This window comes from Theobroma cacao, chromosome 9 (genome assembly GCF_000208745.1).
Source record: "Theobroma cacao cultivar B97-61/B2 chromosome 9, Criollo_cocoa_genome_V2, whole genome shotgun sequence".
Classification (NCBI taxonomy): Eukaryota; Viridiplantae; Streptophyta; class Magnoliopsida; order Malvales; family Malvaceae; genus Theobroma; species Theobroma cacao.
In genome coordinates, this window is record NC_030858.1 from 4,263,915 (window position 1) to 4,399,614 (window position 135,700).

The window sequence follows — 135,700 nt, forward strand, 5'->3', positions numbered from 1 at the left end:
TACAAGTAACTATTATTAAACATTTAAAAAATTTTGAGAAAAAAAAAAGAATTTGATGAAAATATCATCACTGATTCTATTCATGATTGGATGAAGAGACTTAACATAAGAAAACTTATTCATCGTCATTATGCCTTTATTCATTCTTATTATTCACTGGTCTTGTTAATTAATTTAAGATATATATTAAAAATATATTTAAATTATTTAAAAAATTTTAAATCAATGTTTATTCTTTTATTACATTTAATTAAGTGTTTATATTTTTATTTTAAGTAAAATAAATTTTTATGATTAACTGTAAATTGTCATAGTCAAAATCTTGTTTACCAAAAAAATAAATAAAAAAAAGGCCTTTTTCAGTAAATATCGTGATTTTCTTCACCCATAGTAAATAAAGAAGAGGCCTTTTAAAAAAATTATTTGAATTCAATAAATATCGTGATTTTTTTTTTCTTAAAAAAATAAGAAGAGGCCTTTTTCAGCAGCAAGATTGGAAAATGTGAACTCAAAGGGGATCATATCTTCACCCCTAGGTGGTGAAGTTTTTAAATGCGCCCGGCCACGCTCCTCGACGCGCGGCAAGTTCTCCTGCATCGGGGATATTGCGTCTGACTAGACTTGTCAATCTCCGTGTGCCACGTCCGAGATCAAAGGAAGAATCTGTAGTTGCCGTCCATTGGTTTATCTACGCAAGGCTAACCAGAGACCGACCGCAGACGAGAATTATCTCCCCTAGAACTTTCTACAAAGGACGGGTAGAGCATCACTCACCCAATAATTTCCTGACAACTGTCATCCGAATACCCAGTGAGCAACAACCCAGGAAAAGCTCCACGTCACCATTTAAACAGTTACCCATGTGATTAGGAATCTTGTCCCTTAGTTCACACTTGTAAACAAAAGTTTAATTGATGAAGTATGCTATTAATTTTGGAAGGTAAGGTATCGACAGATGTGGAATTAAATATTACGTCCAATTAATTAGTTAATGTTCGAGTTATCAAATAGTTTTATTATAATTTTGATTTAACACTGCATTAGCAAAACAAAACTCAATTTAATTAATAAATTAAGAAAACAAAAACAATTTATCAGTCATATAAGGAGACAGGATTTTGTGATAGATTAAAATTTGAGTTGGTCAATGACGTTAACTTAATCAACATTAGACAAAGAAAAAAAAAACAGTAGTAATAATTCATTAATTGAATTTAAAAAAAAAATTAATTAGCACCTATCTAAAACCTATGTGCTCCAGGGCAGGGGTCCACCGAGTCTTTGACGTTCTCTAATTACCAAAGAGTAAATTATTTAGTATTTAATAATCACCCTTAATCAGGATTAGAAGTTAATTAAAATCATTAATAACCAGAAGTATAAAGAGACGTTTACCTCTGATTTGTGTCTCCTTGTACATGTATTCACACAAAGGCCACCACCTTTCTCTCTTCGTCTTTCTTCTTCTGTCATTGGAATTTCATTTCAATTAGCAACAAAAAAAAAGCAAGAAATGTCGAGCAGCGACGAAGTCGTTGAGGACATGAATGTCGATGGGGATTCATCTGGGACGCTGAAGCTGAGGTTCAAGGATCGATCCGAGGTATAATTGCTGTAACCCAATGATTTTCTTTTTCTTTTTCTTTATCTTTTCTTTTTGGAGTAACATGGATTCAGAGTTTGTTTTTTGCATTTGGTTTTTTGGTTTTACGATGTGGGTTATGTTTCGTTTTTGGTGCAGAAAGTGGCGAAAACGAAGGAGATGTTGTCTAAACAAGCGGTTCAAACGAAGGAGATGTTGTCGAAACAGGCTGTTAAGATCGCTAAACAAGCTGAAGAACACGAACGGTTTATTAACAAGGTAATCTTTTTAATGCTCTTTTCTTTTTGTTTATTTTGTTGATTTATGTTTATGCTTGTTGTGTATTGTAAATTGCGGATATCAATGTCTGATTCAGAGAATTTGTCATAAAGAACATGGGGTCTGAAGTTGTAATTTTGGATTTGATGTTTAGGTGACACATCTTTTGGGGGTTCTCGGGTTTGGAGGGTTTTGCTTTCTCTTGGGAGCAAGTGAGTAAACTTAGCGTTGGATTGATCAAAATTACAAAAACGTTGGGTTCTGGAATCTATTAATGTGGTTGTTCTTTGTTTGGTTTTGTTTTTTGAACTTTTTATTTTCAGGACCACAAGATATTCCTTATGTATATTGTGTGTTCTATGTCACCTTTGTTCCTCTTCGGTGGATATACTACCGCTTCAAGAAATGGCATTACTATCTTCTGGTAAGCTCTACGACTATGCAATTTGGCCATGGTTTTGAGGAATTTATCAAAACCATATCAAAAACTTATGAAAGTGATACAATTCTGTGTGTCAGGATTTCTGCTATTATGCCAACACCATCTTCTTGGTTGACCTTCTTCTGTACCCAAGGAATGAAAAGTTTTTCATGGTTTGCTTCTCATTTGCCGAGGTAAGATTATAGTACTTGGTTTCTTTCATAATCTCAATTGGTGAATGATTTATTTAAACTTCTTCATACTTTTGGATGCTATTGTAGGGGCCACTAGCATGGGCACTGATTGTTTGGCGCTGTAGCTTGGTTTTTAGTTCTGTTGACAAAATTATTAGTGTCCTTATACATCTTTTACCTGGTATGTTTTCTATCCTTATTTGCACTTGCTATCCTTAAGAAGATACCGATAGCTAAGGTTTATTACTGTATAAATGTTGACTGGTTATATAAACTTATCATGCTCGTACAAACAGCTTAAAGTTTCCACATAAGTGGTTCATTTATGATCTCAATAATGTTCCTACTTTTATGGAAGCTATCTAGATTCTTTTCTGCCGTATTACATAAGCAGACAGAGATAATTTTTTTCCAGCTACCCAGATTCTAATTCTTTTTTATTGCATGTACCCTACTAAAAAGCTGTCGATTATCATCAAATATTCCTTGAGTTGTTCTGCCAACTCAATGAGTTGTACTTGCTCAAACTAGAATCTCCAAAAGTAGAAATTACTTGATTCTTCTGTATATGCCATCAATATGCAGCCTTCAAAGGAGGTTCAAGAAAGCCATGATGTCAAGTACCTGAATTTTTTTTTTAGTAGGACAAGCCCTGAGGGTGAATTTTCCTTGATAGTAAGTTGTTTAACAAGGAATGAAGGATGTAGCAGCTTTTGATAATTCATATTTTGCTTATGCCTGGTTTGATAATTTGATTTGTCATATATCTCTTATCAGAGCTAGACTATTGCTGTACACAAATGTATTTTCCAGTATATAACACTTGAGGAACTTCAAAAGAAAAGCGCATGAAGAATGGAATAGCTTTAATATTAGTCATGTTTATAGCACATCTTTAAAGAAAAATAAGTAGAGATAACTTCAGTTTTCTATAGAGGTCAAAAGACATTCCATGACCTTAGTTTGATATAGATTGTAAAACTATAAGCCCCATCAGCTGGGTCATTATTCCTTGCTGGTGGTGCTAGAAAACCCACTCAGCCTGATATAAAGTGTACCTTTGGTGGCTGTGAGTAGTAAATTCAGGGAATTCTGATAAATGACAGGTAGGTTTTCCCAAATTTTTGGGGTAGGTGTTGTTGGGAAAGACTACCGTTAGAATTTGGTGGTCAAGGCTTTTTAGAAAGTGAGGCCTAGCTTATGCGTCTGTCCTATTAAGTCCAAAAGTTTTTGATCCCTAATATAATCATTCTGTTTCAGGAATAGTTTTTTTCACAATTCGATGGTGGAATCCTGCAACCTTTGAAGCCATGCATCCTGAAGGAACCACTCACCGAGCTTCATGGCCTTATGTAGGAGACAAATCTTACCTATGGACTTGGCTGTTTGGTGTTCCTTTAGTAGCTTACACCCTCTGGCAAGTTCTTTATTTCCTCATTGTCAATGTGCTACGTCGCCAGAGGTTGTTAAGAGACCCTGAAGTCATGACTTCTTACAGGTTATCTTTCATTATTCCTTTGTTACAGAGATACATTGGCTTACTAAAGATGTTTTGATATAATTACATATACACGTGTAATATTTTTTGAGGCTGCTTGTGGCTCTGGCTTCTATTCATTCTAATGACTTCTTGGTTTAATAGGGAACTTTCTAAGAAGGCCCAGAAAGCAAACAACATATGGTGGCGCCTAAGTGGCTTGCTTGGGGATCAAAACCGTATGTTAATGTACATTTTACTTCAAGCCATATTTACTGTGGCAACCATGGCACTCACGGTCCCTATCTTCCTGTCATACAAATTCCATGTGATTTTCCAAATACTCAAGGTTTCTGCCTCTGTATGGAATGGAGGAAGCTTTCTACTAGAAGTGATGCCTAGACAGGTAATTGTGAAGGAGAAAAAGAAGATGCAGCCAGTATTGAAAAGTCAACAAGATCAACCCTCAGCTTCAATGGAGAATGCAATGACAGAGAACGAGTACTCTGAGATACACCAATCCTAGTAGCTGTGCATGAATAGTTGTATAAAAAGTCATGGCAAATTGCTCATTCTTCCCAACAGTTGATTGTATGTGAGGACAGCATGGATAGTCTGTGTTTGTGTTACAGCCCAAGGACACAACAGTGATTGGTTTTCCTAGACAGACAGTCCTAACATGTAGTTTTTGATTGAGAATCTGTAATAATTTTATCAACTATCCTGAAACCGAATTTTGTAGAATTGAATTCAAAATTTAGTGGTTGTAAATATAGTATTGAAGAGTTGAAGTGTCAACAGGGTGTATGGGTTGGACGTGGAGCTTTTCTGAGGAAGCATTACAGGCTGACACCTGACCATCCGTGTGTTGGAGGAAAACCATGAATAGAAGCATCCTGGATCCTGAGTCCTCGTGACTCCTTTTTACTCGGTGTACATTTTTACTATGTTTGGAAGCTCCTCCAGGAATAGAAAGTCGCACTCCTCAAATGGATGATAGTTACCAAAATAGCTTGCATTTGGAATGTTTGGTAAAAGATTCAACCATCTCTTCGTTCCTTTTCGCTAACCCATTGAATTCAACTTGAAAAATCCTACCAGGTGGGAGGCTGTTTGTAGTAAGCCTAGCCCTTTTCTTCTTTTGGCCAGAGTTGGTTGCTTAGTACTAGGTTTTTCTCTCTTTTTTTTTCTCATTTATTTAATACTTCTATTTGGGTAAATTCGTAGTTAAGACCCTCTTTTAGCAGATTTATTTTATTAGTTGCTTACGGTCAGATATCCTTCCTTTTCCCCTTAAAATCAAATTAAAGGGAAGGGAAAATGTTTCTCTTATTTTGATTCAAGGTTTCAAATGAAGGATTTCAGTACTTATTTTTGGATTTTGTGCAGGAGAGAGGATCATACTGGCGTTAGAAAGAAGAGCTAAGGGTAATAAAAAAAAAGGGAGGCCTGCATGGGCAAATTTGAGCCGCCAATCATTCCTAAGTTCAACTTTATGAGTTAGAGCTTGTATATATTCTGAAGCGTCTCCTGACTCCAGTCGAAGCATGCAAGAACTCGGAGTGAGTTGTTTCTGTTTCCTTTCATATATAAGATAACAAGGGAAGAAACAGAAGGCACACCACCATTTTATCCCTCAACAAAACACGAGAGAGAGAGAAAACAGAGTATTCCCACTCAATTTCACTAGATAGGGCTGACAGTAACTGAATATGGGTTAATGATCTCAGTTTGGTAGCTAATACAAATTGGAATCTGAGAGGGGAGCACAAAGAAAATCTTAAGTCAAGAAAGGGGGGGATTTCACAATTACATCCATTCAGTACTAAACGAAAATTGGATTTACTTTACACCATTAACTCATACAACAAATCATGACCTATAAAAAATGCAACTGTTGTAGTTAATTACACTCAAAAATCGCCAAAGAACCCGCAAACCCAAGCAAAAGGAGCCCCTTGCCCCAAAAAGATATTAAAAAATTGAAAAAAAAAAAAAAGGAAGAGCAAAACGCCCGTTGTGGGCAGAAGACCAACCTATTCCTATATTGCACATTATCACATAAATGGTGATATGGCTTCTTAAGAAATACCCCATGTTTTTGGAACATGGGGAAAAGAATCATATGTGATATGTGACCCCAGGCATCAAAAACCACCAGCCTGTGAGGATGTGAAAAGTAGAAAAAAATAGTATACACAAGGAGATGAGAGATGATGTAATTATATGCACAGGACTAGTACAATGATCGAGAGTAATGATAAGTAGGCGAGACTGTGACCATGATTATCACTCTGAACGTGGAAGTAAGAACCCAAAACCTGAATTTTCACGAATCATTGATGGAGGATCAACATCAGCTATGTCTACTTGTTGCAGGGACTTGGAGATGTCATCCACTGTAAATGGGATGCTGCATTGATATATGAAGTGTAGATATAAAAATCAAGAGTGGTGGATGAAGACTATGGGATCAAGTACTCTTCCACATGAAGATAAAAGGAGGAGGAACAAACTACCTTGAATCATCATCTAATAGGAACGAACTACTAACAGCATTGTTGGAGTCCTCGGTCATCATAACTCTCATGTTTGCAATGACCTGTACAATTAAGAGTTCATCTATAAAATTTGCAAGTCTTGAAAGCAGAGATTTCAAAATTCCAAAAAAAGGCCAAAACCAAACAGGTTTAGTATTTCACAGGCCATCAACATACATATTTGGACTATTTTGAACTTACATCAGATGACACGCTATGTGTCCCATATTTGTCATCCCAGTACATTGTGCTGATTCTGTATAACTGTTGTATGCTGAGTACCTGAAGAAGCAGCAACACAAGAAAGAAAGATGAAGATCTGAAGAAGGAAAATGTTAAAGAGGTGAGGAGTCTTAAAGAGAAGAGCATTTACTGGGCAAAGTTCTTTTGTTATTTCATTCAGGGTCTTTTTGGGTTTCTGATGAATAACCTGAGTTGCAGACAAATGGTCCGTCAGTGAGTCATATGAGATCATGATTAGAAACAGTTACTGAACAAGAATGCTATAAAAGGAATCTAACCAGGAATCCTACAGCCTGTCTTATGTGCTTCAGTTCATCCCATGCTGAACCTGCATACTGTTCACAAGAATTTGGATAAAGAACAAGAAAACATGGCAGGGTATAAAGGTCACTAATGATTGCCCAGAGCTTACTTCCTCAGTTGCCTCATAGCACCACTGTTCTAATTCAGCCAGACCAGCTTTCACATACTCCCCATTACTAAATGAGCAACACTCACGTCGCAGAAGAAGACTGCATAAATGTGTAAGACAAATGCACGCAGTTATTATGGCAATTGACCATAACCTTTTTCTTTGTCATATGATCAAGTAATAAATATGTGTGCATGTTCACACATAGACATACAGAGAGATACCTGTTGAATAGCTGAACGTTGACGAATGAGAATATTTGAGTGTATATTTTATGGACTAAGAAGGGAGGTACCTGTAGAACCAGAAAACAGAGACTTGTAACATCCCTAGAAGAAATATTACAATTTTTTATTTTCAAGCAAAGTTTCAGATCTTACATGGTTCACTTTCATTATCTTCAGATAACGGTTCAAGCTTTTCACAATGCTTTGCCAATGAGCAATTAATGCTTGCTGAGCAACAGCATTTGCTTGAGAACGCCCCTTCACCAAACTTGCCCGTGATGTCCTAGGTGCCTGCATTGTATTGAAAATATTCAATTGGAGATGATTCTGTGTATTTACTCATACTTATTTGCATCAGTAGTCACAAAATAACCATATACAAGTAACAACTAAGAATAGGCAGCATTAAGTCACCAAGCCTCATAACCCACACACCTGGACACCCCCAACCCAAAGAAAATTCTAATAATCTCATTTCTGAAACTGAAAAAGTAACCCACGATGTAGCTTGAACAAAAACAACTTAGCAACAACCTGAATACACAATCCAAGCAGTGGAGAGATCTCTTTCTTTAGATTGTCTCTTATCATTCCATATATCTTCTCAAGGAAGGCCGTAAGCTGTTGTTTAAACAGTAATGCAGGGTACTTGGCCTCCACTTGGCGTAAGTCATCTAGTCTACTAAGCCCGCGGCCATTAAGAAATGAGAGCCCAGCACTTTGGGGAGATGCCCGTAGTCCCTAGAATTCATATTAAAACAAAAGAAAAGCAGGAAAAGAAAATTAATCAAATATATGGAAAGGCTAAGACAAATTTTTCAATAAAATGAATAATAGCTTCTTACTTGAGACATCCTCCCAAAGAGTGAAGCTGATGCTGCTCTTCGCCTTTGTGGTGTCAAACTTGCAGCTCCACTTGCTTTAAGTGTGTGTTGAAGCAGCAACAATAATGTTGATGAATTAGATAACCAATAGGCTAAGACATCGTTATTGTCCTGGACCTTCAGTGAGATAGATGTGGCTCACATTAATGACACTCTTTTCATTCGGACAAGTGAGGATATGACAAGACATTGACAACTTGCAGTTGCTCTCAATCTAATTCCATCAGCCTCTAAGCCGAAAGGCAGCTGACGGATTTTGTTGTCTAATGATGCAGAAAATTTTTAAAAGCCAAACTACAGCTTACCTCTATGGAAGAAGCTATTGTTTGAATGATGCGGTCAAAAACAGTCGTTCTTTCAACTTCAAATGACCTCCAGTGAAGGAGACATTTGTATATGACACAAGCAGCAACAGGTTTGCTCCCAGAGAAACCCAAATTTTGTGATATACACTTGATCAGTAGGTCCTGATTCTCCTGAAACACAAAGGCAGATTTAAAGAGATAAATCGGAAGAAGGTACATCCAAATGAATAGGAATGTACTACTCAAAATTAAGAATCAGATAAGATATAAAATGAGTTTCATAACAGTGTCATCCATTTCAATAGCCACTAACCTGCTGCTTTTCATTGAGAGATTTCTGAGGTTTTTCCTCAGATTCGGGCTCACGTACATTTGATATGGCAAGAGTTGTGTCCTGAAAAGACACTAAGCAGTAAGCAATGTAACTACTAAAACATCTTATATTCTACAAATTTTCATTTTTAATTATCACAATTAATGATGTTCCCTTACCGATGGAACCTTTGTTTCTCCATTTATAACATTTCCATTCTCTGGTGTCCTCTGCAAATTAATTACCAAATACTCAAGATATATTTCTCTAAGCTTGTACTATACAATATGAGGCTGTGTAATGAACTAATAATAGCTAATTTATACCGGCATAATCATTGTTCTTTGTCTTGCAGACAAAGATTTCCCAGTTGGTGATATTGCCAGTGACTGCTGACGAAGTACTTGAATCTCAGATTCTGAATTGGCAAGCTTCTCTTCCAACCTGAACCATAGAAATGCATCAACTTTTCAAGGTTGAAAGATATTAAGTCAAAAGGTTTCAGTTTGACACAGGAAAAGAAGAGCCGAATGAAAATAGAGGGATGGGTGCTTGCAGACAGAAGCATCAAGTGAAGTAATATGTGTGGCAGATATACTTGAGTGTCATGGAAACTGACCACCAGACAAAATACGAAAAGGGAGGATGCATTCATCACTTATCAGCTCTGAGCTGATTGGCTCCCTTTTCTACCTCTTTTGTTTCCTTTTCAACATTTTGATTCAAAGTACTGTTAGTTTATATTCCAACAAATTTCAAATCTAGACAGACCTCTGGACAGATTCCTGAAGCTGATCCACCTTTCGCTCTGAATCTTCTAGTTTCTTTACCAGCTGTGCATTTCTGGCCTCAGCATCTCTACAAGCATTATGAGCCTCCTCTGCTGCTTTTCTTTCTGATAGCAACGAAGCCTGCAGTGACAAATGAACATTTTATCCCTGTTGTTATCATCAAAGTTTCTAAAGATTCCAAGATAAATAATAGAAAGCCAACTAAGTTTAAGCTAATTGCTTGCAATCTGTTGCCAGTGGAAATCAATACACATTAAGCATCCAATAATGATACACAAGGCAATTGCATGACATACAAATTTCAGATATATACAGAATAGAGCCTAAAACATATTGATATCAAATACATATAAGAAAAATCAGTAAAAAATTACTGATTTATTGTTGACCTTGATGTTCTTCCTGCAACTTCATAGATTCATTAATATTAATTGATTCATTTATTCATAGCCTTGATGGGAAATTTCATCTGATTTTCAGTTTTATGTCCTAACAAACAGAAGTTGTAGCCACTCATAAACTTAATCATACCAACATGTGGAGCTACAGTTAACATTCATTAAGAATTTATACATTTATTAGCAAATAAAAATTATTTTTGCTTCTATCCAAATTAAATTACTTATTGAATCTCATAGGAGGGAAATAGACATACAATTGTACAACCAATCACAATCGTGATTCTTACCTTCAAACTCTCGACCTCAGCAGCTAACGAATTAACCTTTTCTGTGTCCTGAACTATAACAGGAGTCTCTTTAATAATTGGAGGAGCTTCTTCAATAGCTTTCCGAGCAGCCTCTTGCTCTTTTATGACTCTAGCATTTGCTTCCTCCACTTGAATTTGCATTGCATGCAAAGCCTCCTGTAACTTGGCAATTTCTTGGGCCTTCTCCTCTTCTAAATCAGTCTGTTAGTAAAGATTTTACAGGTTAAAACAGATAATGATAATGTTTTACAGAAGATGCAACAATAGTAAACAATAATACATGTTAGAACATAAAATGACGTAAATTACCCTCAAACGTTTCTCAAACTGCAAACGCCATGTTAGTTCTTCCACACGCTTTTCCAGTTTGTCCTTTGCTTCTTTTAGAGCCCCTGTTTCTCGAGCAGCCTAAATAAATTTAGGGTAATGGTTACAACCTGAGTTTAGAATGCAAAGTGCATTAAGCTTTTATGAGAATAAAGTAGCACTAAAGAATGTGATCAAACCATCTTGAGCTTTCTGAGCTCTCTCCGAGCAACTCTTCTCCTCCAACCACATTGAGCAGTAATTGCAGCTTTCAGGAGACTCTTATAATAAGAGTATGCAACGTGGCAACGCAAAGTAGCCTGAATGTTAAGTAAAGTATCCAGTCAATATTCAATTCTATGAATTGAGTTTCATAAAGCCTTCATTGCTTCAGTAGCAGCGTCACAACTTTCATCCAAAATTCACATTAATTTACAAGATTAAGACAACACGATCAAGTAGTTGCAGTCAGACCTGAATGATGATTGCAGCCTTAGTTTGCTTTCTGAATCTGAATTCGTTCCGAGCAGTCATTGCCCTTAACCCAGTCTGCACTGTGATTGCCGACAACCTTACTGTTAAATAGGATTCCCTGGCAGTGTACCGCCTGAAGTTCTTTTGAATCTTCAAAGCAGCTGCTTCCCTTCTCAACTGCTCATACAGTTTGCAGGCTAGTATGCCTAATTACAATGAAAAAGAAAACAGACAGGTCATAAACATGACAGCATTTCAATGCACTCAGAGACAAAACTAAAAGCATCTGGAAACCATTATTGCATTTCAAAATACTTCTACTTCTGAAGATCACCGGTGTCATACATTTCTTTTGAACTTATAATGAAACTAAATAGATACCTCGCCAATGAGATTGCAACATGATTGCAGCTTTACGTAGTGCAACAAACTCCTTCCGTGCAATATAAGTTCGAATCTGCCTTTGAATGGTTCTGGCTGCATTTCCAAGCACTTCTGCCCTTCTGGCATCTAACTCAGCCATCTGCCCAGCTCTGAGGAATACTTTGGCCTTACCTATCTGCTATGCCAATTGTATTAGACAAGAGTGTGATACAAAAGTTTATAAACACTGATGAACTGCACACTGGTTCTTGAGTACGGATAATCACACAAGATCTTTAATCAAAGCGGAGATTAAAAAACAAATTGTTACTTTCAATGTCAGATTTGACGGAGCTACAAGTGCTAGATAGCAGTTGACATCAATTCATCAAGGGTACACATTCAGTCATCAAAGACACTTAATAAGCAGCATTAATGATGCAAATGGGAAGAAGCACTCAGCTATCCAATCAAATTGGGCACTTTTGAGACAGCGATAAGAGGCTAACAACTGGGAAGGGGTGGTCTTTAACACCAACATGGAGTACTTCTGGTTATCTTACTTGGATTACATTGCAATTACATGTGGTTTTCACATTTCCTAACCATATTTTGCATGGAACATGTTAAGGACGAACCAGTCATCACCAAACCCCAATTTTATGTGTAAAATTCAAAGATATAAGCAGAAATTTTCATTATAAACGCACCTTCTGACCCACTACAGCCACAAATAAATAGTGCTGATAGCCCATGCTTACAGCATAAAAGAGGCAGCATAAATACATCACCGGTATCAGTTATCAATTAGTCGCATGCTCAGGAAATTACAATATGTCAAGTAACCTTCAGCTATTCTCTGTTTTTGCTTTGATCTCAGTACACCCTGCCCTTGTGCATGCAACTAGGACAGGAAAGTGATATTACATTTCTATGGTAGACAGGGACCTCCCCTTAAGCCTCTCATCCCATTTTAATTCCAAAATATCATGTTCACAATTGTAAGCTGTAAGGTTGTGTTTCATTTACCTGATAACCTTTCAATCCCATCTTATCCAGGATCATTTGACATGCAACCTTGTCATCATGACTGCACATACAAACACACAAAAAATAAAATGGTACAATCTTTAAGAAAAATCATATGCAACAATCGGGAAAAACTAAACTATGGTAGGGTCCATTACACAGTGCAATGATACAAGTCTTTGCCTAAAACGTAAAAGCTCAAAATCTAATGTTCAAGTATTCCGAGCATCTCTCACATAACCTCACATTAGCTAAGGGATTGTGATGCATTTCTTTTAGCTTATATGTCATGAAGGTAAGCATCATTAAATGAATATGTCCATCTCTATCCCTGAACTTTACAACTAGACGATGATAGAATTTACAACTCACTTTCCCTCCAAAATTTCAGGAGCAAGAACACCAAAACGGTGAAGAAACTCATAAAATGTTCTTCTTGTTGGATATCCAGCACAGCTGATCCTAATAGCCTCAAGAACACCCTACAAAAAAATGTCACAAACAACTTCAACTGCCACAACCATCGAAAGGACTTGACAGTTTGAAGCAAAACAAATTGAGATTATGATACAGCCAAATTATACTCACACCACATCGTAACTGCTGAATTATATTGGCATTCTCAAAAATCGCAGGCTTGAGGGCATTGTTTGGCTTCACACATCTGATATAGTGAGGTTCGGTTGAATTCAATGTCTCCATTAAAGATTGAAGTTGTAGCTGCAATTTTAAAACATTTTTTGGTTATTAGAGAGGAAATTATGTAAAAGTCCAAGTTAAGAAGTCTGTCGTTACTAGCAAGCTAAAGAAGAGGATCTATCAACTATGTCATCTGTCTCAAGATATCATTCATGTTAAGAACATCAGAACATTTCCAAAATTGATGCAGAACAGTTTGATAATTATCTGAATGACTGGATTTATGGTTTTTAAAAGCATTGTAATATGTATGAGCTTCCTCAGTTTCGTTTTCTGCATGCTTAACTGCGGAAGGTTACTCAATTCTGGATCTATTTTATTTTCCTTCTTCCACAACCCATGCTGTCAATAAGTTTATAGAAAACAAAGCCTTCATGGCTTAGATAACACAGAAACAAAATCATGAACTTAACATTGAAACAAAATTACCATTTTGCTAGAGAAATAGTTATATCATCACTCATTCAAACAAAAGATTAGGAGGACATCATAACAACCCTTAAGTACTGTTCTTGCCATAAGCCTTGCTGTTATCACTTGGCCACCCCACAGTTTCACAGCCCTCCCCCCAAAAAAAGCACCAAAAAGAAAAAGAAAGAAAAGAAACACCAAGTCAACAACCTGGCTTCTATAGAAACTGTAACTCAACATTTTATTTTACATGGTCTTGTTTCCCTTTTTCCTGTAATCTCGGAATTGTGTTCTGTGACCAGGAACAAGTACGCTATGATGATGCCCAAAACCTGAATTATAGGGTCATGTGCTGAATTAGAGGTCAAGGAGTTTTTTTAACCCTTTATTTAAGTAGGTTTGAAACATTTTGAATGCTTTCACTTTTCCAATGACCATCAGTTTGCATATTGTAAACCAATGGGATTCATTCCTGAACAAAATAACTTAGCTAAAACCAATGATAAGTACAGTTATCAGATAAAGAGAGTTGATAACTGGATCAAAAATACCTTAAAGCGTGATCCAATGGATGAAAATTTGGATGATTTAGAAGACTCCTCAGCAGGAGGAGGAAACAGAGCAGCCACAAAGGAGCACTTTGAGGCTGTCAACAGATCCTGATGTTCAGCCACTACATAATCTTTGTTCTTGTCAAGGAACAGATCAGCCAGATAAGTTACCTGGGAAGAGGACAAGAAAACAAATAGTTGAGTTATCCTTATTAGCCAGAGAAACTTTGTAGATATAAAAGGCAAAACAAGTGTACCTCTCCAGCATAGTGAGAAATAGTAAAACTCGTACGAGATAGCTTCGGTTTAATAAAGCGCTTGTTGTTTTTGAATGTCTGGAACAACTTCTGAGCAAATGTTTCATGTGTGGATTTAGGAAACATACTGCATAAAGCAGTCAAGTAAACATGAAATCAACCAAAACCAAGAATATATTACAGGAGCGAGACTCAGAGAGCATGCAGTTTCATTAAATATGTGGAGCATTATATGCACATGTGCACAGATGCACAAAAAATATACAGCAAGCTATAGTGACTTAGGTTCCTTAAAACTTCAAAGAAATAATGGATCAAATAGAGAAAAAAATACTAGCTGCATACCAAGCTTCATCGAGAAGTGCAATTATTCCTCCAGGTTTCTGCAGAAAAATAGAGGAAGTACTTGTAATTATGCAACATGATGCATAAGAAGACAGTGAAGAATACATAAACTTATAAAGAAACAAGAACATGTCATATTCTTGAAAAGATTATTTCATATAAATTAACAAGAGACAAGCAAGCAACAATGTTGAACCTTCTCAATCAAATCCAACACATCCTGGTTATCAACAAATTCTATGTAGCTCCAATTGATTTCTTCTTTTGTGTATTCCTCCTGTTCCATTTTAAAAACATGCTGCAAAGGCAAAATCACCTTAGATTCAGAATAAGCATGGCCAAGGTAGCATCTTAAGTAGGGGAAAAGAACTATTTCAGAAGTTACCAAACCTGATTGAAATGCTGCTGTAGTTTTTCATTTGTAAAATTGATGCAAAACTGCTCAAAACTATAGATACAAGAAAATAGACAAACTTTTGTTAACTATGAAAGCAAAAATTCCAATTAATTGTATTAAACGGCAAATGTCTTACCTATTAAACTTAAAGCTCTCGAACCCATAAATATCAAGGACTCCAATCAATTGCTTTGAGTTTGGATCTTGTCCAATCGAAAAGTTGATCTTATCTACAAGCCTGACAGAAATAAAGAAAAATGTTTTAAAAGTTCATGCACTATGGTTGAAAACAAAATAGTGATGAAGTTTCTTTACCAATCAAACAAGCGAGAATAGATGGTTTTAGCTAAGGCATCCCTGCTACTGACTGCAGCAACCGGATCAAGAGTTCTTGTAATAATTTCTTCTGGGGTAACCATTACACGCTTTATTAGTGCATCTTCCAAGCTCTTGACATCACACCTATTATATAAATAGTTTATGAGACATATTGATTAAAGAAATAAATAGATGCAAGATAAGAAATCAAGAAATATATTCAAGAAAGAGATAAATAGGTACTTGAGCAGTTCAGCTGTCACATTAAGATGGAACCTAGATTTCTCATCCTTGATTACCGAAGAGTCAACGTCTGCTCCCTTTGCAAATTCAATATTCCCAAGATGTAAAATGGCAGCCACAACACCAAAAATCGCCTCCTGAAAGAATTACTCATCGTGAAAAATGTGAATGCAACCACAAGTGCAATATTTTTTTAAACTAATGGAAGTGAAGACTGACCTGCTCTTCCTCGCTGATTCCAACTATATCCATGGCCCTTATAGTTGCAAGGTACTCCTGAGTATCATCTACCCCATCCAATGCATAGCAGTTTGATTGATTAAGGTAATGATAAGATTTAGGTTCTCCCAACTTAAACTTTTCTCTGACCTGAAAATTGTGAGAGAACATCATCAATTGCTGCCTATTATTAGCAGCATAGGCGAGTCTAAATGCACATGAAGATTGATGCCTAAATTACAGAAATATTCCATTATAAAAGCAAAGCATTAATACCTCTGGCGGTGCTGCGCAAAGAAGGTAAAAGCAGTGGTAATTTCTTTCAGGATTAGAAATTTGGCAAACTCGAGATCTTTCCAGCAAATATGTACGAACAGCTGCTCCAGATATCCTCCCATTCTTGTCAAATTGGATCTCGACAAACTTACCAAAACGACTACGTAGTACCAAGAGGCAGGAAAACTCAGACAAAAACATAAACTAATTAAAAAACATGACAAAACAAACAATTGATTGGAGAAACCAATTTTTTACATTAAAATATACCAATTAGCTGCAATGTCTGAAATATGATTCAACTTTTTAAAAGCTTTTTAGACCCAACATTCGATATTTCAGATGGGAAGTGGAATACGCTATCATCTATGAAGAAGGTTGCAATTTTTCAATCCCTGTAGCAAGCATACACTCACCTTGAGTTGTTGTTCCTTACAGTTTTTGCATTTCCAAAAGCTTCAAGAACAGGATTTGACTGCGAAAATAAACATCCAGAAATACAAAGTCAGGCAAATGCTCCCATTCTTTTCAATCCATTGGATTTATGATAACCATTGCAGAAACTATATAAGAACTACAGATTTATGCCAGTAAAGAGAAGAAAAAGTGGAGGCCAAGAGGTGTTCGGTTTAAGATTCATCTTACTTCTAGAACTTGTTGTTCAACTGTCCGCCCTTCAACTCCTTGTCGACCACCAAGGTATGCAAGGTATCGCATGAGCATCTTTGTAGTCTCAGTCTTACCAGCACCACTTTCTCCACTAACTAGAATTGAGTTGCTTTTTTCCTCATTCATCATTGCCCTGTTTACATGACAAATCAGAGAGACCATTGCATGGAAACATCTTATATCCAGCAGAACCGAGGGTACTTACCTATATGCAACATCTGCAACAGCAAAAACATGAGGGCTCAACTCTCCAAATCCAGCTCCTTTGTATTGCTCCATCATGTGAGTATCATACAGGTGTGGTAACCTTTGGAATGGATTTATAGCAATCAGGATATTTCCAGTGTATGTCTGCGAAAAGTAGTAAAGAATAGCACTTCAGTGTGTAAGACTATGATGACTTTGAAATTAAATCGACAACTTTCTTTGAACAAAATCATACTTCAGCATACGAATAGAGAAAGAGAAAACAGAAAGTATCTTACATAGATTTCATTAAGTTCATATCTCATAGCCAAGTTGTGCAGAACTCCAGGTTCATGCAAATACGAGAGCTTTGTCATGTCATCAACACCTCCAGGAGATGCTTCAGTATCTTTTGGAAATACCTTTGAGATATTTGCCACAGCCTGCCATCAGTTCTTTGGTCAGTAAGAATATTAAGACTAGAATCTATAATAAAAAAAAAAAAGACTAGACAATATTATTAAAAATAGCAGAGAATCCAGTAGATGTAAAGATCAAAGTTTCACTTTGAAATTACTAAATTAACTTTGGATGCATGCAAATATACACACAAACAAAAAGCTGAAATAAACTCACAGTTTTTCCATTTGTTGTGTGGATATGAACTTCTTCACCACTGATTTTGAAAACTTCTCCATCAATCCATGCAAGTGCCGCATCTTCAACCCAAACATGAGAACCTACAATAATATTAACTGGAGCAGCCTGCCGATATATGAAAGTATTAGCCATGCAAAGAAAGAAAACAAGCAGGTGAATGTGTACAAACATAAACAGTCATGACTGTCCAAAACAAGTATGCACAAAAGAATAGTTCCTGGAAACAAGATCAATGAATGTCTCATCTCCAATCAATAACACTCTTCCTGAAATGAGCAATATGCCAAATTAATGGGCAATCCACATCAGAAACATTTCACATCAGTTTAAGATTACAAGAATTAAATTGCCAAGGAGTTAGATAGTGCTATTTTTTATAAATAAAATATTTAAAAGTGTACAAAAAAATATGGTTGAAAGATACACGTAGAGAAAAAAAGATCAATGCAAATAATTCAACAACAAAATAGCCTCATAAACAAAGAAATATTGTTAGATTCCTTGTGAATTTCATAACAATGGCATGAAACTCCATTAAGGATTATAGCTCAAACTTTGTTCATAAGAACAAAAATCTTCCTTAAAAACCAATTTTGCAGCATGATATATGTCCAGCATTCAAAAGAAATGATAAATTGTCAGCCAATGGCACTCACCATACTCACCTACATACTAACATTGCCTCGCCATGACATCCTCAACCCCCGTTTCAACTGCCAATTAAGTCTAATTATTGCACTAACAACTACTGCCAATTCTTTACTGTCCAAAATCTACTACTAAAGGTTATTCAATATCGGATGATACTGGCACGACACATGAAAGAACAAAATAACTAAACCTCTTTTCAGTTGAACTTAGTTTCTCTACTATTTAATTAATAGTTAGAAAAAGCTGAGAGGGCTAATCATTTTTTGTATGAAAATATTTCAATCTTATCATTCTGAGCAAATATAAACTAAGCTGAGGATTGAAAAATAGTCATTCCAAGCTATGTAATCAATCAATGGATGCTAGAACAGAGGAAAAAAACTTAATCTACACCCGACAAAGATTACTTTTCAGCTTATAAACTGATTCAATACACTAATCCTAACTCTATACTTCATTTACATCAAATCCGCTTATAAAGATATAAACAAGATATTATAACACCGATCAAATGTTAAAAATCAAATACTGCTCTACATCTTGACTGCATTGCGATTCTATAGTCCCGTAATATAAGAATTCGAATTTTCTAGTATTAGAAACTTATATATTTGAATTTTTTTTAATTCATAAATCAAAAAGCATTCTTCATTTGCCAATATAACATAAAAAAAAAAACAAAAATGCCATAGCATGGAATACATCAAAGAATTACCTATCTAATATTAAGATTGCCAAAGTTATATATCAAATATAGTAATAAACAAAAATGAAACTAATAATATATCTCAAAAATTAAATAAAAGTAAAGTAGGAATCAAATAACAAGATGCCACGTTCAACCGATTCAACTCGGCCAAAAAAATAGAAAAACAATCCAAACAATCGAGTACCATGACGATTATATGCAGCGATCTTCCTTATATCAACTCATCCGAGACACGACCGAGTCGAAGAAAGAATGATTCGGCGTGTCAGATCGGACCACAAATGGACTGGTAACTCAAGAGTTTTAAGGATAAAACTTTTGAAGAAACCAAAAAGAAAAAAAGATGGCGGTTGAATTCACAAGAAGACGATAACAAGAAGAAAACAAAGCTTTTTTCTCACGATTTTTGCTCTCTTTTCCGAGCTTTTTTTCTCTTTTTTTTTTCCGCTCAGACCAAAATGAAAGAAATAGAAGCAAATGGAAATGGCGTGGTAGTTTATATACAAAAGCAAAAAGTTCAAAAGTTCTTTTTTTTTTTCATGTCTTTAAAATTCTTTTATTTTTGTTACTGGTTAGCTGGGGTCCAATGGCGGGGGGGTGGCGAAGAAGGTCTAGTTGGACGTTCGTGGTCACCACAAACAGTGGAATTTTCGGGCTCTAAAACCGACATCAGTGAAAGTTTTTAGACTAAACTATGCCTTTTTCGTTTTGGTCGGTGTTTTAAGTCTTATACTTGTTGTTATTTACGGTATTTGCCATAAGTTAAGTCCAACTAAGCAATCAAAGGTGGCTAGTCATTTTCAACAAAAAAAAAAAGAGCTTTGATTAAGCAAAAATCATTATCGCATTTATCTCTAATTTTTGGTTTGTCAATGCTATTCATTTTCTAGTTGAAGTTAATATGTTCTAATAACGAAAGGGCATGTTTGTTATTTTGGTGAAATATCGTGGCGAGAGTTAATAATACTTTCCGACCAAAAATATTTGAGACTGCTTGCGGGACATTACACAACGAAATCCGCCCCCCATTTGCTGGCTCGTAATATATTTTAGCTACATATTCGGTTGAGAGAAGCTTTCTTGTGTAAGCACTGAGAATATTTTACGATACGCTTGACCTATCAAAGCCGACATCGGCCGCGAGATCTCATTACATTACGTTGGGAGCTTTGGGTGGGTCCCGCTTCAGGGTGGAAGAAACCAGTGATGAATTGACACGTAATCAGAGCGATGTGGATTGAGCCGAAGCCAATTAAATAAACCCAGATGGGAATTCTAAAAAGAAGGAAGAGTCCACAGGCGACAGAGAATATGGGAGAGGCTCCGCACATGTTGGGCAAGGGGGTAATAACAGAACAGAAATTACGAAAACTTGCCAGAACACGACAAAGTACATAGTTAAAAAGACGAAATCATCCTTTTATATAATCTGCTTTCTCTCTGTTCTCGCCATGCCTGTAATCATTTCTGTTACTAACTGGTCAGAGAAAGTAAAGTAATTTTCTATATTTTCCTGCAATCCTTTTTTTTTTCTTTTTAGTTACTGCATTTTTAAACATATTATCCATGTCTAATTAAAATTTTAAACAAATTAAATAAATTAATTAATTGAATTAACCAATCATCATCTAGTATTGTTTTTTTATGTGATAACTGCTCGAATGTAATCTAAAAATATAAATGATAAAATCCATACAATAAAAGAAAGAAATTTATGTAAGATGTTTCCATAAATATAGATTGTATATTAATGAAATTTTGCTTATTATTAAGTAATTAGAAGTAACATCGGTGTTATGAAACAGAAAAAATATTACCATCAATATATGTGGGATAAATTATACTATTAGTAATTGAAATGGTCTCCATACCCACAAAATGTTCATAAATTGTAAGAGTTGTATCCAAATTAATTATGCACAACATAAATTGATACAAGCAATATCTATCTACTTACATGTGTATATAGAAACATAACTACATATGCAAAAGTAATGCTAAATATGTAAATTTACACAAAAACGGTGTAGCATCGTATATGTAATTAATGCTTTAGATAAAAAAAAAATTTGAAGTCCCATATCAACAACTTTGTTGTTGGACAAAAGTAGTTGTAACAAAATAGGATACACTGAATTAAATTGATATTTTCAGTTTTAAAAACAGTAAATTGATATTTTCTTTTCTTTTTGTGTCCAGCAATACATGGAGAGAGAGAGAGAGAGGTTGATGAAGTTGGGTTGAATTACGAGCCCACAGGAAATATATAAAGATGATTATTAAGCATCTAGAGAGAAGAGAAAGTTGGATAAACGGTAATATGTTAATCACTTTAAAGTGTACATTAAATGATGCATTGATGTTCTTTCACTCCAACTATCAATATTTATGCACAATTTGCTTTTTTGGCTCAATATATGTACACATGTGAGCACATGTATATTGATATTATTACATAGTTTTTTTTTTCTTTTTATTTTTTCATATTGATTTTCTCAACTAACAAACACAATAAAGTACTTTCATTATTGTTCTTGATTTATATCTTCCTCTTTTATATTTTACAAACCAAATGTGGCCTCAAGATTATTTGTTCAAATAGAATTCGGAAACAAAGGTCTGCAAGTTTAGAAAGGTTAATTGGTGCTTGGAACATGTCTACTTTGTAAAGTACAAATCTTATTCGATGAATGGATGTTAATTATGTCAATTAATAATAATTGAAGAGTAAAGAACAATCTGTCATAGCAAGCATGTATATTATTAAAAATAATGAAGAAGTAATATTTTAACTCAGAGTCCACATCTTTCTCTTATCCTCGTGTAGCTTAACATCGATTTACATGAACTTTTGGCTAAATCAAATATTTCAGCGTGACACAACCAAATCTTTTTGCTTAAAATTTAAACCAAAATTTTATAATAATGCTGCTTTTAATAAATCAAGATCCAAATGTGTTTTATAGTTCAATTATTTCTGCATTCTAATTAAACTTTTTATAAGATTAAGAATCGGAATGCTTCTTTGATCAGAATGTTATAAGGTAGAACAAGACCTTTTAAAAATAACAAAATATGAATCCTAAAGATATTAGAAACTAGTAGAAATTCAATCTATATTTATATATTATTAATATTACAAATAAAGTGATATCAACTTAATCCATAAATTAACATAAAAATCTCATCATGTAATAATAAGACATAAGTTAGTACGGGTATATTAATTTATTACTTTTCTTGAAAATATAATTTAAATAAGCCTTTTTTAAAACTTACGTTTAATGTCTATGTTTTATATATTTCAAAACTATGCGTTAAATTATTATTATTCTTTTATATTTTTAAATATTTATAACTTTTGTAAGTCTTTTCTAACATTTTTCAAATAATCAAATCATTTTAAATTCATGGTGTGCCAAGGTTGTCGTTCCTCTACGCCATTCACAAGCAAAGGCTATCATTGCAGTTTGCAGAGCCGGTGGTCAGCGACAAAATAACGGCTGTTGGCCGGTCCAACTGCCCCCAGGGTAGGGCTGCCCGACAACATTGCCAACCTAAATAGTAATGAGTTTGACTGAAAACGTAGAAGTTTATGTGGGTCAGAAACAAACTTTACTTGCCATAATAATGAATTTTTATCAATATATAGACCATATTCAAAATCCGACCCTTTTCGGCGTTGGCAATCGGTTTGTTATTTATATCATAGCTTTTGAGCTTGTTTTTTTTCTCTTTTCAAATTTGTTAAAGTGAAAAAAAAAACAATAAATGGACTTGTAAATAGAGCATTATAAATTAATAAACATTTATTATATCTCTATTTCAATGAAAAAAAGAAAATTAATTTTAAAAAAATCAAAAAAGAAAATTATGTCATACAAATAAACATATTAATATATCATCATATAAATGTCAAGTTTTGTTAAACTATTTCACCAAAGTTATAGATTATTACAAATAAAAATATACGTAACAATCAAATAGCAAAATATTACTAAAAATTTTCTAAAAAAAAAACACACATGCTATATTTCTTTTTCCTGTTTCTTTTTTATTATATACGAGAGACAAATGTAAGAATAAACAATTAGATGTAGTCAACAAATATTTAAAAAAAATAAAATTCTAACACCTAAGAATCAATAATTATTTTCAAAAGAGATAAGAAACTCAGATAAAAATATTTAAAAGCATATTTTTATAACCTCAAAGTTAAGGGTTTTTTTTTTTGAAAAGTAACCTACAAGTTAAGTTACCCTAATTTTTATGGACCATACATTTCAAGAACAAAAATCAGACATTGATTAATTTGGCCTGAAATGTGAAGACAGAAAGAGTACCCAAAACCCATTATTGTATCGAGTAATGTAATAGTAGCATTTTGTTGATGTCCACATAGAAATATCGCACGTTAAGCACAAGTGAAAAATGGAAGGTTAGTCGGATAAAGGCTTACCGACAGGTCTGTCGAAAACTAAGGAGTCCAGGCCTTTAGGGTCCTACAATCTCTACAATCTCTCTCTAGTCTCCAGTCCCCAGTCTATCGCATTTTTCGTTACTATAAAAGGGCAACCAAAATTCCTTCACCCGCCGCCTCCTTTCCAAATCATGGCTTCCTCTTGCTCACTGTTCCACTCCTCTCTAGCCTCCAAATCCAACTTCCCCTTGATCCATCATCGAAACCACCCCAAATTCAATCGCCCCACTCCTACTGTTGTCTCCTGCACCTCCTCCACATTCGACCCTTCCCCCACCATTAGTTCCTCTAACAATAACTCCCCTTCTCCTCAGAAGAACAGACGCCTTGCCGATGAGAACATCCGTGACGAGGCTCGACGCCACCGCTCCACCGCCAAGAACACCTTCTCCGCCAAGTACGTTCCTTTCAACGTCGGTCCCGACTCCACCGAGTCTTACTCGCTCGACGAGATCGCCTACCGGAGCCGTTCCGGTGGATTGCTCGACGTCCAACACGACATGGAGGCTTTGAAGAAGTTCGACGGCGCGTATTGGAGGGAGTTATTCGATTCGCGCGTGGGGAAAACCACGTGGCCATACGGGTCAGGAGTTTGGTCCAAGAAGGAATGGGTTTTACCCGAGATTGACCCGGACGACATCGTCTCGGCTTTCGAAGGTAACTCCAATCTGTTTTGGGCCGAACGGTTCGGCAAACAGTTTCTTGGGATGAACGATTTGTGGGTTAAACACTGTGGAATCAGCCACACGGGTAGTTTCAAGGATCTGGGAATGACCGTTTTGGTCAGTCAAGTTAACCGTCTACGAAAACTGAAACGACCCGTCGTTGGAGTCGGCTGTGCTTCTACGGGTGACACGTCAGCTGCCTTATCCGCTTACTGCGCTTCCGCTGGGATTCCTTCCATCGTCTTTTTGCCAGCAAATAAAATCTCCATTGCCCAATTAGTCCAACCGATTGCGAACGGCGCTTTTGTTTTGAGTATCGATACTGATTTCGACGGTTGCATGAAGCTAATCCGGGAAGTCACCGCCGAGTTACCGATTTACCTTGCCAATTCATTGAACAGTTTAAGACTCGAAGGGCAAAAAACAGCTGCGATTGAGATTTTACAGCAGTTTGACTGGGAAGTTCCCGATTGGGTTATTGTTCCGGGTGGTAATTTGGGGAACATTTATGCCTTTTACAAAGGGTTTAAAATGTGTCAGGAATTGGGGCTTGTTGATAGGATACCTAGATTGGTTTGTGCCCAAGCAGCCAATGCTAATCCACTTTATTTGTATTATAAATCAGGTTGGAATGAGTTTAAGGCTGTTAGGGCAAATACTACATTTGCCTCAGCTATTCAAATTGGTGACCCCGTTTCTATAGATAGAGCTGTGTATGCTTTGAAAAATTCAAATGGGATTGTAGAGGAAGCGACTGAGGAGGAGTTAATGGATGCAATGGCGCAGGCGGATTCTACCGGTATGTTTATTTGCCCACATACTGGTGTCGCATTGACTGCTTTGATTAAGCTTAGGAATAGTGGGGTTATTGGAGCTGGGGATAGGACTGTTGTGGTTAGTACAGCTCATGGGTTGAAGTTTACACAGTCTAAGGTTGATTATCACTCCAAGGAGATTCCAGAAATGGCTTGCCGGTTTGCTAATCCGCCCGTGCAAGTGAAGGCAGATTTTGGTTCTGTTATGGATGTGCTGATGAAGTATTTAGGAGATAAAGCTCCAAAGCACTAGGAGGAGCATTTTGTAAGTTCAGCAGTTTGTATTTCTTGATATTAATGCTTGGTTTTAATTTGGTGTTGCCTTGTCTTTTTTTTTTTTTTTTGGTTAAATTTTGGTCTAGGTTGCCGTACTTGGTGTAGAAATTATCTGTTAGCCACGTAAATTGTCTGAATTTTTTGAGTCAGAAGCTTAATGATGTCTACCTAGATCAGGATTTGTTACTGTTGCCTCAATAACACTTGTTCAATAAAAGGTTTATTTATGTGGCTTTGGGCAATCAGACTTGTGAGCAAGACGATTGTGCCTCAAGAAAGCATCTTAACTCTGCGTTCACAAAACAAAGTTTGTTCCTATGTGGAGTTATGGGTTGTAAGTGTTTCTTCTGTACATACTTATCATGTAAAGAAACGGCTAAAATAATTTTTTTCTAAAGTTTGGAATTAGTTGTGTTTGTGGGGTCCTTGCCAGGAAGTTGTAGGTGGTTTTACTGTTCTTTTTTCCACATATGGAGAATGAGTGACCATTCATTATCAATTAACGAAATTACTTATCTAATATATATATATATATATATATATATATATATATATATATATATATNNNTATATATATATATATATATATATATATATATATATATATATATATATATATATATATTTGTATATGTATATGTAAACTGTGGAATTAGTTGTATCCAGGGGGCCTGGGCACTACTGTTGTATTCATTATCATGTTTCATCTAAAGATTCTATATGTTCTTAACTTGCTAATCTAATAATGGTTAGCCTAGCAGAATAGAGGCATATCATTTGGTGATTTGTTTGTTGCATGCAAGGGACTTCAATGGAGAAATTCTTTAGATGTAGATGTAAGTTTCCACAGAATCTATCTTAAAAGGAACCATATACCAAATGATATGCTTTTATGAAATATAGACTTAGCTTGCCAGTCATTTCTAAGCTTGAAATAATGATATAAATAGAGGCCAAATATCTGAAATAGCCTGTTGAAATTGTAAGTCCAGTATTTTGGTAGTAAAAGTGAATTTTGTGGTGCAATGCAGTTGGGTGATACCGTGCAGCATTAATAAGATATTGGTCTAATGGATTCTCCATGATCTGGAGACTTATAATGGTGAAGTCGTTATTGAGTATATGGCTTATTGACAGAAACATTAAACATATCCTTAAAACTCTTAGAACTTTCTCAATTTATTTCATGTTGGTTTGTTTTCTGTGACCTACGGTGAATCAGCATGTCTTTGGTTGTTATTTGAGTGGAAAACATTAATTTCAAAGATACCCCGTCTGGAATACAATTGCATCCTTCTTGGAATAGAATACAAAAGGCTAAATTTACACTGAAAGATGAGAGAATGAGCACAGATATGGTCCTACTGGTAAAGATGCACCCATTGTGTTCTTTTAGTTGCTCCTCTATTGACCTTTTAAGCTATGGGTTGAATATTTGAAGTAAAAGGAGCTCTGAAGCTGATTGAGTCCTCTTATATTTATAATTTATCGAACGAAGAAATGCAGCGGATCATGCTCTATCTTGTTTTTCTTTTTCGGTGTGATGTCCACCCTTGTATTAAGATTTAGATGTGGGAAAATCTGAGACGTTATTTGTGGGGTGTTTATCTTTTGCTCAATTCGCATCATTGAAGAGGGAAGCAACACAAGGAGATGGATCATGGATGGATAAATAAGTTCAGCTCGTTTCTCAAGATGAGCTTCTAATGGGAAATTGGGAATCCATTTCAGAGATCCCGATGCCAAGTTAAGACAACACGCAATTGATAATTTAACTGATAGCTGAATGCTTGGAACATGTTCAAAAACTTTGAACATATTATCGAAGAGTATTTGCCTATACAGCTTCTTATGTCCATCAAGCGCGTCCAGAATAATCTGACTGGGCTGGCATTGGTTTGTTAAGAAAGCTAGGAATAGGTGACTTAGCTCAAGCTGTCATTAGATTAATTAATGCAAACATCCCATCATAAGCTGTGCGAGGTGGCATCTTCCACATATTTGCTAATGTGCCGGATTCTTCTTTTTCGGGAATTTAGCAGCTTCACATAGACAAACGAAAGAAATAATAAAACTGAATCAGAACCATTTTTAAAGGACAGCAAGACTTCAGTTTATTGCAAAATAATGGCAAATGTCGATGAGGATTAGCACAAGGGGCATGCTTACTAGCAGGCAGCAGCTTTCACATACCATCTAATCAATAGTGCCCCTTGTATATACTGATGTCGCCAAACAATACCAGAGTGTGAATCACAACACAGGTTTCTTCATAGATCACACTGCCTTACCATGCCAAACTGAATTGATTTTGCATTTTCACATAACAAATTTCATAAATTAAGTAAGCTGAAACGGCTGAAACCCTACTCCATCATGCAATTGTGCGAGAATCTTATCTGATCTTTTATAAAAACAAGAAAAAAAAAAAAACAGAGCAACGTCATATTCATTGGATCAGTGATAGCTAAACATGCAGCAACATCCTGTACTGAAACCAAATCCTTAGTGTTTTTAATCTCAACAAGCCATGAACAATCAGGAACAATGATATAATGATATACTCTTGTCATCTGACACACTAGCAAGGCGACCTCCTCCACCAGGTCGAAATGCCACTGCCCAAACCTGGTCTGTGTGATTGCTCATTGTCTGTATAGCTGCTCTCATCTTAAAATCCCATAGTCTTACAGTTTTGTCACTTGAGCCTGTTGCAATAGCCTCTCCATCAGGGCTTACATCCACACTCAACACCCAGCTAGTATGACCTGACATGGCCCCGATTAGAGCTTTCCCCTCAGCATCATAGATATGTACATGACCATCATCAGATGCCGAGTATAGCTTCCGTGAATCAGGTTCAGGAGAAAACACAAGAGACCTAACGGGCATGTAATGGCCTTCAAGGTGATGTAGAAATTTGGCACGAGCTACATCAAAAACAGAAATTGTGCCATCCATTGAGCCACAAGCAAGACGTCTTCCATCAGGACTCCATGCAACAGATAGGACAAACTTCTTGCTGCTGCTTTTATCAGAGGGCTTCGGTCCTTCAGGACGAGGAATTGATAAAGTTGAAATCAACCTCCACGTTGCAGTGTCCCACAGCTTGATTGACGCACTACCCCCACCAGCAACTGCAAGTGTTGTACCCTAATTTTGAGAGTTATTGTAAGAAAGCCAGTCGAAACAAATTCGAAAGAAGCACTTAAAAGACATTCAACATAGCATTTCAATCATAAGTTCTCGTCAAGAAAATTATTCATCATAAGTAGTAGCCTTGACATTCAAAATAAGGTTATTAGCACCACCCGAAAAGATATTTAAGACTAACATAGAAACCACAGGAGCAGGGGTTGAGCCTTGTATATTGAAAGGGTGAATCTTCTATATGTTATATATTTTGTCTTTTTTTTGAAAGGTATATAGACCCCAACAAAAGTTGACTAGCTTCACCCCTGCATAGGAGGTTGTTAAGTGAAGACAGAAAGAGAGATGTTTTACAATAACAAACATAGCAGAGACAAACTCGTACATTTATGCATAGCACACGTGTCTTCGGAGAATTCTATTAACATAAGATCTTCAGAAAAAGTGACAGCTTATCGGTGAGAGCTTATTTTGCCAAGCTTGGCTTCATTTAATGGTTCATTATAATCACTCGAATCACGATATCATTTATTACAAAGGAGTATGAGAAAAAGAGTAATACTATATCTTGCCTACACTGTTCAACTAGGCAACAAGGTAATCCAAACTGAGGCATTGGTAAAATAATTAATATGAATGTCTTTCATTGAAATAAACACTTCATTCATTTGAATAATAGTACGAAATATCTATATCAGTGGCCTTCAAATGTAAAAAATTCAAACAATCATCAATCAATTCCCATAGTTATAATAAATGATCCAAAATTTCTTCTGCAAAAAGTCCAATAAAATTATTACCTTGGGATCGAATTGCATTTGCCAGACCTCAGAGGGAGGAGCTTCGAGAGTGGCGATGGTGGCGTTGGTGTCGACGTCAAACACCCGAACCAAGCTGTCGAGGGAGGCGGAGGCGGCGATCACGCCAGAAGGATGGGCGGCCACCGAAACGACGCCGAGACAGTGGCCGGTGTTGGTGCGGACGAGCTCGAGCTCGTCGGGCCTCCACAGCTTGACGGTTTCGTCGAGGGACCCAGTTAACAGAAGGGCCGGGCGGGTGTCGGTGGCGGGAACCCACGTGGCAGCCCAAACGGACTCGTCGTGGGCATTATCGACGGATTTTAGGCCCGCCAGTTTCATTGATTTTGCCATCTTGGTAATAAGAACCCTAGCAAGTAGATTTACAAGCGAAGTGCAGTGTTCGGTTTGAATTTTTGTTTCTTAAACCGCTTTTGGAGTTTTTGTGAGATTTTTGGAGGGGATTGAAGTGTTGTTGACTTTGGGCCTTATTGACTCAGATATTCCTGGTCAAGCCAGGCCTTACTGACTTTGGGCCATACATACAAAGTCCATGACAGATCCATTTTTATATACTATCCTATATTTGACGGTAAATATTTTACCCCAAAAAAAAGAAATAAGAAAAAGTTTTCAATGTTTGTCAATGACAAGTGGCAAGTGGAGTTTTCCACAAAAGAGAAATATATTACCAGCAATGTACCAGTTAGGTGAAGTGAAGATGATCATGCTGGCATGAGTTGTGGGCAGTAAGGGCTGATTATTTATTGGATATGAACTACGAAGTCTTTTTCTTCTAATTTTCATAATTAATAAAAAGAGAAAAGAATGGTTGGGGCTGGGGGGAGTGGGGGAGGAGGGAGAGCAGCTGATCTGGGTAAGACATTCCATCAATTTCAAATTTTCAATCATGATATGGCCCATGGCACTGGCTTTAATTATAGAAAAGGAGAATATAAAATTATGGGCAAAATGGCAAGTTAAAAGCACACTTTTTCAGCTTGGCCTCGTCCTTTGATTTGAAGCCTTGAATATGAAGGGGGCCAAGACAGACATTTTTCTGAGTTGTTGCTTTTGATCGGGGTGTGGTTAATTAAGCACAACTCTTTTTAATTAACCGCTGCTGCTCCTCTTGTCTATCGTCACTTGATCAATTCCTTCCTGCTCTAAAGAGTCCGGCAGACATTTATGTGTCTATCCCCTTATGCGTATACAGACCGGTAGGACATATCCCATTTCTCCGGCTCCAGTTCCTTGTGAAAAATAAATTCCGCAAAGCTGGAAACTTAAATGTACATAAATACTAGTAGTACCTTTTATGGAACAAGTATTCATCACATCAAAACCAAGCTTTTAAAACTGTAAACTGCAAACTCACACAATTTTCCACTAGACTACAAGTGGAAATAAACGAGGCTTCAATAGGTGAACAAAAAACACCATGAGAGCCCATTGTCAATACTCAACAAATTAATCACTTCCTAAACATTTTAGTATGATACCCAACAGAACTTCAAGCTTGTAATAATCTCCAGCTTAGGCTCCAGCTGATGAACACAAAAAAACAGCACAGTCATAGCCAACCGCCATGCATCCACATCATCCCTGGTACCATCCAAGATAGATACTCTTCAAATCATCAGAAACTGAGAAACACCCAAACTAACAAGGAGCTCCATGAAGGTGAACAAAAAATTAACTCACATGAAGCTCCCATTTCCGTAATTCCTATTTATATATCTACTAATATTATTTTAATTAATACTATATATACCCTAGTATAATATATTCAGTCAACTTTTGATTAATCGTATGTATACGGAGAAACCAAATCAACCAGAAAAATTTGGGAAATGTCTGAACTTGTTGCTGGATCGCAGCTATATCCTTTGCTTCTCTTTCATGGAGTTTATTTTCTCTAATTTCAACCCATCCCTGAATCTGGCAATAAAGGTCTCAGCTTTAGCGTTAACATCAGGACTGGGACAAAACACCGGGACCCCTCCAATTCCAACGCCAACCCCATCATCACCGCCCATCATGCTGGCCGTCTCCACGTCACCCTTGCTTGATGAGACATCAACTTCCTCCAATTCCGGAGAGCTACACCGAGAACTAGGACTGCTCGGTATCTTAACAAAATCCCCACGAAAAACAAATTTGAACTCCGTCATTTTAAATGGTGGCGGAGGTGGTGGTGGTGGTGGTGTCGGAATTAACGGTGACTGTCCACCGCTGTTCACGTTCTCGCCGTAATAGCTAGAAGTGTTTGCTTTTGTCGGCAATGGTGGCCTACCGATGGTGGCTGCAGTTCGCCTCCGTGAAGGTTCGGGTGGCGGTGTTTGTGGTGCAGGTGGTGGTTTGGATGGCGGCGGAATCTGACTCTTTTGCTTCAATAGTCTTTTTGTAGAGAAAAAAGCTGGTGGCGGTGCAGGTGGTGGTGTTGGCTGGATCTGAATATTTCGCTTTGATGATCGTTCTGAAAGTGAAAATGCTGGTGGGGGAGGTGGTGGAGGCGGAGGTGCAGGCACTGAATGGATTTTTTTGCTTTTGCTGCCCTTTCTGAAGAGATTGTATTTTTGAAAGACCGAGGGTGGTGGTGGCGGGGGTGGAGGTGGAGGAGGTGCTGGTGATGGTGGTCGTATGGTAGTAGAGTAATAAGGTGGTGGCTCACGTGGAGAATGCAAAGGACAATCGTGCTGATGATCATGATCCTTTGTCTTCTGCTTCTTCTTGCTCTTCCTTAACAAAGCAAAAACCATCTTTATTTCTTTGGTTGCATTACTTCTTCTACGTTCCAATTTCCCATACTTGTGCTCCGATCTAAAGCCCATATGCACTGGCGGTGATGGTGGTCGCCGAGGAGGTGGCGGTGGAGGCTGTGGTGGTGTTACTGGCTGTGCAGACTCAAGATTATTGAATTCAACATTATCGTTCTGAATCATCACCTTCTCTTTCTGCCCTACCGCTTGATAAATTCGTCTTGGCTTATGGCGTGCAGCTGGAGGCCGAGGCGGTGGTGGAGGTGGAGTTGACGGTGGTGATGAAGGTGAGGGACGAAGCACAAAGGTATCAATCGGAATGACTTTTGCTTCAGATTCCTCAAACTCAATTCTCGTCCTACGAAGCTCATGAACTTGATCATTATAATTTGTTGAGGATCGATATTTGTTTATTTCAAAATCATCAAAAAAACGAAACCGATGTTCACTAGTCTCCCACAAAGACTCCTTTCTCAGATCTGGATACGAGCTACTGCTTCTCTTCAACCTCCTAACGCTGGTTCCCGACGCGTTCATCGGAGGATCATCATCGTAGATCTTCCTTCCTGGATACCCAAACCATTGTTGCGAATTAACAGGATGGCTAGAAGCCTCATTCTTATTATTATTATTATCATTTCTAACATTGTTGTTGCCGCTGCTGCCGCTGTTGTTATCATCATCATCGTTTCTTCTAGCAAAAACGCCGCAAAGAATGGCAAACAAGACTAGAAAAATGTTGAGGGAGTCCCAGCTTTTCCTCACACCGTTGGGTCTAAAAATCTGAGAGGTGATGGAGAGAAAAGGAGGGACGGCAAAGAACAAGAGAAGCAATGCGATGATGGGTAAGAGAATGATGAGAACCGGTGGGGTGAAAAGAGGAGATGGTGAGCGACGGCGAGGCATGGAATTGCTCAGCTGTGGCCATATCGGTGGAGGGTCTCCGGCTATTTCCATGGGAATGGTTTTGGAGTCTTCTTTGTATTTGGGAGTACATTTGTTTTGCTTGTGAGGAGAGACTTTATAAACTACAAGGGGGAGGAACCTTGACTTTAGAGGAGAGATATTATGTTATAAGAAATGAAATAATGGACCTTTAGCTATTTTTTAATTACAAACTGGATTGTTACATAACCATTAATTTATTTGACTATTTAATGTGTCGGAAATGAAATTAAATACATTTTAAATAAAAAATTATATATGTGCACTTTCCCTTTTTTTAATTTAATTTTTGGTTTGAATGACTGGAAAAGCATATATGACCATTTTATTGTACTCTAATTATTTGGCAGCTTTTTTTTTAAGGCTATTCAAAGCCATAAAATGACTTACGTGGATTAGTCTCTTGCTTTCTTTAAACACAAGAAACTCTCGATATTGTCAAGATAATATCTGAATATGATTGAAGTATTTTTAATTAAGACATTTTCGTGATGTATTTGAACATTTGATTTATTAATTAATATATAATTATTTATTTAAAAAATAAAATTTAAATTTTTTTTAATTATAAAAAAAAGAACACTTTCGTATCTATCAAACAACAGCAAATGATAATTCAACAGCATGAAAAGTACATTCATACAGAAATCTCTTAAACATTTTTCAATCAGCAAGAAACACAAATTTGTACGGATTGATTTTACTTCATGATCTAGCTGGTGCCTGGTGCATTAGGCATTTGTTTGGTAGCATTTCTCTTTCGCCATGAATGCCGACTTGGTTCATCAGCATGATTTGTTTGATGTGCTTTAATTTCTCAAAATCAGAGTAAATAAAGAATTTTTCCATGGCTAAGAGACAAACAGCAAATGACAAAATAGAAACCACTTTGTAACATCTTACTTAAACGAAAAAAAAAAAGGGTTTTTGTCCGAAGTCAGATTTCTGGTTTGGAAAGAGTTTGTCCTTCCTGACTTCCTGCAGGGGATTTTACAAGTGAAGCGAAAATCCTGAAAGGAAAAAGGAAGCCAACTTGGACCCTGTTCCCACGTGTTGGCCAATCCATAGGTAAGCAAAGCTCTTATACAATGACGTTTTGAGTTACTTTGTACATTATTGGAGCGTGGCTGAAATGATTGAAATCATACCCTTTGAGAGCAAAACTCGAAAACAATGCCTTTGGGTGGCATTTTCTCAAAAGAAAAAATATATATATAAACTTAACACAGCGCTCCTTTTAATTCCTCTTTAACCTTTCCCTGTTTACTGTATAATCAGTGTTATTTGGTATATAATCCTCAATCATTAGCATCAGAATGCAGAGCCTTAAACTTGGCTGAGGATCCCCTCCTCTATCAGATTAAAATAAATAAGTCTTACCAATATAAGACCTTAAATATCAAAGGAAATCACGTTCTCACCTTCGTTGGAAGATAGAAATTTAACCTGTAAAATGAAATAAACTAATCAAAATAATTAATGCAGAAAGGCTTAATGGAATCCACTCATCCAGCACCCTTCAGCTTTTTGAACTTATCTAGGTAAAGATTTCAGTGTGTTATAAAATTAATGAGGAGACAAAACAACTTTAAGTAGACAAACAGTGATAATTTTCCTTGCATTACCTTTTCCACTACCATCGGTTTCAATTTCAGCGGGGGAAAACTTTACCCATCAGAAAGAAACACAGAGAATAATTTTTTTTGAAAACTCTCACTTTACCTCTCAGCTCATAGCCAGCCAAACTATTCTTTATTTTTTTTATGGAAAACAATAAAAAGGTCTTCTTCCAAGCGTGGCAATTACTTGTCCTGGAAAATCATGGCAGTACCACCAGCATTCCTGGGGATAAAAAAAAAAAGAAAGATTATAATTTGAAGGGTAGCTCTTATCTTATTCCTGCCCCACGCTTTCCCTTAGGGTACAGATTATTATCATAATTCATACGTAAATAAATAAATAGATAAAACCCTTTGGATCAGGCCCCATCGCTGGTTTGCCACCTTTCTTCAGAAAGGTTTTTTGATTTTGCTTTTTGATGCAACGCTCCACCAAAACAACACTGGCGAAGACATGAACTGCTTCGAATCACGCCGTGATGAGTACGCGCATGGTTATCGTGTGGGATTAAGATTAATTTTTGTGTGTGTGTTTGACTGCTGTTTTTCTTCACGTAGGGTCTTGTAAAAAGCGGGAAATAAAAAAAAGAGTATAGAGACAGGTAGGGCAAGGACAGCCACTGACCACGAAGTGTCCTCTAAGGCTCTGCAACAGCTAGGCAGGCAGCGTCCCGGTGGACAGCCTGTTGTTTTCTCTCACGTGAGAAAATTTCTTTTGTTCAATAATTTGAAGTTTAGATGGATGATTATAATCAATACTTAGATAAGGTGATTAAGAAATTACTTTACTTGATCAGACCTAATCATTTATCCTAATAATCTTTTTTCTTTAATAAGATATAGTATTTGAGCTTAATTAACTACATAACCATAATGAGTCCTTGGTGTAGTTTATTTTTTGAAAAGAATTTAGGTAATCCAACAGCTTCATTTTTGGGTAATTCGATAAGAATGAATGAGCTTTTAAATGGGATTTTTTTTTTGGAAGAAAGAACACATAGGTTTGAGAAATGGATATTTCAAGTGTTGATGATGACCCCATTTCAAAAAGGCATCAAAAAGCAGTTTCTTACCATCATTATTAACATAGATGGATGTTGTTGTCCCCTATTGTTTCATCATTTCATCAAATAAAATGGGTAGGAGCCAAAGAAGCAGACTAAAAGAGAAAGGGGAAAGATTATTATATATATATATATATATTTACATTATCGAGTTTAGCTTCAGCCTCTGCTATTTGGTCAAAATTTTCTGTTTTTTTTAATGATTTTATAAATTACAATTTTAAGATGACAATTAAGAAAAAAAAACTCATAATATTCAAACTTAAAAGCATTTAAGCATTTGACTCATTAGTTGGTACATAATCTCTTTTTCAAAATGAATACAGTTCGAATCTCCCAAATATATAAAAAAATAATTATATTTAAAAATATTGTGCCATGCAATCATTAAATTTATTTATTTGTAATATTATATTGTGCTAAACATTTAGTTCATTGATTAGTGTATGATCTCTATCTTAAAAAAAAAATAGAGTTTAAATCTCCAAATATATATAAAAAATTCACCCTTAGAGTTTGAATTCCCAATTATATAAAAAAAAATTCACGCTTAGAAATACTTTTGTAATATTATATTGTGTCATGTAGTCATTAAATTTATTTATATGAAACATATATTTTTATAATTTTTTTAATTTAAACTATTTAAAAAATTCAAAATAAATTTTAATTATTCTATTATATTCAATAAAATTTTTATATTTTTATTTTGATTAAGTAGATCCTTATTGTTAATGGTTACGCAACTATATATTATTAATAAAAAAACCACTTGTTATTTTTATGTTGTGTGGTGTTGAGCTTATGTTAACATTAGAGTATAAAAAAAGCCACATAATTATATTATCATGTCTCGTTAGTAGGTCATATTATCATTTAATATAATATATCAATATAACACGTCAGTACTATGTGACATAAAATGACAAGTGATATTGACTAACAATAATTAATCAACTATTAGTTATAAGAATCTATTTAATTCAAAATAAAAATATAAAGATTTAATTAAATGTAATAAAAATAAATATTTATTTAAAATTTTCATAATAAATTTTGAAACGTAATAAAAATATACCTAGTCACTTAATTTGCCTGATATATTATAACACACGGGAACATGGAATTTCAAAAGAGTTCCCATCTAGTTTAGTTTTCTGTTAACTAGTCTTGAGTTTCTTTGGCTGCCATCAATAATTAGCAAAAGAAAAAAACAATCAAGTTTTCCATTAGATTTATCATTTTTTAGATCCAAAAAAACTCATGAATTGCTTGAGCAAAATAGTGGGCATCAGCACTCACTTGTGGGAATGCAATTCCAAGCATATGGCCTACATTTACAATGCTGAAGAAAATCTTCAAAAGTTGTAAAGAGGAAATGAGGTACTCAATCGTCGCAGACATAACGTATAGCGTAGGATGGAAGTCGTTTAGCAACAACCACGAATGAGGTGTACGAAAGAAGTGGATGGATGGCTAGAAAGAGCAAAAACTATGAATAATGAAGAGTTCGTTTGGTAATTGAAGAATAACTCACCGGGGTTGCAAAGAGGGAAGGAGGTATTCAACCGTCATAGACAAGATGTATGATGTATGGTGCAGGGTGGAAGTTGTTGAGCAACAACCACAAACAAGGCCTACTAAAGAAGTGGATGGATGGGTGGAAAGGGCAAAAACCATGCATAATGAAAAGTCCGTTTAGTAATCAAAAAATAACTTATTGGGGAAATTTTTTTTTTGGTGTAAATTATTTTACAGAAAAATTTAATTTTTTTTATATTTTAAATAAATTATCGAAAACATTTTCTATCGTTTGAATCATTTTGTGAAAAATATTTTTTATCATTACTAGTGGAGTTATTTGAGTGTTAAGATGATAAATAGGAGTTTATTACAAAGCAATAATATTATTTGATTTTCACTAATTTAAAATTAAAATAAAAATAGATATGAAAATAACTAAAATCAATAATAACATTTTTCAAAATATTTAACCACATATTATAACTATATATAAAAGAAAACCAATTTCTTATCTTTGCGCCACTTGAAGTGATAGTTTTGTGCCACATGAAGTCCCGTTGATTGACATGTGAATTGGTTGAGTTTGGAGGCTTTTAGGCAAGGGTTAGGACTTTCGCTCTAAACGTGTGGGTTTGAAGTCTCCACACTTATATTTTTCATTTTTTAATTCTTTTATTTCTCAATATGATCTCCTTTTATCAATTCTTTTATTTCGTCTAGATTTATAAATTTCTCGATCAATTTCGTTATCTTGTCCTCAACTATGAGCTTCAAATGATAGATAAGATTCTTGCTTTTTGCCTCAGTCAGACTTTTTTCTAACTTGTGAAAATCATATTTGCTGGGTTATAGGGTATGGGCTATCCATTGTTGTGACCCATAAAATTGAAATAATGGAAGCTGGATTGATGCATGGTTCGACAACTTGGTAACAAATCCTGCTAACTGCCTCACGCCTGTTTTGTATCCATGCGGGTGTAGATCATTTTTCTCCCCTATTCCTTTGGATCCAGTTAACGGATTTAGATCCAATTCACGGGTGTTTATAGATACTAATTAAATATGCTTGTATCTAAGTATTTTATTTAACGATTAATGTAATATAATTATTGATATGATCTTTAACTCTTATACAATATTAATTTATAATTAAAGTAAGCTCTATGTTTCAAATTTTTTTTTATCTCATCACCTTTTTAATATAACACTATAAAAATATCAATATTTATCAATTAAGTAAGGTATCAAAAATCTATATTTATGTGTATTGATTATAAAAATATTAACATTTATAAAAATTGTGTAAGACATCCAAAGCTTATACTATGTGCATTCACTATAAAAATATTAATATATATGAATTGTTTAAGATATTCAAAATCTATAATTATATGTATTTTATTATAATTATTCGTAAAATTTATTCAATTTATAAATAGCAAATAAAAAATTTAATTGTATTAAATGATTTCATTAAAAAAATATTTTAATTTTAATAATATTGAATAATTTAAATATTAATATTTTAAATTAAAAAAATTAAGTTAAATATTAATATGTTTTATTTTTTTAATATTTAAAGTTAAATATTAATATTTATTAAATATATTGCTAAACTTAGTATAAAGATCCATTTCTTTTGACATAAATTATTTTTTAAAAAATACTTTCAAGATTTATACTTATTTAAAAAATAAAAAATTTATTTTCAACGTAAAACATTTTAAGAATCATAAAAAATGTCTTAAGTCGACCTAAAATACTTTTTAGAAAAAAAAAAACTCTCATTCTAAGTTATAAATTTCTTTTCGGCTCGAGGGGCGTAAGCTCAAGCCCAATTGAACGTACTTCTTTTCGGCCCATTGCACCATTTGTCTTGCTAGCCCGTCACGCTGCGTTTAGTTCATAATTTGTCTATAATATTCTAATTTTTTGTTAGGAACAAAAACCCTAACGCTCTCTGTTTTTTTAAACGGTTGAACCCGGAAGCATCTTTCTTCTCCGTTCGATTCATTTTTCCGGCAGCCCTTTCTTCTTTTTGTTTTTTTCCCCTTCATTTTCTGGAACAATAAAGAAGGAAAGAGAAAAAGATGGTTTGGTTTCAATGCGAGGATTGCGGCGATAACTTGAAGAAACCAAAGTTAGCAAACCACTTCAGAATTTGCTCTGCTTCCAAGGTCTTATTTTTCCCCTTCATTTTTCTATTCTTTCAACATTTTGTTTCGGTTAAACTCGAACTCTCGACTAATCAATCATCTTTTTGGATGATTCCGTAGCTATCGTGCATTGATTGTGGAGAGATTTTTGGGCAGCAAAGCGTTCAGGGCCATACGCAGTGCATTACTGAGGCAGTAAGTTTCGCAATACTTAATTTTATTCAGTAACTTGCTAATAAGTAATCTGACAGAGCATTATGTTTTTCCTTTTTCTTTTTTCATATTTAGGAAAAATATGGTCCTAAGGGACAAGGTAAAGCACCGAATATTTCGAATGCAAAACCCAACAAGGAAACAAAGGAAAAACCTGACATTGATATAAATGTGGGCTTATCTCAACGTCCTCCATGGTTTTGTAGGTAATGTTCATTTTTATCCAGACTTTGTTATGCCCCTTTTTTGTTATATATTATCTTGTATGTGGAGGCTTGTAAGATACTGTTGAGGCCAATAAGTCAAGTAATTTTCTTAGAACCTTATTTGAATGTCTTTGTTGGTGCCTTATTTTGTGGTGGAAGAACATTTAACTTATGAATCTTACTGAAAAAGTTATGAGGGGTGTTAGTTGGGAATTGCATGTGGCTTTTGTTCAATGAAGAAATAAAACAATTAGTGTTGCTTAAACGTATTTTTGTATTGCACAGAGGTCCTTACCCATAGTTTTGCTCAAGCTACAAGCTTTTAAGTTTTGATGAAATTCTTCCATTCTAATTTTCCTTTGCTTTCATAAATGAATTGAGGAAGCAGCAGATCAACAAACCAAACCAAGTCTTAATGCAAAATGAATTATTTTCATTCACGGAGAATAAATCTCTCTGGTCCCCTGGGGTGTTGTCTGGTTTTCTGTGAATAATTCGGTCCATTAGCTGTAGATTTCTGGAGCCAATGCTATAGATTTTGGTAATTTTTTAAGTTTATCGTATCAGATTAGATGTCTGATTTAATGAAGCAAATTATATCTGGCTAGGTGCAGAATATAATGACTTTGACATTTCATCTGGTGAGGCAGTTTGTGTTGAGCTCCTGAGCGACGGTCCCAATTACCATGATATAAAAATTACACATGATAAATATTTTGCTTGTGTTTGTTATTTATCATTCTATATTGAGACCTGAGGAGATTCTCTTCATTATCTATGTATTTGCAGTCTTTGCAATACTAAGGCTACCAGCCAGCAGACCTTGCTTCTTCATGCTGAAGGAAAGAAGCACAGGGCAAGGGCTCGGGCTTTCCGTGCTAAGCAACAACCTAAACGGATAGAAGAATCTGCCCCAGATACTAAGGTTTCAACTGAAAATAAAGTGAATGGTGAGTTGGTGGAGAATAAATCTGTTGGAAAGGCCAAACAACAGGACCTGCCCACAGATGGCCATGTCCAAATCAACTCAGAAGCAGCAAATGGAGATTTATCATCAAAGAAAAAGAGAAAAATAGATGTGTCTGTGAGGGATGGTACTGACAAAAATAGCGGGGATGATAGCTTAGAGGAAGCAGGCAATGGAGAAGTCATTCAAGTTGGGGTAGAAAAAACAGAGGACATAAAGAGAAAGTCAAAGAAACCCAAACATAATATTGTAAAAGAAGATAAAGCAGAATCTGCCTCTACCAAAGAAGATAACAAACGGAAGATAAAGTGGAAGAATTTGATTAAAGCAGCCTTGAAAGCTGTATGTCTACTCATTATGATTCATTTTGTTTCAACCTTTTTTCATTATATTAGAAATTATGGTACTTATGATTGTTAACATAGCTTTGTTAAGATAAACATGGTGCTATAATTGCAAGAGCTCCCATGTCCTTTCCCTGGAACCAGTGGTTGGGAACTAAGCAGAGGCCCAAAGTTACTCTCCTTTTATTAAAGTTACAATGATCTTTCCCTCCGTGGAACTTGCACTTGCATTTATGCTTTCTTTTTTGTGATTGTTGCAGAGTCCTGATGGAGTTTTGAAGATGCGAAAGCTGCAAAAACTGGTTCTAAAAGCCCTCCAGGAAGCAGGTGTAGATGAAGAGAAGTCCCAACTAAGTGAAATGCTGGAGCACAAGGTGAGGGGTGGTTCTTTGTGTTATTTGTTTACTAGCAAGTTTTCTGTGTTGAGGTTTTTTTTTTATTAAAAAAAAGAACTTCTGTAAATTTTTAAGGGGGGTTGGTTTAAGAACTGAAGCTCTTGTTTAATCTTGTCATAATATTCTTTTCTCCTTGTCTGTGCAGATTACTTCAAGCTCCAGATTTACAGTTGACAACAAATACGTCCGTCTAGTGGCTAAAGACTAAAATTAATCTTTAATGAAGCTCTTTTGTGGTGGATTTTGGAGGATGGCAATGTCACCAGCAATTGTTTTTCCATTGCAGTTTTACAGTCATTCATTCCTTTTTCTTTTTGAAAGGCCAGTCATTTATTACTACCTTTTGTTTGAGAATCTTGTTGGAGCTGCTCTTTAACCTATTAATCATTTCAAATGCTTATAGAAATTGCCTTCATCTACTGCATAAGAGGAAAGAGAATTTTGCCCAAGTTATGAGTGTAATTCACATTGAAATACCACCAAAAAGGATTTGTTTATTCCAAAGTATATATAACAATCATAAACTTGTTTCCTTTGGGCCTGGATATTGATAAATGGACGTGAACTCTTAATAAGTTTTGAGGTCGTGACACTTTCTGCCTACTAGGAATCTCATTGAAGATATAGCCGCCTATTCTGCTTATTTATTTATTTGGGTAAGTTATCCGCCTATTTTATGCTGCTGGATTATTGTTTCAGGACTATAATTAATTGAGAATCAGCCGGTGTATTAAAAAATTCGTTATAAGACGCCGAGGAACATTGATTCAAGGCCTTTCCTGGACTCGCTGGAGTACAAGATTATGATGTCAATGCGAATTCTTTCCTCCACTGGACTAACAAGCATATAATCAGCATCTGGCGGGAGGGTTATTCTTATAGAGCTAGCAATTTAACTTTGTTGCCCTTTCGACCAGTTAGCCATCACCTGAGTGAGCTTACAGTGATGACAACACCGTGGAGTGCGGACAGGATTGAAATTTGTTAATAAAGCTCATTCTGTATCAACAATGAAGCAAGTTATTCCATTAATGAACTCATCATATTACTTACAAATAAACATAGCCTCAAATTTCATGGTTCTATCAAAGGCCAAGTATAATTTCTTGTATGAATTCCTGTAAACAAAACATTTCTCCAATATCTGTTGTCTTTACAAGGATGCTCAGCAGATGGGACAGGTCGGTACTGTTTCTCATATGGCATGCTTGTGGGACAACAGTTTCCACATTGCCGCCCAGGCATTCAATATTTAATTTGCATGCAATTCCTTTGAACTCAACATGGATAAAGGTGTGAGAAGCATACTTCGAATTCTAGGTGATTAGGTTGAAAATAGAATAAAAACTATTATGATCAGCAGTACAACAGAGCATGCCATTGCCTGCAACAACAAAGACGTGCAGTATATGTTATATACTATTCGAGTATATTGAATGTGATTTTTCACTCATTACATTAAAAATAAATTGAAGAAATACATTTATCAAACAAAAAGTTCAAACGCAAGAAAAATAGAAATCTAATAATCTTAACTGATGGCAATAATGATAGACTTCTTCTGGTATGTATGAGATTATGATCCGTTGTTAACTATTGAATAAGTTACTTTTGCGAGGAGGAGAAGGGGGAGGGGGGAGGTGGGGGTGTACTTACAGCAATTGCAGAAGCAGCAAGGCCTGCTCTCTCCCTAGGATCTTTGCGGTAGTGATTTCCAAAATAAAGAAATGTAGCATAGTACCACATTAATGGGCACACAAATCCTGAGAGGAAGCTGTGAAAAAACAAGATAACATTATAAATGGAAATTTGCAGCTGGGAGAAGAAGAAGAAGGGTAAAAAGTACTCACGAGAACCATCCTATCCCACAGCCAAAGCATGGAAGAGGTTTGTCAAAAATCCCTGTCTGGAAGTCCTCTACATCTTTGATAAGGGTATACTTGCCTTTTTCTGTGGCATCTGGTGCTTGCCCTACCATCACAGCTTTACTTCTCAATTGATTGAATAGACATACAAATATCATGATGCTAAGATCAATGTTTCAATTGATAGAGGATCACATATGGAACATTGCAGCACAATATATATAGATCAAAGAAGTAGGAAATGACACTGTGCCTCTACTTGCTGCAGGGTATGGGTCAAAAAACCCTGATTGGGCATGTGAAGGCTAAATAGGATCACTACCTTTAAATACTGAATAGTATCGAGCAGATGGCCTCAAAAGATCAAGATGTTTATCAGAGACTGATTTAGAAAGCTCAAGGTTGTTCCTCAAATTCCCTACCTCCTCAACAGCAGCACCTGTGACATTGAGAATTCATGTTCATAGATGGTAAGGTAACTGGATCAAGTGTATATACTCATCAATTAACCTAGGAAAAGAAATCATCATACTAATCACTTGCTTTATTTTCTTCTTAAATCCTCCAAGAACTACTACTTGTGGCAGATTGTCCACAACAATAAAAAACAAGGTCTATTGCCACAATGTTGGATTCCTAGTACGAGGTATACACAACAAAAATCTTTTGATGAGGATCAAAGCATAAAATTTTCTACAAATATCAGAACCTTTCCTGTTAAATACCATCTATCCTTGTTCAATAGATCAACCACATTCATATGTATCTGCAACTATACACCATGATATAAGTATTTTTTGAACAAACAATTGCTGAAAAGTGACAAAAAGGGATATATGGCAGGTGAGATACACATCACTGTAGAATATAGTTCATACTGTTCTGCTCTTAGCTCAACTTCATTTCTTTCCTATCAGATAAGCAGCCATAAATATAGTCGCAAGCTGTATGCTATTGACTCATAGACTGAGGAACTTTATAAATAAAAATTAGTAAGGCAACTACACTACTGATGATATTATTTTCCATTCTTGTTCTTACAAATCAAGGTATTTATTTACCTAGAAAAAAATCATATGGTAGTATTTGACTTTTCAACATCTCTCATCAGCTGCGTGACATTCTTAGACATTACAGTATTTCTATTTAGTATTAGAATTCATTATCAATGCATTCAATGAACTCTTATACTGGCTCATAAGAAAATCAAATGCCTCCAAAAAGCAAAAAACATAAGAGCTCTTCTGAAAGAAGGGAAACAAATATAATCAAACAGCATCAATAAAAGTACAGGTTTTCTCTACAACTTATTAGCCTGACTAATAACTGGCATATTGAGGGAGAGAAATTAGTAAATATAAAAAGGAAGAGAGATGGATTACTTTGATCCATGTCTGCCAGAGCTGACGAGTTCGGAGTATCAAAGGCCTCAGTGTATACTCAACGAAACAATTTCCTGCTTCAAATGATAATGTAGAACCTCAGGTATAATTCTATAGCTGATGATGAATTGCCATCTATAATCATGCTTTCAAACATAGTCCATTTTGTAGTACAAATAAGAAGAAAAATAAAAATTTGATTGGAAAAATTGATCTATGATGATACTAAACGGCTAGGCTAGCAGCAGGTAAGCTAGCATAGAAGCAAAGAACTAAAAACAGAAATATCTTTCAACAGAGTCAACGTGCTCTTAAACTTAAAGTTCCCAGACAACAAAAATGCAGCTAAACTCATGCTTTTTTGAAACTCTGCTACGATCCAAGTTAAGATAGAGTTCATAAATTCAACAAAAATTTTGAAAAATCCAGGATAACTGCTATGAAATGTACATATAATTTTTTAGGAATCATTCGGGGAAAAAAAGGAAAGAAAGAAGATTGAAAAGAAAAACCACAAATAAAAAAGGAAATGAATAATATAATTAATTACGATCTGATAACTTTCAATCTCTGGTTATTTGAATTCAATTACTTGGATGATTGAACAAGTAGATAGAAATCTCATTGGATCAATAATTACTAAATAAACTTTAGATATACAAGTGGGAACAGAAATATCCAGATGAATTCCTGACCAGACTTAAGCTAAGACAATCCAAGAAAAAGGAAAAAGCAGATTATATGCACCATAATCTAAAATTAAAATCCCAGAAAAAAAAGACGAATTCAAAACACATAATCTTAACAATCAGACAATAAATAATCAAAGAACATAAAATTAAAAAAGAAAAAAAAGAGAAACTTGCCTGTGAAGAACTGGAACTAAGGAGTGAGCTTTGGATTGATGATTTCTTTTGTAAACCGCCAAAATGAAGAAAACTTACAAAAAATTTGTAATCGAGGAGTGTTTTACATGAAAAGCAAAGCAGAAAACTTCTCTCCTCTGTTTGAATACGGAGCGAAAATTGACTTCTATTTTTGTCTTGAGAAATAATAATGGCGGAAAATTATGGAAAAATAATTTTTTTATTATATTGTCGCTTGTCTTACTTTATTATTATCCTTATCATTGCTTGTAATAAAATAAACATGCTTTTATTCACTTTATTTGAGCGCTACCTTGAAAATTATTTACTCCTTGATTGGAATTGGACCACGTATAAAATGACAACAAAACCCCTCAGTATGACTCATCTTGTGTTTTCTTGGTATTATTGAATTTTTATTGGTTGGTCCATTTTCGTTTGGATTTTTCTGTTTTTTTCTAATTTCTAAATGGCCAACTTGTTGCCGGCAATGATTGAGTTATTCTAGTACCGAGCAAAGCATTGTGTTATCACCACTGTATTTTCCAATATATCTTTCATCGGTTTTGAACAATTTAACAAAAGCCATCAATTTCATTTTTATACGGTTGGGGTGATTATTTAGATAATATTTGATGAAAGACTAATAAATAGTTCTTAGCAACCTACTAATTAATAAGTAATAATACTATTAGTTTAAATACAATAGTTGAGAATGGAATTCTTCTGATAGTAAAATGAAATTAGAGAATGCTAGTGGTCCAAAATAATCAGACGGTGATAATGCTTTGAGTGGTTCAATATTTTTGTGTGCTTCAAAATCAAAATATGTCTATGCCCATGTGCTTAGGTCATTGAATTCCAGGAGAACGACAAGTCCCCATCCAAAGCCTAAAACTTGAGCTTTGTTTGATGGATGAAATAATTTGGTTTGGAAAGAAAGCTTAGAAAATAAATTAGTCAAATTTCTGGTTCATAATTATAGATTCTGATGGCAAACCTCACACGTAAATGGGCCCTCCTAAGATTATCATATCAAATATACATGAAAGTGAATGCCAGAGCGAAGGCCTACTATTTGAGGCCCGGGGTGCTCCAAGGATTTGAAACGCACCCTGAAATGACCATCTAAATTTGCATGTCACATATTGGTATGAAACGACGTAGTATATTGCATTTGTCAAATTCGTGGTGGTTACATGCCGAAGTTAAACAAGATCCATCATCAACCACCCACCTGCCCCGAGGAACAAATATAAAATAAAAGAAAAAAAGGGAAGAAGACACTTTTGGTGCGGGCAAGCATTTTGGGAAGTTGGGCAAAGCTGCTGTTTGGTTGGTTTCCAGCCACGCGCCTCGACTTTCCTTCCCTTTAGTTGGAGCCCATTGGTTTCTTAGTGTTAGCCATCAGAAAGAAAAATGGAAATAAAGTTCAAAGTAAGGAAGAAGGTTGGCTACGATTATTATTATTATTTTGTTTAATGGCTTGGTTGGTATGAAGAATAAAGCATTTTGAGGGTCAAACATTGTATAGAGCCGTGATTTAAGGATGAGCATGGGACTTTTTGATTGGACATTTCATATTTGGATTAGGTTCAAACCCACAATTTCTTTTATAAATAATTATTTGAACATTAAGTTATATGGTAGAAAACTTGTAAATAGCATAATTTGATAACTCCTTATGCCCTTTTTGGGACATTGACGATTTGATGTTTATAATCACTATATTGTTTTTTCTTTGATATTTCCAGTTCTCTACTTTCATCATCTTAAAGCAAAGTATTCACTTTTAAAATATGTGAAATTTTATAAATTTTTTTGATTCATACAATAATAATTTAATGATAGTGGCCATTTCTTTACCTTTTAAAAGCATGAGAGACAATTGTCACAAACCAGAAAATCAGCCGTTTGGGCACAAAAAAGGTTCCTTGTATCATCAACTTGACAATTTTAGTCGAGAGTCGAGGCATGTACTATATATTAGATTCAAATTTAGTTGTTCAATTTCTTCAATAGGTTATATTGTATAAAAATATATTTTAAATTAAAAGGTTTAATTTTGTTACGGAGTTACTTGGTTCAAGTAGTAAAATACTTAAAAATCAATTTATTTTATTACTCAAGTTTGGCTCAAACTTGTCAATAAAACAAAGCGAACTTAGTAATTAAATCTTAATTTGCCTATACTCCTAAATTTCAGTACCTAAGGGTAGGATGAGATTTAGATAAAAATCTTAAATTTGAATCATAATACTTTCTTATATATATATATATATAAAATAAAGCTAGACAAAATTTTAGAATAGCCTTTATTTATATAATAAAGACTGTAACAAGGTCATAGAAGCACAAGCTCACAAGTTGGAAGTTTGACGTGGGGTTTACCACAAAGTTACAATAAAAGGATTCTAAATAAATTCAAAAGAATTTTTGGAATAAATAATTCTTTTTATTATTTTTTAATAATTATAATTAAAAATATATATTTTATAATTTAATAATGATTAAAATATTAAATAAATCTTTAAATTATTTCAAATTTGTTAAACTAACCTCGACTTTTATATCATAAAAAATAAATTATTAATTTGTAAAAATTTTCAAAAAATTTTTATGTTGACAGAAAAATTTATTTTAGTGTAATAAAAGAATAAAAAGTTATTTAAAAAAAAGAGTGTACATACATTTTTTTTAATATTTTAACTTTCAAACCGTTCGTGTTACTTAACAAGATAGAAGCTTTTAGGATTTCATGCGTCGGATCATTATTCGAAGCTAAGCCCAGAACCAACGAAGAAAGTATCCAAGCCCAGTAACAGCTCTCCACGTCCACGCATTCCGACATCCCAAGTCCTTTTGTGGCATTTGCCGTGCCGCCCCTACTTTCCACGGACCACAATTCTAGTCTTGTATGGATCCAGGTGTCCGTGGAACGCCACGTTAACAGTTAAAGACCGAAGAAATAAACAGTTAGAACGTACTCTGCTTTTGGGACACGTCCAGTAACGTTTCTTCTATTCTATTCACTGTTTACTCTCTTTTCCTTCCGGCACTGCCTTTTTATTTTCTTCTATTTATAATCCAAAAAGAATCCCAACACAACACTCTTGTTTTCCTCTGTCGGTGTGCGCTGTTGTTGCGAAAATTCGAGATGGGAGATGACACGGGAGCAGCAGCAGCAGCAACAGTAAACGATCATAGTAGCAGCGGTGATCATAGAAAAGAGGTGGATATTTACCCTCTAAGTTGTTACTATTTTGGATCCAAAGAAACCATCGTTTTCAAGGATGAAACTCTGTCCGATCGTATTAAAAGGATGAAATCCAAGTACTTTTACCGCATCGCTGTTTTTTTTTTCATGTAAAATTCAATTGGGTTCTTTTTATTTGCCAATATCTTTCGTGGGTTTAACACTTTTAACATTTTTGCCCCCCCAGTTATGCTGCTTATGGACTGAGGACTTCTGTTGAAGCAGTTATTCTGGTTGGTTATTTTTCTCTACTCTCTTTCTGGATGGCTTCAGCTTTGTCAGTGTTATTCTGATGGTTATAGTTTTGAAGTTTTGATTACTAAAAAGAGTTGCATATTGTTTAATTTTGAAAGAATTGCATCTTATATTAGTATAGCAAGAATTTTTCTCTTTCTTTGTATTGTGCTTGGCATTAGCAATGACCGCTGCTTGACTATAAAGGGGATTTTATTGAAGAATTAGGTTTAAAGTAATGGAATTCAGTTAGTTGAAGGCTTAAACGTATGAACTATTTAGTAGTTATTCTTTTTTTTTTAAAGGTATTTTGTAGTTATTCTTGAACATGAATTCTTGAAAGTGACAGTCTATTGGTAATCTGTTAGACCGTTAGTTAATTTAAAAGCAAAGAGGTGGCTTCTGGTGGTTGAGAGCATCCATTTTTAGGCCTCGGATGTGACTTTTAATAAAGGATAGACGATCTTCCACATGGCGCGCCACTTGAATGTTGTGAGAAGGCAAACTTGTCGGTTGTAACCAGACAATTATATGTGGTTCATGCAAATTAGTCCCATGGGAATGCATTAGTTTAGTTATGTTTCCACAAATGTTTTAAGCAATGTTGTTTAATCAGGTTGAGTTGTTCAAACACCCTCATCTGTTGCTGCTGCAAGTTAGAAATTCCATCTTTAAGCTTCCTGGTGGTCGTTTGAGGCCAGGTGAATCAGGTAAATTGTTAGATTTATTAAACTGTCTTACAAACTTGAATTTGGCTAGGTGAATCAATTTTGAGCTGAAGGGTATTCTTCTAAGGGTTCACTGAACTAAGATGAGCTGAATTTCCAGATATTGATGGACTGAGGCGTAAGCTTTCCAGGAAGCTTTCTGCCAGTGAAGATGACAGTGAAACTGAATGGGAGGTAAAGCAGTTTTCCCCCCATTTCTATAGAAGTATTATTATGGCATGGTGTGAAAATTCTCACCTTCTTTAATATTTAGGTGGGAGAATGTCTTGGCATGTGGTGGCGGCATGATTTCGAAACGTTATTGTATCCTTACTTGCCACCCAACGTGAAAAAGCCTAAGGTAGTTGGTACATTGATACTGCGTCTGCTGTAGTGATATACCTTTCTCAGTTCTTATGCTAATCTCATTTTATAGGAGTGCACCAAACTCTTCCTTGTAAGGTTGCCAGAGAGCCGAAAATTTATTGTACCCAAAAAGCTGAAATTGCTTGCAGTTCCACTGTGTCAGGTTCACGAAAATCACAAGGTACAAGTTACCCCTACAATTGGGGTAAATGGTGCTTGGATATTGAATGAGACTAATCTTACCACAATGTTTTATATAACATTTGATGCAATTTCACTTCCATGGTTTAGATGTCACTTTAACAAGGCCTTTTGGATATCAATAGATAGCCTTCTTTTCATGGTAGCTTCATTATGATGTCCTGATATTTATGCTTCAAACTTGTTTGTTCATAGCATAAGATTTTCACCAGAGTTTCTCATGTTGCTAATGCTTCTAATTTTTTCAATTTTTTAGACATACGGACCGATAATATCAGGAGTGCCACAGTTGCTATCTAAATTCTCCATCAACATCATTGACCCTTAGAATATGCATGTTGACCATTTGGAGTGGGTTTGAGGTAAAAATTACAGGAAATAGTGATAAGATGTGTGCAACAAGCCAATAGAAGTTTTCAATCTTGGGTTTGTAATTTTCATGAAACCTTGAAACATACTTGTATATTACCATAGTTTTCTTACAGGAAGTGATACATAACATTGATCTCAACAATATTAAATTTATCTTATGTTTGTTTTTTTTTTGAATTTCTTTTCCACAATGTTTTAAATTCCTAGACCATATGTTGAACTGTAAATTATTCACAAATTCTCCTTAATTTGTGTTTCTTTTAGCTGCTGATAAATCAAAATTTTATTGGTATTTGATTTTGCAATGTATTAAGCTTTGGAAAATAAGGTCTTTGAGAACTACCCTGCTATCTAATTTTACATTGATTTGCAAATCAAGATCTCTGCATTGCCAGTGGGTTAGGTGTACTCAGTTCTTACAGAAATCAAGGAGCAGAAAAAAAGAAAATTGTACCAAATGACAACTTATGTTATTTTGTTGAGCATTCAGGAAAAAGATTAATCAGGAATCCATGTCATGGAGCAGAACTGCATATTGGCCTAGCTATTCTCTTTTACTTGAAATGTTTATGAATCTTTTCCTTGCGTCTGCTCAGACTGGCAACTTTGTTTCTCACCATATAGGAATCAGATTTATTAGCTAACTTATATCAGGGCGTGTTTATGGTAGAAGTACGTGTCTGTCTGGTTACTTTGAGTTGACTAAAATTTCTGGTAAAAGCCCATGTCCTATAACATACTCTCTTTGAAGGCGGAAAAGCCTAGTAGAAGATTCAAGCCCTTCATGACTTTTTTTAACCAATAATATCAAATACACTTCATTAATATGCATCAGACTCGCAATTCATAGGCAAGTTCCGTAGACACGAACGAGATGATGACTCAAAATAAGTAACGAGATAGAGTCGGACACTCTACACCCTAAAAGAATTTTACAACTAATTTTAGATAAAGCCAACCTCCTCGGAATTCTGCACTTTGATAGGTTCTGCTTCTCCCTTGCTGGCAGGCAGACAAGTGGGCAAGTGGGCAAGTGAACACTTTTGCTTCTTTTTGAGAGTAGGCCAAATTTTAGGATACATAAAACAGTCCACTGTTACCATTAGAAGGCTGATAGCCAAGCGGTCCCATATTCATAAATGGTGGATTACTAGATTTGATGTGTTGCAGGTTTCCGGGTAGATTCATTGTGCAATCCAAAGAACGTGATTGCAATTAACTTGCAATATATTTTCCTTTAGCTGTAACCTGTACGTGATTGTGGGTGCACTTACTACTGCAAACAACCAGATTTTTCCTTGTGCTTATCAAGTCTGGAGTTTTGCGGATATTGCTTGATGGTGAAACCAGGATGCTTAACGATGTTTTATGCTACAGGCATGAGAAAATAAAATTTTTATAGAAGAAGAAAAAACAAAAGCAATAAAAACAAAGCGGGCGGAGGGAACCGCTGGCCGCGCCCAATCTAGAAGGTGTGCAAGAATTTGTGGAGAGGTAATAGGCTAGCCGAGCGCTGACGCTGCGCTTACTTTGTGCAGAACTTGCTCGAGCGGGCCTCCCAGTCCAACCCCTAAAAAGAAAAACAAAAGCCATTTATGGGCAACCAGCAAGTCGGCTATTGCCTGTTGCTGCTGGGCTAGCAATTTGTTCCTGCTTAGTGCCTCTTTAAGCCTTTTGGTACAGATCCGCACATGTGAATCGCCATAAATGTGGGATTCCTCAGTTGCCAGAGAGCCAAAGACCCAATCATAAACGATATCTCATTTCCAAAGCCCTTCTTTTTTTTTAACTCCCCTAGTCAAGATTTGCCAAATCTGCCAGCTAAAAAGGAAGAAGGACTTGGCAGTATTTAATTCAGCTGGTTGTCAATTGAAATTAAAGTACAATAGTAGGCGAAAAATAGTGTTTTTCTTTTCCCATTCCCAGTTTACTTTTCTGGATGACCAAACGGGCATTTGTAGAAAAATAACAGAAGCCTGTCTCATTGTTTTGGCTGGTCGCTGTGGGCAACCAGTAATGAATTTGATTGGAAGAATGGAAAATGCTTTTCTTTTCTTGGAAAAAGTTTTCATTTTCCAAAAAAAAGATGGTCAAATCATGCACGTTATCGTCATGGTGTGCAATGCGATTAATCTAAATTTCAGTAAAAATGACAGTAATCCTTTTTATATCTTCTTATTGGTGTCACTCATATGCTGGTTCAACAAATTTAGTCAAAATTTTGTGTGGTTGCTTTCCCTGCATTTTCCTTTGTATTTCTTTTTCTAGTTTTGTGCTTCCACCCAATAAAATAGACTAAAAAATAGTATAAAACATAAAATAAAAGAATATATTAATCTTTTTATAAAAATAGAAAATAATTTAAAAGAGTTAACAAGGCAAGATATTAGAAGAGAAAAAAGGGGGAGAGGCGCGGGTAAGTTAAAGAAAAGTAAACGGGAAGTCAGGTCATCTTCCTTGTGGCTGTTTTTATGGAGACTGGTCTTTGGTCTCTACCAACCATAAAACACACTCTCCGCTAGTCTTCCCCTCTTTTAATAAATCTATCTATAAAAAAATCCCCTCCTTTCTCTCTCTCTCTCTAAAATCTAACTATAAACCCTTATTAAAAACGAAGACCGACTGCCACCCACTCTGCTAACAAAAGAAACCAAAGAGGGAAAAATAAAAAAAAAAGAGGAAAAAAGGAAAAGGAAATGATGAAGAAAGGAAAGGGAATTTTAAGCCCTAATTTGAAGCTTTCTCTTCCTTCTCCTGCGGAGATCTCCTTCGCCAAATTTCTGTAATGATAATATTTATTATGTCAGCTCATTCAAATTTTTCTACTTCCTTTCTTTCTTTTTTAGTTTGATTTTGGTGATGGTTTCACATGGCAGAACCGAAAGCGGTACATTCAAAGACGGCGATCTCCTCGTCAACAAGGACGGAGTTCGGATTGTCTCTCAATCCGAACCCGAAGCTGTAAGATTTCCCTTTTTCTTTTTTAGTGAATTTGCTTCTTTCTTTTTTTAAATGTTTTTCATTGTTTGGATTCTTTGACTTTTCATTTATCTAGATTGCGCTTCACTAAAAAGATGTTAGCATTAGCGAGTTTGTTAATTGATAAAGCTGTTTTTGTTGTTAAGCTTGATTAGTTGAAACTTCTTGTTTCAAAGATACTAAGTTGTGTGTATGTGTGTGATATTTTTTGGTGTTAGCCTCCGCCTATAAAGCCATCAGAAACTGACACGGACAATCAGTTGAATTTAGAAGATATTGATGCGATTAAAGTTATCGGCAAGGGTAATGGTGGAATTGTGCAATTGGTCCAACACAAATGGACTGGCCAGTTTTTTGCATTAAAGGTATATATCCAAGTTTAACACTTTCTCTGTTTTCATACGTTCTGTTCTAAATTGTTTCATTGTCTTCTTTTTCTTCTCCGATTTCCCTATCTAAGCAGTGTGGTTTAACCAAGCATTATTGCCCTTTCAACAAAATTTTCATAATTTATATGTATCACCTCTAACATGTAATGAAAACTACACATTGTGAATGTTGGAACCTTGTCTTCTTAAGAGGAGAGAGTAGAAGTTGGTTCCTCCAAGCTTTGATTTTCTCTATTTAATCATCTGTCCTCTAGGTCAGAACAAATATAATTTCAGTGGTTGTTCTGGCTTATAAAACTAAGTGCTGGAATTCTGTGGGTGAAGTTATTTGTATACTTTATGCCCACTCAAGTCAAGGCCTGATTCCTGGAAACTTATTGATAGGTTTGATCATGATAATTGATGGCAAAAATCACTCCTAAATCATGCTCACATATGTATTTATGATCTATTTCCTGTTATAGAAATGCAACTGCTGTAGGCTACACTATGAATTACTAAAGAATGTTTAGCCTCTCTTGCATTCTAGAAGCCATTCTTCTAAACAGATCTTCTTGTTTCCTTTTAAATATTTGAGCTAGCCAAATAAACATTCTAGCAATTGAAACATGGATTTTACTTTTTCATCTCCATGTTGTTGTCACTATATTTTAAGTTCTGACGTATCTTCTTATGTTAGATTATTCAAATGAATATTGAGGAGTCAGCTCGCAAGCAGATTGCAAAGGAATTGAAAATAAATCAATCCTCTCAGTGTCCGTATGTTGTTGTTTGTTATCAGTCTTTCTATACGAATGGTGCCATTTCAATCATCTTGGAGTATATGGATGGTGGATCCCTAGCAGATTTTCTGAAAAAGGTTAAATCCATTCCCGAACCCTATCTTGCTGCAATATGTAAGCAGGTTGGTGCATTTGAACTTTGAATTAATTATAGTATGTATCAGATGCTCTGGTATGTATTTTAAACTTCTTCTCATTGCTGCAGGTGCTCAAGGGTTTGATGTATCTTCATCATGAAAAACACATTATCCACCGAGACTTAAAGCCTTCTAACTTGTTAATAAATCATAGAGGAGAAGTCAAGATCACTGACTTTGGTGTGAGTGCAATAATGACAAGCACCTCAGGACTAGCAAACACTTTTGTTGGCACATACAACTATATGTCTGTGAGTATTTTACCATAACAAAATTATGTTCTTTTGGTGGCTAAGGTGTATCTTATTCTTATTTTTTCAAAACTTATTAGTTTTCAATGTCTATCTACTTCTTTTGTAGCCAGAGAGAATTATTGGAGGCAATTATGGCAATAAAAGTGATATTTGGAGCTTGGGGCTAGTGTTGCTTGAGTGTGCAACTGGTAAATTCCCATATACCCCACCAGAGCAGGCAGAAGGATGGACTAACTTTTATGAGCTTATGGAACAAATCGTTGAACAACCACCACCTTGTGCACCTTCCGAGCAATTTTCTCCTGAGTTTTGCTCATTTATTTCTGCATGGTAAAGGTTCTTTTTTTAACGAGTTACTTGAAACACTTGCTTTAAAATATGTTCTAGAATATTTTGCACTATAGTCCGTTATTGAGTCTTGTATTAAACTTAACAGTTTTCTTCAAATTGGTATTCTGTCCAAAGAGTTTATTTATTAGTTTCCTTTTGATACTGGGGAGGTAGCCTCTGCAATTGGTATTTTTTTACTTGGGTTTTATAGAATTGTTTGATTGAATGAGTTTACCAAGCCCAGCTTTGGGTTCTTTTATCCATGGCAGTGTGAAGAAGGACCCAAAAGAAAGAAAGTCAGCACATGAACTGCTGGTATGTAAATATCTGCATTCCTCTATGGCAGCTTTATTTTAAAGTAGCAAAAAAATTGATTTAAATATCTGTTAAGGATGCTTCACCTGTGATTTTCAATGTGAATGCAGGCACAGCCTTTCTTGAACATGTATGATGACTTGGATGTGGACCTCACATCTTACTTCAACAATGCAGGATCACCACTTGCAACACTTTAGAACTTACCTGGTATGTCCATGCTTGGGTTTGTTGTCTTAATTTTTTTATATGGGGTTGCTCTGTAATACTTTAGGACTCAGCCTTTGGAATTAAAGTTCACATGCTTTGTTGTGGCACTGTTCACAGGATTTTGCTGTGTATCTGTTGAAAAAACTTGTTTTCACTATGATGAAACGAAATTTATCTTGTCTTTGCTTCATCTATAAAGTAAAATGTAACTCTTAATCATTTTCTTCTCAAGGTTTCTGTTTATTTAGAATCTAAGAATTTCTTTTCTTGCTTTTGGAAGCCAAGATGTTAAAATGAAAATGTAAAAGAAAGAAAAGAAGAAGAAGAAGAAGAGGAAGAAGAAGAAGAAGAAAGACTCTGATATAAGCAAAGTTGTTATTGCCTTTGGGTACAAATAATGAAAATGGTGATGAATCCAAACAGTTATCATCTAAATGTATACCTGGGCTATTTAGAAAATTCATCATTCTTTCGTCCAGATCTGCCAATATTTTCATGCATAATACAAGTTACATATTTCAAATATACTTGAGAGTTCTATTGGTTGTATGCACCCATATAGACGGTGTTACTATCTTGGCATGATGGTGAACTTGCTATTTGTTAGAATTTTGCCTTTAAAACATTGAATTCTTTGATTGTTACTGCATGTTTTGCTTTATGATGATGATCAATATGTTTGCTTCTCAGGCATTGTGTTTGGTAAACAACTGTGGTTCAAGTTCTTTATTTTCATTTTTTCCTAAAGGATATTTTTTATTCTCGAAAACTAATTCATTGTGGTAGTTTTTTAATCTGTGTACTTAAAATGATAGGCACTATTCATGCTTGAATTGTAATTAATATTTATTACCAGGGGTGCATTTAAAGTGAAACCAATATTGTCACCTTTTTGGCAGAGCTCAGACTGAACAAATAGCCTGTCAGACTCAAAAAGAATGTCAACAGAACCAAAAGTTGTAAAAGCCTGGAAGATTGTAGTTGTCGTTGTGACTAAATGCAGGACTTATTTGAGCAGCTGTTATCATGACGAGACCCAAAGTTAAGCATCAAAGATTATTTTCTTGCCAGAGGACTCGGAGTGGGAGGTACAGCTTGTTGCTGTGTATTAATTTTTCATAATTGAAAGGTAATGTTGTCGTATATCAAGAACAATTTTATAAACTTCCTGAAATAGGAAATGTACCGAATTAGATAATGGAAAGTGCCAGTTTTTACTTGCCTATTTGAGTTCCGGGTGTAATAGTTGTGTTTACAGTGTGGGGCTTATCACGGTGCATGCACTTGAGTTTGTATTAAGCATGGTTTGACCTTAAGGTCTGGCAAATTTAGGGGTCCTTTCACCATCTGACAGCTAATCCACATCATTATGGTCAATTAGTTGTAATCTGGTTTGAGTCTTCAAAGAGTAGTAATTAGACTATCTTCTCAACAATTATTATGGAAGAGTGTAGGTTCATTTGGTTAAATTATGTAATTAGTTTTTATACTCTGCAAAAAGTATGGATTTAGTTTTTGTATAATAGTTTGTATAAATTGAGTTTTTATATTTTGTAAATTTATTAATTTTAATTTTTAAGTTTAATATTGTTAAATTTAACAATTAAATATGTTGATGTAATATTTAATTAAGTTCTTGCTCACATACCCATATATGTGAAATAAGAAAAAGAATTTTTTTTTTGAAGAAAAGAAAAGGCAAGAAAAGCAAAATGAAAGAATAACAATTGAAATAAAGGGGGAGAGAGATATCAGAAGAAGGAAGAGAAAGAAGAAGACAAGAAAAGTACGTCGCTTCCTTGGTGAGGAGGCGGGGCTTCTCAGTTCCTGATTTCCTGAACGCGTCATCGTTAAGTTGAATCAATGTTCTTGATGTCCTTTAATGTTTGGTTTTGGTGCTAAGGACTAAGGAGGCATCTGTTCTAGACAAGCTGCGTAGGGGATTTTATTTACTTGAATTGCAGGTTTCCATTTCCCTTGAAAAATAATAGCAAGAGTAGTTGGATGCCAAAATTTTCAATAAAAAAGAGTTGTTTAAAAAGAATCAAAGAAGAAAAACAAGTTCACATAAAAAAATATAACTAAAACTTTCACGAGAGAGAAAGAAAGAATGAGGAAATATGTAGTGGGTAGAACATCTCATCAACTCTAAATAATTACATGGATTCACTTTTCTTAGAGGTGATCATATTCATGAGGGAATATGCCTAAGACAATTGATGCTAAAAGCCATGAATCATGAAGATCGGAGAACGTCTTTGACAAGAAAACAGCCTGCAATCAATTTCCTCAACTTCACAATTTTGGTAAGATTTTGACATGCTAGTGAGGATTGTTGAATTTTGATGCATCAATAACTCATAGATGGAAAAACCCATTTGGGACAGTGGATTTTTCCGAGCTGATTCATCTGTCTTCCCTTTCACATTAGCATAGTTTCAATTCAAATGATCAATTATCTTTGATAAGGAGAGAAAATTTGCGCATTTAAAGAAGAAGACGAAAAAAAAAAATTAAAAATTTAGTTTGAGAATTGACAAGTAAATTTAATTAAATAACAGATCAATATATTTAATAGTATTAAATTTAAAGACTAGACTAAACAAAATATAAAAATTTAATTTTCATAGATTATTTTATAGATATTAAATTTATATTTTTTATAAAATATAGGGACTAAGTACATGATTTAACCTATATATATGTATATATATTTTTTGTAAAAACTGAAACGTCGAGTGGATGATTATAGAAAATGAACTATAGAAGAAAAGAGAGGGACGGATTGTTGAGATCCCCTCAACTAATTTTTAAACAGTTAAAACTAAATACAGTTATATATCATAATTATTTACAGTGGACTCAAATTTCATAGATAAAACTTGTGACCACATAAACTGAAAATTGTTTATGAATTTATCCGGAAATTTCGGAACCATTTTGATAGAATCAGCTTGCGAAGTGAAAACGGTCAAACTCATTTTGGGTTTCTGTCGGATTGATTGACCCTCAGACATTCTGCGGTTTTATAGAAGTAAAGTTTCTCCTGTATTGGCAGCCAAGTGTCAAAGCAAGCAAGCCCTTCCTAAGACTAGCAGGTTTCCAGCTGACTCATTGTACTACCTAAATTCTGATAGAACATGATAGCAATTAACTTTGATTTAATTTGAATCTAAGCTTTTGCTTTTTCTGTTTTGGCTATTATCTATACAGGATCCTGGGACCTGGATGCACATTGTTCTGCAAACTACCAGCATTATTCGGGATGCACAACGTTGGCTTATTGTGAATTTTCCAACAATTCTGGAGTTTGCAAATTTGCTTGATGAATGGAACCAGGATGGCCGTCATAGTTGTCCTCTGCCGACAGGAGAAGATTAAAAAAATTTGATAGGAAGATGAAAAACAAAAACAATTTAAGTGCAACCAGACTAAACGTTGTGGAGCAAGAAGCCTGTCTTGTTATTTCTACAGAGGATTGTGGGGAAGCAGTGATGAATTTGATTGGAGAATGGAGTTTCTGTGTTTCTTTTTTTTTTGTTTTATAAGTGACCAAATCTAATTCTGAACTTTGTGGAAAAAGACGAATGGTTGTTTGTTTTCAGTAAACATTGTGGGGAATGCAGTGACGCATATGATTGGAGTTTATGCTAAAAAAAAGTTGATGTGATCGGCGCAGGAAAAAGAATCTTTTAAATAGTAGTATATCTTTTATCAGCAATGGTCAATCAACTCACGCACATCGTTGTCTTGGTGTGTACTTGGATTGAGCTAATGGTTTTGGTAATAAAAATTGTATTTGTATGCTAAATAGTTAATATTTGGGGAGCTGTTGGTGGGCGATGTTAAAAATTAGGGTAAAACATCTTCACTTTATAAATTTTAATTGAAATGGATATTTCGTTTCAGATGTATATACACCCTTAATCAAAAATATAAAAAAATTAAAATATTATTTATTAATTTTAAAAATTATTATTATATAATTTTTTGAAAAAAATAAAAAAAATAAGAAAACACGATTGGTTTTTTTTTTAATTTTTTTAAATTAATAAAAAATAAAAATTATTTTTTAAGATTATTTCATTATGAAATTAATAAAAATAATAAGGATTGATTAACGAATAAATTTATGTGTTTAATAAAAATTATTTTTTTAAAATAAAATATTTACTTTAAAAATTAATAAACTTGATTGAAATTTCAATTAAATCTTAACGTCAAGCATTTTACCTAAAAATTATGGAAACCAGCCACCACTTGCTATTTCATTTGTTAAGCGTCAACTTAAACTAGAGCAGCCCCTTTATCGCATTGCTCTCTTTTTACTCATGATTTCTGACTTTTCTTTGACTACCCTCAATGATTAGCGAAAGGAAAGAAAAGAAATCAAAATTTCCATTAGCTTTCTTCTTTCAAAACTTTCTGTTTTTTGAGATCCAAAAAGATTCATGGATTGCCTGACTCCAATACTGGACATCGGTACTCGCTTGTGGGACTGCAGTTCCAAGCATGTGGCATTTATCCACAATCTCGAAGAAAATCTTCAAAAGTTGCGAACAGAAATGGAAGCACTCAACTGCCGCAGACATGATGTATGGTGCAGGGTAGAAGCCGCTGAGCAACAACCACGAATGAGGCGTACGGAAGAAGTGGATAGATGGCTGGAAAGTGCGAAAACCATGGATAATGAATTACATGAAATTATTCAAGAAGGCGATCAGGAACTCCAAAATAAATGTGTCGGAAGTTGCTGTCCCAAGAACCTAAAGTCCAGCTATAAGATTGGAAAGCGAATCATTAAGAAGATAAGTTCTGTGGAGGACCTACTCAAGCAGGGTGAACCTTACTGCTCAGACTCCGCGGTTGCTGTGAAGCTGCCACGTAAGCGGCTTCTAATCCCAGAGTGGCCTGTGGAGAACACTGTTGGCCTGGACTCCACACTGGAAAGGGTATGGAGATGCATCGAGGATGAAAATATTAGAATTATTAGGTTTTGTGGAATCGGAGGTGTTGGAAAAACGACCCTCCTGAAGAAAGTTAGCAATGAATTCCATAGGCGGAGCCATGACTTTGATGCTGTCATTTGGGCCATGGTGCCTAGACAAGAGAATTATATAGAGAAAGTTCAAGAGGTGATTAGGAAGAAATTGGAAATCCCTGATTCCATATGGGATCAGTGTTCAGGCGAGGACGAGAAAGGGGCTTATATATTTAGTGTCTTGAAAAGTAAAAAGTTTGTGCTACTTTTGGACAATGTATGGGAGCAATTCAACCTCCTAACTCTGGGCATCCATCCGCGGAATGATCAAAATCAGAACAAAGTAATATATACAGCCCGCTCACTAGGGTTGTCCTTCGACGTGGAAGCTCTAGTGACAATTGAAGTCGAGCGTTTGCCACCGGAACAAGCTCTGAGTTTATTTAGGACGACTGTAGGTGAAAGTATCCTCAGTACCGATCCAGATCTCTCGGATTTGGCAAATACTTTTGTTAGAAGGTGCGGAGGGTTGCCACTTGCTCTTCTCACTGTCGCTGGAGCCATGGCTTGTCGGAAAAATCTTCGTGAATGGCGCCACACGGTTGAGCTGTTACATACCCACCCATCAGAGATTGCAGGTATGGGGGGTTATGTGTTTCCTCTTCTCAAGTTTAGCTACGATAACTTGAACGAAGCGTCGGCTCAAAACTGTTTTCTATATTGTTCCTTATTTCCAGAGGCTTATAACATCCGAATAGATGAACTTATTGACCTCTGGATAGGAGAAGGTTTCTTAGATGGAGCAGATCCATGCGGGCAGGGAGAATATATAGTTGGGACTTTAAAGCTTGCGTATTTGCTAGAAAGTGATGAATCTAAACAATGTGTTCGGATGCATGACATAGTCCGTCACATGGCCTTGTGGTTGGCCCGAGACCAAGGAAAAAACAAGAACAAGGTTTTGGTAGCAAAAAGTGGAAGGATTACAGACCAGGAACTCACAAAATGGGAAGAGGCGAATTGGATTTCCTTGTTTGGTGGTAGTAGCAGAGTGAAAATAGACTACTCACCATCTTGCCATTATCTCTCAACTTTGCTCTTAAGAGATGCACAGCTGGAATCATTTCCCAAAGGATTCTTTGACTCTATGCCAGCTTTGAAGGTTTTGGATTTGTCAGGTAATCGAGGCTTAGTTGAGTTACCTTCCAATATTGGAAATGTGACAACCTTGCGGTATCTTAATCTGTCATTGACAAGCATAGCAAAGTTGCCTACTGGCCTTGGAAATTTAAGAAACCTCAGATGTTTGCTATTAGATTATACTGTGAATCTTAAATGGATTCCAAAGGAGTTGATATCCAATCTTTTATGCTTGCAAGTTTATAGTAAAATAAATGGAGTCACAGAGGACTTTCTCTCAGTCAAAGTTCCGCCTTCTGCTGCTGAAATTGCATTTTTAGAAGTGTTGGAGGGCTTGGGTGACATAAAGAAAATAGGTATCACCTTATTATGTGCACCTTCTTTTGAAAAAATTTTGAGATCCTGCACTTTACGGAGTTGTATCAGAAAATTAATATTCATAGAATGTACCTGCTTGATTTCAATATATTTTACAGAAGAATTAAGTAATCTAGAAAGGCTTGAGATATGTCATTGTAGTTCACTCAAGGAGTTCAAGGTATCAGAAGGGTGTAAACTTGGTAACCTCAGTAAGGTATACATAGGAGTTTGCCCGCTGTTGTTAAACCTTAATTGCCTTGCTTATGTTAGAAACCTTGAGATTCTTACCATTGTTGACTGTAAGTCGCTGAAGGAAGTTACAAGTGAGACAATGGCATTCCCTGGGCTGAAAACTATTTCTTTGACTCGTCTGAAAAATCTGAAAAGCATCTGTCCATCGCCCAGTTGCTTTCCTTCTCTGTTAGAAATTGAAGTATCTAAGTGCCCATCGCTGAGGCAGCTTCCATTTGATGTGGAAAGTGCAAATTTCTTACAGAAAATTAGAGGAGAAACAGAGTGGTGGGATGGCTTGGTTTGGGATGATGAAGCCGTTAAGGATGCTTGTCTCTTGAAGTTTATATCAACTCCATTCGAACTCTTGCAAATAAAGAAAGATGATGCTTTCCCCAAGTAAGTATATCCTTTAATTATTGATAAATTTAATTCATATTATTCTTTCAACAATTGAGCCGTACCAACATAATTTCACACACTTGAGTGAGATGGTTTGGTTTCACTATGTTTTGCATGAGAACTAGGTATAATCTAATAGATTAGAGAGGCAGTTAAGAAATTATTTATATACATCTTTTTAAAAGATACACATGCCTAATTCAATTCTTGGTGATAAAATTCATTACAGAACCAGTTCGTTCAAGGATGGAGTTCAAATTGTCACTCAGACCGAAGCTGAAACTGTAAGATTTTGTTCTTTTGGGCTTCAATGTTTAGATTCTTTGACTTTTTTTTTTGTCTTGATTACTTCTGACTTGAAAGATGTTAGCGTTAGTGGATAAATTTGTCAAATATTATTATTAAGCCTGATTTACTAAAATGCATGTTTCAAAGGTTTTAGTTGGTCTGTGTGTTTTGTGGTTTCAGCCTCCACCCGCTAAGCTATCCAAAACAGATACATACAATCAGTTGAATTTAGAAGACACAGAGGCTCTTGAATATCATAATTCACGAAAGGAAATGATGAAGAAAGGAAAGGGAACTTTAAGGCCTAATTTGAAGCTTTTTCTTCCTTCTCCCGCAGACATCTCCTTCCCCAAATTTCCGTAATGATAATATTTATTATGTCAGCTCATTCAATTTTTCTACTTCCTTTCTTTCTTTTTTAGTTTGATTTTGGTGATGGTTTCTCTTGGCAGAACCGAAAGCGGTACATTCAAAGACGGCGATCTCCTCGTCAACAAGGACGGAGTTCGGATTGTCTCTCAATCCGAACCTGAAGCGGTAAGATTTCCCTTTTTCTTCTTTAGTGAATTTGCTTCTTTCTTTTTTTAAATGATTTTCATTATTTGGATTCTTTGACTTTTCATTTATCTAGATTGCGCTTCACCAAAACGATGTTAGCATTAGCAAGTTTGTTAATTGATAAAACTGTTTTTGTTATTAAGCTTGATTAGTTGAAACTTCTTGTTTCAAAGATCTTAATTTATGTGTATGTGTGTGATATTTTTTGGTGTTAGCGTCCGCCTATAAAGCCATCAGAAGCTGACATGGACAATCAGTTGAATTTAGAAGATATTGATGCGATTAAAGTTATCAGCAATGGTAATGGTAGAATTGTGCAATTGGTCCAACACAAATGGACTGGCCAGTTTTTTGCATTGAAGGTATATATCCAAGTTTAACACTTTCTCTGTTTTCATACGTTCTGTTCTAAATTTTTTCATTGTCTTCTTTTTCTTCTCCGATTTCCCTATCTAAGCAGTGTGGTTTAACCAAGCATTATTGCTCTTTCAACAGCATTTGCATAATTTATATGTATCACCTCTAACATGTAATGAAAACTACACATTGTGAATGTTGGAACCTTGTCTTCTTGGGAGAAGAGAGTAGAAGTTGGTTCCTCCAAGCTTTGATTTTCTCTATTTAATCATCTGTCCTCTAGGTCAGAACAAATATAATTTCAGTGGTTGTTCTGGCTTATAAAACTAAGTGCTGGAATTCTGTGGGTGAAGTTATTTTGTATACTTTATGCCAACTCAAGTCAAGGCCTGATTCTTGGAAACTTATTGATAGGTTTGATCATGATAATTGATGGCAAAAATTACTCCTAAATCATGCTTGCATATGTATTTATGATCTATTTCCTGTTATAGAAATACAACTGTTGTAGGCTACACTATGAATTACTAAAGAATGTTTAATTACTAATGTTTAATTACTAAAGAATGTTTAGCCTCTCTTGCATTCTAGAAGCCATTCTTCTAAACAGATCTTCTTGTTTCCTTTTAAATATTTGAGCTAGCCAAATAAACATTCTAGCAATTGAAACATGGATTTTACTTTTTCATCTCCATGTTGTTGTCACTATATTTTAAGTTCTGACATATCATCTTATGTTAGATTATTCAAATGAATATTGAGGAGTCAGCTCGCAAGCAGATTGCAATCGAATTGAAAATAAATCAATCCTCTCAGTGTCCGTATGTTGTTGTTTGTTATCAGTCTTTCTATACGAATGGTGTCATTTCAATCATCTTGGAGTATATGGATGGTGGATCCCTAGCAGATTTTCTGAAAAAGGTTAAATCCATTCCCGAACCCTATCTTGCTGCAATATGTAAGCAGGTTGGTGCTTTTGAACTTTGAATTAATTATAGTATGTACCAGATGCTCTGGTATGTATTTTAAACTTCTTCTCATTGCTGCAGGTGCTCAAGGGTTTGATGTATCTTCATCATGAAAAACACATTATCCACCGAGACTTAACGCCTTCTAAGTTGTTAATAAATCATAGAGGGGAAGTCAAGATCACCGACTTCCACGTGAGTGCAATACTGGCTAGCCCCTCAGAAAGAGCAAACACTTTTGTTGGCACATACACCTGTATGTCTGTAAGTAATTAATCTGTTCATGGCATACCAAAATGAATGTTATCTGCTGGGTAGGTGTATCTTATTCTGATTTGTTCAAAGCTCATTAGTTTTCTAATTGCTTTTTGTAGCCAGAGAGAATTGTGGGAGCAAGTTATGGCATTAAAGCTGACATTTGGAGCTTGGGCCTAGTGTTGCTTGAGTGTGCAACCGGTAAATTCCCATATACCCCACCAGAGCAGGCAGAAGGATGGACTAACTTGTATGAGCTTATGGAACGAATTGTTGAAGAATCACCACCTTGTGCACCTTCCGAGCAATTTTCTCCTGAGTTTTGCTCATTTATTTCTGCATGGTGAGGATTATATTTTGAATGAGCTACTTGATGAACTTGCCTTAAAAGGTTTTCTAGAAGAGTTTTGCACCATATAAAGTTATTGACTCTTGTTCTAAAATCCAAAGTTTTCTTGAAATTTGCATTCTTTCAAAAGAGATCTTTTATTTTACTTTTTTACATTACATCCTTTTGATACTTAAGAGGAAGCATCTGCAATTGGTGTTTTCTTCACTTTGACTCTATATAATTGCTTGGTCTTACGATTTCACCAAGCCCAGCTGTCGGTTCTTTTATCTATTACAGCCTACAGAAGGACCCAAAGGAAAGAAAGTCTGCGCGTGAACTGTTGGTATGTAAATATCTGCATTCATTTGTGGCGCCGTAATTTTCAAATAGAGAATATCTGCTAAATGGATGCTTCACATATGATTTTCAATCTGAATCCAGGTACATTCTTTCTTGAACATGTACGATGACTTGCATGTGGACCTCTCATCCTACTTCAGCAATGCAAAATCACCACTTGAAAGCCTTTAGAACCTATCTGGTATATCCTTTCTTGGGATTCAGTGTCTCAACTTACTTATATTGAGCCTTATGGGTTGCTCTGTACTACTTCGGAACTGTGCCCCTAGAATTAAAATTCACATGCTTTTTTGTGGTGTTGGTCACAGGTCTCACTGCTTATCTGTTGAAAAAACTAGTTTTCACAGTGATGAAACGAAATTTATCTTGTTTTTTGCTTCATATCTAGAGCATAATGCAACAATTCTTTTTCTTATCTAGGTTTCTTTTTCTTCAGAATATCTTAAGTGCTTTTCTTGCTTTGGGAAATCAAGAGATGCTAGAAAAATAAGAAAAGAAAGGACAACAAAAAAAAAACAAAGACTTGTATATATATATATATATATATATATATATATAAAGTTGCTTTGGCTACAAACAACAGAGCTAAAGATGAATTCTGAAAGCTTTGGTGGTTGTAAGCAATAGAGTTCTATCTTGTCATGATGCGGGATTGGATATTTGTTAGAATTTTGCCTTTAAAAGATTGAATTCTTTGATTGTCAAAGCACGTGATTCACCTTATGATCTTGAATCAAAATGTCTGCCGTCCAGGCAATGAGTTCAGTGAACTACTGTGTTTGATTTCTTTATATTTTTTTTTTCTAAAAAGTATTCTTGAAAAGGAAACAGTTTTTCCTTGAAAACTAATTGTTCATGTTCATAGCTTTTATCCATGTGCTTAGAAGATGATCGCACAATTCATGCTTGAGTTGTACTTCTTTTTTTTTTGAAAATTAAATGAATTTCATTATCAGAAACCTGGAATAGGTTCCCTGGAAAACAAAAGAGCACATGATTTTAAGATGCTATGCCTTGATCAGCATATCATCTCAAAATCTTGTCATCTTGCCCAAAGAAAGCCAGCTTACAAAGAACCCATCAAAACCCCAATTGTCAAAAAACAAAAAACAAAATCAGAAACAGCCAGTAGCCACAAAAAGTAAACCCGAGCCTCCCTTTGCATAAATCAATCCTGATGGGAGAACCAGCAAGCTTGCAATCTGATAAAAAACTCAGGGCCTCATATCACAGACCTTGGCTCATAAGCCAAAACATCTCAGCCAAAAAAGTCATAAAGCAACAGAGGAACGATCAAACCTGAAACTTGAGTTCTTCACACAGCCGCTCAAAGAAGAAAAATAAAAAATCTTCGGCCTCTTTACACCTTAAAGACTTACTCAAAGACATTCAATAAATCCTCCTGACGTCTGACCCCTTCTTTCTCAAGACTATCTGCGAATTGATTCTTTTCTCTGAAGACATGGTTGACTTCCACCTTTAATGTTCCTTTTCAAGCTTTCAACATGCATGGTCCACTTCCTTACCCTCCAAGGAGGTCCAGCTGGTCCATTAATCCATTTGACTGCATTCTTAGAGTCTGACTCAATTATCAGTTTGTGAGTCTGGCTCCATTTTGAAGCAGCAAAAACCAAGAAAGCTTCCCTAATTGTCCTGACTTCAGCGAGGCTTGCATCTCCGACTCCTATTGTTTTCGAGAAAATAGCTTGAACCTGCCCATCACTATCTCTCAACACTCCCCCGATCCCCGCCTCTCCAGGGCAGCCTTGTGCTACCCCATCAACATTAAATTTCATCTGACCTATGGCTGGCTTACTCCAATCAGCTACAACCCTTTTTTCTTTTATCTTGCACCTTATTTTTCCTAGCATTGGGTTTTGATAAGTGTGCAACACCATACCATAATTCTGAGGCCATTTGGCCTTTGCCCATGTTGCAACTCTCAATTTGCTTAACTCGTAGACCTTTTTAGCATCCCATACAACCCCCTTAAACACCATCTCGTTTCTGTGGAGCCATACAGACCAAGCAATAGCATAGAAAGCATTCTCCAAACTTTGTGCTTCTCCCTTTTAACTTCAGATTCATTCCACATTGTGAAAAAGTTGATCATGTTGTTAGGAACAGCCCATTGAGCACCCCATTGCCGCTTCCATTTCGACCACAATTTCCATGTCTCTGTGCAATGCATAAAAAGACGTTTTACCGTTTCATACTCCTTGTGACACAAAACACACACAGCTGAGTCGCTTGTCATGAGACCTCGCCTAACCAGTTCTTGTTTTATTGCCACTTTCTCTTGTAAAAGCTGCCAACAAAACACCTCAATTCTAAATGGTGCAAGGTTGGACCAGATCTGCTTCCATGCTCCTTTATTGTTGTTGGTAACTGGTATTACTTCCTTGCAAAAGGATTTGACCGTGTACTTTCCTGAAGCTGTTTTCCTCCATACTATTTTGTCCTCCATTTGCTTGAGTTGTGCTTAATATTCATTACAATGGTTGCCATTTGAAGTGAAACCAACACTGTCACGATTAATTTTCCCTTATTTTTGGGACAGTTCAGACCGAACAAATAGCATGTCAGACTAAAGAAAATCGTTGGAGGAACCCAAAGTTTGTAAAAGCATGGAAGACTTCTTCTTGTCATTGTGATTTGTAGCTGAAGCGAGGCCAAAGCTTTTGAAGCATTCAAGGATTCTCAGAAAATGTCGTAGTGACAGGGGACTCAGTTTGCAAGGAACAGCTCGCCGCTGTGTGTTAATTGGTTCATAATCGAATAGTAATGCTGTCTTATATCATCAAGAACCAAAAAAAAAAAAAGGTGTATAGACTTGCTGAAAATGAAATTGTACTGGATCGGAGAATGGCAAGTGTGAAATTATTAACTTGCCTAATTGTATTGAATTTTGTTAACATAATTTACCATGGTTTGACCCCTGAGGTCTGGCAAGTAAAGGGGGATCTGATTAGCTAATTGGCATTGATATGTTTGAGGTTAGCCGTAATCTGGTTGATTCTTGAATGAATAATAATTTGATAATCTTTGTAACGGACACTACCATGTAAGCATTATTGTATTGTCATTTCATACCCTATAAGACTCGACTGCAGTATTTGCCTTTTCACATGGTCTCTGAGGAGCTATAACATCGACTTCAAAATATAGTATCATTCCACGTTTTAGTTGTGTTTGCTCATGAAGCCAAGCTTTGACTTAGCCAGAGCCTTATTCTTGCCCCACCGGAACATTTTTCAATGGAAATCAATGATTTTCCTAAGCAATCGAATTTGCTAAGCGAGAAAAGATGAGCTAACTCTTCTAACTGGTTAGGTGTAACTAATTATTTGCCTCTGCTTAGAGATAAGAAGGTTAAGCTTAATTCCATAGCAGGGAACCGATAGGCAATCCATCGAAACAAACACCAACAACTGTATTATGTTCCAATCAACTTGGCCCCGGGAGAAGTTCCTGACACGATTATGTGCAGTGACAATTACTACTTTGCTTTTCCTCTGTCTGAACAATCTACTTTGGTTCCTCTCTTTGCATGTTGAGGGGATAATGTCTCAATTCATTGTTTACTTGAAGTTACAGAACCAGAGCAATTAATGGTGGCTGGAAAAATGTAGAAGGTAATTGGTATATTGCATGATTTACTATACAAAGATATTGTAACATTACAATAAGCCCAGGTGAAAAAGTTAAAATGGGCTAAATCATGTATTTTGTTGCAAGCGTTTTGACAAAAGAATTCTTTTTGACAGCAAAACAACAATATGTCAAACATTACAAGAGAGCTCACTGTCAGGTTTTCTTCTTAAATTTTCTTTGAGCTTTTAGGTCCACCACAATGACAGTGATATTGTCTTTGCTTCCTTTCCTAAGAGCAAGCCTTGAGAGGTACTCTGCTGCAGCTTGAGCAGCAGGATCAACTTCCTCACCCCTTTCTGCAGACAATTTGTCACCATGTTTTTTATGCCAAAGAAGGATTTGCTTTCGTGCAACTTCGCAGGCTTCCTCATTTGTGATAACATCCCATAAGCCATCACTGGCTAAGATAAGACACTCATCTTCTTTTGCTCGAGGAACAAACATCACTTCTGGATCTGGAATAATCCATGGTTTTAAGTATCTGTCACCTGAGGATCATAATAGAAATGATAATCAAAGTCAATACTCATTAAGCAAATGATTATGAATTACAAATCACAGTGTTTAACTGCACCAAGGCTAATATATATATGCTAAGATGCAAATACTTGGAAAAGGATACGGCAAGGATTAGAAACACCTACCAATGGACCTTGACATAGCAAGAACACCAAAAACACGGGATCCTTTCCATTGTATAACCTTGCCTCCTGCAGCTTCTATTCTTGCACGTTCATCTTCTCTATCAGGCTGCAAAAGAGGTCATATGAGCATCATTTCTTTAAGAATAGGCTAGTTTCAACAAGTAGTCCAGCTGAAAGAAAACTGAAAATAGGAAAACTTGTCTTACTTTGTGGTCTACAGACAATGGCATGGGAAGTTTTCCATGGTAGAGAACTGCCCTTGAATCGCCACAATTGGCAACAATTATATGGGTTGAACTAATTATTGCAACAACAGCAGTAGAACCGGCAGTTTCAGGGGCAATAGGTTCATGATCAGTCTTATCCCCATCTGTGCCTCCATGAACTCCGCCAATCTCAGCATCGACTTTGATAAAACAATTGGAGAATGCTTTCTTCCATTGTTCCTGCCAATCGTGCCCAATATTTCCATCAAGCTTACATGCTTTCACAAGTTCTATCTCCTCGGCCAAAGCCAAACGCATTCGTTCACGGCAATAGTTTGCAACCTATGCAAAGAAATATTCTTTGATAAAATAAACCAACTTGGAAGAAAACACAGTACAAGTTGAGCCACAAAAATCCTATTTCCCACATATAGATCACTTGCAAAATAGAGGAACAGAAACCAAGAGAAACAGAGCAGAAGGGCATGAAGAATACCTGACAGCCTCCATGTCCATCATACACACCATAGAAATGAGCAGTTAAGTCGCTTAGATTATAATTCATTCCATTTGATATGCTATCAACCTTCAGCACTTGAGTTGGAACTTGTAAAAATCGAGGTATAGCTACAACAGCATCTTCCATCTCTGGTCTCCTGCCACACATGGATGTATATCCCCAAAGGGGTATGTTATTTAATTCCAACAGACACTGGCTTTCGGTTTTTCTTATCTTCTTTTGTTGTGGCACCTCAAGAAATGACTCAGATGATTTTGGATCAGACTCATCAGACCTATTGCCATCATCCCCTACAAGATCCACTGCGACCCTAATGACATCTTGAACATCACTAGTATTTCTTTCCCCCACCAGAGTAGTTGATGAATTTCTCTCAGAATTAACCTCTAAAGCTGACACCTCCTCAACACATGTGCTGCTGACATCACTAGCTACAGATTGAGAACATGAATTTGCACGATCACCGCTGAATGATATAGATCCATCTTCTTCACTTCCCTGATGATTGTATTCTCTAGAAATACAACTATCCTCAGTTTCTATTTGATTTGACAAAATGGCTCCATTATCTCCTCTGTTACCTTCACGTGCAGATAATGATGTTATACTTTCTCTGCATGATCTAGCAGCATGGAAACCTTGGTTTCCACCACAAATGAACTCGCAAGGTTGATTTGGCTTATTTTCAGGGAGTGACAACAAACTTGCCTTGTCTGCAATAAGCTTACACCCAGTGACGTCCATGTGTGTCATCATTCTCGAATCATTAGACATCACGTCACCTGGCCTAACGGCACAGGGACCAGCAATTTCTGTAGATATCTCCTCCATGATTCTCTTTTACCTGCAATAATCACCGCAAACCTCTAAAGTCTGAACCTTTCAAAATCATGCAAGCTACTACACTTCAAACTCCCTTTGCTTTCTTCTCATTCAGTCTGGTACAAGGAATAAATCGTATGGAATCCAAAAAGAATGAAATCACCTGCTGAGCCTATTTGCACAAATTTCAGGAAGGAAGAAACTAGTAAGTGCTGAAAACTGTCAACGAAGGAAAGCCAGGGAAAATGAAAATTTAGCTTGTGGCAATAAAAAAAGAGTAAATTTATAACCTACAATCGGATGCCTCTAGAGCGTATATACAACTTTCATATCTGGACTCTTCTCTGCCTAAAACGATCAAACAGAGATAGAAAAGATAGTGGAAAACTTCACTTTCTCCCTTTTAACCGACCCTTTTGAAGTTTGATCCGTAGGAAACGAGAAATATATAAAGAAAATCGTAAAAATTTTCCTACCTCTAACAAGTTCAAGGAAGTAAAAGCACATGGGGTCATGAATCCTGATAAAGTAATTCAACACATAATACAAGTTGAAAAGACCAGAAAAACACTAACAAAATCTGGTTCCCTGGATCTGAGGCAACTCATTTCAACCTCACGCAGCTTGGCGCTTCTCTCTCTCTTCAGTTTCTTTCAACTCTCCACCAAGTCATCGTTTAACCAACCAAAGCTAAAAAGGCAAAGCTGAGTCACCAACTAATCTTTCTCTGACGTTCCAGTTCCAGAAATCTCTTTATAGAACTTGTCTAAAGTATTTCAGGAACACTAACATAGAAACTATAGACAACTTTTCCTAAGAAGAACACATTAAAAGAAGGTGCAAGATTGATGGAGTTGCTTACTACTTTGAAACACTGCAATATCAAAATTAAGAAGCCAAAAAAAGAAAAAAACTGAAAATGGTAGATACCAGAAAAACAAAATGAGCAGCACACGTATCCTTTCAGACAAAGGAACAATTGATAACGTTAGAGAAACGAGTTAACTAAACCGACAGAATCTGCACGTAAGCTCATGACAAAAATTAAAAAGGTTGAAACATCCCAAGACAGAAGAGTTATTAGATTATCCTTGTAAGGAAGAAAAAGCATCAAGTAATTGTCTTTTAGCTTTTAATAATATGGGAGTTTAATAATGGAAAAATATCTCAAAGTGAATAAGTCCAATGGAGGATTTGCCACGTAAAAAGATCTGGAAATCAGGTTGGTGACCAAAGAGAGTGACGTGCAAAGCTCCTGTTTAGTCTTTGAATTTGTAAAAACGTTGGAATATTTAGAGAGAGAGAGGCAGGCTGAGGGGGGGTGATGAATGTATCTAATACGTCATAAGATAGGTGGGTGGATTCATGAACTGACACTCTAACTTCTTTTTCTTTAGAATGGCTTGGATTCTTTTTGTTTAGTATAGTTTTCTTGCCACCCCTCTTACTTTTTGCCACGTGCATATTTTTTCCTTCCTTTTCTGATTCTTAATTTTGCTAGTAGTGCATCCGAATTTGTCCCATTAAGATCATGGACGTAATTCTATGATTATATTTATAATAGAGTCTGGGGGAAATAGTAGAAAATGACTCCCCGTGACCGATCCTACTCTTTTTTAATTAAAACTTTGATTTAGTTTAAAAACTTTTCCTTTGACTAACAATTTCGGCATGGATATCTAAAGGTGTTCTATATGGGCCACGACTTCAGGAGCCCAAACATTGAGATTCTTTTTGTTTTTTTTTTTTTTGTTCTTGGATGAAATAGCTAAGCGTAAGGCATTAAAAAAGCAAGACAAAAAAAGCAAGAAAAGCCAAATATTCATGAGATTGTACATTTCCTAGGTGTCTCAAACCCCCTGGAAAGAATATATTCTCGATGCAGAATTTCCCTGCAAAACCTGACTAGAAATCTAAAATCCGTGACCTTGCTACGGTCGACTTCTTGATGCTTTCTTCAAGATGATGTTGCATTGCTGCTTTTGCAGCCTTCTCAAGGGAAAACTATACATGCACCTACAATTAATTAACTACCAAGAGAGAGAGAGAGAGAGAGAGAGAGATTTTATGCTAACTGAAAGCTATACAAATGCAGAGGGGAGGCTAGTCTCTGAATTATTTACTACAATGAACAGAGAAAATAGACTAACTTCATCAATTTCCTTATATTGTTTTGCATATCGATTCTCGAAATATAACATCAGGAATAATTTGAAGAAACTGAAGAAAATTTATCAAGACATAGTCTTCCCTAAACTCAGAAGTGTTGCAAGAAACTTAAGAAAATTCATTAGGACAATAGGTCATCACTAAACTGAGAAGTGCAGCAAAGCTGGAGGTTGAATCAAGGTTCTCAACAAATAAATCCCAGAAGTGTACCCCGCAATTATTTGGCCCCTATTGGACAAACCAAACAAAGCCTTGCAACTAAGACAAGAGTCTTCAGTTTCGAATGAATACTGAGATGCTCGGGAATGACACTTGAGGAGGCCAAGAAATGAATAATGTACAGCATCGTGCAGAAAACCACCTAGCAGCTTCAGACAGCATAAGTAATTAAATGTACACCTATGAGCCAGACCCAAAATTATGACATGAGGTGAAGCGTCAAAGGACATTTAAAATCTCAAAATGCATTAGAAGTTATACTATGAAAAGGGATGAAGTACTTAGGATATTGGTCTAGGGCTATAACCTGAAGGCCTTGACTAGGATGATAACAACTAAAGCAAATGTATACTAAAGCCTAAAATCTACCGTTGAGAGAAGAAATTATAATGGAAATTAAGTGCCAACATGAACAGGACCAGATTCTCGACAGGCCCATCCAATACTTCAAACTATGAATATAAAGCAAGGTGAGAGACATGAGCACTAAATCAAATGTACATTACAGAATATGATCATTTACTGCCATGCTTTCAACACTGTCCTAGAAGTGATGCCTTAAAAGTATGAAGTTCAGTGCCTTCCAATGCAAAAAAGACAAAAGAAGATATTTTCTTTTGGAAAAATAATTGCAAACAACATAAAGTTCAGGGAAAAGTTAATAGCCAAGACTAGAACAAGGTATTCTGGATTTACCTCAGTAGTAATGCAGGTTAATGGCCACTGTGGCAGATGGCATTCTAGCATTTAACCCAGGTCGATGGCTCTTGATCAGAAAATTAAGAGAGCAGTTTTACCTGCAAGCATTTTAGACTTCTTACTCAGAGAGAGAGAGGAGGAGGGAAGGGGGGGAGGAAAGCAAAGCCAAATTAATTAAAAATTAAGACTTAAAGCATAACCTAGTACCTGGAAGACAGTAAGAAATCAGTACACTAGAAAGACAGTAAAAAGAAGCTTGAATATGCTGCAACAACCTTTTAGTATGAGGTAAATAAGTGCAGTTGATAAAGATCTTACCATAGTTCCTGACAGATTATCGAAGTGAGAATCTGCAACTTTAATAAAGCAGGAAGGAGACAAAGCTAATAGTCTCTAGTCACCAAAATTCTTCTTTCTCTGTTTGACAAAAACTCAGCCAATTGTTGTCTTGACATCTTCACTGAACATTCCTATCTCTTAGCCTCAGAAGAGAACCTTCTTCATGAACAAACCTTAGGAGAAATTACTGCATCTGATATAACAACTTTCAACGGCAGTTGCAGTTGGCAAAGTGAAAATATAGACCCATAAACCAGAAAAGCAGGAAAGAAAACCCATATATTTTTACAAAATATAACTACTCTGACCAAAAAAACTAATTTTATTGGGAATATAAATGTATTTACAAGAAGAGCATTGCTCTCTGATTTGTAAAAGCTACAGCCAGGATACAGGGTTTGCTAAGATATAATTGCTAGACAAACTAACTTGTAGGAAGAAAAGATCTTTACAGTGGAAGTCACCGACTTAAGAGAAAAATTCAAGACGTCGAAAAGGTTCACTCGAAAATCAACTTGTGGGGGAGTCTACAAAGAATCTATATAACCTAATTGTGGGACCGGACAGCCAAACAACTATCCATGTAACGGTCATTTCTTGATGACAGTGATTATGTTTTTGTTTGTCAACAGTATAATGAACAAGACTATACAAAGAAAGCAACTCAAACCATCATATTCAAGTCGGAAAGATCATCCATTGGAATTTCAAGGCCCATGAAGTCATGATCTTGTAATCCATCATCATCAATGTTCAACCATGAACCCAGATCTTGTCCTGGTAGCTGCAAGTCATCCAATACATCCAGGCTAAACTCATCTTTCTCTTTGGCAGTATTATTAGCAGTTACCTCACTTGATTTTGATACAGAAGTTGATGGTTTGGGTTGCTCTGACATCTTGCCAAGAAGGCCATTTACAGAAACAGATAGTTGAGTTGTTTTCTGCTTAGGCTTTGTTTTTGATTTCCTTTCCCCCTTAACATTGGAAACTGGCCGACCAATCTTATTAGTTCCATTTCTAGATAAAACCTCTCTACCATGTCCCTTTCCTTCTCTGTCTCTCTCACTCCTCTTTCCCTTTGTACTGCTTGACAAAGAACTTCCAATGCCTGACTGTGCACTAGAAGTACCAATAGTACTACCAACTACGTCCTCCAGTAATAACTCTCTCTTTTTCACCCTGTTAGACCATGAGTCATCTTTAACAGTAGTTTGATCAGAAAACCGATTTGAGGGTGGAAGCAGATCAGAAGAATTGACAGCATAGCTATCTCCATTTTGACCTGCCAGAGAAGTAGTTGAGTGTGAGAAACCATGGAAGCTGCATAAAAGACCAAATTGACAATCCACAACTGAACTGCACCATAAGACAAAGTAAATGAAGAAGAAACAGAAGACAGAGTTCCGCAGACTGCAAAAAAGTACCATGACAAACAATTTGTATATGATTACATGGCATCAAACAGACTCACACAGACACGACTACACATGTGGGAATTAATGTACTCTCTCCATACACATCAAGTAAAATACCTGAAGTTCTAGCTTCCAGAGAACGTGTGGAGCTGTTGCCACATGGCTTCCCAGATTCACCGTCTGTAGGAGAATCTACTGATCGTGCACCATTTAGGCGGGAAGACCCAGAAAGAAACATGTCTCTAAGCATGGGCTCATCAAAGCAGCTCTTGCCTGTATCTTCAAATTTATGATATCGATCTAATGTCCGTTTAACAAATGCTAAGGCAGCTTGCTTGATCATTTTGTTACTGGAACTCTTCCCACCAGTAGCATTAGGACCCCAACAAGTCTATTAAAAGATTATTAACAAATCATCAGAAAAAAAATACCAGAATCATATCATAATATGTTAGGATCTAGCATGATAATCTAATGGGTAAATAAACAGTCAAACTTTTAGATGATTAAAATTCTCCATGGAAAATGGAAAGCTGTAACACACACACATGCACCGAGAACCAAGCAAATTTTATCACCTAGGTAGGAAACTCTGGAGGGGAAAGAAAACTAGAAGCAAACTCAAATTGCAGACAATATCCCACAATCTAACTACCATTCAGTTCTTAGCTGTTTAACTACCTTTGTCATTTATGCAGCTAAAGATAAAGAAACAAAAGTAAGAGTTATTAGATAAACCTTTCCTGGCCAAATTCTTCATAAGGCTATACAAAAAAATTCCACTATCTAAACCCCAGAGACTCAGATGGTGATAATTGATACTTGAGAACGTCAAAAGAAAACATCCAAGCATATTACCAGGAAGGGGAAGAACAAAGTATCCTGCCTCAGTTTAGATGCCATTCAACCAAATGACAGTCATGATTGAAAGTTGAAACAGATTCCACATATATGATCAAGGAGAACTGGAGAAGCATTATCCACTTGGAACTTAGATAGAAACCAAAATATTTATCCAGACCTTTGTTTAGATGTTGTCTCTTCACTATCTCAGTATCATGAGGAGTTTAAGCTACACAATAAGAGGTAGTCCTCTCCCATGACGATTTTCACCAACTTCAGTGAGTTTTTTTTTTTTTTTGGGGGGTGGGGGCAGTTGGTTAAGGTTAAACAATAATGCCATCCTGCCCATTTACATCTATTTTTTCTATTTCGTTTCTTTCGTTGTTAGTTTTAGTCCATCCAGACAACTATTTCCTTTAAAACCTTTTCCTCTAGACCAGAGCTTAGTTTCCACATTCTCATGCTAAAGGGCTGTACTAGATTAATTTGGCACAACGGTACTTAGCTCTGGCCACCCAAGACATAAAACTTTGCATGTCTGTGTCTGTGTCTGCGTGTGCAAATAAAAACCAAAAGAAAAAGGGGAATGTACATTAAGAGAATTACCATATACTTTTCATAAGCCATCGTGACAAGTTTGTCAAGAGCACGTTGTTCAAATTCCCTATATCAAAAGTCAGATGTTTTGATATAAGCTAGGCACCAAAGACTTCAAGTGAAAAGGCAAATGCATACAAAACTATATGGAGAAAAAGGGCGAAACAATACTTCTCCTGAATCTCCCTTGTTTCTGAGGCAGCTTTCAACAGTTTATCAAGCAAGCCTTTCTTCTTTGAAACCTATAGCATTCACAACAAAATTACAAATGAACCCATCAGAAAAAGTTTGATTTTTATGATGGAAAATCCAACAACAAATAAAGTAGCAGGGCACAGAAGAAAGATAGAATTTGTTGAATATCTTATGACAGTTATCAGAAAATGGAAGGGTGAAAACAATAGTGTAAAGGACAAAGAAAAAGGAAAATATTTGCATATCAGAGCTTCAACAATTCTGTCGAGAAACTACCTGTTCATTGTGCATCTCCTCCAGCTTACTAATGTCCTCACGGATTTCATCATCCTCCATCTGTCCTATGTCAGGCTGAAATAGAGTGAAATACATATAGTTAAATACATTAACAACCTTAATGTCAAGGATGAAACAGAACAAACCAGAGAGACACAAGCGTCTCCAGTAAACCACAGTAGAGTCAGAAAAAAAATCGCCTTCAAGATAATGAGAAGCTGCAGCAGACATACATGACCATTTGACAACCAACCATTCAGATGACAATACAAATGCAGACCAGATTGTTAGATCATGATTATTATCAATTTTGAAACAACAAAGAGAGAGAGCTTCCAACTGCAGGATGAAATAAAATTATGTGACGAGAAGGATAATGCAGCATTTAACATAAATGTTGATGTAGAAGTAGACCAACCGGTGGTTCCAAGAAAATTCCAATACTTTGAGCCTCCAAAAAGAGTTTCTCATTTATCTTCATATTCTCATACTGGAATTCTGAACAGACAATGCTAGGCATCAGCGGGTCTGAAAAAGTGCCATTCAGGCAATGACTAAAACTTGAGTTTATTCCTGTGTTTCCCAACATATCAATTTCTGGATCATCATTCTCTGGCTTCCCAGTTATCCTATAACTATTGACAGAAGCATGCCCAGTAGATTGGAAGTTAATAATATGACTCAAACCATTGGATCCCAATTCTCCATCCATCTCAAATCCAGTTCCATATAAGTCAAATGGGAGGTCTTCATTTCCACTGTCACTATCTTCTTCTGGAATTAGAGCTGCTATAAATCTCTGACAGAGGGGAATCACATTATTGTCCCTTGTCTCCAGGACCAACTGTTGTGAAAGGAGTTCAACAGTTGATGTTACAGCATCAATTCCAGCATCTCTTCCCTGTTCAAGCAACTCACATCCGTTGGAGATGATACTGCAACCATCTATGATAGAAGGAACTGGTGTTGATGCCAATTTGGTAAGTTCACAATTTCCCTGAAAGATTTGAAAAGAGCTAAGAGAGACTAATATAGTTGTGAAAAAGATGGTTCTTGCTTCAATAAGAAACAAGAAGGTATAACCAATCCTTCACTAAGCTACTTTTACCTTTTGATTTAAAACAGTGTGTTAAAAAAAGGGTTTAGGCACTGTATTGTCATCTTCTCTTTTTTTTTTTGGATTTTCCTAAAGGTGTTGCACTGTTATTAAAGACATGCAATTGATGACAAAACTCATAATTTTATTCTTAAATAAATAAATTTGACATGGTCAACTTTAGGATACCATAGTATTTATACCAAAAGCTAATAAGAAGATGAATTCTTGAGAAGCAGTCACATGCAAGGGTGAGCAATCAGTTAAGTTAGTTAAATTGGTCAAAAAATGTTCTTAACTGACTTAACCAACTTCCCCATATATTTCAACTGAACCAACAGACTTTCTTCTAGTAACCGATTAACCGACTTAATTTAGTTATTTCTGTTTTAACTGATTTTTTTTCAAAAGGAAATAGGCTTGAATGCAACCAAGCCTTCTTTTTTTTATTATTTTCATTTTTCTATGCTAATTACATAGTAGATAATCCAACAAACAAACATTACATAGTAAATAATCCAACATTTTTTTTTTCACTCATTTTAAAGTCGATTAATTCAGTTAGCCGAAAAAAAAAATTTAACCAAAATTAGCTGACTTAATTGACCCCCTTACCGAATTAACCATTTTAATGGAATTAATCGAACTAAGTTAACCTAATTTTATTGGTTAAGACGGTTTTAACCTACTTTTACACACCCCTAGGTATTGATGGTTGTCAAACCATGTGACTAGGGGAGTGCAAAAGTCGGTTAAAAGCGACTTAAACGACAAAATTTGGTCAATTCAATTCTAACTCAGTTAAGGGGAGTTGGTTAAGTTGGCTAATTTCGGTTAAAAAATTTTTGGTCGGTTAACCGAACTAAGCGACTCTAAAATGAGTGAAAAAAATGTTGAATTATTTATTATGTAATGTTTGTTTGCTTGATTATTTACCACATAATGTCTGTTTGTTGGATTATTTACTATGTAATTAGCATAGAAAAAATGAAAAAAAAAAATAGGCTTGGGTGAATTCAAACCCATTTTTTTAAAAAAATTCGGTTAAAACCAAATTAACTGAATTAAGTCAGTTAATCAGTTAATTCAGTTAATATAAGAAAGTCAGTCAATTCGGTTAAAATATATGGATAAGTCGATTAAGTCAGTTTTTTTTTTTTTTAAAGCGTCAGTTAAGTCAGTTTAATAGCATTTTTTGACCAATTTAACGGACTTAACCAGTTGCTCACCCTTATCTAAACGCAATATATATCAGCAAGTCAAAAGAAATTTATTTACTTAATTTAATTATTTATCTCATGCCTTCCCTCAAGATTTGATGAAAACATAAATAATGACAACACCCCATGCCTGTTGTAGTGGTTGTAACCCCTGAATGGAGGGTCAAGTTCTAGGTTCAATTCCCCCCTTGCCCCCCACCTGGTTGAAAAGAAATCCCCCACCCTTGGCTGAAAAGGAGATAACATAAATTGCAGCCAACAGTTCATTTGTAATGGCATTGAATAAAAGATTTAATCCAAAAAGATTTTTCCAATGATCTTTTTTTTTTTTCTAAAAAATGGACTGCATTAAGGGGTTTTGAGAGCCACACAAGATAGTAAAAATATAATTCCCAGGGTCTCCTAATAACAGCGACTATCAATCTTATTAAGTGGCACAAGGAACATTACCTGCTGCTTCAAATAGGCAATATCTACATCAGACATGAAACCAAGAAATGGCTCCATCTGCCTCCAAAAGGAGTTGGGAAAGGCATGAGCTGCAACGACAGTAAAATCAACCAATGGCAAAAGACAAATTTTGAACCAAAGAAAATAACAAAATTTTGACAATAAAATGACCAAAGATTTCATAAGGCATTACCAAAACTGACAAGAGCATTTACAGCAGCCACCAACTCTTCATGTCCATCCTCTGAACTAACTAAGAAAGTTATACCAAAAGTGATTAGAAGACACAAACATGGAGTCACCGATTTAGAAATTCAGAAAATCTTTGTTAAGCATAGATAAAAATCCAAGGTAATTTTTTAAGTTAGCTTCAAGTATAACTACCAAGAAGATCTGCAGCCGCATTGATTGCTGCATGCTTCTGTCGTGCATAGGCCTTGCGGTCAGTGAGCTTCCTAGTTGGAGGACGACCAGCCTTGCTGAGCAAAACAATCATCAAACTATGAGATTTCAATCACAATAAAGGAAAGAATATTGGAGAAAAAGGTAACAGGTGGTCAGGTAGGAAGGAATATTTAACCTTTCAGCCTTATCCAAACCAAGCCTGGCACTTCTGAGCTGTTTTGCTGTGCCCACATTACCAAACTTCTCAACTGTCATTGGCATAACAGACCTCGTAGAAGTAACACCCCGCCCAGTCCTCCCTTGTCGACGTACACCATCTCCAATGTCTTCTCCAGTCATCAGCTTAGTCTTTCTTGATGGCAGGACCAAAGTAGATACTTTTTGAACATTCTGTCCAGCTTTCTCATCCATTTCATCAGACTTTTTCACCTTCTCTTTAGATTTAATTTCAGCAGCCGCAGACTCCTCACTCTCAGAAAGAGCAGCCGTAGATAAGGCATCACCTTTTAGTTTAACTTGTTGGGGAGAACTGCTTGACAAGCGTCTAGCAAATCCTGACCCAATTTCATTGCCTGCCATATCAGACACAGTATCCAGAGATGGAGTTTCATCATTACTTGAAACAATAGGAACAAGATTTGTTCGTCTTGCAGTACGGGAGCTCTTCTGAGGTCTCTGGCCAGCCCAGTGGGCAACAGGTGGTGATGAAGACCGAGCAGATGTGGTGCGTTTGCGATTATTGGCTCCACCAGCAGTAGGTGGTTTATTTGTACAGTGAGAAAGCTCCCAGTCATTTGATGCAGTTGCTCTATGAACAACTGGTGACAATTTTGGAGCAACTCCAGAACCTGATCGTGGACCGCGAATAGATGCATTCATTTTTGTGCTTGATGTAGGACTAGCTGAATTAAATTCGTCACGAACACTCATCCTGCACATTGTGCAGAACAACAGGCATAAAAATAAGTACACATACTGTAGTAAGGCCTCAAAGAGAAAAGTACTCCAGGAGCCAGAAATAAAGATACCTCAAATGACAAAACAAAGGCTTTATAAGACAGAAATGGACCAGAGAAATTTATGCAAAAAATAGAAAATGAAATATGTAGAAAACTCTGCATACTTGTTAACAGCTCTGAGATTCACTCTCTCTTTATCGGAAGCAACAGGACGATCTCTCCTATCATTGAGAAGGGGACTGCTGTCCAGATCAGACCTAGGTACAGATGATCGTGGACCCAAGCCTGTCGGCTGTGAGATGCCTTCTGATTTTCCAACTCCGGCAGATCCATTAGCAATCCCTGACCTACAATAAGTTATATATTTATTAATATAAAATTATGAATAAAATACATCAAAAAATTAAAAATAAATGTAAAGGAAGGTTCAATTAACAGAGTGCTCTAAATAAGAAATTTGAAGAAATGGCACACAAAGAAAGACCCCTAACACAATTTTTCCTACAGCCAGCATAATGATCATCTATTAAGGAAACTACATCCCTCTATAGGGTGAGGTGATGGCCCCAATAAGAGTTCTTCCTTAGTGTGTCGCAATCATTGGATTTGATCTTAATCAGAAGGTTAGGTCAAAACATGACTAAAGTTTTCTACCTCTCAAGCATAATGTGCAAGATGGATAAAATAATAGGGTAGGTTTATTATATAGTTCAAAAAACACAATTCAATTAAAACTAGTACATTCACCATCTTATACTTCTCTGGCAAAAACTCTAGTGTAAATGCACCTTTAAGGCACTAGTTAATGTCCTATGCACTAAAGGCATAAGCATCTTCGCATAAAGCAGAGCTCCTATGGTGCATTCAAGTGATTAGATCTTGACCAGAATGGTGCCGAATAAGACAATACAGCACAGGATGATACAGGTGGATTAAGCATAAAAAATGAATATGAAAACATGAACAAAAGTTTACCATATGTGTATATATATATATGGTCAAAATAGAATAAGAAACTCAAACGATAAATATAGAACTGGAATCAGAATAAAAAAGAACCTCAAAAGCATAAAATACAAGCTTGACATCTGCAATTTATACCCTACACAACATAGGCAATTAAAAACAAAGACAAAGAAAGAATGCAGTCCCGGCATGATGAATCAGGTTACAAGAGAATATTGACCAAAGCTGCTACTGCCATCATTATTATGATTGATGCCCCTTATTCCCACAGATCTCTTGGCAGTGGGCTGAAAATATCGATCATAATATGTTGGTAATTACATTAATGATTCTTGTATTGTTATGGTAATTGCTTCCACTGATACTAGGGGTTAGTAACACTCAAGGGTGCTTGTCCTCCTAGCACCCCACAGTTACAGGTGGCAAACAGGTAAGTCTGGGTTCAGGTTTTTCCAGGTTCAAGTTTTGATTTTTCGGGGTTCGGGTCTTTGACTTTTTTGTCAATTCAGGTTTGGGCAGGTTCAAGTTCCAGTTGGTTTGCCACCTCTAACCCCAATGGATGCCCTCAATGTTACTTAGGCAAGCATTCAAATAATCACCATGACATATGCACAGTAGTAGCACCTTCAGCAGACCTACCTGAACCCGTGGGAGTCATTATTTAATCTTGATCGAGCATCAGTAACAGGCCTTTGCTGCATTCCCTGTTTAGATTCCCGATACCCTTCAATGGGTTTAGTTGATACCATACTTGGAGATACATCAGGTTTTATCCCAGAACGCTTTTTCTTCATCTTTGCCTTTTCCCATCCATCAACACCACCAGATAAAGTTCGATCTTCACCCTGAACTGCACCACTATTTGAAACCCTGAGCATTTCCCTGTCCCTATCTGCATTACCAGGCTGCCTGACTAGAGCATTATTCCGCATATCCATCTAGATTCATTGGAAAAATTGTTAAGTCTTCTCTTCAAGAGATAGTGATGCAAAAAAGGCACACCACATGCAAATTCGGTAACAAGCCACCCAGATGAGGCCAAAGATAAAGCAACTATGAAGAAGAGCAAGAAAATGCAATGTAAAACCATATCCGTATTAGTGCATGTACAAAACAGAATATTATGTGGATTCTTGTCACAGGAAATGGGTTTCGTGTCACTTGCATAAATACTAACTCAATGATTGACAGTACATAAGGAAATCTACTAAAAAGGAAGCATAAAGAGAACAAATCCACCATCACCACCTATTTGGATCAAAAGAAAGAAGTGAGGTTTTGATTAAGTGACCAATGGAAAAGAAGAAATCAACTAGTAGTGTAGAAACATGAAGGAAACACCAGAGAGAAGAAATCAAAGAAGGGATATTGACAACAATAATTACATTGGGACATGAAATTCTTTGATCCCAATCAGACTTGAATATAAAACATAAAACATCCATTGCACAGTTAATTAAATAAGCTATATCAGGCCCAAAGACATATAAGATTCTAATATTACCATTACAGAAAATGCATAGAGATGGAAGATATCAAAGATACAAACCCTCACATCCACCAGAGAAGTTCGAGTACGTTTATTTGGAACAGCACTTTTAGGCCTTTCTTCTAACTTTTGCTGTTCAAATTCAAAACCTCCTGCGATGGAATGATTATGCATTCCCATCTTACCAATGGTTGGCCCCAAGACTGACCGATCACTAGATAACAAGGCATTAGGTCGGTCACTAGAAAAGCTTTCTGATCGAGATCTCTTCTTAGATGGTATGCTTGGGAAAAACTTGTTGAATACCGATAAGGCTTCATTGAAAGTTTTCATACGCTCCCTGTTAACTAATACACTTTAATAACTAATGACAACTTCAATTCAAAATACACCATTTACAAAGAAATACCTGGCTTTGACAGCGCAATCACGTAGACCAGCCTTAACTCGTTTGATTTCCTCTGGTATGGGAAAAGGCAGCAGCTTGCCTTTTGACAAAACAGTAGGAGATTCATCAGCAGAAATGCCAAGAGCAACATTAATGTGCCGTTTAAAGTCTCCTTGACGATTAGACTTATGATCAGCAGCGACCACCTTGGGATCAAAACGCAAGCATTGGAAGAAGTTGGATACATCTCCTTGGGCTAATAAACTCCTTGACATACCTGGCAGAGAAGATAGAATTGGATTCTCCATGGTCTCACGAAAGCTACCTGATCTGTCTAATTGAGCAGCTAAGTGGGCTCCACGCTGCCCGCTGGTGTACAGCGGCCTATCTGGGCTACCAGAAGACAGATCAAACTTGCTAGATGTCGCCATTGCATCAGATTTTGCAAATCCACAGTCTTACAAAGCCAATAAATACAGCGGTGCATGACAAAATTGTATTATAACAGCACATAAAGGCTGATTTAAACTGTTAAGGACAATGGAGAACTTATCTGCAAAGGAGAAAAACCTTAGGATAAGCATATAAAATTTGTATTAGACTCCAAATAAGCCCAATACTACCTCAAAATTCATGTTGTTGTATGCTTATGCTCACATAAAAAAATACACTAGAAGTAGTAGGTTAAATTAAGTCTTAATATAATCACTAGTAGTTATAAGAATTATCAAAGGCCAGGAAACTAAGATTTATTCATCACCTTCCACTGCCTGTGCAATAAAATTTTCCTGTCTTAGTATAAGACAACAGTGTTTTCCAAAGGTTAAGATGGGCATTATAGTAGCTGGCATTTAGGTTTTGGATTAATGGTTGAATGGTGATCAATTTGCATAATTAGCTAGATAAATTCATGAGTAGAGACCTTATGGTATGCATGATAACATAATAGGTGGGAATAGAGGGATTTTCATCAAAACAAAAAAATTGTTTAATCAATAAAACAACAAGGAAAAGGCACCCCAAATAAATACAAGAAATGACAGCAGTGAATTCAAGTAACAGCAACAACAAAAGGAAACCTTCAGAAAACAAAGGTTACAACAAATAGAGTACAAATGGATGTCATAAAGAGACACACTCAACTGAACATGAGACTCAACAACAAACAAGTTATCCACGAATAAATTTTCCTTTCTACATGCACATCCTACATAACATTTTAGGCAATTATTTTATCCCACTCCGCCTCTACCACTGACTGAATTTGTTTTACCTTCTTCCTGTCCCCACAATGGTCTCAGGTTGAATCAAAATCCTCTTTGAAAAACATCTAAATGTCAAGTTTTAGGTTGTTGATCCTCTAACTTCCGACAAATACATTCAATTCTTCTTCCAGATATAATTTCAATCTTCTGATACTGGCATTTAAAAGATATGTATACCCTTGCACACAGATATTTTATTAGAGCACCTATTTGTTCCTTAGGTACAGAATTACTGTATTAAGCAAGTTGGAATTAGAAATTCATTTATCTCTTCCTTTCATATATGACAATCAAATGTTTATGTTCTATTCATCTACTAGTTACTTACAAATGCAGCTTAAATGACTTTCAAGCCTCACTTCAAATACTATGTTGATCCTAAAATTTCCTCACCTTAAAACAGCTAGCAAAGTGCCAGAGGTATACAATCAACTAGAAATTCGAAGTAATCCTCAATGCTCTGATTAACGCAATAACCTCAATGCTCTGATTAACACAATAACCTCAACAACTCTGTAATCAGAAGCTACCAAGACTGCACTAACATACATATTTAGGGTATTCCATAAGCCTAATACTTGGTAAATAAGTAAAGACAAATTAACATAACCTAAAATACCCTGAATATAAATAGGGTTTTGCTAACGAGTGCCCTAAGGGCACTCTTTAAGGTTACCATATTAAACAATATTTTCTCCCAACGCATTGGAATTCCCACATTACAAATAGTATCTTAACTAACTTTAAAAAGTGCCCTTAGGGCAATCATCAGCAAAACCCATATCAAATTATTTAAATAAATTTTGAATTGTATAACTCCATCTGGATCACCCTCCCAAGCATCAAATGACCAATTCCAAAAATTGTTATTAAGGTTATCTGTCGGTCTCTTCAGTACACACGTACACCAGCACGACAAGTACATCATTATCAGAATCATGAATCATAAATAAATAAAAAAAAACACAAATCAAATCTGGATATATGTGTAGCAAAACCTTTTATAACCATACAATTAACACTTTAGAACTTATGAAAGACATATGGAATAGATAATAAATGAATGTAGACATGAGGCGCTGGCATCTCGATTCATAAGAAAATGCCATTAAGAGAACCTGCCAGAATCATCAACTATCTTATTATGATTCATGACAGTGCATCATACACTCATTAGGAAGAAAATGTTAAATAATTTAGCTTAATATATCTGATAGAGTCATAGTTCAATAAAAGTTAACCACACGCAACAATTTCAGCACATTAATTACACTCAAACACAAGAACACTACTATTATTTAACTAATTGCCCACAGCTGAGCAATAGATTCTATACTTTATATTATATCAACAAATTAAATATCTACCACACCCAATTTAAGACAGAAGAAGACCACAATCATTTAACTAATTTGGAACTGATTGTGATTTCAGTTGGCAAAGATTTCGTGCATATAGCAGTTAGCAAGAGCACCATTCCCATTTTAATTATTTCCTACTCAACATTGCTCTTCTGTTTCTCCCTTTTTCGACCATGACAAGAAAACATACATATAATTGCCTTCAACTTCACTTTCCTTACTCCAATTAATTCCAAGCTAAATCCGCATCACATGAATGCAAAACAAAGCATTATGCGCATTTTTCTTGAGTTAAGTTACTCAATATTTCTTCATTTTTTGATTACACATCAAAATCCAGCTTCAACAAAGGAAATGCTCTATTTTACACAGTAAAGCCAGTCTAAGCACAAAAATTACCATTTTATCCTCTAATTCCTCGACTTTACATCTCAATCACACTTCATTCATCAAACCTCAACAATTGAAAAAAATAATAGTAATACTAACAAAAAATTTGCAGGAAAACCCTAAAATCTAAATCAACACGAATATTAGAAAACAATAATCAAATAAAAAGTCAATTAAAGAAATAAAAAAGTTCAAAAAATTAAAAAGAAGGAAACCCTAGAGCTTGCAATCAAGAATGTGAGTACAAATCTACCTTCGATGAATCGCGAGAAAAGGTGATGGCGGAGGCTGTAATTTTCAGCAAGATAATTAGATTCTTTAAATTACGGGTACGAATTTGATTTACGTAATTGATTCGAAGCTCGAAATCGAAAGTGGAAAGTTCGTACATGGCCATGGAGGTCGAAAGCGCCCCTGTGTTTTGATCGGCAATGAAATTGGGTTAAATTAAATGACGGTTATACCCATGGTTCGTTGTCCTGGATTCGAAGTTGTCCAGCTTCGGAACGGGGGGTTTTTTGGGTAAGAAACATACGTTGAGCCGGCTCCTAAGACAGCTCGTAGTTTATGTAATGTGGGAGTTTTGGGTATGTTTGTCTTAGTGAAAATTTAACAAAAAAATATGATAATTCAGTTAAAAGGAAGATTTAGAGCATGCTTCGATATTTTTTTATTTTTATTTTTTAGGTTAAGTTACATTTAATTTAATAAAATAATTATTTTTTAAAATAAACATTTTAAGAGAAACCTGAATAGCTATTACGAGGACTTTCTTGATAATAACTATTTTAAATTGTTGAGAATAAAAAAAAATTTGATTAGATAAATATACTTTTTTATAATTTAAAAAGTTATCATATAAAAAAAACACTAAACGTATTTTTTTCTCTCTCTTCCTCACTCCTTCTCTCTCTAAAACACAAAATTTTTTTATTTCATTTTCAAAAAAAAAGAAAATGAAAATATTTAAATATTATTTAACTATAATAAAATATAAATATATTATTTAATAGTATTATTTGAATATAATAAATGTAATAAAAATATTATTTAGTATTATTTAAATTTAATGAAGAATATTTTATCTTTTAATATTAAATATTATTTAATTATAATAAAAAGTTTAATTATCTTCTAATACAAAATATTATTAAATTTATAATAAAAATATGTTTGTATTTTTGGTGAAAATATTATTTAATTATATAAAAGTTATTTTGATTTTATTGCTTAGAATATTTTTATCTTTTAAAAAAATAAATTCTTTAATTTTAATAAAGAGTATTTTTTTCATCATAATATTTTTGTTTTTTAATTAAAAATTTTTAAATTTTAATAAAGTGTATTTTTATCTTTTACCCATTATTCCTTAATTATTTTTAAAATTATTCTTACCAACTAAATAATATAATAAGTAATAATATCAACTTCTACCATATTCCATTTCCATGAATTAATCTACTTAATAATTATTCTTCTTATATTCTATTTTCTTGGAATAGCTATTATATTCTCATTTCATTCTTTCTAATAAACCAAGCATGTTATTAGACTATAGATTATCGAACACAACAAAAAAATTATTTCCTTTTTTTGAGTAAGAAAATCTTTTTTAGTTGGTGATATGTAACGGTAGAAAAAAAATTATATTATAAAATTAAATGTATATAAAAATTAAAATAATATGTTACCGATGTGAATGATATATATATATATATATATATATATATAAAGTTAATTTTATTGATAATATCACTTTAATTATATATTATAATCTAATTAACTAATAGTATTATATTATAATTCTAACTAATAAATTAGATGATTTGTATAATTATTTTAATATGTAAATTATTAGTTTGAGATGAAAGAAATAAAATCAAAATATTTGAAGGTGAGTGTACATTAATTTGTCTTAATTAAAGATAACAAAGCCTATTAATAAATAAAAGTATTTTTATTTTAATCAATAAAGTTTGATGTGAATTAATAATGACTTAACCATGTCAACAATTATTTATTTGGTTAGTAGCATCCATCACAAAAAATTTATGATTGATCCAAGAAAAGTAACAGAAGAAATTAATAGTTTTTGTTTTGTCAAGACAATAACAATTTTTGTAATGAAGCATTGATAATATATTACCAAAAAAAGAAATGAAGCACAAATGATAATATCAACTTTAAAATACTTAGAGCCATTTTGACTTGTTTTTTTTTTTTAATTTAAAAACTATATATAAAGCTCTTATGAAAAATAATAACTTCTAAATTAAGTTAAAGTTGTTTGGTAAATTTATTTTTAATATTTTTTTTTATAAAATTATATTTTTATTAAAATTATCATAAAAAGTATTTTTTTAGAGAGTAATATTGTAATTATTTTTAATAAATGAAGAAAGTTTTGAAACAAAATAAAATTTTCTCATATTTTTAAAAGAATAGAAGAAAAAAGCTTCTCCTTGGAGCTTTTTTTTAAGTTTTTTTTTTAAATTTTGTTTTTAAAAAAAAGCTACTTTTTTAAAAGAGTTTTTTAAAAAAATCATATTTGCCCTGATTTTTACTTTTAAGAGGTAGATAAGTTGACAAAAATCTAGGCCAAACATGCACTTAATATTTAAGTAAAATATCTATTTGATAATCTTAATAAGTATGGTCACTAATCTTAATATAATAATTAATTAATTACCTTCTATTGACGATTATATTTACTAACATATGGTATTGATTTTTGATAAGAGGATTTGGAATTTCATTTCTTATATTACTTTTTTTAGTACTAATTCTTTTATATACATATAATCATTGTTTACATATGATTTTTTTTTATAAGATTAAAAATTAAGAGGATTGGAATCTATATAGTAGGAAGAAGCAAAATTAAATTTGTAAAGGAAAAGTTATTACCAATGAAAAAAGAAAGAAGAGTATACATTGAATGCAACTATAGATGAAAAAAAGTGCAATATATGGAAATAAAATGTTATCCTCAATTAAGGAATAATCATTCATAATGCAGAATGCCATCATAATTTATCAAATTAGGAATCTAAATGTAATTAAATAGAGAAATCAATATGTGGGGTAGATCCATTATGCCATTTGCTTAGCTCAGGTTGGGCACACCGGAACTGGAACCCTGCAGCTTGGGATTTCTTATTGTTCTCTTCTTTTTTCTTATTATAGGAAGTTATGAGTATGGGATGCAATATCAGGCTGCAGACTTGTATCCCATGTGGCCATGTTGGACCTGGGATGGGATCCTAGGTTTCACTTCAATGACTCAATCCTTTTGTTCCTCTGTTTTTTTTTTTTTTTTGGCTTTTTCAAAGAAACCCACCCTGTAAATATCAATTGTCACGCAAAGCAATAATCAGCACTCAAAAGTGGACGGTCTCCAGGAAACAAAAGGCACAATAATATAGTATTATATAATTATGCTACTGGAATTGTTACAATATTTGGTTTGGTTGATAAAACAAAAGCTGGGTTTGTCCATGGTACGTATCTGAAAGAATTATAGTTTTCCATTTTATCATATTGGTGTTTAACATTATGCAAAAAATTCAAAGCGTCTTATTCTTCTAAAGTCAATCGGATAAATAATGGTTCAAGTGATAGGGCACATGGAGACAGACAAGGTCTCAACGACAAATGATTTGCTGTTCATTGCCAAAGAACAAGGCTTCCATACAATATCAGTCAGTGGCCTGAGTCCTTACCATTAATTTAGCCATTTTAACAGTTTCCTAGACAATCAAGAAAGGATGGAAAAAGGACCAGAAACTGCCACAAGCGAAGGCGTTTAATTTGGTTTGCCAACCTGGGTAGTCAGGACCTCAATACAATCTCAAAGACTAAATGGACATAAAACTCACTAATGGCTACCAACCAGTACCATCAAAGAACTCTCCTCAATCTAATTGATATTTACTGTATACTTATTAGTTCGGCAAATATGTGCCAGCAAACTTCAATAGATAAGCAAATCAGGGTAGAACCTGGCTAAAATAAGCAGGTAGACCCGTCAATCAAAATAAGAAGAGATCGTTTATCCATTATGCACGGTGCTATCCATGGAAAGGATTGAGTCACTCAATCTGCATGCCATCTCCTGATGATCAAAGCAACCCTGTTTCTGTGTCGTTAGACGAGTAGTCCACACCAGAATCACCTAAAAAAGAAACTCATTCATGAGAAAAGTTTAACTCAATCTGGCAAATGAAATCCAGACCCGACAGTCTTAATCTAGGAATGAAATCTTACTGTGGAATGAGTCAGTTGACGACTGCCTTGGTGGTGCACTCCCCTTTATATCTGTAGCAGTTGAATGATAAGAAACAAAAGAAATCGAATACAGTTTATAACAACACATGCATGCACACATGCAGATGCAGATGCTACTACATTTGATTTTAATTGCGGCACATTCTCCCTTTCCCTTCTTTCTTTCTCTAGGCAAGCTAAAAAGACCTATCCTCTAACAGTCAACGGCATCCAGTATGAATAAACTTGGGTCTCCCTTTCTACATTTCCTTCATTCTCCATCTCTTGACTACCCCTTACAAGTCTTCAGAAATGTGCATTAAATTACCTATAATTCCCTTGCTTGTACTTGGATAATGCATTAGTACTTCTAAACATTGTATGAATCATATTGACCCATATAATCGTAACAGACAGCCCTCGTATTTCCAAGTACCATGTAGATCAGAACACTGAAATATTCAGAAGGTGTATTTTACATGAAGAAAGACGAAATCTTCTAGAAAGACCAATTTTAGTATGACTTGGTTGACAACAGGAGGGCAACTATAATTTGACACCACATCAGAATCCATGCGTGGGCCTGGCTTGCCGAAAGACTAAATTTCTTCAAAGATAAATACAGCTGTGACCTTATTGACAGAGCTTATGCAAATAATAAGTGGAATATGACAGTGTCCTCCCATGTGAACATTCGCAATCAGTAACTTAGGTTACTTGAGGATCATGAAATCATGAAATCAAAGTTTTAATGATATGATTTTCAATCACGATATCAAAGATTTGACATAAAAGAAACAGTTTCGATATAAATAAAAAATAAACACAAATAACTAAGAATGTTTTACCGAAAGAATGACGTAACCCTTTGACAGCCTCAAAATTCTTGTACGTATAGCCCACAAAATTAAGATCTTTAGGAGTTAAATGCATCTGCCAGAAAAGTAAGGAACAGTAATGGTGAGTTATGCAAGACAATATTAAGATTGGATGACTTAAGGACATACAAATGCAGTATAAGTCAACAACAGTAAAGATGAGTTACAGGCAGGCCAAGAAACTTCCATCATGATCTTCTTCAACAAAATACAAAATGGTCGCAGCAAAACAATGGTTAAGTTTTTCAAAGTTCAAACTACAGTTAATTGCATTAATAGTCATCCTTACAGTCCTTGGAGAAAAGGTAGGTACCTTCCTTATTGGCCCAGATCCTGTTCTTGCTGGTTTTGGACCTTCCACCTGTGGCAGAGTCAGAAATTTACGTCATCAGTAGGCTCCATATAAACAAAGGCAGAAAACATCTTTTACAGAGCATAAAAAAATAATACTTGTCAAAGATTGAGAAAGTAATTCCTTAAATGTAGTTCTTTGGGCAACAGATCATTTTGTCATCCCTTCTTAAATCATGTTGTTTTATTAAAAAATCAAATTGGTAGAGTCAATCTCCTCAATATTCCTAGAGAGTGTAACTCAATGGCAGATTAGCTTGCTAAGGCTAGAGTAAATCGCATTGAGAATTTTGTAGCCTGGATTTGAGTCTAGAATGGCGTTTTCCTTGTAGGTTGATTTTTGTTCCATTAACTGTGAGGCAACAAAGCTGATATTCAAGGATGAAATTGGCTGCTTTTTTGAGGGATGGCAATTGCAATTACTATGTGCTTTGATGAGTCGTCATTTAGAATGTTTGAGAAAATGCCTCTCTGCAATTTCTAATTTTCTTTCAAAGTTGAGTGTGATTTGGTTGTAGTTACGGTTGTTTTCTTGCTATGTGATTGTTTTGGTCTTTGAGACCTAAATAAGTTAATTTTTGTAAAGTTGGGGGTACCAGAGATGGAGTAGTCCTTTTGGGTTGGTTCTTATGGGCTATGTGTTGGGAGCTCTTTTTGTTGAAGTTTGTATTTCAACTCTTTATTAATAAAATTACTTTTGCTTTTCAATTAAAAGATTGGAAAACACCGATATGTCTAATAATAACTTACCTCATCAAATTTCATAAAATTTTGAGTATCAAGATCCCCCTCAACCTGTGGTTTAAATGCTGCCTCCATTTCATAGAGTTTGTCCCATGGAGTATCTTTGAACCAAGGATGAGCCTAATTATACCATTGTTAATAGGTGTAAAATAGAACATAATAAAAAGGAAAATGGAGAGTGAATATTTTGATAGTCATAAAACTTACTTTAATTTGGTCTGCTCCTAAAGTACCGAGCCTATGCTCAACATCACAAAGCAACCTACTGATCAAATCCTTTGCTGCAGGTGTAAGCCTTGCCTCATCTGGAAATTTCAAATGATTTTTCCAGTGTACAATCTGGCATGCATTTGACAGCACAGCAATGATAAATAAATAAAAAGAAAAACAAGTATTTGAACCTTTTCTAAGAGGTTAGCGAGCTAAACAATTAATACGAAACACTTAAAATCACTGGCTGACACTTAACATCACATCCTTGCTATACTAACAAAATGAATTGAATTAGTCAAATACGATATATGCTTTAAGACTACCGTCAAGACCACCAAAATGAGAGAAAGAAGCATGAAAATGAAGCAGAAAAGGTATAACGGTGTTACGAAGAGGACCATGTATGCTAAAAGCTAGTTAGAAATCCCATAATTCAGCTCAAAATAGCTGAAAAATTAAATAAAACCAAAACTTTAGAACAGATAAAACCTTTCTGCATGTTGTCACTGGATCATCAGAGTAAAATGGAGGATAACCAACAAGCATTTCATACATGATAGCACCAAGTGACCACCTGCAAGAGGTAAATCAATAAGAATGTATTGAAGGGAAAATGAAATTACCTTATCCATTACGATTACATACAAAGCATATCACGAATATACATAAAAGATTATCTCTATAAAGTTTATCCTTTGCAGTGGGAAAAAGTCTTCAGACAACTCTTTTGCATATCCTACTGCAGCTTACTTTAGATCACTCTCCAACCATTTTTGCCTGCTAAAATTTGAAAGCTCTTGAAAACAAAAAGTTATATTCATCTTAATTTAAATTGAATTTTCTCATTGCTTTGTTTCTTTGGTCTTTTTCAGACTTCAGTGACATTCAGGCAAGGATAGAACCAACATGTCTTCAACCAAGTTTTCTTGTAACATAATATTTTTGCATTGAAAATTTAACTCCACATTCAATTAAGAACATAAGAAAAAAGCAGATTCAAAATGACAGAAACAAGATGTAAGCATTACAAATCTAATGAGAAAATATCATTCATTCTAAGTCATACCAGTCACACTCTGAGCCATATCCTTTCTTCAGCAATACTTCAGGTGCAATATAATCTGGTGTTCCAACTGTTGAAAATGCCTGCCATTGAAACAGTTAGAGAAAAAAACCTAAGAATAATTGAATATATAACTTGATTCCATCCAAAAAATTTACCAACAAGGATGCAGCCCTCTAACAAGGCATAAAACAACAAAAAAAAAGGGGGAAAGGAATAGTAAATCAGCTTAATCCTAAAGTTCAACTTATCGAATAGCTTGAACAATTTGAAACAAATGGGGCTAGAATTTAGGTTTTAAGAACTTTGCAAATTCTTCAACTGATACACTCAATCATCCAAAGGAATTTAAACCTAATTACCCAGCATGTTTTTGCTCCTTTCATAATTCATTGGAACATGCAATTGAATTATTGATGAAATCTTGAAATGATATTTCTCTGGTACAAACACACTCACCATGGCTCCATGCATAGCCACAAAATTCATTTGAATACATTATGATATTACTATCTCTGAGTGTAGATTAAGGAATTCTCTGAAATAAAATCAGTAAGCATGCTTCTTGTATATATGCATGCACGCGTTAGAATGACAGATTTGTAACTTGAGAAAAAGAATATAAAGTTGTACCAGTTTCCTCCTGTTGTGCTGCCAGTGCTGCAATTGTTCAAGGGGATTTTTCCAGCGTCTTCCTCTACCAGATTCAGGGAAGTGCCCATCAACGTCCATTGATTCATTCAAATTCTCATCATCCAGGGTTTCATTTTCATTTATAGCAGATAAATTTCTACAGTCTAGAGGCTTGCAAAGACCAAAGTCAGAGAGCTTCATATGACCATTTTTGTCCAACAGAAGATTGTCGGGTTTAATGTCTCTGGAGGAAGGAAAAAAAAAAAACAAGCACATGTTTCTCAGATGTCGATAATATTCACAGAAGCTACATCAGGTTAAAAAATTACAGTCTCAACTATTATGCCGTTTCCTGATATTTCTGTTGGTAATCAACAAAGGTTACCAACCTGTGAATGTAATTATGCCTATGAATAGATTCAATGGCCAGAACACTTTGAGCAATGTAAAATCTAGCCACAGTCTCAGTTAGGGTGTCTTCTCTCATTAGCAAAGTCATCATGTCACCACCAGGCAGATACTCCATGATTAGATACAAATACTCAGTATCTTGAAAAGAATAATAAAGTTTCACAATGAAGTGACTGGCAACTTCAGCGAGCAAATTTCTCTCAGCTCTCACATGTTCAACCTATGTTATATTCACAAAATCTGTGAGTGCAAAGAAATTAAACAGGTAGCATAGAAAAATGTGAGAGAGTTTTCAACAACAAGAAAAATCTAATAGAAAGAAAACTGGAAATGGAGTTTCTCCCAGGTGAAACAAATCATGCTTTGCATGCATAAATTGAAATCAAATGACAAAAGATTTCAGATCTCACCTGTCCCCTGCTAAGCATTTCTGACTTCTTCAACTTTTTCATGGCAAAAATATCACCTGATTTTTTCTCTCGACACAATCTTACCTGCAAACTAATAATAACACATGAGCAGACCAGTACCCTCCCACATTATAGAAGAACATTCAATTTTTTTTTAAAAAATCATAATAATAAATTGAAAGTGATATGAGTAGCACTCAAGCAGGTAAAAGAAAAAGAAAGGCACAGCCCATAATCCACATGTAATAATTATATGCATAGGAAAAAATGTTTATCTGCTGTCACACCCTAGAAAGGATTATCTCTGACGAGGTTGTGATGAACAAAGACTAGGCAAAGAAAACAGAAGGAAACTTGCATCACAGGCATTTTTATCTTAGGAAGGCTAGCACTTAAACTTGAACTCATATGATTGAGATTTATAAAATAGCATAAGAGCATAAAGTATTTCTAATTAGTTACAAATCGAAGAATTTGTACGTTTCCTGGAACTCAAGGTCTTCAATACCAAATCTACACCTCAGTGCATTGAAAAAACTGTGACTTTCGAATTTTCAAGTTATCTCTTCAAAAAGAGGATTGGCATGTCTCATGTCATACTACAAAACTGAAGCATCCAAAGTGTATTTGTTTCAAACTTCATCAACCAGCTCTTCTAGCAATAGCACAACGATCCTACCACAACACTAGCAGTATTGCTACAGGCTAAGATTTGCATAAAGCACCATAAACATGGCATCGTGGATAATTTGATTACAAAAACTCTAAAAAAAAAAACCATCAGTGAATCAATAACTTCTACCATCAGCCACCTCAATAACCACTGCCTCTAGCTTCACGTACATCACAATTGCTACATTCAAGAATGGTATCACTATCTGTTAGTTGCTTATCATTTATAAATCTGATTTCAAGTGGAATAGGTATTGTGATTATTACTTTTGTTTTCCATTATTTTAATAGAATGTATCATGCTGTAAATCTTGCAATCATTTCCAAATATCACCCCAACATGCTAATTCTTATAAGAAAAGAAGAAAAAAAATAGAAGGGCCAAAGATAATTGTCAAAAGTATGTCCTATGAATACTATCAACAGTTTTTGTATCTCTAACCTCTCCAAAAGCCCCTCTCCCAATAATGGTTAAAAGGTCAAAATCATCAACACAAATCTTGTGCCTTTTAAGCCGCATATAATCTGACTCCTTGCGCTCCAAATCCTTTAGCAGATTGATTTGTTCCTCCTCTGGAACATCTGACGATGCCAACTTCTTTTCTAACACTAAACGCCTGCAGGATACACTAAAATCAAACACCTTACAGTCTAATCTCTTATCAATAACTGTCCTTCCACAAAACTACAATCATCTAAGGTAAATACAAACAATTACAAGGAAAAAAGAAGGAAGAAGCAGAATTAAAATGGTTAAACAAAGAAGAATAAATGCAACACATTATTATTAGCATCACTTTCTGCATAAAGAGAGACTTATATCAAAGAAAGGTTACTCAACAAAGAGCACAGCATCATGGAAGAATGAAATGCAATGACAAAACCATGTGTAGAAAAAACTAATGCCGCTTTATCTGACATTTCTAACTCAAATATCATTTCTCCTTCATATTTAGCTATGCAGTCACACATAAGGGGTGGGCAGATTTGAACTTTGGACCTCCCATGGCCTCAGCCAATTCATATAGCATTGGATAGAGGCCTTGTTTGCAGTTTTAATTCTAATTCCTTCTTTCAGCGCTCCTTCCAGCTGTGTTGTTCAAAGAACAAATGGACTTGCATCATAATGAAAATATGTAATTTTTTCTTGCATTAAAAGTAATTTCTACATTTTTTTTTTTGCCCAACCGGCTCATTTGGGAAAAAATACTCAACTTATTACATGGAAAGTGATTAACATTGTCGTGTAGGTTGGGAACTCTGACGAATTGTTTCCATATAAAGGATAGACACAGTTAATTATGACAACTCATAATTTATTAGATTTCAATGCACTTTTCTCTTTATTTCTTTGCAAACTTCTATTAGCATCCAAACACCACAATAGCCTACTTCAAGCAATCAGCTTCATTTTTCTAAAGATAAAACTTATTCACACTTTTTATGTATTTCCCCTTTAATTCTTAAATCCATTTCAGCAATGTACGGCATGATCGTATATATGCAACTCATTTCTACGCCTGAAAGTAAACTGACATTAATTCATTAATTAAGCAAAGCCTTTCTAAAGCAAGTTCTCTTTATTAACTGAAATTTTTTTAACTTTTGAATTCAATAGAATTCCAAAAGTTAAGAAGAAAGAAGTACAACAAAATCACAATTTCACAAGATTGCCAAAACCAATCCCATGCAATCAAAATGCAAAACACATTTCAGCTTCCAATCTAAGACCGGCCATGCAGAAAAACTCAAACCAAAACAAGATCTTCATGAAAAGAAATCCAAGACAACAGATTCAAAGCCATGCAGAAACATTTAACAAATGAATCATGTAGATATGATTAGTATGCAATATAAATACACAAAACATCTTTTTCGCATCTATACCTTTCTTTGCGTTCTTGGATATGTTTCATCTGGGCTTTATAGTGGCTCTCAATGAACTGCTTCGCCGCAGCCACCCTTTCAAGCGTCAAGCTGGTCACCTCCCCTTCCTCTTCTTCCGCCACCTCCCCAGCCATCGGTCCCACCTCGTCCTCCTCTCCTTCCATCTCCTCCTTCTTCTGGTTCTCCATTATACTTATATCCCTCCCTCTCTCTCTCTCTCTCTCTCTCTCTCTCTCTCTCTCTCCTCTTTTAAAGATAATAAACTCTCTGCTTCTTTTTTTCTCCTGTGCGTGGTTTTTGGTGATTGTGACAACGAAGCAGGCCAGGAGGATGCCTCAGGTTATTACATGTAGGGGATGAACGAGACCTGAAAAAAACAAAGCTCCCCTTTACCTTCCTTTCAATTCAACAACCCGGCTTGGTTTTTTGACACGTGGTAATTTACAATTGGTTGTGGTCCCACTGACTCGTGGCTTCGACAGTTTGGAACCTGGAAGTTGTCCATATGCGCGGTTCGACACGTAGGATTTTATTAGCGTAGACTGGACAAATTAACGGTCTCGAATTGTCGATGATTCCAACAAATATTAAATCAGATGGGACCCTCTCCGGCCGGGAAATAGCGCATCAAAATGTATGCTGATGTTCGTAACGTGATCAATTGTTCAACTCATCAGACGAAGGAGACTTCGATTTTTGTCTACAAAATGATCAAGCACATGGGACCTACTAAAGTGTTCTACTCAGAGGATAGATTCTGTGTGAAGCTAACGTCATCTAGGAGAAGATCATGATGTAAGTGCAGAGATGATGATAATGATATTCAACATATCAAGTTTACACATTTACAATACCCTCTGTAAATAGTAACTAATTTTAGAAATAATTGCTCGGCAATAAGTATTTGATCCACCGGTGAGGATTTTAAGTAAATTTGGTAAGACATTAATTAATGGGATTGCATCAAAGGATTCATCAGTCTTCCCAATCAATGCCGAGGAAGGGATTGTTGTAAGTCAAATTATGATAATATGAATATAACATAAAGTAATCAGTTTACGTGGTTCATGGAATAAATTAAGGGTCCATAGTTTCGTGAAACATGTGGAAAATGCATTGACTATGCTCACCAAAGTTTATAAATTTTTGTGTATTTTCCAAGCATTTAAGCTAATAAAATAAAAATGGTTGACAATTTACAAACCCGTAAGAAATAAATCAAAAATGATCTTTATTTCCATAGCCAAAAAGAATGACAAGCAAAAGATAAAAGACTACAAAAACGATTCTAAATTAATTACTAATCATAATAATAATAATAAACCACTATAGAAAACCAATGCCACCAAGGCCATGGTGCAACAAATTGTGAGCAATGTGATCCCTGGCTTGTTCGGCAGCCATAGACCTCAAATTGTTCTCTGGGATCATTTCATCATCAAAAAGCTCAAATCTGAGCTCAGGGTCAATCTCCTCATTTCTCATCTCACATATATTATGCAAAACGCAGCAAGCTCCAAGCACAACAGGCAACTCCTGTAGCTTAACCTCGGTTCTCTTTTGCAAACAAGACCACCTCCCTTTCAATCTGGCGAATGCTTCCTTGGCCACCTTCTCGATCTCCCCAATTTTCTCATTAAAAGCATGTTGAGCCCAAGTCAGATTCTGGTGAGTATAAGGAACCAAAACCCAGTCCATCAAAGGGTACCCTTTACCCCCTACGACCCAAACATCCTTCAATTGTCCCCTGGCGGCTCGTTGGTAAAAGGCAGACTTCTCTAAAACTTGATCATCAGACATGGAACCAGGCCAGCCAATACAAACATCTGTAAACACTCCTCGTTGATCAACAACTCCTTGAAGGGTAATCGAATAGGAAGTTTTCTGATTCCTCTCCGTATGCTTTTTGTTAAAATACGCTGCCACGCTAACTTTTGGTGCAATGATAGGCACGTGAGTAGTGTACATGGAACCACCCGCATTTGGAATCCCAGTGGCCGACTCAAAATCCTCTTTAATCCTCTTCATATTATTCTCGTCAGGCCATTGAACAAATTTAGGCATCAAAACGGTTTTTATCGCTGTGCAAACCTCCAATACCAGCTTATGGCAAGTGGAAATCCCCAATCCGAATCGTTTCGATACCATCCTAAGCGGCTCGCCCGTCGCCAACCTCCAAATACAAACCGCCACTCGCTGACGAACCGGGATCGCGTCACGAAGCATCGTGTTCTTTTTCATCACCACATGTTCCAACTCCTCGCAGATCATATCGAACGTGGCTTTGCTCATACGAAAAGCGCGTTTAAACTCCTCATCGGGGAAATCCGGGTGGTTACACTTCTCCCACCAGTCCTTAGATCGATCTTTTACCCATAACCGCCTCTGCTGGCCGGATCCACTGCCCGTCTGCGATGGGCCCACATTGTCCGAACCAGATGAACTCGCTGCGACGGCAGCAGCAACCGCTATACTGGATTTACGAGCGCGTTTGTTACTGGAATTATCCAATTCGTCCATTTCAGTGTATTGGTTCTGCAGCTGGTCGAAATAACCATTCATTTCTTGAACTTTTTCCTTGTAGTTGGCTTCGAAGAAAGCTTTTTCTTCTTCAGAGTCAGTGACCCATTGAAGTTGCTCTTGCTTTGCTTCCTCGTCCAAGAGCAAAATCGAGGAAAGTATATCCCCATACGCGCTCTTCTTCGATTCTTCGTTGACCAAAGATTCGTCATCTTTTCTACCCCTCTTCTTGCCGTTCCCATTGAACCCATTGTCCATATCTTGAAACCAAGAGAAGTTGCTGTTGTTGTTATAAGAAAAATCTTCCGGAGATAGAAATGTGAAAGAACCGATTTCCATAAAGCCAATTAAGGGTTTCTTTTTGTTGATTGAAGGGCTTGATTGACGAAATGTGAAAGCAGATGATTTGAAATGGTAGATGGGAACTGAGGGATTTGGTCATTTATATATGTATCAGCTTACGCGGTAAGCGAGTGGGGGAGATAAGAGGGGTAAGGAAGCGCGTGGTAAGCTCAGGTGTGAACGCGGTATAAGGGTGGGCTTTGACGGTGACTTGACTTTTCTCATTCTGTGGATTTATTTTCGTTATTGTTAAAAAATTTACGCAACTCGGAGGGGAATTTGCTTTCCTTTTTTTGCAAAGCGCGGTGGTTTTTAAAGTTTCCGTGGGGATTCGGAGGGGACACGTTGGAAAAAGGGAAAGTCGGGCAGAAGGTTCGTTAAAGTAGGAGGGAAGGCAAAGGGAAGCAACTAAAAAGGGTGAGGATAACCTTAAATCAAAAAGAAACTACTAGTCCTAAAACTACTAGTCCTAAAAATCTGAGAAAGCCTCCTTCCATTGGAGTAGGACTCTCTGGAAGACGCTTCAAGCTCTAACAACTCTTTGTCCTTATGAAATAAATATAAATATATTGCTTATGAAAAAGGGGCTCAATAATTATTTTTTCTTCAAAATTATTAACTTTGCTTTCATTTTTTATTATAATAAATTAATCTGTCAGTATGTAAGAATCATCTAACTAAAATCTTCTTTTATGTTTAAAAGCATTAAAGTATTAAAAATTGAATCCTGATTTTTCTTTTTAGACTTGTTTTCTTTGTTAAATCAAATTAAATAAACCAACGGATTACATTAATACCAATTATAATCACTGGGTGCCTATTTCAAGCCCTTAGCATACATGCTGAAATTCCCATTTGATATCTTCAGGTCCCAAACTTAACTATGACACTCTCAAATACTTACCAAATAAGAAGAGAATCTCAAATGTTGTTCGTTTTGTAAACAAATCCACAATTTATTCAAGTTACACTAACCATATAGTCACCTACACCCACATCTAAGACTAGATTTCCTACCTTCTTAGTTCTTAAGGGAAAACAATCGACTAGGATACTTGACAACTTTAAGAAAAAAAAAAAGCTAGACCCATAATTAAAACTCAAACCTGTAAAATGAATTTGATAAAAGGTTGCAATATTTTTATTCAATTGCATTCCTTCTTGTTCAATTGACTTTGTATATTTTGTTTTTTTTGTATAGATAATTAATTACATGGCCAAGAAAAAGTGGATGACAAGTTATTGTCAGCAGAAAATTGGTTTTGTTTTCATACTTGGCAAAATGGGAAAATCCTGAATTATTCTGGACCCTAATCAATAGATTGATTAGAACATCCTTGTACTCATTATGTACGAATAACCACCTGTAACATCAAACCGTGCATCACAACTCTCTTTTTGAGTTTCAACATTTTGTAGTCTTTTGACTGTACCGTCCACTGATGGATGAGGTGTTGGTTTGTCAGCAATGGCCTTTACTTACATCATAAGTACTTATTTAATTAAACAAAAATTAGTATCTGGAATATTGCATAAATTAGTATAATTTTTTTAAAAAAATATATTAAGTAATTTATTAGATTATTTTAATAAAACCAACTCACATGCTAAAATTAGTTTATCAGTACCAACTTATTTCGTGATAGTATTTATTAATATTCTCAAAATTTTAAATCTTTGTGACAAAAGGAATCTTTTTTCAGCATATAGCTAGATTCGATTTAGATTATTTTGATATAAACAATGAATTTTGACAGGCACTAGTTAAACCATAATTTATAGAATTATGGTATTTTTATTCGATTCAACCAAAATATTTTAATCTGAGTGGCAAAATGAAAAACACATGCACTTAAATGAAAAACACATGATTAATTATTTTCTAAGTAAGGTATGACTTGTTTGATCGGTCATAGACTCGTTCAACTTTTTTGAACGCCCCTGATTTCAACGGCAAGGCAGTTGACGCCCCACGGTTTCAACACGTGGAAGAGAAGCACGGCACTGCAGATTCAATGCTTTACTCATTTTTTTTTGTCCTTTTGTTTTTCTCAGATGCCCAACAAATTCATATTTTTTACACAATTGACTGTTATTTTATTGTTTCTTGCACAATTATCTAAATTCTTGACTAGTGGATGTGGCTTCTGTTCGTTTGAGAAAAATCCTGAGCCAAGAATTAATGAATGGTTTTACTTTGCTTATGGGTTTGAAACAAAGTTGCGGAATTAAAAAGGGGAAACGAGTTTAAGGGAAAAAAAGTGAAGCCATGGCCTCTCTTCTCGGTCCCTCTGCGGCAATTTCTCTGCAATACAAGGTAACTTTATCAGCTAGCGAAGAAATTTGTACCAAGATTCTATCATTTACTTAGTTTTGAGATCGGGTAATGATTTGAAGTCGTTTAAGAATCGACTGAAATTATGTTGATGAGCTGATCTTAATTTCACTAGTTGAGGTCTGAGTTTTTAAATCTGGAATTGATTATTCAACCCCAAACATGGAAGGTTTTTTATTAGCTTTCCCCATGGTTTTGAGGCAACTTGAGGTCTAGCTGATTGACAAATGCAATGTATTTTCCTTTTATTGGTTATGACTGCTGATGTTTTCAACACCCTTTTCTTCCCTTTCTTTCGTTTTCGGGTTGGCAGTTGAATCGTACAAGTTTTAGTGCCGTCTCTACAAATACACCATCCCTATTTCCCCATACTGTTTTGGGGAACGGGAGATATCAAGGGTTATGTTTCAAGACAAAAGCTACGGGTTCTGTTGAAGGAAGTGTACTTGAGAAAGAATCAGCTAGTATCAGTGACAAGATAGGTAACTGCTCCTATTCGGTATCGTTTTGTTCGGTCTGCATTATATTTGCTGTCAATGTTGGATGTCTGATACCAGGGAAACAAAACCTAGTCTTGGTAGCCTGATTTCTCTAAGTTATTAAGAGCTGAAACAGAGAATGTAATTGGAATCAGTTCGATCCCTGTTATAGTTCATCTGGCTTTTCAAGCATCTTTGAAAATTTTGATTTAAAAGTATTAAAGAAAATTAACATTTCATTTGTATTTCATCTTTCTCTTATTAACAAGACATACTTATTCTCTTTATCAAACATGTTTCATGTAGTTTTTCCTAAATGAAAATTTGAAATTCCTAGTTAGTTTATAAAACAGAATGAATGCAAATCTCTTGTTTTTTGGTCATTGATGAGAACAGAACACCAGACCTACCTACCTCGGTGCCATAGCTCATAGTTTGCCACTGTGCCATGGACTTTACAGGCAAAATAGAGTTGGTATTCATTCTGTACAACTTTTCGGTTAAGTATATATTGTTGTTTTCTCCTACATTTTATTCATTTCCAATCTTTGGATAAAATTACATTTAGTTATTGTCATTGATGTAGATTATGGAGTTATTGGTGTTCACCATGTTGGAATTCTGTGTGAAAACCTTGAAAGATCGCTTGAATTTTATCAGAATATTTTAGGTATGCTGCCCTTTTCCATTCTAATATATTCATTTGTTTGGTAAGAGAGAAAAGAAATATAAATTGAGCATCTGCTTCTACATGTTAAATTAGGACTTGAAATAAATGAGGCTAGGCCACATGATAAGCTTCCGTATAGAGGTGCTTGGTTGTGGGTGGGTTCCGAGATGATTCATTTGATGGAACTTCCAAATCCGGACCCCTTAACTGGAAGACCTGAACATGGGGGCCGAGACCGTCATGCTTGTATTGCAATTCGGGATGTATCTAAGCTGCAAGCAATCCTTGACAAAGCTGGTAAAATCCTTTTTCCTTATTCCAGAGTCATCTTTGCCAAGTGATATCTCGCTGTATATTTATATGCATGGTATCTTTTTGTTTCTAGCTTTATAATTGCAGATTTCTCATGTAGCTCTGTAGGTTACAAAGGGAATGAGGATATCTTATTGCAATATTGTTCCATATTGCAGGTATTCCCTACACACTTAGCCGATCTGGGAGGCCAGCAATTTTTACACGAGATGCAGATGCAAATGCACTAGAATTCACTCAAGTCGATGCCTGAGAGTTTTAAGCACGTGTAGCCTGGATTTCTAGAAAATATTGAGGTTCCTTTTTCTCCCAGGACAAAAAACATGTACATAATAATTGATATTGCCAAGTGTTTACACCATTTTATTGGTATGGCAACTTGCTATAGATGAACAAGGATGTAAAACTCAAATCCCAAAATCAGCTTACTTGAATTTCCCAGTGAGAATTTGGGATGATGATCTAGATCTTCTATCAGTCAGATAGGCTCTTCCTTTCTGGCTCTGTAAAAGTGTTACCCTGTTATCTCATGGTATTCGCAAGTCGTGTTTGTTAATTTTTTCAGTTGCGTCAAGGTGTTCATTTCACTTTACAAGCTAGTAAAAGTGGTTTAGTATGAATTTCCTCAACCTAGAAGTGAGCTTCTAGGCTGCATGCATCAGTTTGAAATGCTTTGGCATTTGTTGTCATCTTACCTTCTGTATTAGATTAGCAGAAGATCAGGTGGAGAACACGAGTCATCCTATATTATATGCAGGTTTATTTTGCAAGGGCTCATATGGATTTCCATCTATCAGTCATCTCAGGAAAGGCTACGGGTATCCTGTACCATGAATTACTTCCAGATGAATGCCTAATAATATACGAAATAAAATTTTTTTATCTTTTATATATACACATTGTAAAGACTTGAAGTCTATTTTAAAGACGGGTTCGTCAGTAGAAAGGTCTTAATACAAGAATTTGTGATCTTTTATACGTACACATTGTAACGTGCAAAATCACATTTGAACTAATCCTTGACCTTCAGTATCCACTTCATATACAAATTCAGTTGCTGACCTTCAACCTCACTCCAAGGGTTCCATGCCCCCTTTTTTTGGTTGGGGGGTGAAGAATGAATCTGTTTTCATCTTGAAACAAGATCTTGCGTCCGAGAAAAGGTACCGTGACATACAACCTGCTTAAAATTATGTTCCAGACAATGTCACCCGTGACTTCCACTCCTGTATGGCAGAGCGTAATGTCTGATTTGGAGTCAATACGGAATGCTGAAGCCTACACTTTGTAACTGGTGATACATTGTGTTTCTGAAGCCACGCCTTAATGGCTCTGTGCTCATATGTAAAACCATCAGCGGCAATGTGAGGGTCATCCATCACTTCCTGCATTATCCAAAAAAAAAAATCATTGAGAATGCAAATATACGAGATCACAGTTAATTTATGAACCAGAAATTCTGCTAACAGTTTTCACCTGAAGGATAGGACAGAAGTAATGGCTTGGAGCGTATGCATTGTTCTTTTCTAACTTTAAACTAGCATCTGCAACATCAACAAGTCTTTTGAGAATTGGCAGAATCTCTGTGTCAAGATCTGGTCTGTCCCTGCATCTTAGCTTTGAACACTTCAATGCTATTCGAGCTAATTCTTCTGTTTCAGCTAGTGGCCAATCTGTAACTGACTTGTCTAGAATGTCAGCTAAGGAGCTCTTTGTAATGGCATTTTCAACTGCCAGTAGAAGTCCATTGGGATGGCGAGCTGTCAGTAACTGGAGTGTTGTGACTCCAAGAGCATATAGATCTGATTTTGGTCTGATGGTGCCAGTTCTCTGATACTCAGGGTCCATGTAGTAGAGAGTACCAGCAATAATAGAGTCTCTGTACTCGGTGATGTTGTCAGGCACAACATCTGAAATAAGCTTAGCCAGCCCAACATCCCCAATTTTGCTCACATAATTTCTATCTAACAATATATTACCCGGTTTTAAATCTCTATGGACAATAGGATCTGGCTTTGAGTTGTGTAAAAATGCAAGCCCAGAAGCTACTTCAAAAACTATGCGGAACCGAATAAACCAAGGAAGTGGAGGTTTTCCGTTTCGATGGAAAATATATTCATCCAAGCTACCATTTTCCAAGTATTCATAAACCAAGCAACCATTCTCTGGACAGGCTCCAAGCAGCAAAACAATATGTGGATGGCGCAGCTGGCTTAGAACTTCAACCTGCAAAAATATGGGGTGAAATTTTTATGCCATAATGGCAGTGAAAATTTTGAGCCATTTGCGGGAGACTCATAGCCATATACTTCACATTTAGCAAGTAATAGAAACTAGCCATAGCTCATAGTACACAAAATGGAAACCTTCTAACATACAAATTTATGAACTTTATGACTAAATAATATAAGTATGATTGTGCAAAAGGACAGCTGGACATAGAGTTCAAAATAGGAACAATCTTAGCTTGGGATCCAATTCAAAAAGTTCTTCAAAAAATTCATGATGGTTGATAAAAGCAAGAAATCAGCTCATTAGCATGACTGCAGCTACAAACTATAGGCTACAGAAAATTACCTCCTTCAGAAATTCCTCTTTCCATTCTATCGCATCAGGTCGAAGAACCTTAACAGCAACTAGAGTGTGATAAAGACTACATTTATAGACTTTCCCATATCCGCCCTGACCAATCACATTACTCTCAGAGAAGAAATCTGTTGCTACTTCAATTTCATCACTGGTGTATTTCCTGTACCTTTTGTCTCCACAGAAGAGTGCATCAACAATTTTCTGCTTCTCCAAGGATTTTTTGAGAGCATTGAATTCAGCCACCTGCCTTTCATAAGCTTCTTTAGAAAGCAGGTTTTTTGCCTCATCAACCTCCTTCATTGCTTGCATATGTTTTGCTTTCTCTTCTGCAGCAATTTTTCTAAAAGTTTCTTCTCTTTCCAGAGCAGCATTCACTCTTCTTGCTTCCTCAAGGCATTCTGAAGAAAGTACTTGGACCTGCAAATTAAAGCATTAATGACTGCATTCAATAGTTTGGACAAAAGAGCCACATGTTATTTCTAGGCTATCCGAATACACAAATTATTCTCTCAACTTGCAACTAAGAAATACAGGATATGCAAAGCTAAGAAATTGCATTTTGAATACCATCTATTCAGGTCTGTGGACTGTGGTTGAAATCCTGTAATTTCAAAACATAGTTTTGTATTTCTTGAAATTTTTAAGCGGCGGGGGATAAAATCATGTAGAGATCTCTTCAACAACAACATGGGTTGTTGAAAGGATTCTCAAGAAAGGGAAATTGAACCTGTGAGAAATGCAAAATCCACATATATGTGCTCATTCTCTCACCTTGCTCTGGGTGTGGACAAGCTCTTCACAAGCTTGTTTATACATGGCAACAGTATTTTGTAATTCTAGACGCAGATGTTCCACTTCAGCCTGCAGATCAAACTCCACATAAATTCTATCAAAACTTATCCAGATAAGACATGGAATTGAAGAATTACCAAAATAAAATGCAACCGCCACTAATAAATGCTCAAGAAAACTCACCTGTTCAGTCTTTGCAGAAACCATGGAATTGGACTGCCTAATAGTACTACCATTTGTTGAAGATCCCACAGATGAAAATGCATATGAATATGGGTAGTTAAGCTCTGATAAAGATGCTATCCCAAAGGAGTTTTGCACTTTAGATTCTGCAGAAGCATTAGCAGGACCGGATATATGTTTACTAATGCCACTGGAACTTTCTTTTCGACCAGTAGCAGCAAAAACTGGTGGCCTATGACTGGTCCCTGTGATGTTGCAAACGAGAGAATCAAGACTGCTGGTAAACGGATTATCTTGAAAGCTTCCATTAGTAGGAAATGGATAAATAGAGTGCAACCATTTCTAGCTTACCGCTAGTCGATAAGGGATTAGCTGATTTTGTGATGATTCTTTGTCTATATATAACCTGAATATCACAAGTATCAGGGGCACGCCTCAGGACAGTAATAGGTACCCCAGTACCCTTCAGCTTCCTATAGCAGATATTGCTGAAGGTTAGCATTTGTAATTCCATAGCCACAAAAAAAAGCTAACAGGATTACTATGCAGGCATCTGAAAAACTTGGTCAACAATATTTCCTATACACAAGCTCTTTATTCAACTTTGAAATAGCAAAACTAGGGAGTAAATAGATACCATTAAGCTTAGTACATATATCCACATAGGTTTCAAGTTTCACCAGTAAATGAACAGTGGCAACGCATACCTTGTTATACAGTTGGAACTATAAGAACCCAATACCAAAGTGTTAATCCCAAACTCAGAAATGTATCTTAGAAGCGCAGCAGCAGGATTGTCATCCTCAAGCACCAATGTTTCCATCTAACAAAAAATGAAATAAATTTTTTAAAAGAAAAATAGAAGAGAAATTTGGTACAAAATTTATACTTCATTTGGAAGATCAATTTTATAAGAACCTTTTATTTTTTAGAAAAGAAGCCAAAACCCACCTTTCTTGTTTTGAATAGCTTCTTAAATGGTATAAACACTTCCTCAAACTTAAGTTTCACTTCTTGAACATACATTGCCACAACGTTCTCGTCCATTTCCGTGATGGGTATTCGATCTCCTGCTGTGGTAATCATATAAACACCAAACAATCAACATAAAGTAGCTCAATTTAACACCTTTTTGTTTGAAAAAAAAAAAACTACTAACCCTTTTTCACCATAACTATTCGCATGGATTTATTTTGAGACTTATATAATTTCCTGCATGTAGTTAAAGTAGCTTGCTTGGTCTCAATAACTGAATTAACCAAACTAAATTTTCTTCATAACAACGATCCTCCATTAAAATTTGAACATCTCCAGATTCATGTAACTTTCAAAAGTTCAATTCAATTAAACATCATTTGATCAAATAAAAAAGACTAAAGAAAGAAAAATGAATTATAAGAAAGGTAATATCATATAACCAATGCTTACACGGAGTTGGAACAGAGGTGACTGCTGGCATGACGTGGACCAAAACGAAACGATCAGCTTTCAAATTCTCCACCGCCCATCGAACCGCACGTCGGCTACCGCTTCCCCCGGAGGCTCCTCCCTTCACGGCAACCGCTACGGTCGTCATCTTCGGCGTAGCACCACCGCTGCTGGCACTAGCCACGCTCATTTCGGATACCTTTCCAGTTAAAAGTTCGTATTTTTGAAACCTTGTCGCAGATATCGTTGACGACAGGTCATTTACTCATTTTGACTTCGTAGTTACTGCCACTTGTAAATAAAATGTGGTAATAAATCGTTAACAAAATATGTATTAGTTTTTTCAATGGATTTTACCCTTTAACCCCTTTTTTTTTTATTCCCTTCAATTCGTACTTTTTTTATTTTTTTAATATCTTAAGTTTTTTTTTTCAATTAAAAAAAAGGATTCGAATCTTATTTTGTAAGTAAGGAATTATACATTAACTAATAAATTAAATGCTTGAATACATTTTAAATTTATATATTTTTTATGAATTATATTTTTATTCGTTTTTGTTTTTCATTTCTCTAACAAATTATCAAAAAAATTAAGTTGAGTCGTAAGTCTCATTTAAAAAAGAAGTTATCGAAAAGAAATCAATTGAAGATATCATAATAATCTTGAATCTCATCTCAATTATATATTAAGATGATATTGAACATTTAAAAGTTCATACTAATTTTATTCTGTAAAACATCTTATAGAACAAATTAATCCATAAAATTTGCGGGTCAAAGTAGAGGAGTTGATATACCTAAAAACAGATAATAATTCACAAAGTTAATAGCCATGATCGTACGTCCGTTTATTTCATTTTCCATTTCTCTGCCAAACCATCTCTTCCGTTCTATTTTACATTGCTTATCAAAATGTCATTTAGAAAGGTAACTCTTGAGATGAAGGAGGTAATTGGGAAAGTTGTAAAGCTGAAAACTTTTAAAGTGCAATAAATTTCTATTTCATGGAGCATAGAAGAAATGCTTAGATTGGCACTCTGCTAAGGATTCTTTTGTAGTAATTCTAACTGGCCTTACAACCAGTATAGCTATATATTTTACATAATATCATTGCTGATTTTATGCAATAAATTTTAAAGAACCAACAACTTGTTTATAACAGTCAACACGTTCTGGAAAACCCAGAGTTTTCTTGAACTTTAAAATATAACTCTTGAGCATCAAAATTGATTGAAATTGAAAATAGTATAACTATTTATTTTACTAAATCATTGATTTATTATTTTAGCAAAAAAAGTATTGATTTATTATTTTGAGGCAATTTTTGACTTCATATTTTTTAATTAAAATTTAAGGTTTATTTATTTATTTCTTTGTTCAATTTTATAATTATTTTTCTAAATTTCAAAATTTTAATACAAAATTGTAAATTTAGATCTTAAATTTAAACTTTATATTTTTCTAAAGTATTAATCTATTATTTATTATTTGAAATTATATTTGATGCACGAACAGTAAATAGAAACTATGCATTGTCAGTTTATCAAATACTGTCATCTCATTAATGAGATAAAATTAAAAATTTCTAAACACCTAAACTTAAATATTAACAAGTTGTTAATAATTAATTAAATAAAAAACAAAAAAAATGTTTTTTTCTCTGCAACTCTCTCGTAACTTATTATTATTATTATTATTAGTTTTTATCTCTCTCTAAGTCCATCTTCTTCTCCCTTTCTTCTTCTTCTATTAAAATTAAAACTTAAAATATTTCACTTTTTCCAAAAACCCTCTTTCACCTTCTATTCTTGAATTTTCATAGATATCCAAACTAAAATCTTATTGAATTCTTAAGAAAGTGTGCTGTTAAAACCCTAAAAGAGAGAAAGAGACAAAAATTTGATATGGAGATTTTCTTTTTGATGAGAGAAAGAGAAAGCAAAAGAACTGTTGAACCAAAATGCCTTACAGCTTAACAAGAAAGTAATTCTTTTGTTGGTTAGCATTGGAACCAAATGGGGAGCTAATCAATTTGACCACCATTTGTGATAAAGAATCCTTTTGACTGTGGGATAGTATTAGTGTTCGAAAAATTTTGTTGCAACTCCGTTAGAATTTTAATTTGATATTAAATTGATGTTAGTCATTTACTTTGACTATTTTTATCATTTATCTTTAATGGTTATAACCCTAAATCAAACTAAAAGTAAAACTTTAATTTATTTATTTTAAAAAATAACAATTGATTATCACATTATAACACTAAATCAATTGTAAACATCACTTAAAAAATATATCACTAAAGTTAATAAGTAAAAATTATCTTAAAAACTCTTGAAGTTGAACAGTTTTGCAAAACTTAATTTTAATAGAAGAAAAAGAGGAGGAGGAGAAGATAATAGAGTTAGAAAGGAATAAAAAGAAGAGAATAATTAAAGAACAATGTGAGGGAGTTAGAGAGAAATTTTTTTTTTTTCATTTAACTAATTATTAAAAAAAATTTATTATTTAAATTTAAGGTTTTAAGATTTTTAGTTGTACTTCATTAATGAAATAGTAGCATTTAAATTTTAGTAAAGAACAATGTGAGGGAGTTAGAGAGAAAAAAAAATTGTTTTCATTTAACTAATTATTAAAAATATTTTAGTATTTAAATTTAAGGTTTTAAGATTTTTAGTTATACTTCATTAATGAAATAGTAGTATTTGGTGAGCCGACAGTGTATAGATTTCATACACTGTCAGTGTACTAAATATTAATATTTATTATTTATGTGAATTCCAATATTTTTTCTATTTAACATTTTGATTAAACTTACAAGTTTTATATTATTTATATTGATTATGTGATATATTTTCAAATTCATAGATTACAGGAAGAAAGGGAATCGATGGCCAGAAAAGTCTAATAAGAATACTCTTATTTGCGTCCTAATTCTTTTATTTCGGCTCATTCGTTGTCGTTTCTAGTATGCTAAAACTATCTTCAAATCTTTAAATTAAAAAAGTCAAGGTTTTAAAAAATAAGCTGTTGAATTTTCTCAGCTCAAATAATCTTCCCTTTGATCTTAATAGTTTTTGATCTGATCTTTCCATTCCGTCACTTCCGTTTCCGTTCCATTTTCCATTTCTTACCAAAATATGTTTTAGAAAAACAACACTTGAGTTCAAGAGGGGAGGGCTGGGTTGTAGAGTTGAAAACTTTTGAACTAATAAATGAAATGAATTTCTATGGAATGACTTTACAGCTACTTTACATAATATTGTTATGCGATAAATTCGCCAAAAGATTATAAAAGTAATGAAAAAATTTCAAAGAATCAAGACTTTATAGAAAACCAAAAGAGTATAGCTATTTATTTTACTAAATTATTGAATTATCATTTTAGCAAAAATATATTTATTTATTATCTGAAACAATTTTTTTACTTAATACTTTTCAATCAATATTTAAGGTTTATTTATTTGCTCAATTATATAATTAATTTTCTAAATTTCAATTTTTTGTTACAAAATTGTGAATTTGAATTTTAAATTCTAACTATATATTTTTCTAAATTATTGATCTATTATTTATTATTTATTATTTAGGATAAATCCTTTCTTAGTATGATATTGGGTCTCTAAGCTTCTATTTTGTTTCTAGGGCGTTTCGTCAATGCAGAGATATTCGGTGAGACAGATTATTCTTGTGGTTAGGTGAAAGGGTACGTACGTATCTCGTGCTATCAAGAAATATATGTAACAGCAGTACATTTTTTTTTTTTATTTGAAAAGTCTTTGTTAACAAATCCTTAAAACAGTCTGCTTTCCCTATAGCTATAGGGTTATAATTTCATGAATCTCTCTTATAAGGTTTGTGGTCTCAACTCAATCCTCATCTTTTTACCGTGCATCAGATGTTAAGTTTTTGGGTCTAAACCTTTCTCAGCAAAGTTGGAAATTTCTAAATTAGGTGCATGTAATGAACACAGTTTATAAGTAGGCATACATTTTCAACCCAGTGAACTCCATAAATGAAACTTTGAGGAAAACTTGAAGAATTTGAACCTTCATAGAACTTTTTTATTAATACCATGAATGAAACTTTGAGGAGTATATATCACACAACACTTTCTTAATCTTTTTTTATTGTTTGGAATTCGAGACTTTATTTAACCAAAAGCTGATTTGCACAGAAAGTGGGATGTTACTTGATGAAGCATCAATAACTCAAACCTCCCCAGTTGAGGAATCAAAATCTTCAATGAACCGGGTGAACTCATCCAAGTAATTGTTACTTAACTCTTCATTGCAAATATCTCTCATTGCCCATGCATTTGCTCTTACTGGCTCGCCTTCTGGCTCCACCATCACCTGCCTAATCGTCTGAGCCACCAAGTCGCTCGTAAATGATCCGTCCAGCTCGTTTCTCTCTATTTCTAACCCAACCTTCTTGCCATGCAACAACCTAGCGTTCAACCCCTGATCCGAGCTTGCCCCGGAAAACAAGATCAAAGGCCGACCAAACTTGAGTGCCTCGATAATTGAACTCCAACCACAGTGAGTTAGGAAACCCCCAACAGAGGAGTGAGCCAATATCCGTAGTTGAGGTGCCCAATCCTTCAACACCAAGCCCCTATCAGAAACTCGTTCCTCAAACCCTTGAGGGATTATGTCCTGACCCATCTGCCCTTCAACTAGTGGGCGGTTCCTGACCACCCAAATAAAGGGCAAGTTAGATTTGTCGATTCCAAATGCCAATTCGTGCATAAATTCTTGACTCAGACTCACTTCACTACCGAGTGCAACATAGAAAACAGACTTCTCTCCTTTTCTGTCAAGCCATTTCTTTATTTCTTCCCAACTCTCATAGCTCTTATCTTCGTTAGTTGGCAGTGATGGAGGCAGCAAACCGACTGGAACAACGGGTTTCTGGTAAAGTTTTTTAAGCAATTGAATCTGATCAGGTTCGAACTCGGTGCAGCTCCGCAGAATTACAAATTGGCAACCCTGAATCACTTGTCCAAGCCGTTGAGAATCAGACACATCGTCCATGCACTCTTGGTGACTCACCATCTCATGGAGCTTAAAAGCTATGTTACAAGGATAATCTATCCACTTAGGGACAACTGTGAAGTCTTCTGGTCGTTTGCGATGATCACCAATCAAAGCTGATGGAGGGCCAAAGAAAGCAAGCAGCGTAGCATTGAATATGCTGAAGAAAACTAAGTTGATGCCGAACGGAATAGCAACTCCAGGTAACCAGTGAGGCATAAAGTCATGGATTATCCAGTTGACATGTGAGGTTTTGAGGAACTCAGTCAAAGGGACTTCGAGCTTGTCACATGCCTTTTTAAGGTAAGGAACTTTCTGAATCGGTATCTCAGCGGTGGACTCAACTCCTGGTGGTAGGCCATGAACCTGAGGAAGAGAAATCTCAATAAAGCTTATGTTAGAGGACAGATGTGCGGGGAGTTTAGGGAGGCGACTAATGTTTTTGGGGGTGGAGATATAGGATATGCGATGACCCTTTTGAGCTAAGAATTTGGAAACCTCGAGAAATGGCATAATGTGACCATAAGCTAGCCATGGGAACATTGCTATGTGAAGCTTTTCTTTTCTGTCCATGGCGTTTCGTGAGTGCAGATGTTTCGGGGAAAATAGAAAGAGAATGAGGACTTGGGGGCTTTGGTTCCTTCAGTAAAACTGACAATGCTTTCTTGATTTAAATCAAAGTATCTCTATAAAATAGTCTTTTTTTGCTGAAAATCATTAACATGATAATAATAATAATTCATAAATCCCATTAAAAATCTTAGTTTATAATAAAAAATTCAATCATTTCGTTGCGGTGTCATCATCTCCAGAAAACTATTGTATGCGACGGGCCAGATTCTCTGCTTTAAATTATTTGTCATCATTTCTTTTTAAGTCAAAGTTTGAATAACTCCAAAGTAATTAGGTGCATGCAAGTAGCAAAGACTAAATTTGCTGCCGATTAAGTTTGAATATTCATAAAACATTTCAAACTTTCTTGTAGAAGCTTAAAAGTCTAAAATTTGAAAAGTAACCCTTTATGTCCCTAAATTGAGGCCAAAATGCCACTCTTCTTGTTTTTAATAACATGCTAAATGGAGTAAAGTAGTATAACATGCTAAATGGAGTAAAGTAGTATAGAGTAACTCAACTGAACAAATTTTCTTTTTTCATTTTATCATATATAGATACAAAAATATTTGGTTAAAATACTTGAAAAATCTCTGTATTTATGCATTTTATTCAATTTAATCTCTGTACTCAAAATTATAACATTTTAATTCTTTAATTTTGAGCATTGTTTCAATTAAGTCTCTCTCTCTAACAATATCTAATTTTGTCATTAAAAGGATGACGTCAACACTGACATCAGCGCTGACATGATATATTTTGATGATGTGGCACTCAATAATGATGTGGAATGCCACATGGCACTTATGTGATTATGTGGTACTACCATGTGACACTACTATGATGACATGACAATGCTGATGTGGCACTGACATGCTGACATGTCAGTGTCACGTGGCAAATCAAAAACTTTTTAAAAAAACTTTTTCGTGTCATGTCATAGGGATTAAATTTAATAAAAATATATAATGTAAGGATTAAATTGAATAAAATTGAGATGTTGAGAGACTACATTGAAAAAAAAATTTGAAAAATGTAAATCTTTAAGTAGATAATTAATAAGCCAAATATTTAAGTGCAAAACATTTATGGTGTTAGAAAATATATATAAATATTATCTTACTTGATTATTTGATTTTAGAATATATACATTAATTTATTTTATTACAAAAATTAAGTTTAAATTCTCCTTTTATAAAACAATTTCAAAAAATATTTCATACCTAAAGTCAAATTTAGATAAATAACTTACATTGTGTTAGAATAAAATTATATAAAAAGACTAAGTAATTTTTTTATTTTATTTATAATAGTACAAAATTTCAAATTTATTTGACTTAGTTTTAACTTGAATTGAACTCAAATTAGCAAAATAGATTGATTTAGTTTTCTTTTAAAATAATGAAGAAGGGAGATATGAAGTTAACGATGATTATAAATATAATTTTTGGTTCTGACTTGCTTAATTTGGATATTACAAACTTCTTATTACAACATATAATATGAGTTACTCCACTCCTTCAATTTTTTATTTATTTTTTATGTTTTTATTTTATTCAATATTTCATATTATATATTTTAAGTTGAGATTTTTTGGATTAAAAACTGCATTTATGGTTGATAGCGTTAAATATAATTGTAAATATTTGCATAATTTTATTTTGTATTTACAAATTTTTTGTAGATTCAAATTAATAATTTAAATTTAAATTTAGCAGAATTTGATTGTGGTATTCGAAGTTAAATAAAATTGTTTTATAAGAAGTTCTGAGTAAATTTAAATAAAAGATAAATTGGGTAAAGGCTGAATAATTCCAAAAGAATAGTTTTTTGTAAATTGTGAAAATTGTAAGTAAATTAATTTATTTTATTAATTTGAATTCAGCTTAAGTTAAAAATTAAGTTAAATAAATTTCAAACTTTTATACTATTATAAATAGAAGAAAAAAGAATTTATTTAGTTATTTTATATTATTTTATTTAGCATAATGTAAATTATTTATCTAAATTTGACTTTAGGTATGAAATTTTTTTCGAAATTTTTTTATAAAAAGAGAATTTAAACTTAATTTTTGTAAAAAAGATAAATTAAAGTATATATTTTAGAATCAAATAATCGAGTAAGAAAATATTTATATATATTTTTTAACATCATAAATATTTTATAGTTAAATATTCAGCTTACTAATCATCTACCTAAAGATTTACATTTTTTAATTTTTTGTTCAATTTAGTCTCTCAACATCTCAATGTTATTCAATTTAGTTTCTATATTATATATTTTTATTCAATTTAATCCCTATGACGTGGCAAAAAAAAATTTTTTTGAAAAATTTTTAATCTGCAACGTGACATTGACATGCTGACGTGCTAGTGCCACATCAGCATTGCCATGTCATTATAATAATGCCACATGACATTGCCATGCCATCATGTCGGTGTCACATGGCATGCCACATCATCATGTAGGTGTCACGTTATCAAAATGTACCACGTTAGTGCTAATGTCAATACTAACGTCATCCGTTTAACGGAAAAATTTGATACCGTTAAAGGAAATGACTAAATTAAAATAATTTTTAAAATTAAGAGATTAAAATATTACGATTTTAAGTATAAAGACCAAATTAAACAAAATGCATGGATGTAAGGACTTATCAAGTATTTTGATCATTAGTTTTTTGTGTACTTCTAAAATGAGCAACCGCCAATGTTTTTTTGAGTGGCTTGTTGTGGCAATTGTACAAATCTCCTTCATACAAGCTGGCCCTTTTATGCTAGTTGAAGCCTTAAGCCGTCCAGATCACAGACTTGCTCTCGCGTTCTGATTGTGTGGTTTAGGGTTTCACTAGTATTAGACTTTTTTTTAGGGGTTTTATCCAGAACTCTGCTTGTTTTTGAGATTATCCGTGTTGAGATGCTGCCGAGTGCTCCTTGAGCAGCTGCTCCTTTTGTAATTGTACAGAAGAGGCTCTTCTCAAGATAGCTTCTATGCCAACAGGAGTCTCCAACTCTCAACGTTTAAGACTCCCCATGGCATTCCAGCTTATCATGAACAAAAACTCATTTTTCAACCAAAAAAAGATTTCTTATGAGATTTTCTTTGCTATAGACTTTTTACCTTTCTGTATTCTATTCAAATCGATTAAAAAAAAGATTTCGAAAGATTTCACAATCAATCAATGGTGTTAAGATAATTATACAAAATTATTTTCTAATTAGATTAAAATATGAAATTTCATGAAATATTCTTTTATCTTAATCTGATAATTACATTTGGGTGAGGTGATATGGTTGCTCGGAAGTTGAGGTGTTCTAAGGGCCAATCTGAGCTTCCAGCCAATCCTATAAAATTCAATTGCCTTTGCGTATAGCCTCCTGTTTTCTTTGCTTTTGATCTCGCACGGCTGCTGAGCAGGGTTCTTCTCTTTAGTGTTTCTGAGCTAGATCTTTTCTAACTGTAAATTTTTGTATGTCATGTCTTTGAAACTCTGTACAGAGGTGAGAGGCTATTGAACCGCAACTTATGAACGGGTGCTTCACAATAGTACATATATGAAGGCCCTCAAACCAGGTCTTTCGTTTATAACATCAGCAGTCCTCTCCTTTCAAGGCTAAAGACTGTCAATGGCATCCTGGAGGAGGCAATCAATGAAAATCGATATGGCTTTTTTTTTTTAATGTAGCATTAATATTGCTAAGTTTAAAATTTTAATTTCAAGTCAATTTTCTTTAACCTTATCTTCAAACATAAATGTTACTATTTTATCAGGAGATATACATGCTTTAAATCAATTCTTTCTGTAATAAGTACTGATTGTACTGTTTAGCTTTGTCAATTCACTTAATCTCCATGCATGGAATTCTGAAGTTAAAAACTATATATTAAAAGTTGTTCGAGCATTCAGATTCCTCCCTTGATTCGGGAACAGTCTACATGACTTTCTTCCCAAATTACAACATGACACTCAAAGGATCCAACTCTCCTTATCCAGCACTATAGCATAATGTTATCAAAAAAGAAGATGACAATAGGCACCAAGAAGGTAGACTTGTTCGATATGTACCTTCAAGATGGACAATATAGAATGCAGTCACACATTATCTTAGAACTTCAGTCATTTTAAAATGAACACCTTACTAAGATATGTGATATATTTATTACCATTAACATTTTCCATCATGTATATAAATTAAAAACTTATTGTGTAACATGTATTTCACTTGTAAGGATAATAATTATCATACAATATGAATTTCATACAAAAAGCGTTACACATCTATGACAAAAGAGAGAACAATTAAATGGGAGTAGACATTACATTTATACCACACAGAATTTTATTAATGAAAAAATATTTAATTTAAAATTAATTGGTAATAAAGTAAAAGAAGTATTTCTTAATTCTTATATTTTTAGGGAACTAAGATACTCCCAAATTCAATAAAAAAAAGGATTTAAGATACTCCTCATTTAATCTATATATATGGATAGTCGCAAGTCATATAATTCTTAATGATACAGATTTTATGGTGTCCAAATCAGTTAGTTACATGTTTGAACATTAATTCTAGTTGCCTTTACTTCTCAAATGTTGATATTATTGGCCTTTCATATTCTAATTTTCTAAATATAGTGATGTACCAAAAGAAAATGTAAGAATATCGTTTTCAAACAAGGAATGAAATAATTTCAATGAATCTTCTTTTATGTTTTTTTATTAAATTGCTTATGTGGATATCTAAAACTTAGGTAGATAGAATGCAAATGATGTTGATAAATTCTTCAATGAAAATAATTAAACCAGAATTAAATTGAAAATTGCAATTTGTTTATTCATATAGAGTTCAATAAATAGATTTACAAAATATAAAGAATCAACCAAAACTTATCTATAGAAAATTCCATGTCACTTTGTTAAACTTAGTTAAACAAATTAAATATAAAATTGGATTAAACCCATTAGATTTAAAGGAATCAAAACATTTTCTTTATTATTGAAATGAGACCTCATCATGATCCCATAATGATTTTGAATTTATATAATTTGGCTACAATCATCACCGACAACAATTACTGATACAATATCTTAACGAGAACAAGATAAAATTGCCCTTCATCTTTTTGTGGGATGGAAAGATATTGGACAGAACTTTTTACTCCTAATTCCAAATCCATATCACCCCATTTCATATGCTAATTATTTGATAAAATTTTTTTTTTGTTTCACTTTACTTTTTTTATAACCAAAGTGTCAATTGAACAATTTGAGTTCTCCTCTCGTGAATTCAAAGAACATTATAATAAATTTGAAGTACAAAGCTTGAATTGATCAACACAATAAAACTCAAAAAACTTAATTACAACTTTGAGTAAATTAAGCTCGAGTCCAAAATTAAGTTTTAAGATTAAAAAAATACAATGACGTTAAAATTCGTAATTTTTTTAGGGAACATACCCAATGTTTTAAGTGAGACAAAAAGAATTTTTTTTTTTAACATTAAGTTATACTAAAGTAGTAAAGAAATCAATAGAGATATTTGCTTTTTGTACAAATAAAAGCTAAATTTATTTCAACCTGAAATTTATTAAAATCATTCATCTTCTAGCCTTTAAAAAAAATCATTCATCTTCTAAGTTTTAAAGTTTTTAGTTTTTAAACTTGGAGAAGCCTATGAAATAGTTTAACCCCTGACTATATTTAATGATAGTTACAAAGGCATGGACACGGATATGGTGCAACTATATATTATTAACAAATCTCATAGAAAATATAAATACAACAAACCAGCTTTTCAGAAAAAAAATTGCCACTGTACCAATTCATTTGGTGCTACATTCAAATTATTTATCATATTTAACTTCAAAGCTTTTTTTTTTTTTGTTATTACGTAAAGACTTTATTGATAATACAAAGAACACATGAGTTGCAGGTGGTAACGAAGTAGAGCCTAGTGAATGCAGAACAGTAATCACAGATGCATCCACAGCCTCCCCTGCTAGTCAACCCCTGTTATACTCTTGTCAAATGCTGATAAACAACAATGCAGGCTTCTCTTTCCAAAACATCCCTAGCAGCCAATTCCTACCCAAGCCACGGCCCCCAGTATACAGACGTTTCTTCCACATAAATTTACTAGTCCAAACAACGCTACCACCAGAAAATGGACAACACATCCATAGAGATTTTGGAACACATATCGTCGAGCAACACAATCACCAACATAAATAACACAGCCATATATTCACCCAAATTCGACAAACCTTATAACTACAAAGTTATTAATCGTTGCCGTTGAAATTAATCAATGACACACATAAATTCAGATATGCTCAGCAACCGCCACCGCCCCCACAATTCCTCCGCCGCGACCGTCTCCTCCCCCACAACCTCCACCGCCACCGCCCCCCCCAAAAACCACCTGCACCATCATTAAGGCGAGGCTTTTCAGAGTTGTCATCACCACAAGCGAGGATGACCATTGAGATAATTGAGAGGGAGAAAACAATCATGCAAAGCAAGAATAGGGCACCAGAGACCCTGCTTCCCCTCCCGGGACACTGCCACCAAGAATTACCAACTCCCTTGTCATTTTTCTGATCCTTGTACCTTACTTTAGCTTGCTCTATATAGCATATATTTCTTTTTGTGAAAGGCAGCTCTATATACCATACATACATACATACATATATACATATATATAGAAAATAAACCAAGGCCTATTCTTAACAAATGAGTTTTTTCTTTGCAATAGACTTTTGGCCTTTCCAGCATATTCTATTCAAACCAACACGTAAGTTTCGTGAACTGTTTTTTTATCCTAATCAGAAAGTTAATTCAAAGCCACCTGACTAAGAAATAATGATCGCAAAATATTTGACAAGTCAATCAGACGATTAAATGGAGGCTGAATTGCTATGCGGCATCAATTAATATTGTTAAGTTTAAAATTGCAATTTCAAGTCAATTTTCTTTAATCTTATCTTCAAACAGAAATGTCAATATTTTATGCTTTAAATCTTAGTAGTGCATGTGGCATGCCATGTCATAGAAATATATCACATCAATGTTGATGTCAATACTGACTTTATTATTTTAATGGTAAAATTGAATGTCATTAGAGAGAAATTAAATTGAAGCAATTCTCAAAATTAAAAAATTAAAATGTTACGATTTTGAGTACAGGAACTAAATTGAGAAAAATACATGGGTATAGAGACTTCTCAAGTATTTTCACCAAAATATTTTCTTTGTTTTTTATTTATATGTTTGAGTTCACTAATTTATTTCAAAATTATGAGGTAATCCCAAACTAAAAAAAAAAAAAAATCCATTCATCTGGTCTTTCAAAAACCGAACCATTAACTTTAAACAACAATCCATTCATCCAGCTCTTCAAATACTCTCCATTAATCCAACCCAAAATCAACCTCTTCCACCCATAAAAGACACCTTGTTTGTCCACATGTACATAAGGATATCAACGGATAAGGTACTCATTAATTTTGAGATACCAAATCTGAATCCGATTAATAAATAAAATATCTAACTTCTATAATTACTTAAATATTTTTTAAATTTGTTATCCTAACTCGAACCTTAAAATATACCTATTGCTCGATAATTATTCAAACACATTTAAAAACCCAATTATGTAAAAAAATTATTAAATTGCTCCTCATAGGTACTCAATTACCTAAACTCGAATCCGTACTCGTATCTATATATAATAATATTTTTATCCATATTTCATATAATTCACTAATAATTAAATTTATAAAAAATACACAAATAATAAAATTTAAATTTAAATAATAAAAAACAAATATCTCAAATATCAACTTAAACAATTAAAAACAAATATTCAAACAACAACTTAAACATTACAATAATTAACTATATGAATTTATCCATGAAATTTTAAAAAATAACTAGGTTCCAAATTATTCTAATCTCATAATTTTTTTTAGGTATATATTTTATAAGTTTAAATACACAAAGGTATATATTATAATTAATAATTTTATAAGTTATAATTTTTGTAACGTTAACACAAAATAGAAAGTAAATATGTTTATATTTAAAGTATATATACTAAATATATATAATAGTAATTATATTCCTTAAAATTAACACAATATATAAAGTATATGTATTAAAAGATATTACCAGTTAATTAATAATCATAGTTTCATGAATTAATTTAATTAATAATATGAGTTTGTCTTTAATTACATGAAATTAAAAAAAAAAAAAACATCATTGAGTACGAGTATCGAATACTTAAGGGGTGGTACTTGAACCTTACCAGAACCTTGTACGGAGTGAAATTGCTACCTGAACTCGATTATAGGGTACTCTAACCTTCTATAACTAAGTCGGGTACCTGCAAGTACCTTGTAACAAGGTACTCGTTGCCATCCCTACATGTACAATTGTTGTTCAATTTTCTACTCATGCAAGTGTACGTATCGTAAAGATAATATAAATATGAGTAGAGTGTCAATCCCACAGAGAATTGAATTAATCTTTATTATTAATTACTAAAATTAACACACCCTAATTTTATCTAAATATTTAAAATTCAAAAGGAAAATTTAAATTAATAAACTAAAAACTAAACTAAAACTAATCTAAATTCTATTAGCAAATTTACTTCTAATGATTAACAGACCTAAAACTATGATATCCCTCAATATTTTATCTAATTATTGTCTCTCTTTTTTAACTCAATTTAATGGATTAAGTTGCTAACTTAGAGTCCTAAATTATTTACAAGTCTCAGTTGAGTTTCTTATAAAAATACATTTTTCAATTAATTTATTATATGTCTATACAAATTAAATTGAAGAAGATTCATTAAGTTTGTGCTCTAATTTTAGCTACGTATGGCTTATAGGTGTATGTCTACCCTATATGCAAATCAAACCAACTAATCAACTAAGTGTATTCGATCATACGCTATTTTATTCAAGGTCTACCTAAATCTCATTTGTCAAGGTTTAACTTAGGTTTCCAATTCAATCTAATTGGTGGCCAGTCAACTAGTAGCATTAAGAATAGAATAAAATAAACAACTTAAATCCATCAAATATAAATAAAAGAGAGATAAATAATTCAGACTATATATTGAGTTCAATCATAATCTGAGATTAAAAATTTAGTTTCCCATCAAGTCATACATTATCATCGAATAAAATATAAACATTAAAACCAAAAGAATAAAAGAAAAAAAGAATAAAAAAAAGATAGAAAAAAACAAGGACTGAATTCTTGATCTCCAAATCTTCTTGAATTCTTCAAATTCCTTCAATGACTCTGTAACTTGACTCTCAACTGTTAATCTGATGTTTTTCTTCTTCTTCTTTAAGTCTTCCGAAAAGTTGTTTTTATAGGCTTTGGAGTTAGACCAAGTTGGGTGAAGAAAGAAGTCAATTTCAGCTAGAATTTCCTTATCAAACTATGTAAGTCACAGTTTTACCAAATTAATTAACAGAAATCATAATTACTCTAGGACTGCAGTATATCAAATTTGACAAGATTTTTGACCATCCCACAGACCGAACTGGATAAAGTGGTAAACATGAAAGTTGTATATCTTTCTTTTAGCTTTCCAATGGTCTAAGAATCACTTCATTTGAAGCTCTGTAAAGAAAGTTATGATCAAAATACCGAAACATATGCATTAAAAGTCTGCACCTCGAAATTGCTTTTCTTTTTCCATTAAAATTCTTCTTTCAACACATTACAAAAGCACAAATAAATCAATAGCAACCTATCTTAATCATATTAACACCAAATTAAGTATGAAATTAACCAAAATTAGATTGACTCACCTAAAATAACTAATTTAAAGTAATTAAATAAAACCTACTAATTTCTATGCATTACTACAAAAACTAAGCCAAATTATTATCAAAATTAAGCTCAAATAACTCTATATCATAGAGTTATCAACAATCCTCTTCCCAAATGTCATAAGACCCTGTTTGGATTCAACTTTTAATATATTAGAGGTAAATTCGTGTATTGTAAATGACTCGTCCAGTTTATATCTTTTCAAGATACAACTCATCCATTATATACACCACAACAATCCTCCTCTAAAGTCCATTTGACAAAAATTGAGAATCTTGATGGAAGTCTTATTTAAGCTTCACAATCCTTTTTGAAATCGCTTCTTAGTCAAATGTACAAGTTCCATTGCAATTTCATAGGTTAAATGCCTAAATAAGCCCCTAAACTATGTCAAAAAAATTAATTCAGCTCATATCATTTTATTGCTTTCAAATAAGTCCCTCTCCCTAACCGTTGACTAACTTTCATTAGTCAATAGTACATGCGGCACTTTTATACTATGTGTGACATTAAATATTGTTGATTAAGATTTGAGCAAATGGGTAAAAAAGTAAGCACACAAATCCTAATCAATAAAATTTAATGCCACATCATCTGCTACGTGCTAGATGACATGGTATAAAAGTGTCATGTGTATCGTTAACTAATGAAAGTTAATCAATAGTTAAGGAGAGGGGTTTATTTAGCCCATAGAAGTTCAGAAGTTTATTTGAACGCAATAAAAGGATAGGGGCTGAATTGATTTTTTTTACATACTTTAGGAGCTTATTTGGATATTTAGCCAATTTCATTTTATATGGTCAAAATACTTGAGAAGTCTCTGTACTAGGGCATTTGCTTCAATTTAGTCTTTCTACTAAAAATCATAATATTTTAGTCTCTTCATTTCGAGAATTACTTCAATTTAGTCCTTCTCACATTGTTCGTTTAAATTAACCATTGCAATACTGACATCAGCGCTAACGTAGCACCAGATGCTAACGTGTCACTACCACGTCATCACAAAAAGTGACGTGCTGCATTGAGAGGCATGTCAAATGTAAAAGTCTCATTGAAATTTCTTTTTATATATAATATAAATGGTCAAAATACATAAAAGTCTCTATATTATGGTATTTTCTTCAATTTAGTCATTCTACTCAAAATCGTAAAATTTTGGTTCCTTCATTTTGGGAATTATTTCAATTTAGTCCCTTTCACATTTTTCATTTAAATTAACCATTACGGTATTGACATCAGCGCTAACGTGGCGCTAACGTAGCATCAGATGTTGATGTGGCATTGCCACGTCATCAAAAATGGTAACGTGGTGCATTAGGAGGTTGATACGTGGCACTTTTATTCTTTAAAACAAGATGTACTCTTACTGAAGTTTGAACCTAATACCTCTAGTAAGTATGCCAAAGCCTTTACCACCACACCTAAGCCTTTTTTCAAAGTTATAACTTGCTTGTATTTTATTTCTTCTTTCCTTAAAACTACATCATTTTGGGACATTCTTTTTTAGAGAAAAAGGCTTCAAAGGGTTTTTATTGCTAGGGTTTTTAAGAGTGTAAAAATATTTCAAAACGACGTCGTTTTGAGGAAAGAAAGGAAAAATAAGAAAGAAAATGAGAAAAGAAAAGAAGAAACAAAACAAAAGCAAATTATACTTATTAGTAAGGGCTTGGGTGTGGTAGTAAAGGCTTTAGCATATTTGCTAGAGGTCTGGGGGTTTGAACCTTAACAAAAGTACATCTTGTTTTGAATAATAAAAATGCCTCATGGCAACCTCTTGGTGCTCGACATGGCATCTTGGACTCAAATTATGATGTGGCACTACCACGTCAACGTGTCAGGGTAATGTGGTACTGCCACGTTAGTTCTTGAACTCAAAATGTGATGTGGTACTGCCACGTCACCCATAACAAGTTGACCTGGCAATGCTACGTTAGCGTTGACGTCCGTACTGTAATGGTTAATTTAAATGAAAAATGTAAAAGAGACTAAATTGAAATAATTCTCAAAATAAAGAAACTAAAATATTGTAATTTTGAATAAAAAGACTAAATTGAAAAAAAATAGTTTAATATAGGAACTACTTAGATATTTTGAGAGGTATAGATGTCCCAATTAGGCAATAACCTTGAAATAGAAAAGTCAATTGTAAAGCTTTGAGATCTTTTGCTACTCAGGTACTCCCTGCTTGGAGTTCGTCATTTGCATGTGATCTTTCCTTAGGGTCTTGCCACATCACATCCCATTGCGAGCATCTTTCTTGTAATACTAAAACTGAACTTTATCTTCCATTAGTAAGAGCTTGGGTGTGGTAGTAAAGGTTTTAACACATTTCTTAGAGGTTTAGGTTTGAACTTCAATAACAACACATATTCTTTTGAAGGATAAAAATGTCGCACGATAACCTTTTGTTGTGCCATGTGGCATCTTAGACCCAAATTATGACATGGCACTGCCATCTCAGTGTGTCAAGGTGACGTGACACTATCACATTAGTACTTGAACTCAAAGTGTGACATGTCAGTGCCACGTCACCCTTAACACGTTGACGTTGCATTTGGTGCTACGTTAGCGCCAGGTCAGTACCATGATGATAAATTTAAATGAAAATGTGAGAAAAACTAAATCGAGAAATTTTTAAAATAAAATAACTAAAATATTATAATTTTAAATAAAAAATTAAATTAAAAAAATCATAATACAAGAACTTTTCAAATCTATAATCTATAACATACTTAAAGGGACTTCCTCATTCTGCCACATGTAAGCTAGAACAATGACCATGTTTTCAATCTCTCAACCCATGTGAGTCAAACTTTGTAAAAGAAAAAACAAAAGCCCATGAGTCAGTCAAACTCAAATCTCTTTTGGCCACGAGTCAGTGAAGCCACGTTTTTAGACCTCTATCAGTCAAATGATGCCCAGCCTTAAAGAAAAGGTTTCAAATCTCTGACATGGCTTATGAAATATGAGTAATAAAAAATTACACTCCACCGCATTGAGGTGGGTACATTTCTCTAGTAGCAATAAAAGAATGGTTTTTTCTTTGGAGACTTGGGCTTGCAAAGTGCAAACTCTTTTGCTCCTTTGATTATAGATTATAGAAAAACATACAGACTACATTACTTGAAAATAAGAAGAAGATTCAAGAAAAAAGAAATTGCCTTAAGTCTAAAGGTTGTATCAAGCGAAGGGTCAACTTGACAAATTCTGATATGAGGCTTGTATAAGTAAAAAGAAGCCCCAATGGTGCTTTTAGAGTTAACCACGTGGAGGGCAGAGAGAGTGAAAGAGAAAAGATGATGAAGCAAAAAGAGAGAAAAAGAGGGGTGCAAAGAGGTTAGAGTTAGCCACGTGGAGGGTAGATAGAAAGAAAGAGAAAAGATATTGAAGCAAAGAGATGGGATGCAAAGAGGTCCACGCAGAAGGGTCAGACTCTAGTATTTTTAAAAGTACTGATGTCTTAATTAAGCAATAACCTAGACATAGAAAAGCCAATTGTAAAGCTTTGATATCTTCTGCTACTCTAGCACTCCCAGATTGGAGTCGATCATTTGCATGCGGTCCCTTATTGGTGTCCAACCATGTCAAATCCCATTGCGAGCATCTTTCTTGTAATACTAAAAATGAACTTTATCTTCCATCAGGGGTGGCTCAATAAGTTTAAAGATCTAAAGCAAAATATTCAAATAAAGCTTTTTTTATTAAAATTAAAAATTTTTATTTTTCTAGCTTTTTGAGATGCAAAATTTTTAATTAAACTTTTATAATTAAGTTCTTCTGATATTTCTTTTTCAATTGATAATGTAACCAATCCATTTAATCTTTATTGAGATATTGTTGATCTTAAATAAGATTTTATTAATTTTAGTTTCGAAAAACTTTTTTCTCCTGAAGCAACACTAACTGGAGTTATTAACATTATTCTAAAAGTAATATATGCATTTGGAAAAGAATCGAGTTTTCTTATACGATTAAGTATGTCAATTGGACTGTTTTCTTCTTGTATAATTTTTAAAAAATTTTTAACTCTGAAAATAAATCTAAACCATCAATATCAGAATAGTTGTTATATTATAATTAATATGCAAGATTAAAGCAATATTCTTTCAAATGAGGCTCACAACTTTATGAAGATAATAAAAAAACAGACTTATTGTATATTTTTTGGAGAAAAATTGAAGCTAAAGGAAGAAAGAGCAAATGAGAAAGGAAGATATCAAAAGTAGATATTATATATTGAAAAAAAAATAGTTTTATATATAGGAAAAAATAACTGTTGAAAATCATTAAATACATTGATTGGAAATAAGAGAAATAAATGAGAAAAAATATAACTATTAAAAATAATTAAATATATATGACTGTTAGTTTATTAAAAATAAAAAAATATAATTGAAAATTAATAGCATTCTAGAAATAAAAAAATAATAAAAAAATTAAANATTAAAAATAAAAAAATATAATTGAAAATTAATAGCATTCTAGAAATAAAAAAATAATAAAAAATTAAAATTTATTAGATACATAATTAAAAAAAATGAAAAAATAAATAATTTTATTAATTAATTTTACTTTATTTTTTAATTTTTATATATTTTAAATATAATTAATTATATTATAATTATTATAACTTTCCAAATTGAGGGCTAAAGCCCTTGTTTAGGTGGTTTCACTCAAGGGCCGACCTTGTCTTCCATCAATTCTACTGTTCTGTTTTCTATTTTGAACCTTTGATATATTTATCATTTATATTTCAAATTTATTTTTTATAATAGCAATTTTATATAAAAAATTTAAAAATTGAATACTAACAAATATTAAATCAATATTTTTTTAAAAAACAACTCTCATGAATATAAAGGAAAAAGATAAAAAGAATTGATGTTTTCGTATTTGCGATAATTCATTGAAAGCCGGTGGGGATGAGAACGAAGTTGGTGTCGGCGAACTTTTAAACATGGCATCTCATGAGACACTCCGCTTTAACTTTTATAGGAAAAGTTTTGTACTTATCATTAAAAACCATGAACGTTATATATACACATAAAAGAAAATCATTTGTCATAAAATGAAAATTTGAATGAAAAAAGGAATAAAAAATAAGATAAGAAAATTTCTAAAGATTTTCATTAATTATACAATAAAGATGAGGTATAAGAGGGTACAACAAGCAGAGCTATGTACTTTCAAGAAGTGGAGGTGGCTTATTTGTTACGCATAATAATACCCTGAGAATGATAACATTTGGCATCTTCAGCAGTTTGGAGAAGGAAAATATCATGATCATAAGCATAGACGGTGTCGCCTACCTGTCAAACCTCAGCGTCAGAAGGTGGAAATTCTTCGATGGACCGAGTGAACTCGTCCAAGTACTTGTTACTCAGCTCTACACTGCTAAAAATCTCCTTCACTGCGGATGCATTTGCTCTGAGTGGCTCCCCCTCGGGATCCACCATGACTCGCTTAATAGACTCAGCCACCAAGTCACTGGTGAATGATCCATCAAGATCGTTTCTTTCTATTTCCAACCCAACCTTTTTGCTGTGCATCAACCTAGCAACCAACCCAAGATCCGAACTTGCACCGGGAAATAATATCAAAGGCAGACCATACCCGAGTGCCTCAATAACTGAACTCCAACCGCAGTGAGTCAAGAAACCACCAACTGAGGAGTGAGTCAAGACCCTGAGTTGAGGTGCCCAGCCCCGTAAAACCAAGCCCCGACCCGAAACTCGTTCTTCGAACCCGGATGGGAGTACGTCCTGTACCAACTGTCCTTCAACTAAAGGGCGGTTTCTGACAGCCCAAATAAATGGCAGCCCGGATTTCTCGATCCCAGATGCCAACTCATGCATGAACTCTTGACTCAAACTCACCTCACTACCCAGTGCAACATAAAAAACTGTCTTGTCTCGTTTGCTATCAAGCCATTTCTTCATTGCTTCCCAATTCTCATTTTCTTTATCTTCGTTACTAGGCAATGATGGCGGCAATAATCCAAGCGGAATAATAGGTTTCTGGTGAATCTTACTAAGCACACGAAGCGCGTCAGCTTCGACCTCATAGCAGCTCCTCAAAGCCAGAATTTTGCAACTTAAAAGCAATGTTCCGACCCGTTCAAAATCGGACACAGAGTCCATACACTCCTGGTGACCCACCATTTCATGGAGCTTAAAAGCTAGGTTGTTAGGATAATCCAGCCACACTGGTGCCACCGTGAAGTCTTCTGGTCGTTGTCTACTTCCATTGAGCAGCTCCGATGGAGGGCCAAGGAAAGCGAACGTCGAAGCAGAATATATACTGAAGTAAACTAAGTTGATGCCGCGTTGAGTCGCCACAGGCGGTAACCAGTAAGGAGCAAAATCGTGGATAATCCATTTGACTTGTGATGACTTTTTGAGGAACTCAGTCAACTGAGTTTCGAGTTTGTCATATGCTTTCTTGAGGTAAGGGACTTGGTGAATGGGTAAATCGGAGGTGGACTCAGCTCCTGGTGGCAGGCCATGAACGTGAGGCAAGGGAAGTTGTATAAAGCTTATGTTGGAGCAGAGATCTGGAGGAAGCTTCGGGAGGCGGCTGATGTTTTTAGGAGTGGAGATATAGTATATTTTGTGACCCTTTTGAGCTAGGAACTTGGAGACTTGAAGAAATGGCATGATGTGGCCATAAGCTAACCATGGGAACATTACTATATGAAGCTGTTTTTGGCTGCCATCCATAACTGGAAAATCAGACTGCTATTAAGTATTTAGAGATTTTTCTTCTGTTTTTTGGTATTTCCTTGCAATTCTCCTAGAGACTAGAGAGACCATGAAGATGAACAGCCTAGAGAGAGAGAGAGAGAGAGAGAGTTGCTGGCCCTTCAATTATCATAAATTATCGAGAACAGTAGTATTTTTGTTTGAAAGAATCTGCTGCATTAGTAATTAACTTAATTTAAGTTGGCTGTTTTCCACCACTTAATTATAGGGAGAGGTAGACACTGATCCTTGGGCCAGTTGAGCACCGTCTACATGTTTTTTGTCAGTCAAAATAAAGTGAGTTTTATTATTAATATTAGAAAATTGATACGATTATACTATTCCAATATACTTGAGGTATGCATACAATTAGAGAAATAAGAACATATTCAAGATAATATTTCGTCCAAAACTTTCTACCAACAAGTATTTTAGAACGATTTATATTAAGTATAGCTGAAAAAAATAAACAAGAGTCGAAAGTGGCCTCCACAAAAGAACAAAGTGCACAAATCAGCACAAAAGCAGAAAAACGAAAATGCCAAACGCAAGGGACAGAGAATCAACAGCAAAGGTGAAGGAAAAACCAAAAAAAAAACATTAAAAGGCGGACCAGCAAAGGAAAAACCCAAGAATCAGATCACAGATCATGAGGGAGAGGACTTCACGAGATGGTCAGGCAGCACGTTCTCAGATAGAGGAAAAAAATATATATAACTAAAAAATTTAAAAGTGAAAGAAATTAAAACATTCGTTCAATAACTTAAATTAATAATTTTACTCATCCTAGAAAACACACAACTTTACTCTTCTTAACCTCTTTTTTTTATCTATTTTTAATCATTTATATATACTAAATATAAAAAAGGGAAATGTAACTTTCCTTGCTCTCCTCGTTTTTCCCCCACCATTTTCACTTTCCTTCCAATTAAATATTTAGTGTTAAAGCTGGCATGATCTTGCTTTTCAAATGGAAAAACAGAAAAGTTGCCATGATCTAACCCAACAAATAATTCTTGCCTACCTTGCCCGGCCCTTTTCGACACCGTAGGAGAGGACAAGTTACTCATATTTCATTGGGTCCACGCTGCATGGCCCATCTACTGCACCTTAAGGTCAGTTGCTGTCCTTACTCCATCGATCCATCGATCTATACAAGCGTATTTGTGCACCAACGAAAATTATTGTACATGCTAAACTAGAGCAACGAAGCAGATAATCACATGTTAAATTTGGGATATTACAAATATTAATGTTTCCTTTTGTTATATTTATTTATTTATTTATTGTA

General features: G+C 34.7%; 18 protein-coding genes across 32 annotated transcripts; 7 read left to right on the forward strand and 11 right to left on the reverse strand.

The window, feature by feature from the left end:
* On the forward strand, positions 1,404-4,751 carry LOC18588331 (uncharacterized membrane protein C776.05). Its single transcript, XM_007012660.2, has 8 exons — positions 1,404-1,603; positions 1,742-1,861; positions 2,016-2,073; positions 2,185-2,285; positions 2,381-2,476; positions 2,564-2,657; positions 3,737-3,974; positions 4,119-4,751. Exons 1-8 carry the CDS (start codon positions 1,514-1,516, stop codon positions 4,477-4,479), a joined length of 1,158 nt encoding a protein of 385 aa, XP_007012722.1. The 5' UTR covers positions 1,404-1,513; the 3' UTR covers positions 4,480-4,751.
* LOC18588332 (myosin-17) lies at positions 5,651-19,670 on the reverse strand. The gene is made up of 39 exons (XM_007012662.2): positions 19,325-19,670; positions 17,757-17,885; positions 17,420-17,563; positions 17,140-17,285; positions 16,911-17,067; positions 16,682-16,740; positions 16,266-16,425; positions 15,990-16,139; positions 15,771-15,907; positions 15,525-15,671; positions 15,346-15,447; positions 15,203-15,260; positions 15,009-15,110; positions 14,813-14,850; positions 14,468-14,594; positions 14,211-14,381; positions 13,138-13,269; positions 12,922-13,031; positions 12,550-12,610; positions 11,539-11,716; positions 11,158-11,363; positions 10,884-11,003; positions 10,687-10,785; positions 10,357-10,578; positions 9,649-9,788; positions 9,204-9,321; positions 9,057-9,107; positions 8,878-8,958; positions 8,565-8,735; positions 8,221-8,376; positions 7,910-8,116; positions 7,529-7,666; positions 7,373-7,443; positions 7,149-7,248; positions 7,015-7,071; positions 6,867-6,923; positions 6,695-6,775; positions 6,473-6,555; positions 5,651-6,366 (listed from the first exon to the last, which is right to left on the reverse strand). The coding sequence occupies exons 1-39, from the start codon at positions 19,325-19,327 to the stop codon at positions 6,243-6,245; spliced, it is 4,593 nt and encodes a 1,530-aa protein (XP_007012724.1). The 5' UTR covers positions 19,328-19,670; the 3' UTR covers positions 5,651-6,242.
* LOC18588333 (threonine synthase 1, chloroplastic) lies at positions 23,617-25,663 on the forward strand. Its single transcript, XM_007012665.2, has one exon. The coding sequence runs from the start codon at positions 23,752-23,754 to the stop codon at positions 25,351-25,353; it is 1,602 nt and encodes a 533-aa protein (XP_007012727.2). The 5' UTR covers positions 23,617-23,751; the 3' UTR covers positions 25,354-25,663.
* On the reverse strand, positions 27,759-29,759 carry LOC18588335 (WD repeat-containing protein VIP3). The gene is made up of 2 exons (XM_007012667.2): positions 29,327-29,759; positions 27,759-28,529 (listed from the first exon to the last, which is right to left on the reverse strand). Exons 1-2 carry the CDS (start codon positions 29,675-29,677, stop codon positions 27,915-27,917), a joined length of 966 nt encoding a protein of 321 aa, XP_007012729.1. The 5' UTR covers positions 29,678-29,759; the 3' UTR covers positions 27,759-27,914.
* Positions 30,634-33,132, reverse strand: LOC18588336 (pollen-specific leucine-rich repeat extensin-like protein 1). Its single transcript, XM_007012668.2, has one exon. It carries the CDS (start codon positions 33,040-33,042, stop codon positions 31,204-31,206), a length of 1,839 nt encoding a protein of 612 aa, XP_007012730.2. The 5' UTR covers positions 33,043-33,132; the 3' UTR covers positions 30,634-31,203.
* Positions 39,171-42,025, forward strand: LOC18588337 (UBP1-associated proteins 1C). The gene is made up of 6 exons (XM_007012669.2): positions 39,171-39,414; positions 39,514-39,588; positions 39,682-39,812; positions 40,602-41,121; positions 41,384-41,497; positions 41,664-42,025. The coding sequence occupies exons 1-6, from the start codon at positions 39,328-39,330 to the stop codon at positions 41,724-41,726; spliced, it is 990 nt and encodes a 329-aa protein (XP_007012731.2). The 5' UTR covers positions 39,171-39,327; the 3' UTR covers positions 41,727-42,025.
* Positions 42,519-45,905, reverse strand: LOC18588338. Its single transcript, XM_007012671.2, has 6 exons — positions 45,632-45,905; positions 44,766-44,839; positions 43,706-43,822; positions 43,369-43,489; positions 43,175-43,292; positions 42,519-42,902 (listed from the first exon to the last, which is right to left on the reverse strand). The coding sequence occupies exons 2-6, from the start codon at positions 44,773-44,775 to the stop codon at positions 42,843-42,845; spliced, it is 426 nt and encodes a 141-aa protein (XP_007012733.2). The 5' UTR covers positions 44,776-44,839; positions 45,632-45,905; the 3' UTR covers positions 42,519-42,842.
* Positions 48,560-50,944, forward strand: LOC18588339 (pre-mRNA cleavage factor Im 25 kDa subunit 1). Of its 2 annotated transcripts, XM_007012672.2 has the most exons (7): positions 48,610-48,964; positions 49,075-49,120; positions 49,738-49,831; positions 49,950-50,023; positions 50,103-50,189; positions 50,265-50,375; positions 50,652-50,944. In XM_007012672.2, the coding sequence occupies exons 1-7, from the start codon at positions 48,789-48,791 to the stop codon at positions 50,721-50,723; spliced, it is 660 nt and encodes a 219-aa protein (XP_007012734.2). In that variant the 5' UTR covers positions 48,610-48,788; the 3' UTR covers positions 50,724-50,944. The 2 variants fall into 2 exon arrangements, with proteins under 2 accessions (XP_007012736.2, XP_007012734.2); XM_007012674.2 differs by lacking the exon at positions 50,265-50,375 and having other exon boundaries at positions 48,560-48,964.
* Positions 53,204-57,416, forward strand: LOC18588341 (mitogen-activated protein kinase kinase 2). Its single transcript, XM_007012676.2, has 9 exons — positions 53,204-53,549; positions 53,644-53,728; positions 53,965-54,111; positions 54,815-55,039; positions 55,123-55,305; positions 55,415-55,638; positions 55,908-55,953; positions 56,064-56,163; positions 57,063-57,416. Exons 1-8 carry the CDS (start codon positions 53,464-53,466, stop codon positions 56,151-56,153), a joined length of 1,086 nt encoding a protein of 361 aa, XP_007012738.1. The 5' UTR covers positions 53,204-53,463; the 3' UTR covers positions 56,154-56,163; positions 57,063-57,416.
* LOC18588342 (probable disease resistance protein At1g12280) lies at positions 60,415-69,382 on the forward strand. Of its 4 annotated transcripts, none has more exons than XR_001929524.1 (11): positions 60,415-63,274; positions 63,507-63,561; positions 63,746-63,924; positions 64,018-64,102; positions 64,339-64,485; positions 65,222-65,446; positions 65,530-65,712; positions 65,823-66,046; positions 66,307-66,377; positions 66,476-66,575; positions 68,960-69,382. XR_001929524.1 is itself a non-coding variant. In XM_007012678.2 (11 exons), the coding sequence occupies exons 1-10, from the start codon at positions 60,615-60,617 to the stop codon at positions 66,563-66,565; spliced, it is 3,894 nt and encodes a 1,297-aa protein (XP_007012740.2). In that variant the 5' UTR covers positions 60,416-60,614; the 3' UTR covers positions 66,566-66,575; positions 68,955-69,382. The 4 variants fall into 4 exon arrangements, 3 of the variants coding, with proteins under 3 accessions (XP_007012740.2, XP_007012739.2, XP_017983267.1); XM_007012678.2 differs by having other exon boundaries at positions 60,416-63,274; positions 66,332-66,377; positions 68,955-69,382; XM_007012677.2 differs by having other exon boundaries at positions 60,416-63,274; positions 66,332-66,377.
* Positions 70,022-73,354, reverse strand: LOC18588344 (protein phosphatase 2C 77). Of its 3 annotated transcripts, none has more exons than XM_007012682.2 (5): positions 72,816-73,354; positions 71,395-72,262; positions 70,899-71,240; positions 70,693-70,798; positions 70,022-70,536 (listed from the first exon to the last, which is right to left on the reverse strand). In XM_007012682.2, exons 2-5 carry the CDS (start codon positions 72,247-72,249, stop codon positions 70,202-70,204), a joined length of 1,638 nt encoding a protein of 545 aa, XP_007012744.2. In that variant the 5' UTR covers positions 72,250-72,262; positions 72,816-73,354; the 3' UTR covers positions 70,022-70,201. The 3 variants fall into 3 exon arrangements, with proteins under 3 accessions (XP_007012744.2, XP_007012743.2, XP_017982816.1); XM_007012681.2 differs by lacking the exon at positions 72,816-73,354 and adding an exon at positions 72,404-72,707; XM_018127327.1 differs by lacking the exon at positions 72,816-73,354 and having other exon boundaries at positions 71,395-72,707.
* Positions 74,382-89,432, reverse strand: LOC18588345. 5 transcript variants are annotated; one of them, XM_018127324.1, is made up of 17 exons: positions 89,237-89,432; positions 85,989-86,520; positions 85,640-85,919; positions 84,730-85,028; positions 83,289-83,471; positions 82,341-83,096; positions 82,145-82,239; positions 81,954-82,013; positions 81,761-81,849; positions 79,413-79,991; positions 78,995-79,069; positions 78,695-78,765; positions 78,533-78,590; positions 77,201-77,474; positions 75,646-76,950; positions 75,325-75,425; positions 74,382-74,770 (listed from the first exon to the last, which is right to left on the reverse strand). In XM_018127324.1, the coding sequence occupies exons 2-15, from the start codon at positions 86,396-86,398 to the stop codon at positions 76,331-76,333; spliced, it is 3,849 nt and encodes a 1,282-aa protein (XP_017982813.1). In that variant the 5' UTR covers positions 86,399-86,520; positions 89,237-89,432; the 3' UTR covers positions 74,382-74,770; positions 75,325-75,425; positions 75,646-76,330. The 5 variants fall into 5 exon arrangements, with proteins under 5 accessions (XP_017982813.1, XP_017982814.1, XP_017982812.1 ...); XM_018127325.1 differs by having other exon boundaries at positions 74,387-74,808; positions 85,646-85,919; XM_018127323.1 differs by having other exon boundaries at positions 74,387-74,777.
* Positions 92,628-100,934, reverse strand: LOC18588346 (serine/threonine-protein kinase 38). Of its 2 annotated transcripts, none has more exons than XM_018126624.1 (13): positions 100,512-100,934; positions 99,067-99,241; positions 97,953-98,036; positions 97,521-97,762; positions 97,132-97,375; positions 96,502-96,581; positions 95,925-96,009; positions 95,430-95,561; positions 95,229-95,342; positions 94,441-94,488; positions 94,098-94,182; positions 93,250-93,300; positions 92,628-93,157 (listed from the first exon to the last, which is right to left on the reverse strand). In XM_018126624.1, exons 1-13 carry the CDS (start codon positions 100,697-100,699, stop codon positions 93,105-93,107), a joined length of 1,581 nt encoding a protein of 526 aa, XP_017982113.1. In that variant the 5' UTR covers positions 100,700-100,934; the 3' UTR covers positions 92,628-93,104. The 2 variants fall into 2 exon arrangements, with proteins under 2 accessions (XP_017982113.1, XP_007012755.1); XM_007012693.2 differs by having other exon boundaries at positions 99,067-99,253.
* Positions 101,719-103,451, reverse strand: LOC18588347. The gene has a single exon (XM_018128323.1). The coding sequence runs from the start codon at positions 103,368-103,370 to the stop codon at positions 101,838-101,840; it is 1,533 nt and encodes a 510-aa protein (XP_017983812.1). The 5' UTR covers positions 103,371-103,451; the 3' UTR covers positions 101,719-101,837.
* Positions 105,387-107,733, forward strand: LOC18588348. The gene is made up of 5 exons (XM_007012696.2): positions 105,387-105,690; positions 106,022-106,190; positions 106,774-106,857; positions 106,951-107,154; positions 107,328-107,733. The coding sequence occupies exons 1-5, from the start codon at positions 105,643-105,645 to the stop codon at positions 107,420-107,422; spliced, it is 600 nt and encodes a 199-aa protein (XP_007012758.2). The 5' UTR covers positions 105,387-105,642; the 3' UTR covers positions 107,423-107,733.
* LOC18588349 (U-box domain-containing protein 34) lies at positions 107,989-112,415 on the reverse strand. Of its 4 annotated transcripts, none has more exons than XM_018127863.1 (10): positions 112,162-112,236; positions 111,893-111,945; positions 111,685-111,803; positions 111,441-111,556; positions 111,085-111,206; positions 110,734-110,978; positions 110,530-110,619; positions 109,747-110,175; positions 108,646-109,395; positions 107,989-108,554 (listed from the first exon to the last, which is right to left on the reverse strand). In XM_018127863.1, the coding sequence occupies exons 2-10, from the start codon at positions 111,915-111,917 to the stop codon at positions 108,360-108,362; spliced, it is 2,091 nt and encodes a 696-aa protein (XP_017983352.1). In that variant the 5' UTR covers positions 111,918-111,945; positions 112,162-112,236; the 3' UTR covers positions 107,989-108,359. The 4 variants fall into 4 exon arrangements, with proteins under 4 accessions (XP_017983352.1, XP_017983351.1, XP_007012759.1 ...); XM_018127862.1 differs by having other exon boundaries at positions 111,685-111,806; XM_007012697.2 differs by lacking the exon at positions 111,893-111,945 and having other exon boundaries at positions 111,685-111,806; positions 112,162-112,414.
* On the reverse strand, positions 116,192-117,853 carry LOC18588350 (UDP-glycosyltransferase 91C1). Its single transcript, XM_018126639.1, has one exon. The coding sequence runs from the start codon at positions 117,768-117,770 to the stop codon at positions 116,373-116,375; it is 1,398 nt and encodes a 465-aa protein (XP_017982128.1). The 5' UTR covers positions 117,771-117,853; the 3' UTR covers positions 116,192-116,372.
* LOC18588352 (UDP-glycosyltransferase 91C1) lies at positions 132,773-134,587 on the reverse strand. Its single transcript, XM_018126558.1, has one exon. The coding sequence runs from the start codon at positions 134,386-134,388 to the stop codon at positions 132,982-132,984; it is 1,407 nt and encodes a 468-aa protein (XP_017982047.1). The 5' UTR covers positions 134,389-134,587; the 3' UTR covers positions 132,773-132,981.

Coding starts and splice junctions, on each gene's coding strand:
- LOC18588331 (XM_007012660.2), top strand. CDS start 1,514: ATGTCGAGCAGCGACGAAGTCGTTGAGGACATGAATGTCGATGGGGAT. Junction 1,862..2,015: donor ACGAACGGTTTATTAACAAG/GTAATCTTTTTA, acceptor TTTGATGTTTAG/GTGACACATCTTTTGGGGGT. Junction 2,477..2,563: donor TTTGCTTCTCATTTGCCGAG/GTAAGATTATAG, acceptor ATGCTATTGTAG/GGGCCACTAGCATGGGCACT.
- LOC18588332 (XM_007012662.2), bottom strand. Junction 11,364..11,538: donor GTTGCAATCTCATTGGCGAG/GTATCTATTTAG, acceptor CATTGTAATTAG/GCATACTAGCCTGCAAACTG. Junction 8,959..9,056: donor GAGAAACAAAGGTTCCATCG/GTAAGGGAACAT, acceptor GTGTCTTTTCAG/GACACAACTCTTGCCATATC.
- LOC18588333 (XM_007012665.2), top strand. CDS start 23,752: ATGGCTTCCTCTTGCTCACTGTTCCACTCCTCTCTAGCCTCCAAATCC.
- LOC18588335 (XM_007012667.2), bottom strand. CDS start 29,677: ATGGCAAAATCAATGAAACTGGCGGGCCTAAAATCCGTCGATAATGCC. Junction 28,530..29,326: donor AAATGCAATTCGATCCCAAG/GTAATAATTTTA, acceptor TCTCAAAATTAG/GGTACAACACTTGCAGTTGC.
- LOC18588336 (XM_007012668.2), bottom strand. CDS start 33,042: ATGGAAATAGCCGGAGACCCTCCACCGATATGGCCACAGCTGAGCAAT.
- LOC18588337 (XM_007012669.2), top strand. CDS start 39,328: ATGGTTTGGTTTCAATGCGAGGATTGCGGCGATAACTTGAAGAAACCA. Junction 39,415..39,513: donor GAATTTGCTCTGCTTCCAAG/GTCTTATTTTTC, acceptor ATGATTCCGTAG/CTATCGTGCATTGATTGTGG. Junction 41,122..41,383: donor TTAAAGCAGCCTTGAAAGCT/GTATGTCTACTC, acceptor TGATTGTTGCAG/AGTCCTGATGGAGTTTTGAA.
- LOC18588338 (XM_007012671.2), bottom strand. Junction 43,293..43,368: donor TGTGGGATAGGATGGTTCTC/GTGAGTACTTTT, acceptor GTTTTTTCACAG/CTTCCTCTCAGGATTTGTGT. Junction 42,903..43,174: donor TTGCTGCTTCTGCAATTGCT/GTAAGTACACCC, acceptor TTGTTGTTGCAG/GCAATGGCATGCTCTGTTGT.
- LOC18588339 (XM_007012672.2), top strand. CDS start 48,789: ATGGGAGATGACACGGGAGCAGCAGCAGCAGCAACAGTAAACGATCAT. Junction 48,965..49,074: donor ATTAAAAGGATGAAATCCAA/GTACTTTTACCG, acceptor TTGCCCCCCCAG/TTATGCTGCTTATGGACTGA. Junction 49,121..49,737: donor CTGTTGAAGCAGTTATTCTG/GTTGGTTATTTT, acceptor TTGTTTAATCAG/GTTGAGTTGTTCAAACACCC.
- LOC18588341 (XM_007012676.2), top strand. CDS start 53,464: ATGATGAAGAAAGGAAAGGGAATTTTAAGCCCTAATTTGAAGCTTTCT. Junction 55,306..55,414: donor GCACATACAACTATATGTCT/GTGAGTATTTTA, acceptor CTTCTTTTGTAG/CCAGAGAGAATTATTGGAGG. Junction 55,639..55,907: donor TGCTCATTTATTTCTGCATG/GTAAAGGTTCTT, acceptor TATCCATGGCAG/TGTGAAGAAGGACCCAAAAG.
- LOC18588342 (XM_007012678.2), top strand. CDS start 60,615: ATGGATTGCCTGACTCCAATACTGGACATCGGTACTCGCTTGTGGGAC. Junction 63,275..63,506: donor AAAGATGATGCTTTCCCCAA/GTAAGTATATCC, acceptor AATTCATTACAG/AACCAGTTCGTTCAAGGATG. Junction 63,562..63,745: donor CTCAGACCGAAGCTGAAACT/GTAAGATTTTGT, acceptor TTGTGGTTTCAG/CCTCCACCCGCTAAGCTATC.
- LOC18588344 (XM_007012682.2), bottom strand. CDS start 72,249: ATGGAGGAGATATCTACAGAAATTGCTGGTCCCTGTGCCGTTAGGCCA. Junction 70,799..70,898: donor CATTGTCTGTAGACCACAAA/GTAAGACAAGTT, acceptor CCTCTTTTGCAG/CCTGATAGAGAAGATGAACG. Junction 70,537..70,692: donor TGCTATGTCAAGGTCCATTG/GTAGGTGTTTCT, acceptor TATGATCCTCAG/GTGACAGATACTTAAAACCA.
- LOC18588345 (XM_018127324.1), bottom strand. CDS start 86,398: ATGGCGACATCTAGCAAGTTTGATCTGTCTTCTGGTAGCCCAGATAGG. Junction 85,920..85,988: donor GATTGCGCTGTCAAAGCCAG/GTATTTCTTTGT, acceptor ATTAGTTAACAG/GGAGCGTATGAAAACTTTCA. Junction 83,472..84,729: donor AATGACTCCCACGGGTTCAG/GTAGGTCTGCTG, acceptor AACTTATTGTAG/GTCAGGGATTGCTAATGGAT.
- LOC18588346 (XM_007012693.2), bottom strand. CDS start 100,699: ATGGAGAACCAGAAGAAGGAGGAGATGGAAGGAGAGGAGGACGAGGTG. Junction 95,562..95,924: donor CAGTGACAACATGCAGAAAG/GTTTTATCTGTT, acceptor AATGCATGCCAG/ATTGTACACTGGAAAAATCA. Junction 94,183..94,440: donor GATCTGGGCCAATAAGGAAG/GTACCTACCTTT, acceptor CTTTTCTGGCAG/ATGCATTTAACTCCTAAAGA.
- LOC18588347 (XM_018128323.1), bottom strand. CDS start 103,370: ATGGAAATCGGTTCTTTCACATTTCTATCTCCGGAAGATTTTTCTTAT.
- LOC18588348 (XM_007012696.2), top strand. CDS start 105,643: ATGGCCTCTCTTCTCGGTCCCTCTGCGGCAATTTCTCTGCAATACAAG. Junction 105,691..106,021: donor CAATTTCTCTGCAATACAAG/GTAACTTTATCA, acceptor TCGGGTTGGCAG/TTGAATCGTACAAGTTTTAG. Junction 106,191..106,773: donor TAGTATCAGTGACAAGATAG/GTAACTGCTCCT, acceptor TCATTGATGTAG/ATTATGGAGTTATTGGTGTT.
- LOC18588349 (XM_018127861.1), bottom strand. CDS start 112,351: ATGAGCGTGGCTAGTGCCAGCAGCGGTGGTGCTACGCCGAAGATGACG. Junction 111,557..111,684: donor AGCTATTCAAAACAAGAAAG/GTGGGTTTTGGC, acceptor ATTTTTTGTTAG/ATGGAAACATTGGTGCTTGA. Junction 108,555..108,645: donor ACTTCTGTCCTATCCTTCAG/GTGAAAACTGTT, acceptor TGGATAATGCAG/GAAGTGATGGATGACCCTCA.
- LOC18588350 (XM_018126639.1), bottom strand. CDS start 117,770: ATGGACAGAAAAGAAAAGCTTCACATAGCAATGTTCCCATGGCTAGCT.
- LOC18588352 (XM_018126558.1), bottom strand. CDS start 134,388: ATGGATGGCAGCCAAAAACAGCTTCATATAGTAATGTTCCCATGGTTA.